Source organism: Lissotriton helveticus, chromosome 4_1 (genome assembly GCF_964261635.1).
Source record: "Lissotriton helveticus chromosome 4_1, aLisHel1.1, whole genome shotgun sequence".
NCBI classification, from domain to species: Eukaryota; Metazoa; Chordata; class Amphibia; order Caudata; family Salamandridae; genus Lissotriton; species Lissotriton helveticus.
The window spans coordinates 1,792,784,527-1,792,928,705 of record NC_136063.1 but is presented as its reverse complement, the minus strand read 5'-3'; positions in this window follow the sequence as shown (position 1 = coordinate 1,792,928,705).

Below are 144,179 nucleotides of genomic sequence, written 5' to 3'. Positions count from 1 at the left end.
ACCCTTGACAATGGGTACATATCTCTCTGCTATGACTCCAGGGTCTGCAGTGTGTACCAGCTGTAAATGGTATTGGAATGCCTACAGAATTCCTGCTTTGGTGTGGACGAGATTCCCTCCCTCCCTCTGCCTTCAAAGTAGTGGACAAAGGAGGTCAAAGAAGGTGCCACGCCACAAGGTACCCTGATTTGTCTCCCTTGGCATATAGTCTCTGGTGATAATGCGTCAAGGTATACTTAGCGACTTTATCCCAGATATCTGCCAATGCACATGCACTGCTCTCGTTTCCTCTTGCCCACATCTGGGTTAGTAGGGCATCCTGCCTGTATGGCGGTAAGAGCTTTCTCATCACCCATCCAAATGAGAGCATGTGAAACCTTACTCTCATGTGCTGGTGTACTATGTATAGACTTAGGAGCGGAATTTGTCAGGGTGGAAGGGATTTCCCCTCCCAACAGATAAATATCCAACAGCCATCCAAACATAGAAACCAACATTACAACTGCCAAACCTGCAAGCAATCGTTTGCGGTATTGCTACACCATGTTAGCTTAAATCAAATCAAGGAAATCCCAGAATATGAGATGATGATTATGGTTAGTCCCATAGGTGCTATTCTATTGTTCCACTACCCTATCCTGGAAGCTTTAAGTATTCTTATTCTGCATCAGCTGAGGTTTAAAGCTACCGTCCTCTGATCATTACCCAAACACTCTGATCATCCTTTCAATGTTTGTCAATGATAAACATGGATATGCTCTTGGTATGGCCTGTCTTTGTCTCAGGTAGATTTGTCATTGCCAGTTGGGCAAATGTCATATGCAAAATGGAGTTTTTGCAAGATAAGTCCAGTCTGGACCTGAATACTTTTGCCTGACCATTCTCTCTCTTTTGGGTAATTTAAAGATAGTCAATTCTAGGCTTTCACCCACAATGTCTGGTTGGTCAGTCTGCTCTGGCTCTTCTAATCCCCTGTATTCCCTTCTAGTCTCTGCTCTTTTCTTTCCTTGGGGTCGGTGTAGTCCTTGCCAGCCTTCCTCATTTGGGCCTCGATCCTTAGAAGTACTAGAATTTCCTTGTCTCACACTACCCTTTGGCTCTTATGACCTGGGCTGTGGGAAGTTTGTTTCAGCCTTTCATGAGTTTTTATTGCCTGGTGAATGCTTATTGTCAATCCAGTGGTTGGGATTATAGTGGTTCCTGGAATGACTACACCTTCTTCTGGCTCTCATCCTGGATGGCGCTCATCTGGTAGAGATGTAAATCCTTAGGCTGGTCTTCCTTCCCTTCAAAAGCCTTGGACACTTCAAATCTGGGGCAGCTCAAGGAGCTAGTGGATGTCGCCTCCACTTTTTCTTCTTCTTGTCTCACCCACTTGGTGCGGGAGGCATATTTCCAATTCAGCAGACCAGTACACTTGACTGGAGTATTGGCGACAAGTGTCACCTAGTAAGGTCGTCTTCAGAAAGTTTGTGAATGTGTTTCTTGACAAGAACCTAAACTCCAGGGTTCAAATCATGTCATGAAGATTCTTGTACAGCTAGCGAAGCAGCATCAAACTAATGAGAGATAGAACGCACCACGTCAAATAGTCCCTTGAAGTACTTGAGAACCAGGTCATCTATGATATTCACAAGAGCAGCTGCAGGAACAGAAGGAATTTGCATGGCTATCCCCATCAGCATCTCGTGAGGAGGCAATCCTGCTCAATTACCGAGAGTACTTTGGATACCTATTACCACCAAAGGAAAGACATAAGGCCATTTAAGCAAAGTAGAGGCACAGGTTTTAGCCAGTTTAGCTTTGATTGTTCTGTTCAATCTCTCTGCAATGTCTGACACTTCAGGCCTGTAGCTACAGTGGAATTTCTGACCAATCCCTAATTCTGTACACAGAAACCGCATTACCTCACTCTTAAAGTGGGTTTCTTGATCCGGTTCAATAAAAGCTGGCATCTGGAATCGTGGCATTAACTCTTACAGCAATAATAAAGTAACTGTTAGACTTTCACATCTCCTGGTGACACATGCCTCACCCCCTTGTTAGAACAAACGTGCAATGACAAGCATACACCTCATTTGCTTACATTGGGGCATTTCCAAAATGTCAATTTGAAGATGGTTGAAGGGACCATCAGACTTTCTAATGTGGCTCATGGTCACCACCACTCTTTTGTCTACATTCTGTTTTCAGCAGGTGGCAATAAACTCTGAATGTGGACACCATTCCATCTTCACCCAATTGTGGTGGTCCTTGCATGTTGCATGTGCCGCACCATCGCAGGCAAGAGGGAATCAGGGAGAACCGGATTCCCATCGATGGGCACCCAAATCAATCAATCAATCAATCAACAACATTTGTAGAGTGCACTACATACCCGTAAGGGTCTCATGGCGCTGGGGGGAGGGGAGCCGCTACTGATCAAACAGCCAGGTCTTGAGGACCCTCCTGAAGGTCAGCAGGTCTTGGGTCTGTCGTAGGTTAAGTGGGAGGGTGTTCCAGGTCTTGGCGGCGAGGTGGGAGAAGGACCTCCCGCCGGTGGTTTTCCTTCAGAAGCGCCGTATGGTGTCGAGTGCGAGGTCGGCGGAGCGGAGCTGGTGGTCGGGGGTGTAGAAAGAAAGTCGCTTGTTGAGATAGGCTGGGCCGGTCTTGTGAAGTGCCTTGTGTGCGTGGATGAGGAGCTTTAAGGATATACTCTTGTTGTAGCCAGTGCAGGTTTCTCAGGTGGGGGGTGATGTGGCTGTGGCGTGGTACATCGAGGATCAATCGTGCTGAGGCGTTTTGGGTGCGTTGCAGTCGTTTGATGAGCTTGGTCGGGGCTCCGGCATAGAGGGCGTTTCCGTAGTCGAGTCTGCTACTGACGAGGGCCAGGGTGACTGTTCTTCTTGTTTCTGTCAGGATCCACCTGTAGATTTTGCGGAGCATGCGGAGGGTGTTGAAACAGGAAGAGGAGATGGCGTTGACTTGCTTGGTCATGGAGAGCGTTGTGTCGAGGATGATTCCAGCACGACTGATCCTCGACGTACCATGCCACAGCCACATCACCCCCCACCTGAGAAACCTGCATTGGCTCCCCGTCAACAAGAGTATATCCTTCAAGCTCCTCACCCATGTACACATGGCACTCCACAAGACTGGTCCAGCCTACCTCAACAGACGGCTCTCCTTCTACATCCCCAACCGCCAGCTACACTCCACCGACCTCTCATCTGCCACCGTCCCGCGCATCCGAAGAACAACCACCGGTGGAAGATCCTTCTCCCACCTCGCCGCCAAGACATGGAACACGCTCCCATTGAGCATACGACAGACCCAAGCCCTGACGTCCTTCAGGAGGATACTTAAGACCTGGCTGTTTGTTCAGTAGCGCCCCCCCCCCCCAGTGCCTTAAGACCCTCGCGGGTATGTAGTGCGCTTTACAAATGATTGACCGATTTAATGGCAGAGAGGGGGGTGGGCCGCAGGTGATGTAGCGCCGTGAACGGGGCAGAAAGGGGGGGACGAAGGAGAAAAATGGGCAAAAGATACAACAATCAAGCATAAGAAAAATGGGCAAAACAGTGGCAGTGAGGGGGAGACAAAGGGGCAAACGGGCACAAGATGCAAAAATCAAACTGAGAAGAACAGGCAAAACAATGGCAGTGAGGGGAGACAGAATGCAAAAACGGGCACAAGATACAGAAGAAAAAAAAGTGGCAAAAACAATGGCAGCGAGAGGGAGACAGAGGCAAAACGGGCACAAGATACAAACTTAGGGCCTACCACTGGCCACCAGGGATGTGGCACAGGTAAAAAAAATGTAAATCCAGTATTTGTAAAGCGCACAGCTACCCGTAGGCATCCCGGCGCTGGGGGCCGTCGGGAAGATTAAGCGAGCTATTGCCCAGAGTTACATGGTGCTGGGCAGACCCCTGCCACCGGTGCCAGGGATCGAACCGTGATCACCAGCTGCCGGTGTCAGTTGCCCTGGCCGCTGCGCCACACCTCTTCCCTGGTGGTAGTGTGTGGGTGGTGGAGGGCCTCAACTTTCAGCAGCGGCAGCGTCAGGGCACACAGACAGAGCTGTGTGGTGGGGGAGCGACCTACCAGCAGGTCACTGGCATCCATAACACATCCCATCTTTTCTCATATGGTCTTCTCTAGCCGTGGACCATATGCTGCAATTTCCTCAGCTCATTCAAGGTATGTGCAGTGTTCAGTATTATATTGGAAATGGTCTTTCCCTCTGCATTACATGGCTCAACCATATGGAAGATGGTAGACTCAAGAGCCTCAGACCAGTCAATTCATCTGCATATCGATTATCTCTGGTGACAAAATCACTGCAACTCTTGTGTGGAGCACACTTAACCACAGCAAAATCCCTTGGTAATTGTGAAGCATCCAACAGATTGGAGACATACAAGTTTCAAGTTTCAAGTTTAAATACTTTATTCGACAACACTGTCATAAAAGCATGTATCCCTAAGCTAAACACAATAAATACTACACTAAACTTTTAAGAGCAAGATAAAATACAGATTAAATATCATTCATGATATACAGTGTTGGCGAATTATTTCAATTTAAGAAAATCATACGTTAAAAATCCAAGTCACAGCACTGGGCCTTACGAAGTTAAATTACATTTCCCATAGTTAGTTACAGTTTTAAAGTGCGGGTGCGTATTATCCAGGCCCACCCCATAAATTTGGCTACAGCTATTGCGAGATTGGGGGCACAGTTAGATCTTAGTATCCTTAGTGCCTCTGAATAATTCCTTGTCCCCAAATTCCTGCAAGCCGGTTTTAGCCATCTACTTCTTGGGGCAGCATATAATGGGCAAACAAACAAAAAATGGGGGATGTCCTCTACATGTGCTTTGCAATAGGAGCAAGTTTTTACGTTGCCAGGGGACCATTTGACTGTGAAGGCATTAAGGGGTAGGGAGCCAACTCTAAACTGAAAATACAGCTTTCTATCTAGAGGTTTAGAAATCAAATCCCAGTACTGTTCACATTTAGGCATGATTTTAAAATCCAGGAACTGGGATGTCAACATGGATGGTTGGTTGGAAATCAGTACCGTATTAAATACCATATCCCAATACATTTTTTTCAATGATGCCTTAGATGGAAAGACATTTGGGTCTTCTACTGCTGTCCACAGATGGTCTAGGTGCAATTTTTGGAGCAAGTTCCTAACTTCTTTAAGCCATGATATTTTATGAAAACGATCAGAGCTAACAACATCCATAAGGGCAGCTGCATAATGACTCAGTTCAGGAGTAGTTTTTACACGCCTCCAATATAGGAGGGGACGCAGTCTCGCCATGTCCTCTATCTTTTTCCTCCCGAGGTCATATTGAAGCGGGATCGAAGGAGTGCTCTGGGGTACACCAATAATTCGTCGAAGAAATTTGCTCTCTGCGACGACTAAAGTACTCAAATTCGTGAAACCCCATAGCTCTGATCCGTATAGGCAAGCTCCCAACACTTTCATACTATAAATCTCCATTATTGGCTGAATGGGTTTTGTGAATGAAGATTTATGTTTTTGTGCTATTGCCCCTGCCAATTGATTGAACTTTAGCACCACGGAGTCCATATGGGATTGGAGACATACACTCCATTCCAAATGGAAGATCTAGACGAGGAAATGAAGCCTCATTGTAACCACAAATGCCCGAAGTCATGCACAACTCCAAACCCATACTGGCTGTCAGCATAAATGGTGACTCATGAACCTTCTCAGGTACAGCAGGCTCTGGTAAGAGAAATCAGTTAGATTACTTGTGTGTACGTTATATAGTAAGATGCTTCCATGACTCAGCTCAGGGGACACACAACATAAGCTGTTCTTAAAATACTATGTCAGTCTCTCAAGCAGGATCCGTCAACAGAAAGTGCATGTTCAGATTTTGGAAAGGGTGCATCCAGTATGTTGGGTCTCGGTTTGTGCACGATTTGGTAAAGTTTACACTGTAATGATTAAACTCACCCTCTTCATATCCCTTTGGAGTTGGTAACAGAGAAGCAGGGTTTAGTGTGTTATATCTCCTGTTTGAAACATTTTCTGCTTGCAAAATGATTTTATCATAGAGGGCATAGCAGCTGTTTTTCAAATGCTGAATGCAGGTATGGGTCACAAAGATCTCAATAGAGTAAGAGACCCTCACGATCAATGTTCCCTCTAATAATTTTCATCTGTGTGCGGAAAGGGAATGCTTGCGTGCACCCTTGTTTAGCTTTGTGCGTCACTATGGGTAAGCTTGCCCTTTTATGGGATGATTTGGAGGAATTACTGCTTGATAAATTTGCAATTACTTGGTGCTACCTAGTATGTTTTAAAGCATATTACTCCACCTTATTTGTAAAAATATATTTTGGAGGAAGTTTTGAATGTGAAATCATGACATCATCCAATATGCCACTGATAATATCTGCATCGGAATTGCTAGGCCATAGAATGGTTAATTTGTGTGCTTCTACTTTACCCATAATAATCACTGTGCCCACAGAGCATGTGTACTCCTGCTCCACCATCAGTTACAGTGATCAAAACACCTGCCCTGCATGTGAGTGTGCCTCAGAATACTTGCCTTCCGGGTATTGTGTGTAGAAACAGTGTACGCTCCACAGGTCCAACACTGAGATGCCTTTGGGATCATGCAGCACATAGGAAGCATCAGCTTTTTGTCTATAAGGTCTCACATCAAATGTTCACCGAAGGACTCTCTTCTCTGTTTCCTTCTCCTACTCCCTGGCACTCTCCCAATGTATTGTGTCTCAACTTCTCTCTCATTTTCTCTCTCACTTCAATATCAGTTTCCTTCCATCTACAGCTACCACATACATATCTTTCTCACGCCCAAACTCTGTTTCTCTATTAATCTCTGCACCTCATTCTCTCGTTCTCTTACTTATGCTCACTCTATCACTTTAACTTAGTATCTTACTAGAACACTCATTCACATGCAAACACAGTCACTATCTCTCAGACACTACCATTTTCAACCATGTTAGTGTTCTATATTTTTCTCACAAAGTCTTTCTGTCTCCACAAATGACTTTTGCTCAGAAATCTGTTATGTCCGTTCTTGAACCTTTGCTCTTTCTTGCTCTTTTTCTGTCACTTCCTGCGAATCAGACAAAAAGTGTAAACTTGGCAATAAATAATATATGAACAGGAAGGAATGTGACTTTGACATTGAAACTTTGCACAATATACAATATAAAGATGAAATTATTTTTACATTAACTCTGATAGCTGGTCCTCCAAGAAAACGTATTCAAAGTGAAACACAATTTTCAGATAAAAATACTATATAGGATGTTCGTTGGAAGCTAGTGTCTTAGAAAAAGCGTGGAAAGGGAGAAATTTAAAGCAGTCTGAAATTTGTTTCTGGTGCCTAAACACAACCGCACGACCATGAGGAGAGCCACACATGTCAAAATGAATCACTCCATCTGTGCACATTAAGCACTTAATGAACTAGGATCTGTCCATCCGTAACAAACCTTTTTTAGGCCTCGGTTTATACAGAAGACCCTTGGGTCATCAAGGCTGTGATGGAGCCAGTTAAACATGCTGAAGAGCAGACTGGTAGAATGAATGTAATGTAAATGTAGTGTATTTTGTAAAGCGCACAGCTGCCCCAACGGGGCGTCCCGGCGCTATAGAACCCTTCCCAGCTCTCCCTGTGAGAAGCCCCTCCTGGGCACCCCCAAGGTGAAGCCAGGCATCTCAGTGTTGTAGGGGCCGTTGTGGAGATTAAGCAAGCTATTGCCCCATGATTAGAGTAGGTGCCGAGGCGAGAATTATCGAGTCCGCGGACATTGAGCTCAAGACCCTGCCGCGTCGGGACTTGAACCCTGGTCCCGGGCCCGATCTCTGCTTCAGAGTCTGCCACTCTAACCAGTGAGCCACACTTCTCCACTGAATGGGGCTGAAAGAGATAAACAGTTTACTACCATCTTCAGGCTCAAATCAGAACGAGCTAAATTTGAACAGCACACACAGAGGGCCCGATTCACAGAACTAACTTAAGACATAATCCTAAACGTACTACTTTTGGTATTCACAGAAGGCATTTAGTAGTAGTAAAGTTAGGATTGTGTGTTAAGTCTGTCTTAAGTCTGTCTTAAGTAGATCTTAAGTCTGTCTTAAGTCTGTCCTAAGTTTGTCTTAAGTTTGTCTTATAACTGTCTTAAAACTGTCTTAAGACTGTCTTAATTCTGTCCTAAGTCTGTCTTAAGTCTGTCTTAAGTCAAACTTAAGACAAAGGGCCATCTGTATGAAGAAAACGATTTGCGAGTCTGAAATAGCGATTATTACCGAATCGCAAAATCAGAATCGCAAATCGGGATATAACAACGCATTCACAAATATATAGCGATTCGCCCAAAATCGCGAAATTTTTGCGCGATGGGTATTAGCGATTCCTTAAACGTCAAAAATCGCAAAATAGCGAGTTCGCACCCCAAAAATCGCTAAATTGCGCGACCGCACCCCAAAACTCGCTAAATTGCGATGTTCCCACGCGAAAAATCGCAATTTAGCGATTTTCTGGAAACATCCAATCGCAATCCTGAAGCTTTATGATGACATCACCATCCAGGAAGTGAGTGATTTCCCATGGTGCTTCTGGATTGAGACAGAGAGTGTGAGAGTGTTGTTTGGTACTCAGGAGCCATGGCAGAAGTTGGAAACCAGGATGTCCCAGCAAGCCAGCAGGAGCAGCAAGCAGGGGAAGCAGGCAGGAAGAGGAAGCTCAAGTTCTCTGAGGCTGAACTAGAGACCCTCATCACCGAAATGGTGCCACACCATGAGGCATTATTTGGGACGAGTTCCCACAAGGTGCCAGAAGCCAGCAAGAGAAGGATTTGGGAGGGCATCCAAGCCAAAGTGAATGCCCTAGGAGTGACCCACAGGACAGTTGAAGTGTTGCGGAAGCGCTGGTACGACCTGCGCCAGCGCTCCAAGGAGAAGTTGGCTGCCAGGTTGGAGCAGTCCCAGCTCACCGGTGGGGGAACCTCCAACGTCCCTGACTCTACACCACTGGAGGAGCTGGTAGAGGGCACACTGCCTCCACAGAGTGTTGCGGGCGTGTCCGTGCTCGACAGCTCAGCACAACCAGCTGCAAGACCAGGTAAGAAGCATGCCTCTCCACCCTAAACCACCCCCAGCATCCCCTGCAGCGACCTAGGGATTAGGGGAACCACATGTCAGGCTAGAGCAAGTACACAGGCAGGCACAGCAAAGCATTATGGGAGAGGTAGTCATAATAGTCTGTAATGTAGAATGTAGCATCAGAATTTCACAATGTACACATGTGCAGGTCAGGAAAGGTGAATGACACAAGTAAATTCAGGGAACACTGTGAAAAAAATGTATTAGAACATCACATGTAATGATAAAATAAGTAATGTGTGCTGTTCTATCCACAGCACCTGCAAGTGGGAAGGCTACAGCCAGTGCAACTGAGACAGGACCCCAAGCCTCAGGAGTAGGCAGCCATGGCCATGATCCATATGGGGAGGACAGTCCTTTAATCCGACCACAGGGACACAGTAGGAGGAACGTGAGGCCATTCAGAATTATGGATGATGAGGATGAGGAAAATGAAAATGTGCAGTCTGATGCACCAGTACCCCAGCAGCAGGAGTCCAGAACACAGTCCAGAGGCAGGCGTAGACCCCGCACGGCCATCAGCTCCAATGTGCAACAAGATGAATATGTGTTTGCCGGCCTAGAAATGCACATGCTTCAGGGTCACCGCCTGCAAGCGAAACACATGAAGGCCATTCAGAGAGAGATCAGGGCAGGGAACAGAGGAATACGCGAGGAAATCAGGGGGGCTGTGCAGGAGCTGACTGCAGAGTTGAGAACTGAACGTGCAGCCAGGCGCAAAGAAATGGCCCGCATGGACCACTACACGCGTGCTATTAATCGCCTGGCCTCCTCCACCAATATACTGGCAAGGCGTGCCATAGAGACCCAGCGAGAGTTCTCGCATGGTATCCAGGACATAGCCACTGTGGTAGTGCAGTCAACTGCCACCCTGGATGAGCTGCGTGCGCTGCGTACTGCTGGACCCGGGGTGCTTACCCCCAGTGAGGAGGACTCACAGTCGGTGCGGAGCTCAAATACACCACCACCCACTGTTGAGAGGCGCCGTAGTGGCCGGAGCAACAGGCCTGTCACACAACAATAGGGACTGCAGCAAAATGACTATTCTACATAGGGGGGATATGGGGCCAGCAACAGTGTAGCACTTGCTGTACCAATGACTGATTTTGTTGCACTGTGATTGAAACATGTGCTTTGGTTTAGGAGAGTTCATCCAGCTTTTTTTGGATGTGTGACATTGTTGGTATTGGAAATTAAACACGTTTGCAGAGCAAGAAGTTGTCATTGTATCATTTTCACTCACCTAGAAGTAGTTCAGCATGATCTCATCACGCCTCTGTCGCCCAGCTGCAGCAGCAGCTATGCCAGCTTCCATGTGTATGGGTCCAGGTCCCTCCACGTCAGAGGATTCGGAGTCACTCAACTCCATAGGTGTCCCTTTCCTGGTTGCAATGTTGTGGAGCATGGCATAAGCTACAACAATTTTGCAGCACGTCTCACGGCTGTATTGGAGGGCTCCTCCACTTTTGTCGATGCATCTGAATCTGCTCTTCAAAATCCCAAATGTTCGCTCGATGGTGCCTCTTGTTGAAATGTGTGCCCGGTTGTAGCGCCGCTCCCCAGCAGTGGCAGGATTCAGGTAGGGTGTCAGGATGAAGTCCCGGACTGCTTAGGCACTGTCCCCTGTGGGTGGAAATGTTGAAAGGTCAGTCACTGTGATGCACATGCTGGCCATGCGAAATATGGGCTGACAGTGTGTGCTGTTACCTAGTAGGTATCCCTCTCCAAATTCCCCTCTTGAGAGTCTACGGTATAGCCCACTGTGACGGAATATGAAGGCGTCATGTGTGCTTCCTGGGTACTTTGCCACTATATCGGTGATTATGTTTTTGGCATCACACACCATCTGTATCTTCAGTGAATGGTAGCATTTCCTGTTCTGGAATACATACTCTACGTTTGAGGGGGGTGAAATGGCAATATGTGTTCCATCTATACATCCTATGACGTGGGGGAATTGGGCTATGTTGTAAAATTCCTGCTTGGTCTGTGCTAGTTCCTGTGGAGTGCTGGGGAAGTGTATGTGATGTTGCATCCTATGTGTCATGGCGTCGAGGAACGCATGGAAAAAGCGCGACAGGGCACTTTGTGACACCCCTCCTGCAGTGGCTATGACCCCCTGGAAACTACCTGAGGCCAGCAGGTGTAGTGAACAGAGGACCTGTGTGTGGGTATGGCTTGTGTCCTGCGTGTGGGGTGTTCTAGGTGGGGCCTGAGTTCCTCAATCAATTCAAGTATGCTCTCTTCCTCCAGTCTGTAATGGGTGTGGATATCCTCCTCAGTGCGTTGGAAGATGGTGGTGCGCAACTGGAATATCCTCTCCTGCCGTCTCCTCCTCTGCGCCAGAGCTCTCACTCTTCGTCTCCTCACTATCATGTACAACCCGGACATTGTGGTAGGGAGTGTGTTGCATTCTGGGTTTCAATTTATACTTTGCACCAGGTTACCACCTGCTCCCACTTGATGGTAATTGCAATTCCTTATTTTGCGATTTTGCTTAATTCGCTATTTGCGATTGGTTGATACATTCCATTGCGATTTCTGAATAGCGATTTCCACTTTTGCGAATTTCGCTAACGGGTTTCATCGCAAATTTGGAAATCGCTATTGTATTCGCTATTTACCACTTTCGCAATGTTTGGGAATCGCTATTTTGCGATTCCTTATTTGGCATGCGTTTTTTGCTTCATACATTGCGATTAGCGATTTTTTAGTCGCAAACGCTATTTTTAACGATTCACAGCGTTTGCGACTGATTTTTGGCTTCATACATATGGCCCAAAATCCTAACTTTACTACTACTAAATGCCTTCTGTGAATACCAAAAGTAGTTGGATAGAATTAAAACAGACTTAAGACAGACTTAAAACAGACTTAAGACAAACTTAGGGCAGACTTAAGACAGACTTAAGACAGACTTAGGAAAAATGTAAGACAAACTTAAAACAGTCTTAAGACAGACTTAAGGCAAACTTAAGACAAAATTAAGACAAAATCCTAACTTTACTACGAGTAAATGCCTTCTGTGAATACCAAAAGTAGTAAGTTTAGGATTTTGTCTTAAGTTAGTTCTGTGAATCGGGCCCAGAGACTAAAAGGCAGATGAGTAAACAATAACACATTTCATCTAATAGTCTGTGAAAAAAGGATGTTCCCTCAAATTCTAGTTTGTATTTGTACTCAATGTAGTTTATGGACAGCCTTCTATGTAACGTTTGTGAAAGGAAACACCTTTGCTCTGCACGCCTCTGCTGGCTCCCTGCGCGGTGAGAGATAGCTGTGAGTGCACGTGCGCAGGCGCGAAGTTTGAAGGGAACATAGATCACGATTAGGGGGTTACCCATCACTATCCCCTTAATTTGCTGAATTCCAAGGCTCACCACTACAACCACTTTGAGACACACCAACAATGCTGCTGCCACCAGATAAAGAGTAGCTGTGAAGTATCTGACGGTTTGCTTTATTTTCCCCATGGACTTGTGTTAGCACAGACTGTGCACACCCATCTCTTGCATAACAGATGAGTACAAATTATTTTGTAAAGTCTGGCATTCCAAGAGAAGGTGCGTTGCAAAGTATATTTTTGAGCTCTTTAGAATGATTTCATGCTTTTATCATCCTTTGGTAGCGGTTCATTGACATCGGTGATCATCAGCCTCAGTAAATCATTTGCCACAAATGAAATGTTTGGGATCGATTAGCAATAGCCAATCATGCCCAGAAACATTTGTACTTCTCTCGGTGTGTTGGAAACTTCATCTTAAGAACTGTCACTATGATTTCATGAGACACTCATCTCCCTTTCCAATCCGAGGTCCCAGGTACAAGACTTCCCTTTGACAGTATTGTAATTTCTCAGGTGAGACTTATGCCTGTTCTTGGCCAAATGTTTGAGCAGATGTTTGAGCAGAGCAATGGTGTCATTGATGCAATCAAGAGATCATTGATGTATTTTATTAGGGTTGAACTACATGGCAGTTGCAGAGATTCCAGATTCTTTTTGTGAATCTAATTGAAATAGGTTGAGCTTTCAGTTTACCATTGTGGGACACAACACCACACAAGTGTCTTCTTTTGGAACTGGAAAGTAAAGAGCAACAGACTCTCTTCATGTAAGATAACTTAGAAGAAGGCTTGGCAGAGGTCAATGACCATGAAGCCTCAAGGGGAATTTGGAACAAGATCACAGCAGGGTGTAGTATCACAGGATGACATGGAATGACAATTTGGTCCTGAACTATTCCCCATTTTTGTTTGCTTTTTATAAAGCCATGATAGGTGAGTTGCATGGACTTCCTTCAAAAGGCCTTGCTCTATCATGCATTTAATGACAGGGGTAATTCCTGCAAGGGCTTTGGGAGTGATTTTGTAAGGGCAGGTCTGTGGAAAAGCAGCACTGGGCAGAAGGGGGATTTATATGGGTTGAGGACCTTTGATCAATCCAACTTTTCTCCCTGTGAAATCCCAGATATCCTCGACAACTGCCTCTATCATATCAACTGGTGGGCCCTTATTTTTGATAACTGGGTACAAACTCACAACAGGTTCTGGAGACTGTATCTTGAACTCTGCTTCAGCTGCTTGGGTTTCAATTCTGACTCCTTCCTGACTCCTTCTTGCGTACAGTAGATGATGCAGTTGAGTTTTCAAGGAAAGCCTCTTCTTAACAGGCCTATAAGATTAGAATCACAGATCACAAACTCATGTTCTCTGATGTCTCCTTTTTTTAGTGGAACAAGGGTGGTAATTTGATTAGTGAGCTGTTGATTGACAATACCCACAGCTTTGAATTTCTTTATTGAGAGGGATAGGTTAAGACCACAACTGTTCTAACCATTGAACGAGTTCTGATCCATTTCCAGGACTGTGGCAAGTACACCCTCCTCCCTCCCAGGCACCATCATTGGTCCTGTTTGAAATCAGTGACAGTCGCAAACATCCTGGGGAATGTGGCGTTCTGAGGCATCATCTGGTTTTGCGGTACCCTGTCACTCAGCTGGGAATTATGAATCTTTCACGGCATCTGCATCAGGTGAAAGAACTCAGCAGAGTGCCAACTTTATGGACGTTTGGGCCGACATATGGGGGTCAAGGTACTGGGGAAATTTCTCCCTGCCATACAGGACTCACCGCTTGGGGTTTGGTCATGACTCAGTCTGGGTTATAACGATATTCCCTCTTTCAATGCCCCACCTAGTTGCAAATCCGGCAAGGAGTGACTGTCTTTAAGGTAATTTTGCTGGTCCCTGACATTTTACCTCAACCTCTTCCCATTCCAAAAACAATCTTGTGGTAGGTCATGGAAAATCTTTGCATTGCTATCCCGTAACTGGGCTCTACTTTGGGTCCTTGGAGAGGAACATTAAGTCCCATAACCCCCACACGTGTCTGGGCTATCATATACTTCTCCCTAAGCCCATTTAGCTTTGCCTCCAGCATATCACTACAATATTTCTTTTCTTTACGATCTCATCAAAGGGTTTTTTCTGCCAGCAGAGGACACCGTGCAAGATCTAGTCGTTGATCTCAGGTCTCAGTCCCTGCAAAAGGAGGCGAGAGACCCTCCCATTTAATCCCTCAGTGGGCCATTCTCAACGTAGGCATTAACTGACTCTTTTGGCTCTCAGAGGTTCGAAAATCTTATGCCACTTCATCTCCTATTGGGAGACCTTTGTCTTCAGATGTTTTATGGCTTTGTCATATTTGGTTCTGACTATAGGTGAATGGGCATTCATCCTTGCCACCCTAGGAGGTTCTTCCGTTTGCCAATCAACTGTCCTCTTATATTCTGCCCACAATTCCTTTGGGCCCGTCACTACAAATAATACATCCAGATCTTCTCACTGGACCTTAGGGATGGTCACAACCTGTTACATCCGTGTATACCACTTATCAGGATTCAGTTTGGTAAAGCAGTGTGTACAATGAAAAAGGTCCGATTGTGACCACAGGATGTTTACATATGCTTCTCCCTGTACTTCTCTCAAGGGATACCCCTTTACTGTGCCCTATGTTGCTCCTTCCCCATATTCTTTTGCAGTCCCTTTGTTATGTTTCATCATGATGTTCTCACCCTGGATCACAACTCCCTAAACACTTCAGTCTTGCTCCATTCTCTAATGCTCTCAATCAATTGCCTTACATGTGTCCTTAGCCATCTCAATTTCAAGTTTTAACTCCTCATCCGTGGTCATCCTAGCATTCTTCTGCAACTTCTTTCAATATACATTCTTCAGTCATCCACCACTTTTTCTTTCCTTGCATGCACCTCTCTTGCCACAATCAATCCTTCCTTACTTGTGTAAAGCAATTCACTCTCACTGTAATGTCCTAGGTACACTCTCTCTAACATATTTCCCATAACAATTTCTTCAAATTCCGTTTTCAGCCTGGCGACATTAAGTCTTGTGGATTTTGCTCTGCACTTAATATGTTAACTGGTAAGGTGTACGAGTTGTCTGACGTCACGTCCCGCTGCTGAACCAGCTCTCTCCTTCTGTGGGTCCTAACGCCATCTCTCCAGGCCAAGATGCAGAGTCCTGTGGTATACGTGGGATAGGTTGACTTTGTAAGGCACTGACAATGTCCCGTGACCGGGGAAGCAATTGCCATGCTCAACAAAGACAGGGGAACTTCTGCTACATGTGCGGGATTTGAACATGGGATGCAACACAAGTTTCTGTATAGTTTGGGGGTGCACAAGCTTCTATAGCGGATTCTGCAACTGCCCCAGTCTTTGTTACTCTTTGGGCTGTGGTGATTAGGGCAGCAGTTGCTGCATTTTATGAAGATAGTCTTATGCTTAGAAGCTGAGAATCTATTAAGGTGTCTTCTTCCTCACTTTTTTGCTTTTTCCTTTTTCTTATCTTTGCTTTCTGTCAGGGGATAAGCCCACAGCAGTCTCAATAGCTTCTTACATCAACTTTTTCTGCCTTTCGTCATCCTGTGCACTTCTCTATACATGAGCCCTACTGCATATTTTTAATGCACATCTCTTTCTTTCTTTTTGCCTGCCATGGCTACTGTTTTAAGTAAGTTAATCATTCTCCTCCTCAAGTTTACTATTTGAGGGATATGTAAGGTCCTGCTCAGAGAGATTTGTAGTCCCCTATCATTGTATGTACATTTGTGACACTGGCTAAGACACATACACCTGTGTAACCCTTTCTTGGCTGCCATTTCTCAAGCTGGGGTACCTTAAGCTGGAAACCTTTCCTCCTTATTTATGTCTTTCCACTTCTAAAATAAGGGATTTCCTATTCGAAAAAGCACTTGGTCACTCCGTTTCAATCACTCACTAACTCCACAATGGTGGGTTAATGATCTGTCCACCAATACCAGCGTGTATCTGTCAAAGGTCCCCCTATAACAGAATTGCTATGACATGGCATCTTGGTGATGCAATGCCAGAATAGTGCCAGTGCCACGTCAATTGCACCATTTGCCTGCTCTGACTAGGTGGAAATCTCTACAATGCATTGATACTGCCTACTTTTTTCCAACAGTGGACTCTCAACCAGTGAAAGTCACTGTACCTGGAGCATTCACTCCTGTGCACAAAGGAGCAAACCATCACAGAGTTTAATTAGCACAATCATTAAAGAAAAGATGACATAACTAATTTATAAGAAGGGGACATAGCCGAGGCCAAAAATTACAGGCCAATTAAGCTGCTAGATAGCAGAGCTAAATAATTGGGAAGGGATTTATTAAACAGACTAGAGGAGGGGTCAGCCATCAATAATCTCAGGACCAGTGCCTTAATTTAGGCCTATTAATCTCCAAGTACTCTCAAGTAAAATCCGAAAGAATGTACTTGGCATTTATGGACTTGTCGGCAGCGTTTGACTGCGTGGCACATCAACATCTTTGGAGTATAATGGAATAAAGGGGCATAGATGAGGCTATTATTTATTTTATTAGACAGCTCTACTCATCAGCCACAGAATGCATCAGATACGGGAGAGAGGGGGAGTGCACCTGGTCGTTTCCAATTAACTGGGTGGTCCGGCAGGGTTGTGTGCTTGCCCAATTCTTTTTTCTATTTACACCAATGGGGTGGAAGCTCCCCTGCTGGACTCAATACCAGACGTCCCCAAAGTTAATAATGTTTGCACTCCAATTCTACTGTATCCTGATGATGCAATGCTAATTGCCCGCACAGGCCTCGCCCTTCAAAAGTTACTAGATACTTATGTATCCTATATGTCAAAACTGGAGCTAAAAACCAATGAGGCCAAGTCCTTTATTTTAATTCCTGGCCATAAAAATAGGAAGGTCCCACACTTCTATATATCAGTGCAGAAAATAGCCCATACTGATAATTTTTCCTACCTTGGACAATTATCATGGTCAAATATGCTTGCTACTAGAAGCTTATCTCTTGAGAGAAGCATTTTTGCCCTACCCTCATTTATTACAAAGTTGGGAGTAAAGCCCATTGACATGGCAAAAAAGTTTATGCAGCAAAATCAGTCTCGATAGCAACCTACAGGGCAGGCATTTGGGGCTACGTCAATTCCTCCACCCTACAAATTATAGAGGACACATTTTTTTAAAAACTAGTGGGCCTCCCCGTAAACTACTCCAATCTCATTACTCATGGAGAATTGGATGTCCCTTATCTGACCGACACAATTGTTGTGGCATTCCATATGGAGAAGGGAATCTATACATATCACACAAAAGTGAATTGAAGACTGCCTATCCCTGGAAAATTCCCACAAGATCCAGTGGATTTTCTATAGTAGATCTACTTTTTATCTTTAGGATTAGAACGTCTATTCTCTATCCCTAGCAACTGTATACATTTCCCAAAAAAAGAGATAAAATCCATTTTCCTCAAATTAAGGGCTGAAGCAAGATTGAAAGCAAACTGTACAATAGTATCGGTCAAAGCATATTTAGAAAGCCCAATGGTACCTGAAGGGCCTACATCGTATATTTTTATTGTGACAAATTCACGTCACAGATTTTTTCTAATTAGATTTCGTTTTAGTTTTATTCCATGTATGTTGGCCCATCCAGCTGGAATTTACTCCATAAATGAATTGCCATTCTGTCCTTGCGATGGTGCTGCTGCACAATCAAATTTACGTGTCTTCTTTTTTTGCAAATTTTATGCAGAACCACATAAAAGATTTATTTTGCCCCTGATGTGTAAATAGGATTTTAAGCAATGTGGCGTCGCAATGTATTTTATACAACCATTGCCTAATCCTATGGTCTGTCTTTTAGTTGGCGTCCTTTTTAATCTAATCACGAAGAATTAGGAAATTGCACTATACCCGAGAATGAATTCTAAACTGTTCCCATCAGCTGGCTTTTACGAACTGTTCCCTAATGGTGTTTGATATGATGTTTTTATCTTTTTTATCTTTTTATGCATATGTGTATCATGTATAGATGTTTTTACTGTACTTTTATGATCTTATATGGTAAGCATCTAATAAAGTAAATTGACTGACTGACATCCCTATCTTGATGTAAGTGACAGCGCTTCAAAGTACACCTCACCACAGCAGGCAAGTTTAACAGTTCAGTACTTTAAATTGGGGTACCTCTCATTAGATCTATTTTATTTATTTATTTGTTGAGTTTATTGAGCCGGACAGCTACCCAAAAAGGGTTTCCCGGCGCTAGAAGATACTGAACCAAGGGGGGGGAAGAGAGTCTCAGGGAGGAGATCGGGGCAATTTACTGGTTGAATAGCCAGGTCTAGGTGGCTTTACGGAATCTATATCATATGCATTACTACTTGTCAGTTTAAAAAATGACAGAACATGATTGTGAATATAACTATGGCTCTAAAAAGTCCAAAGATCAAAGTCACATATGTGGTACTCTCAACTGCATTTCACCATAATGCGTCTATTACAACCCTAAACCTGCTCCGCAGCCATTGGTAATAGATTGAGATCAAGTTCAAAGAGTCAGTACTGAGGAATTCTCAATAAAAATGATAGACTCAAATTGCCGATTTAAATTTTGTATAAAGGATTAATAGGCAAAATTCACAAAATATATGCCACAAGTAAATTCAGATGCTGCCCACATCTCACGCCAACTCAGTAAATCTCATGGTGGGACGCAAAGCATGACTTAAAGCTGGCACTCCTTATTCTAGAAGGGAGCTCCCAACTTGTACAAATGAAAATCTTTGCATGTGGGCAAGCATATTTCATAGAGATGCCCAAGAGTCCATAAAACCAAAATTAAGGTGCAAATACCTAGAAAAATCAAATGTACTACAAGGCAAACATATACTTAAAAGAACATTATGCAACTTTAGAAGACTCTGGGCACTGGGCAGTACTGGACTCTTGGCACTGGGTAAAACCGTAACTATGCAGTTGAGGACCATTACACTTTGATAGTATTCAGAAGGCTGAAACCCTGACTTAAATTCGTCAGAATTATGGTATCTAGAGTTGTTTTCTTTAAAAGGAAGGTAAAAGGAAATTAAGTTGATCAATAGAGATGAATAATTCAAGGTGGTTAACTAGTCAATGGCAAGCATATTGATTTCATGCAGGATGCAGGAAAATGTCAACTACCAGATTATTTGCCTTGATTTCTTTCGGTTATGCTTGTTAGTTATTCCTTGCATTAGTTAGTTTCAAAGTGGTAAGTAAGCATTATAGTGAGTCCTGTTGAATGCATTAATAATGAAATGCTGGAGGAATGTTTAAAATTGAGTTGTTCATTTTATTATTTTTGGTTGACTGGACTTAAGAGTGTACATTGGATGTTTTCACCAAATAATAGTCATGTGGTTCTGGATGAGCCGAGACAATTCAGGAGACTGTTGCGATTGATCTAATAATTTGTGTTTTGCCATAGAGGATTGCTTACTCTCTTAATGGCCTTTTGCAACCTCCTCTGTTAATGGTGTCATGTAATTGTTTGGATGCTTTTTCTTCTGTGCTTTACACTATGAAGATTTAGGGGCCGATTAGGATGGTGGTTTTTTCCGCATCCTCCGGGCCGGCGGAAGTGTCCACCGGCCTGGAGGATGCGGAAAAACCGCGGCGGAGACTCCAAAGACCCACCGCCAAATTAGGATGGCTGGTGGGTCTGGAATTCCGTCCGCCGCTTTTCCGCCGCGGTCGGCTTCCGACCGCGGCGGAAAAGCTATAACATGGCAGGCGGTGTCTATGAGACACCGTCCGCCATATTATGATGTTTGTGTAAATATGCTTGATCTAATAATTTGTGTTTTGCCATAGAGGATTGCTTACTCTCTTAATGGCCTTTTGCAACCTCCTCTGTTAATGGTGTCATGTAATTGTTTGGATGCTTTTTCTTCTGTGCTTTACACTATGAAGATTTAGGGGCCGATTAGGATGGTGGTTTTTCCGCATCCTCCGGGCCGGCGGAAGTGTCCGCCGGCCTGGAGGATGCGGAAAAACCGCGGCGGAGACTCCAAAGACCCACCGCCAAATTAGGATGGCTGGTGGGTCTGGAATTCCGTCCGCCGCTTTTCCGCCGCGGTCGGCTTCCGACCGCGGCGGAAAAGCTATAACATGGCAGGCGGTGTCTATGAGACACCGTCCGCCATATTATGATGTTTGTGTAAATATGCTTTTCCACGGCGGCTTTTCCGCCATGGAAAAGCATGCGGACATTCACTTTGGGGGCCCGTTGCGGGCCCCCTGGGTGAATGGGGGGTGGGGGGTGCACATGGGGGGTACCTATGGTACCCCCCAGCATTTGCATACACAAAGCAGCAGGCACCGTGCGGTGCCTGCCGCTTTGTGCATGTAAATGCAACACATGCATTTTTAACATTGCGGCGGGTGCAGCTTGAAGCTGCACCCGCCGCAATGTTAATAATAGAGGATGTGACCGCCACCCTGGCGGTCACATCCTAATTGCCATGGAGGGACCGCCGCTGCCCATGCGGACGGTCCCTCCTACGCAGGGGTGGCGATCGGCCCCAAAATGTTTTGGTATGTCCTTATAGAAGTAGCAAAAGATTAGAGCGGAATCATCTGTTAGTTGACTTGAGACCCAGTTTCCTCATTTTCTTTTAGGGTACCTTGCTTGGTATGGACATAACTTTGTATTAGACGTTCATGGTCTTGATATGTGTTTGGCTGCTTGGTACAGTTTGTTCATTTCTACCTCTTTGACATCTTTGAGATATCATATATTTGATAATTTTGTTATGTGGCTGTGGTTAGTACCCTAATTTCAGAACTAAGTCTGGGCAGAATTGTAATTCCACAAGCAAAATTAGAGAAACTTGGCAACTCTGTGTAACTTTCGTGAAGTGGAGTTCCCGCCTGATATCTCTCTTGTCGCCATGATGGGGGAATTTCTTTCTCATTAGAGCAACACAGTGACAACGGGAACAAAGTGAGGCATCAGAATGGGAGCTGGCAGTGGGGGGTTGAGATTTTGCATCCTCTAGCACGATTTCAGGTTGCTAGAAGGTCTTCTGGTGATATTTTTTAACACAGGCGGGTGCGATAGATCACTGTCAGAGGCCTGCTTCCCAAGTTGATTTTCTACTCAAGCAGCAGAAAAATTAACTTGAAAAGATTTTTTCCAATAGGTATCCTACCAGAATGAATAGTTCAGGTAGTTTTTTTAGTGCAATGCATTTTATTTGAATTTTACTTCTTTTTTTCAGGAACAAAGTGGCACAGAGACTCCAACTTCCTCTTCATGTCCCGAAGGCTCGTCCCACTGCTTTGTCTGTCTTTTGGTCTCTCTTTGTTTAGATTTGGAGGGAAATGATGACTTTCTGCCTACAGTCCCTTCTGCAAACGCCATTGGATTTTAAGTGTTTTGCATACGTGTTGTTTGATGGAGGGCATGCACCAGTACATCATTTTTTCATACATTTTTCAATTTGATTGTGGGTGGGCTCAAGTCGCAGTAGGGGCCTACTTTGCATTCACTCTTTTAGTTGTTTCTAAGGGAAAAAATGTGTACATGTTTGTGAGGGCTGCAGGCCTGGTTTAAAAGCAGTTATTCTCCATTTTAATGTGTGTTTGTGAATTTTGCAATATTTAGCTAATTTTACTGTCCAGGGCCTAGTCTGCCCCCGGGCTAAGACCAGCCAGCATTAGGCATTGGGTGTATTTTAAAAATCATTTGTCTGTGCTATATCTTTTTTTAAAATATCTATTGATTTATGGATATCTTGTATTAAATGCAAAATATGTTTTTGTATTTTACATTTATTTGAAAAATATTAAAGTGCATTGGGTCAGGTAATTTTTGATTAATTGAAGTGTTTGTGGCTGGGACATTTTTAAAGTTGTCTTAAATTTTATTTTTGGCATTGATGAATTAAATCTAGTACTTTCTTCTTTATGTACCATGGCTCCTTACTTTTCTGGCCAAGTGGCCATTTTTGTGTGGCCACTGAGTTTGTGTTTGCCATACACCACCATTTCGTCTTCATTCTAGGCCTACTATGTTCTCCATGCCATGTGCCCAGTGGCCATATTATGTGCCCAGTGTGCTTTGCTCTTGCCATAAGCCTCCATGTGTTCTATGTTGTCCATGTCTTATTGTGAACATGTGGCCGGCAGCCATTTTACATAGTTAGTGTGCTATTCATGTAGGCTAGCATGATGTTTTCTTTATTGTCCATGCCTACCCCTAGGTGGACATGTGGCAAGGCAGCCATTTGTGTAGCCAGTGTGCCTTGGGTTTGCCCTAGACCCCCATCTGTTCTTTGTAGTCCATGGCTTCTTGCTTTTTTTTGTGAACTTGTGGCTGGCAACCATTTCGTGTAGTCAGTGTGATTTTGCCAGAGGCCTGCATGTGTTCTCGTTTGTCCATGCCTAGACCCTTGGTGGCTATGCAGCAGGGTGCCATTTTGTGTAGCCGGTGTGCTTTTGCCTTAGGTTTCTTTGGTGTTCATGCCTTCTCACTTGTGGTTCTGAGCATGTGATCGAGGGACATTTTGTGGAGCCAGCGACTGAAATTCTTTTCTTCCACTTCCAGCCATTTTATAGGGACATTGATAGAAGATGTCTATGTCATTTTGTTCATATTGTCTTTTATCCCTGAAATTATTTAATGTGCTTGAGAATGATTGTAGTACACTGCCTGCCTTAGGTGTCATAGGTAATAGGCAAACACCAGCAATCATTTCTTTGTTTTAATTTTTCAATTTTCCTCTGCACCCCCTGCCGCCCATATTTGTTTTATAGGCAATAGGCACTCACCAGCAATAATATTTTTTACGATTATTTCATTTTCCCTTGCATGCCATAGGTGTTTCATCATAGACCATAAGTGCAGAGCACACCAGCAATAATATTAAATTTAATGTCATTTTCCACCTGCAGCCGTTGCCCGCCACAGGTGTCTCATAGGCCTTAGAGGCACATAAAGTAACCTTTTCAATCTGTATGTTATTGAAATATTATGTTAATGCATGGTTTGGAATGGATACACTGTTGTTAATGACCTCACTAAATTATATATTCTTCAGATTCAAACTGCAGATGCCGCATTTTACTGATCTTGTTTCCTGTTTGCTTTTAGGTGTACAAGATACTTCATATACAGTACTGCCAGACAGAAGGCCATCCTTTACTTCTGCATGCGCAGATAAGTGACAACTGCCAGATCTAAGAACTTGAAGGCAGCCCCAAAGAAGGATGTTCCATCCAAAAATGTGGCCAGTGAGGAAAACAAGAAGGAGATTGCCACCACTGGTTTTCTGCCCTCCAACTTATTTAGGAAACATAGTGCACCTGCTGCATCCTCCTTTGGGCAGTAAAAGGCTGGGAGCTGTACTCCTTTATCAATGGTACCACCCTAACCTTAGGCTAAGCCCAAGTCTATGTCTCTGAGCGATGCAACGACTGTAGTCATGGCAACAAGCAGTTCGTCTGACCTCAAAGTACTCAATCATTGCAGGAAAGTTCACAACAGGAGCTAAAGCCAGCAATAGTTCTTCCTAAATTAGGAGCAGAACAGAAGGTGGTGCTTCCTGCTGAGCAAGATGTTGCTCTTCAGCAATTAGCTTCATAATCTCCAGCGAATAAACATAAAAGGTATTCCATCATCTTTTTCCGAGCCCATCTTCTGATGATCTGATCGGTATTGGACCCCCAGTTGAGCTTAGAATTATGAAACGTGACAGTGATGACAAGCCAGTGATTGTCAGTATGGAAAGTGGCTCAGAGGACACTCAGCTTAACCTTCATTTCCAACCTGCTCAGAGGTATGTAGTTCCATCACAACAACCGCAAGTTTCTTTCAGTAAAGCCTAGATCTACTGACTATATATGCAGGGAAGTACAACATGATAACAATGAATAGTTAGAGATACTATTCAGGCTCATGCCATATACGCTTTTTGAGCCACAAACCCGTTTTTTTATTGGAACTAAAAAACGTTTTTTTAATTGTTTAATTTTAGAATTTAGTTATGTATTTGTGATACCAGTGAGCATTTGAAGATGGTATTTAAGTCAGTCCCAAACACGCTATGTGAGCCACAATGTGGTTTTTAATTTAGAATTTTTTATTTCAATTTTGAATTCTATTATGATCATGCACACTTCAGACTGTAAAACTACTAGGTAACCACATTCACAAACTGCCAGATGGATCTGTGATCATGGTTTTCCGTTTTTTTCCTTTTTAACAGAGTGGTGCCTCACGTCCTGAGCTGTTTCCAGGTGAGATGAGGAGTGCACCCGTATATCAACGGGTAAGTATATACTTGTTTTACTACATAGTAGCAACATACACTAATGGGTATGCGATATACGCCTTGATATCAAGCGATGTCAATATGTTGCCATCGCGGAACACATTGTTACAGTACAGTTTTAATTTGAATTTTCATGGTTTTGATGTCAGTGTGTGTCTTTGTGTTTACCTTTACAGGTGTCTTCTGTATTCCTGTGACATCTTTATAAATCTTAAAGCCACTGGACCATGTAGGTTGTATTGATTCCAACCACATTCATTAAATTGACTGACACTTGTATTACATTTTTTTCCACATCTTTTTTTTCTGTGGCAATTAAATTTCTAGGTCCTGAGGCCAGGGTAATAACTTGATCAATATGACTGAAACATGTAGACCTGTTTTTTTGGACTGATGCAGTTATTTTTTCCTGAACTGCACATGAACTGGTTTTATATTTGACACCAGGATAGATCTTATTAAAGGTGTTTTCATCCTGGAAGCCAATTTTAGATCACCTTTCAATTTATCACTGCATGCACTGCAACCATCATCCTAAAATATTATCTATTTGGCTTTGCATGTTGTGGATTTTAGCAGATCCTAGCCTTGATCACTAAAAACATTTGTGAGCTCTTCCCTCCTAGGGAGGGGGCTGTAGCCCTAGGTTGTACTAGGTTTTGCAACCAAGATGAGATGCCAGATGATGAAGCATGCTACCTCAGTGGGTGATAGGATTCTGTCCTCTATAAAGGGCTCCCCTCAGAACTAAGAGGGACACATAAACCTGTACTGTTTGTGCTCTTGAGCTTGTAGAAGCTGAGTTAGACCTGCAGATTTTTCTGGTTTGTTAAAGATGCAACAATGGCCATTGCTCAGCAGGCTGTCAATAAAGAATATGGTTTATTCACTAGGCAGTGTGTCTTCTGAGCATGTATAAAGTGCAGATGATGGAGTTCACAGTTAGAAGAACCAGTTTCTTGCCTCAAAACCTGGAGAGATTGACCATGATGTAGATGAACAAACACTTTATACCAAAATATCACACTGATCCTGAAACAGCAAAGGAGGAACACAGGAAGACAATGAGGATAATTGGTCACACTCAAGTGTGTTAGCTGATGAACGTCTGGGCTAACCCCATTGAGCTTGAAACTGAACTCTAAATCTATGACCAAGCTGCCCACAACAGAACTTCCTTAAATATATTGTTGAACGGCTTTAAAAATTATAATATATATATATATATATATATATATCCTCAACTCCGTGATTTCGCTGCAGCAGTGAAGTCCTAACGCCAGCTTCAGCCAACACAGACATGAACCAGATTCCTTGGTGCAAAGTTTTTATTTGCGTGCTATCTTGTCGCCATAACGTTTCATCTCCGAGGAGCCTTGATCACATGACAAGTGATCTTGTGAAAACACGTTTTTTAACGTGACTTGTGCAATTCACGTGGTATACTTGTCGGTATGGACATAAACAACAGATTCATCTGTCCGTTTTACATGTAAATAGCCATACTGATACTCAATCTGTAAATTCGTTATAGTTGCAGTAAAAAATATATAAATACATCTCAAAGTATACATTCAAATTTATGTTGACATATCACTGCCTTATTAAAATTCAAATACATTTTTAAAATTGTAACATTTTAAAACTGATGGTTACACAATTTATCACACTGTGCAAAATGACGCTAGATAAATAAATAATTTCAATTGGTGAAATACTGTGTAAACCTAATATCAATGAAATAGGTAACCCCAGTAACATTTAATGTGACTCGTGCATAAATATTGCCAATGTGCAACATAGCGTAATTGTAAACATTGACACTACATAGCCACCATTCACTAGCGAATTAAGTTTGTGGATTGTATGTTACCTCAGAAGGCAGTATTAATACTTGAGAGACTGAAAGTATAATTAAATCTTTAGTGTAGTGAACAACCAAGACAGATGATAAAATATACACATAATGCGTAATCATTTTTCTAAACATGACCCAATGGTTTTTCCTCTTTGTTGTAACTTATCACAACCCTCTGATGGATAAAGTGTACATCCCAGTCATGGGAACCATCACATACTAGGATGGTACGATTTAGGATAAACTCAATTTAATTCAAATATATATCCTAAGTCCTGTATATTATATCAGGGAGATTGAGGAGAGGTCATGGTGTCCACTGCTATAATACCCTGATATTTTATTCCTGGTATATCATAATTGTTTAATCGTAGGCCAGTCTGGAATCACGGGTTAAATCCCCTTATAACAAGTCCATTCCATTAGTATCATCACAGACTGTAAACTATACCATTTGTGCAAAAAGTGCATAAAGTGCTGGATGTGTATAAAAACTAATCTCTAATTGAACGGGAGACCACTTTACTAAATGACTACCAGAGTGGACTGAGCCCAGTCACACGCATATTTTCATTATAGCTGCCTAACATCAACATATAAGGAATGTAAGCTGCTGAAGAAAAATGAGGAATAGAGTGCAAATGACTAAAAACTAGATAGAATTCATGGCAACAGATAAACGACAAAGGATACTCTTGTAAATCTCATTAATTAAAACTAGCTCAGCCTAAAATGAATGGCAATAACCGCCCACATGTCAAGTTATAACTGCCACTTATAACTGCATGGGTCATTACAGAAATAGGATAGGTTGTTCATATTCGCATATACTACAGGATAATAAGACAGTTCACCGTATAGTACATTCTGCTAACAATAATCCTATAAAATAGGAAATATAAAATAATAAATAGTTAACAAATGATTAAAAAATCACCCTAAAACCACTTATTAAAATATACATGAAGTTTGACCTATGAACAATCTAACTATTCCCGAATTAGTTACTGACCAAGACTCGTGTGCAAATCTTCAGTGATGTTAAGCCCACCCGGCTCTTTGGAATCGAGTTGGAGGATATATTTAGTTCCAACTTTCGAAGCATAGCTTCTCTATCCTCCCTCGTCTACTTGCTACCACCGCATCAATTACAAAGTATTTTAACCCTTTGTTATTGGTTTGATGTACTTCTTTGAAGTGGCGGGCCACCGTGTAGGTATTGTCTTGGTTTGTTATGGCCCTTAGGTGCTGCAGGATGTGTTTGTGCACTGCCAGTTTTGTACTTCCTACATACCTAAGGGAACATGGGCATTGGAGCACATAGATGGCATATTCAGTCTTGCAGGTTAAGATCTTATCTATTTTATGTTCCTTATCACTGAAGCCATCCTTGTACACCTTGGTATTAACCCCATGTGTGCAGGCTTTGCAAATCTTACACTTAAAAAAACACTGTTTTTTCTATCACTTCGGGATTAGTATTAACTAGGCGGTTCCTTATAGAGGGTGCTCGGCTGTATGTGATAGTAAATTTGTGGGGAAGGGTAGGGCCTATGATGGGGTCACTTTTAAGTGTCGACCAATTACGGTTTATGATGCAATATAGCTCTCGGTGCTGTCTATTGAATCCCGTAATGATCCTAAATTCATTTTGTTGTTTGTTGACACTTTCTAGGATGACTGGAACACCACTTGGCACTGAATGATCATACTTGGCTAAGAGATCCTGTCTATCCCTAAGTTTAGATTTAGTGATGGCCCCATCCACTAGTTGCTCTGTGTATCCCCTTTCGAGGAATATGATCTTACTGTTGACCTGTGCCACCCTGAGTTCGGTTTCACTGCTGCATACCCTACGCAGACGTAACATCTCACGATAGGGTATGCTGGCTCTCAGATGTTTTGGGTGCGCACTGGCCGCATGCAGGATTGTGTTCCCTGCTGTTTCCTTTCTGAAGAGCCTAGTCTTAATCTTATTATTCTCTATGTACACTTCTGTGTCCAAAAAAGTTACATTGTCTGGCTCATTGTTACAGTGAAAATCAGATTAAGCTTATTGATGGTAATCGCTATTACAAATTCTTCCGCTTCCTTCCTTCCACCTTTCCATACAATAAATAGGTTATCCATGAAACGATACCAGGCAACAATACTTAAGTTGAATACCTCCCTATGTTCAGTTCTGAGGACCAGTTCCTCCCAAGCTCCCATGTGTAAACATGCTTAGCTTGGAGAGAAACTGGCCCCCATCGCTACACCTTGTAGCTGACGATAAATAAGACTATTGAACATAAATACATTATTATTCAGACAAAACCTGAGCATTATGAGTAACATGGTATTATGTTCTTTGAACTGCTCTGCCCGCCGAGACAGGCAATATTCAACTGCGGCAATCCCATCATCATATACTATGCTCGTATACAAAGAAGATAGAAGATAAGAATATATATATATTTTTCCCGCACAGAAAAAGCAGCACTCCTTTTGGCTTAACAAAGTGATGTTTATTTCAGATGCAAACTCCTACGCATTTCGAACTCGGTTCTTGTTCACGGTAGTATCAACTGTAAGTCCTATCACAGTTTCTAATATATACAATTGAATGCTGTTTGCAACGATGGTGCATCTTGGGTTATGTAGTTTATAGCACTACATTGAGTGAGAATACTTTGTTGTTAATTTTTATGTTATTGTTAACTGTGTTTGTCAGTCTGTTATCAAGGAAATATATACATGGATGTGCACGTTTTGCTATATAAACGGGCTGCTTGTGTGTTAGAAGTTAAGATACGAACATGATCGACCACTCTTGGATGATCATACACCATGTATAACCGGACTAAGTGTCCTTAGTTTGTTTGGGCTGAGTGCCCTAATGTGAGTGTTGCAGGCTTATTTCAGGAGGCACAGTGAAGGAGGGCCCGGTGGAAGAGGAATGTAGAATATGTCTGATCATGTAGCAATGTCCAAATCGACTTGCTATATAATCGGTTGGCTGTTCAGTTTTAAATCTGATGATTAACCTGTATTCCAGTCTCCTGAGTTTTTGCGTTAAATTGTCCCCCCCCGTTCATGAGGAGGGATCATCGCTAGTCGGGAATATTTGATATCATGCCAGGTTTTTCCCACGTGAATGCCTAGATATTTAGCCATGGCATAAGTATGGTCATGGTTTTGTATGGCTCTTGTGTGTTCGAATATGCGTTTTTTGAGGGAGCAGGTGGTTCTTCCTAGTTATCTTTTACCGCAGCAGCATTCTAATATGTATACTGCGTAGGTCGATTTGCACATGATTGTTTCTTTTACTTGGAACATTTTTCCACTCGGATCTTTCAGAGTTTTCAAGTTTTTGCCAATGTTCCTCAATACAAGAGAACAGTTAAACTGAAAGCAACTTACACAGTGAGCATTGCTGAATGCAGAGCACATCGTTCCTAAAAGAGAAAGGCATTATTTCTACTTTGCTAAGAGTAGAATTGCTAAAATAACAGAATGTAAACAAAAAGTGAACCTATATAAGTTCAATTGTCAAATACTGTTTCAACCATCACAGCGAATTGATGAATGGAAGAGAGGGCATCCAAACGTGCACAGAAGGCAGAAAGCATGTTCCAGAGAGGCGCAACAGGCCCGGTTACAGCAAAGGCAACAGAGAAAACAACTAAGCCCCAATTAACAACCATGAAACAACTGTTCCTCCAACTTGAAAGATTACTTCGTAAAGAGATATCCAGAAGTTGGGACATTATAACGCTCGAGAAATATGTGGAATGTTATATGGTACCTAGGGGACTTCGCATCTTCACCCTACCTAACCATCCAGACACTAAGCCGGAAATGTTGGAGGAGTGGGGTAAAAACAACATGGACTGCTCAAGGAATATGATGCTAATCATCATTAAATATACATGGAAGGATGTGGAGGAATTACATGAGAAAATAGCTGAAATTGAATCTAAAATCAAGTCATCAAATGAGGTCAGCGAAATTCTCAAAAAACTGAGAACAGACATGGACCACAACCTCGATAAGCACGAAAGTGAAGTGCAGGAGAGTAAAAATCGCACATTCCGCAGAGATGAAGATGATTATGAATTTGGTACTATTTTCACATTTGAACAGAGATTTGATGTTTTTAAAAAACAATGGGACCAAAAGAAACCCACAATGGGGGAAGCCAACATTCATACAACCAGTGAATCTGAATCAGATTTCAGCGAGGGTGAACAAAGAGCCTCAGGAATACTCAAACTCTGTTTTTTAGAGGAAATTAAGTTGCTCTATCAGGAGCAACAAACGCCAAGAAACAAACCACAAGGGCGAGGTTTTGGAAGAAGGAGAGCGAGGGGAAGAGGATTCTTTCCATCAAGAGAACAGGAAGAAAGACAAGAAGAGGTGCCTGGAAAAAACAGAAATACAATCTGAGAAACCGCACGGTAATGAGAAAGTAAAATCAAAGGAAGCTAGAAGCCCAAATCTGGTCATAAACTTATCCTGATATAACTGAAGCAGAGCATAGTCTCCTCAATAAAGGATTATCATTTTGCCATGAAAAACATCAAGATCCAATAGAGACTAAAATAGATGTGTACAAATACATCAGAAAATTAAAATTGAAAACATTATTTTCCCAAATACTGCCTGGAAATAAGAAATTAAATCAAACCAGAAAACAAACTGAACCAGTGACATGTTCTATCGCTGAAATGCCGCATCTATGAGTGGCATATGATCTGGCAAATGAGACAGATGATTCTCAAACTACAGATACCCAAATAGTGGAGGAGATGGGTGTATATATCCATAAACGAGCACTCACTGATTTTAAAAAGAAATCCAAATTTTGTCCAGCCCTTCATCCTGGTAACAAAATTGATACCTTCTTTAACTTAGTAACAACAGACTTGGAGAAAATGCAGAATATCTCAACTAACAAAAACAGATAAAATCTTACAAGAGAAGAACGGGCAGCGATAGAAACCTTAAGAAACAACAGTCAAATTGAAATAAAACCTGCTGATAAAGGCGGCAACATCGTCATAATGAAAAAACAACACTACATCGACGAAGCCAATCGACAACTGAGCAAAGAAAAGAATTATAAAGTCTTAAGAAAAAATCCAGTCAATGAGCTCATGTTGGATCTAAGGATGAAATTGGATACATGGCATAGTGAAGGCCTAATTACTCAGGGGAAAAAGAATTTTCTAATGGTGGAAAATCCGATAATACTAACAATGTACTTTCTTCCTAAAGTACACAAGACCTTGAACAAACCACCGGGGCGTCCGATCATATCCAGGTGCGGGAGTCTAAACGAAAACATCTCAACATATATAGACTCATTTCTGGCCCCCATTGTCCCTACACTAAGCTCATACATCAAATACACTGGAGATTTTCTCTGTATACTAATGGACACACAATGGCACGCAAACTATCTGTTGGTAACGATTGACGTGTTGTCATTGTACACTTCAATAGATCACGACAAGGGAATCAATGCAGTCCGATACCCATGAGCGAGCTACAACATACAAAGGTGCTAATTGAGATGATCAGTATGTACCTTCAAAACAACATCTTCATCTTCAACAAAACATTTTTATGCACAATGCAGTGGCACTGCGATGGGAGTTTCCTTCTCTCCAAGCTATGCTAACCCCATGAAGGGTGGTGGGAGAGGAGCATAGCTTGGAGAGAAGAAAACAACCATCACACTATGAACGTAGTCCTGTGGCTACGTTTCATAGACGACTTATTCCTATTGAGAAAGGGAACTGAGAAAGAATTCTTGCAGTATATGACGGTTCTCAACACAAATGAAGTGGGTTTGGGATTCACCCACAACTTGAATCCGAAAGAGATCGAATTTCTTGACACCAAAATCTATGTCAAAAACAACCAATTGCATACAACTGTCCATAGGAAAAAAACAGGTACTAACAGTCTCTTACATGGACTGAGTTTTCATCCGCAATCACTTAAAAGGAGCGTTCCCTACGGTGAATTTCTTCGGATGAAGAGAAACTGTTCGGAACCACAAGAGATGGAAAGGAAATTTGGTGAAACAAAAACTCGCTTTCAGGAGATGGGTTATAGGAATATAGATGTTAAACGGGGAGAAGAAAAGGCGAAGAACAAAACGATAGCAGAAATTTTAATCAACAAAGATAAAAGCACAGACAACTGACAAGAAAATGAAAAGAAACGCAAAAAAGGAAATGGCGAGCCACCTCGGCTAATTCTCACATACAGTAAAGAGAGTTTTAAGATCCAAAAAACTCTCTCCAAGTATTGGAACGTCCTGGAAAAAGATCAAGACATTCGTAACCTTATCGGCGATCGCCCTTTGGTGACATACAGAAAAGCTCCAAGTTTATCCAACCTACTGGTGAATAGTCACTTTGTAGAGAAAAAAACAGAAACGTGGTTACAACAAAAATCCAAAGGCTTTACAAAATGTACGGTTTGCAAGGCCTGCAAAATTGGCAAAAACTTGAAAACTCTGAAAAATCCGAGTGGAAAAATGTTCCAAGTAAAATAAACAATCACGTGCGAATCGACCTACGTAGTATACATATTAGAATGCTGCTGCGGTAAAAGATACATAGGAAGCACCACCTGCTCCCTCAAAAAACGCATATTGGTACACACAAGAGCCATACAAAACCATGACCATACTTATGCCATGGCTAAACATCTAGGCATCCACTTGGGAAACAACCCAAGATGCACCATCGTGGCAATCAGCATGCAATTATATATATTAGAAATTGTGATAGGACTTACAGTTGATACTACCGTGAACAAAAACAGAGTTCAAAACGCGTAGGAGTTTGCATCTGAAATAAACATCACTTTGTTAAGCCAAAAGGAGTGCTGGTTTTTCTGTGCGGGAAAAATTCTACTGCACTGCTTTAAATCCAGAATCACCATCCTCAGCGAATGCCCCTATAATGTTCAAACACCACTGCACTGCCCTAAACCCTGAAACAGCACTACCTGCAAGAACCCCTTTTCACTGTAGTAATAATTTTACTGAATTTTAAGGGATACTGTCATGTGTCTAAGGTCACACTGTGAGTTAGTATTCATTTCAGATAATTGTGGCAGAATAATTTTCTTACTTGATGTGTTAAAAAATATGGGAATACGTGTACTTATCCAGTGAGTCAGACTTTAGGACATGTAGTGCTATAAAAATCTATGCAGCATGTGTGTCAGGCCTCTTATTTCCCAAATAGTCTCCATGTTGTGTAGTAGAGATCCTGTATGTGCTGTAGAAATGCCATTGCAACTCTCTCTGTAGCATGCAGTAATCATTTCAGTGAATTGCAAGGGATATTTTGATTTCTCTAGAATGAGAATGTGAGTCAGTGTGCTTTGGGGAATATTGTGATAGAATCACTTGCTCGATGCATGTGTTTGCAGATATGAGAATACATGTACTCATGGAGTGAGTCAAGCTTTAGGACTTAAAGTGCTTTATACTCCTAGCCCTTACATGATACCATACACTGCCCAAGCACAACTGCATTGTTCTAAACTCAGAATTATCAGTCCCGCCTTGAACCTCTACAGTGCCTGAACACCACTGCACTGTCCTAAACTCTGAAATACCATCCTAGCAAAACCTGCTAAACTCTTTCAACACTACTGCACTGCTGTAAACCCTGAAACATAATTTTCAGCAAATGCCCCTATAATGTTCAAACACCACTGCACTGTCCTAAACCCTGAAACAGCACTCCCTGCATGATCTCCTACACTGCCCGAACTCTGCTGCTGTGCCTTAAAATTACTTAGGGAGTGAACCAGACTTAACAACATATAGTGCTTCTAATTGCTATGTAGTATGCTAGTAGTGGTCTACAATTGTAATAGAAAATAATTAAATATGTTTTTTTTTCTTCAAAACAGATTTTAATTATCTACAGAAAGAAAAAACAATATGCCGTCTAAGAGTGAGAGAAGAAAAAGATATAAACAGGCTTACATTTCCAAGAAAAAAGAAGTACAAGATTTATCTAAAGAGCAATGTCTGGAAAAAACAAAGAAAGCTCCTGGTAAGTCAACAAAGGATTTTATAAGGAAAATAACACAATTTAAAAAAACTGTGGACAATCAGGAAAAAAAATATCTGTAACTACAAAGAAACACCAGAAAAAAACAAAAATGATGGAAAAATATGTGGGAAACATGGTCTTTATAGTAATAGATGAAAAAATCAGTTTGTTGAGATTCGGAAGCGAATGTTTCATAACAGAGTTGTTGTAAATTTATTGAAAAATTTAAAGAATTGTAAAAGAAAAACAGCTTTTTAGAAGAAAAAAACATATTCAGACAATTGTTGACAAAGCTTTTGAATAAAAAAAAATGTTGTTTTAGTAATCAGTAGGATTCGAACACTAGATAAGCCAATCAATGTTATGAAGGTCAAAAGTAAGTGGAAAAGACTAATTAATAGAACTAATTTTTGTAATGTTTTTTCTGGAGAATGGAAACATAGTTCAAGTTGTGAGACTTTTTTTAATGAAGAGAGTTACTTTCAGAGTAATGATTTGTTGCACGCAGTTGACACCAGTGGTCGAGCTTATGAGGTTAAGAATGGTTCTCTGATTGAAAAAGAGAAAATTGTCCCTAGAAATGCAGAATAGGTGTTAGCTGAAGAAGTTTTAGGGAGACGTCCTAAGGCTCCTGTGTACACTTGCAATTGTAGCAGTATTTGTAGTGTACGACAGGATTCAATTGATTTTTTTCAGAATTTTTTACGTAAGTATACTAAGAAAAGTGTTAAACAGAAGATTAAGATGTTGCAAGAATTAGACCCCTGCAGAGTGAGAGAAAAAACGGGCTTGCAAGGTCATTCTTTGGCTTGTCTTTCTAAAAAAGTATGTCGGAGTGTTTTTCACCATTTTAGGATGTTAGCAGTGCATCATACTGAAGTGAGGAAATTAGTGAGAAGGTTGTATTATGCAAAAAGTCCAGCACTAATGCTAAAAAAGTTGAACAGTGCTCTTTTGCGTGGATCTGTGTTAGATGTGATCAACATTTGTGAAGAAATTGAGGTTAGTTACTTTGGTCCTGGAGAAAAACGTGCAGAAACAGATACATTAATAGAAGGAAATGTGGAAGAAAATGTACAGAATTTTCGTATAGAAAATTGTGAGCAAGAAATTACAAGGTTTAAGGTCATTTCAGATTAAAAGCCAAACTTTTCTTGTATTTGTTGTAGACGAATGTATTATAAAAATCAGACCAGGTTAGTTAATCTATATTTAATAAGTGAAAAAGAGAATAATAATGAGTGGAAGGAATTTGCAACTTATTTGTTGGTAGAGAATTGTTTTGATTTGGGTTCTGATCAATGTATTTGTAAATAATGTTATAATAAATTAGATGAGAATGAGAATAAGATGCCTGCTAGAGCTGTTCATAATAATCTTGAGTTGGTAAATATTCCTTCTGAACTGATGGATTTAAATACTTATGAGTCTATTCTCATTCAATGTGTGCATCCATTTCAGGCTTGTTAGCATGGAGCCTAAGACAGGGAAATTGCCTCCTTCAAATTTACAGAGAGGATTAAAGGGAAGAGTTGTTTATTTGCCTCTTGATTTAAAGAAAAATATTGAAACAATTGGTGCAGAAATTGTGGAAGAGGAACCTCTAGTTATTCTAGTTAATGACATTCCTACAAAGAGTAAGAAAATCTGGCAAGAATTAGTGGATGTTAGGAAAGTGAAAAAGGCAACGTTGTATTTGGTAAAAAATAATCCATACTATACAAATGTATATGTAGGAGAAGAGGAAACAGCTGTAGAAGAGGACAGTGATTTGTCAAGTGGACAAATTGAAAAAGTGGATGTGTCCAGAACTGAAGAAATTTATGAACATTATAGCGTGCATCCACTTCACTCTAAAGAAGTGATAAGGAATACTCATGAGTAATTTCAAATGAAAGAAGTGAAAGGAAGTCTCATTAGTGTATGGGAAGAAAGCTTGGAAGCTTGTTGTTTCCCTCAGTTATTTCCACCAGGCAAAGGTGGACGATATGATGAACGACCTGTGCAGATTCCTGCATCTGAATACCGGACTTCAAGATTATATGCAGAAGATCCAAGGTTTCGCCAATGTATTCCATATTTGTTTCATCTTCTGTTTGAGAGTGACTTGTCTGGACTTTCTTATGCAGTGAACCATATACTAAAACGTGGAGTGCGTTTGCAAAATGTTTCAGCAAAGGACTTTATGGATAAAGTGCAACAGAAAGATACTGTTTTGTATCTCAGCTAATTAATCTCATGGCAAGTCAGCGTGGTACTAATGAGTATTGGTACCGTCGTCATGGGGAATTGAAATGTATGCTAAGAAACGTAGGAACTCCTACATGGTTCCTTACTCTAAGCTGTGCAGAGTATGCTTGGGAAGATTTACTACAATTTCTTCGAGAGGCAAATGCTAATATAAAAAATATAGAATAAGAGACACCTGGAGAACTGTGCTCTTTGGATCCAGTTAATGTATGCAGGTATTTCAACTATAGATTTGAACCTTGGAGAGGTTCAGGATTTCTTTTGAAGAAAGGAGTATCAAGCAAGAGGTGCTCCTCACATACATATGCTGCTATGGATCAAAGATGCCCCAAAAATTGGAACAGATTCAGAAGACACAGTGATGAGTTTTATTGTACAATATTCTACATGTGCCATACCCAAAAGTACAGTAGAAAACAATTTAAGACATCAAGTCTTACGGTTTCAAACCTATCGTTGTGGAAAATACTGTCGTCGAGAGTACAAATCTAAGGATAAGTTCTACACAAAATGTCGATTTGCATAACCACGTCCAGTATTATCAAAAGGAAGAGAGAACAATTTTTTGTCATCTTTGCGACACACTCTCACAAGAAAATCACCGAAAAATAACTACAACGTAAGAAGAAATGAAGAGTCAAAATACATAAATGACTATAACCCAGTCATTTTATCCATGTGGAATGCTAACATGGATATTCAATATGTGGCAGACAACTCCATTGCTGTGGCTCGAAATGTAACATCTTACATTACTAAATCTGAAAAGACGGAACTAAAGGAATTGTGGGAAGAAATTTCTCATGAAGAGTCTAAGTAAGAAATTGTACACCTACAGTTTGAAGATGTTGTCTCATCGAAAAATCGGAGCATATGAATGTTCAGATCGTTTATCATCTGCAAGTCTATACTCCAAATCTAGAACAATCATTTGGGTGAGTTTAGGTCTTGCAAGGACACGAAACAGAGTTTTGAAATCTGTACAAGAAATTGAGTATTTAGCAGAGAGAGAACCAGACAGTACAGATATTTTGAAGACAAATATGTTGGATACATACTATCCAAATAGAAATATTCATCTTGAGAACGTTTGCCTCTATGAAGTACTGCAAAGCTATACTTTTAAGAGGAATATTACAGAAGATATCAATAAAGGAGTATATGATGCGATTGGATCTGAAGGATGTTTAGTGAAACAAAGAAAAGGACATTTGATTAATCACCGAAAACTGAGTTGCGAAACTCCTGACAAAAGGGAATTTTACTATTTAGCTCTTTTGCAACTCTTTAAGCCATGGCGAACAGAACTGGAACTACTTGGAGATTTTGACAGTTATGAAGATTCATTCAACACAACTAAAAATACTATAGAATGTCCTGCTTTTACTAATTATCTGAAAATGTTGAACGACGAAATACAGCAAGAAGCTACAATTGCAGCAGAGATTGCTAGAGACAGTTCTCAAGACAGTCAATGTTCTCCTTCGTTGAGTCAGGATCCATTAGGAGAACCAATTATTCAAAATGAAGCAGCAACTGCCATGGATGAGGTGGAAACCACAATGCAACAAGCTCAAGAGGATATAATAAACTTAGAAGAATTGGAAAAACAACTAAATGTTGAGCAAAAACAAATATACGATCAAGTGACAGAACAGATTGAGCATGGTTTATATCAGGAGAAAATAGAGTGCTCATGTGCGTCATTTAAACCTGTCCGAATGTACGTGAGTGGAGAAGCAGGAACTGGAAAAAGTTTTTTAATTACAGGAATTGCAACTTATCTACAGAAAAGAACTGAGTCGTCACACTCTTATGTTGTCACTGCTCCAACTGGGTTGGCAGCACATAACATTAAAGGGATTACTTTACATTGTTTATTAATGCTGCCAGTAGAGCATGAAAATAAATTAGAATACCACAAGCTATCTGGAAAATCTTGTTGTGAAGTTTCTAGAGTCTTGAAAAAAATGAAACTTCTCATTATTGATGAGGTAAGCATAGTATCAAATTTAATGCTTGCCTTTGTGTATTTAAGAATGCAACAAATCCTTAAAACAGAGTATGATGTGTTATTTGGAGGCAAACACTTCATAGTTTTTGGAGATCTACTACAACTAACTCCTGTGAAAGGACAGCCAGTATTTAATACAGTTACATATGAAGACACCAGAAAGTGCCTGGGAAGCATTGGAAATGTTAATATTTGGCCATATTTTGAATATTCAGAACTCATTACAAATATGCGACAGGCAAAGGACGCTGATTATAAAAGTATTCTTGAATATATAAGAATTGGAAAAGTGAGTGAACACGGCAAAGAAGCTTTACAGGCATGATTACTTACAAATTTGTTTCCAAACAAAAATATTCTCCCAGAGAATATATATAGAAAAATTGCAGAAACGAAATCAGTGATATGCTTGATGCCAGCTCTGCAAGAATGTTCAATATTCAATGAAAAAATGCTAAAGTTAGAAAATCAAGAAAATATAAAACTGGAAGCTATTGATAGAATAGAGCATGAAGGAGCTACTATTATTTTGTCAGAAAATTTGAAGTCAAAATTGGATTCTTTAGAAAAATCTAAATCTAAAACTGCTGGTTTAGAAAAGAATCTATTTGCAAGTATAATTTTATGACGAAATTTACATGTGGAAATAGGTTTAGTAAATGGAGCAATGGGTAATGTTGTTGATTTTGTGAATTATCCAAATAGAGAAGAAATTGAATTTTTGAAAATCAAATTTGATGAAATTGAAGAAGTACAACAATTGAGTCGTTGTTCAGCTCGATTTTTGCTTGAAAACGATTTAAATGTCCGCCGAAAACAGTTTCCTGTTTTTTTGGAATATGCGGTGACTATTCATAAATCTCAAGGTTTAAGTGTAGATTGTGCTTCGGTGAATATTGGAAGTACTGTGTTTAAAGAGGGTATGGCATATGTTGACAACTTTAATTAAAAAAATTGTGGCTTCTCAAATATCAATATCAGGAGAAACTTTTGTAACTGTAGCAATTATTTTCCCTGATGGTCCTTCTACAACATCAGGACATTACACAGCTTATTTAAAATGTACGAAAGGCTGGACTCATTGTAATGATACTCAATTGATTTTAAACAACGTTTGCCTTATGACTTACCAAATTCCTACCTAGTTTTTTTACAACCCAAATTTTATGGGAAGTAATTAGCTTGGAAAAATTACTGCTGTTAAGAAAGGGTAGTCTGGTGTTGAAAAGTACTTTGAGAGTGAGGGTGATGAGGTTAAAAAAATTCTTGTAGTTAACGTAGAGGTAGTGTAAGTGTATCAGACAGTGGGTGATGTGGCTATCACAGGAGATGTTGATCATCAGTGAGGCAGAGGTATTTTAGATTTGTTGTAGTTGTTGGAGATGTTGCTGACATTTTTCATTCCCTTGTAGAGGTTTCTTTTAATGGTATACAGCTCCTTGGTAAAATAAAGGATGAGCAGAGTGTGATTGGTATACCAGATGATATTGAGGTTCTGATAGCATGCTAGTTGTTTAAGGTTCTATGTCCATGATAAATCGCATCGGGTGGAGGTATAACCATTGTTAGATGGTCCAAAAGATGTTGGTGCTTTTGATTCAGAAGGTTGGGAAACGGACGCTTAAGAGTATGTAGTAACTTGGGTCCAGACTGAAGGTAGCTTTTAAGTAGATTTATTAGGACAAGTTATACATATACAAAAACCCCACCAGGAGCGTCTGGCTAGATGCTCAGCCCAAGACCAACTGTGATGAAACAGGTCATAACATTCTAAATGACATCATATTTACAGAGTTCCACTGGTGGAGTAGAGGAAGACATGTGAACACATTTATTAAGATATTACATATCCTCCTTTCTCAAAAGAACACAAAGAAAGAAACTTAGATAAGAAAATAATACATCACAGAAAAGCATAAGAGTGAGCAGAATCAGAATAAAAGACGTTTAAAAGAGAAGTAAAGAGAATTGAAGATCCAGCAATAAAAGTAAAGACAATATAAGAGAGATGAGGAAGTAAATTAAATACAAATAGAGATTCGTTATTGAATTCCATAAAAGATATAATACTCATCCTCTTCTCTAAACACAGAAAAGGAAGAAAAGATAAAGAAAAGGTAGGAAAACCATCAATGGCAGTTCAATTCACACCTACTGGCCAGGTAAGTTAGAAAAGGACAACACAGATCAGGAGAAAATGAATAGACAGTGAAGGAAAAGAATAACATCTCTTAACCCTCACAATCATATAAGAAGAAAATTAATTATAAGAAAAATTCAATCTGGGCTAAAGTGGAAAACACAGAACAAGTATGATGAACAAAAACGCCCAGAGTAACTTAACCCATGCATTACGGCTACTGAGACCATACACCCATTAAGGGTAAAATGTACTTATGCATGGAGAAAATAATGTGCACAGATACAAAATTAAACTAAGCCCACACTAAACATCAGAAGAAAGATAAGATGTGCACAATAGTGAGGGCATTGAACAAGTAAACTGAAGTGCATATAATGATGGGAAGACCCAACAAACAAACCTTAGGAAAGGTCAAAAATTATGCATAGTAAACAGAACACCTTTTGAAGAGCTCTACGTTGTGCACTGTAATGACAGGACTCAACATCCTTTCGTGATATCCTTTGCGGAGTAAAAAAAACAATGTGTATTAACAGACAGGACCATAACCCTGTGAGACACCACGACTCGTGGTACAGATTGTGCATCGTGAAAAAGAAGTACAGAAAGTCGTGCACTGCAAAAAAACAAATTTCCTGTAGACATTGTATACTGAAATAACATGAGGTACGTATTATTTGGGTAAGAATTCAAAAATTTGAGAATCATTTTTTTTTCCAACTCTTAAGAAAGAGAAACAGCTATACAACTACAAACCTTGAACCGACTGAAGCTTAAAATTTGTGCACTGTGAGACAAAACGAATATACACTGTATAAGACTAAACTTAATTGTGCACAAATAACTGCTGTATTATTATAATTTTATAAACTGTACTGTGCTTGAAATAATAACGGCATTACTGTACGCTAATAATGCGTAAAATAAAGTTGAAAGCATGACAATAGTGTGCCTAAAAAAAAACGAGGTAATTTTTGAGCTCCGCAGAAATAGATTTGTCAACTTGAACACAAAATGAATTACGTTCACTGTTCCCAAATTGCACCATTGAAAATGCAAGGAAATGGGACTGAAATGGGACTATACTAAAGTGGATAAAATTCAAAATACTAACTCGACCCAGAAGATGGCAGTATGGTACAGTGAAATGAATTCTGTGGAAATATAGGAAAACTACAGATAAATGTGACGAACGCAGATTTCACTTATGGATTGTAATTGTGAAGCAGTCCAGTACTGGGGCTCAAGTTTTCATATGCGCATTGACAATAATTTTACACGCCGGAGCTCGATCTTTGCCCCCGAGCAATATATCCTCATTGAAACGAAGGATAAACTGCCACCAAAAGAAATAGTAGATCCACAGTACCTTCCTGTAGGATGTCCCTCAAGAACAAACAGTAGAAGCTCACTTCCAAAAGTCCCATCGCAGTGGTTTGTGAAATGTAGAACGACGGGAAACAAACTCCAGTGGTGACAGGACGCACTAGCGCAACACAATAAAAGATGGTGGCACGTACAGTGGCGCAAAGACGGATGGCTCACGGCGCTTCTCCACACCAAAGCATCGGAGAATCCGGCAGGGAAGGCAGCGCGTCATAGGAGCTCCGTAACAGAAAGCAGGTGAGTGCGCAAAGCAAAAGGCGCGCGCTGCATTTTTTAAACGTTGTTTTAAACGTGGAAAGGCAGTTGAGCAGTTGATATGACGTTGGATTAAGTTGCACGATATTTCTTCAAGCTTATTAAATATTGAAAACATTAGAATCATCACAATTGTATTCAAAACTTGGCATAAAAATTAACGACAGTTTAAGACGACCAATTTAAGACAGTAAGGTTCGTTCTGTCGTAGTTGCGTGACCCCAAATCCATCTCGTGACCTGGTTTTGCTCTTTCTAGTATCACAACAGATGAGATTAGGGAAATAGACATAAATCAAGCAGATTCTTTAGCATGTCTGTTTGAAGCCAGATGGTCAAAAGTCAATTACTTTGGGAAATGCGAGTTAAATAAACGAACTGGCTTATTGTACTTGGAGTGTCTCTGTGCAGTTTCTTACACGCATGTAAGGGACTGAGTTCTTGATGCGCTGTAGGAACAGCATGTAGGACTTTGTTGAAGTCCAGTTATAAACAAAATGTCAAACTCAGCTTACAACATGCAAAGCACAGTAGCTAAGGGTCTCAATATTGAAAGAAGACCAAAGCAGGGCAGAGCGTGTCTGGAAGTAGTGTAGATCAAATAAGAGTAATTGTCTGCTCACCCAGTTTTGTAGATTTAGCACGCAAATATAGTTGAGGAGTGGCTTTATACCCTCATGAAATCATCGCTGAAGACATGGGTTGTGGAGTGTCTTGCTTGCTCTCACTGGGAGCACAGCACGGGAACCAACTTGAAGGCTGATGAGGGCGACCGGTGTAGAGGTCACTGGTGGGGTTGATTTCTTGATAGTTGGTTACAGCAGTGTAGATAACTTGAGGTTCCCAGACACATCTTCTTTTCCTTTTTGAGGTGGAAATTGTAGGTTCTTTCTTGAAATCGTCGCCAAATTAATGTAGTAACTTGGGTCCAGACTGAAGGTAGCTTTTAAGTAGATTTATTAGGACAAGTTATACATATACAAAAACCCCACCAGGAGCGTCTGGCTAGATGCTCAGCCCAAGACCAACTGTGATGAAACAGGTCATAACATTCTAAATGACATCATATTTACAGAGTTCCACTGGTGGAGTAGAGGAAGACATGTGAACACATTTATTAAGATATTACAGAGTACTATTAAGTGTCTTCCAAATTAAGGATTTCACACATACTATTTGGCCATGAGGAATGGTATTTGAAACAAAAAATGACTATTTCGGGTAAATGTTGTTAGCATATGTTTGTACATTACTTTCTTTAGAGTGTATAAAAAAGAAGTAATAATGTTTTGTTACTTTGTGATTGTTAGTGATATCCTTTACTTACATAAAAAATTTCTGTTTGAAAAAGACATTTAAGATATGTTTTTTTCTAATTGCTACATACTTAATGAAAATGTTGAATAGGTTTTTTAAAGACAATCTTATTGATTGTCTTTTTTTTGCCCGCTGTTATATGATGAGTGCTATTGAACTCACTGAATTCAGTGAAATTCCATATATTCTGAGAACAGCAAAATAAAATTCATAACATATTGTACAAATTATTTTGTATTGTGAAATATATATTATAACTCAATTTTTTCTTCTCTTCCACAGATATTATATTTAATAAAAATAGATTATTAACTTTTCATTACTTATAAGGTGAGTATGACAAACAAAAAATACTATCTCATCACTCTCTTACTTCCCCTTCCCTTTTTCACTTTCTTCACTTTGTCTCTTATTCCACTTCCTTTGCTCATGTTACTCTTCTTCCCTCACTCTCTTTACTCCCCTTAATTCACATTTACACTCCTTCTCTCACCATTAGTATCCTTTCCCTTACTCTAACTTACCTTCTCCTGCTCCCTCTTTCCTCTCTGTGACCCTCACTTCTCTTTTCTTTCCTCCTCCATCACTACCCTTCTTTTGCTCTATCCCTCACTCTTTTCCCTCTTTCCCCCTTGCTCTCTTTCCTTCACACCATCCCTCACTCACTTTCAGTCACACCCCTTCTCTTATTACTTCACTTCCTTTTGCTCACTCCCCTTCCTTTATTCCCTCCCTCACTCTCCTTTCCTCCATCTGTCTCTAAGTCTCTTCATCTGTCTCAGTCACTATAACTGCCTCACTCTCTCACAGTCCCTCACTCTCCCTCTCTTTTTCTCTTTCACTGTCTCCCTCTCTCTCCACCAATCTTCCTTTTCTTTCCTCTCTCTTTCCATAAATTCTTCTCTCTCACTCACTACTTTTTCCTCTATCTTAATATGCTTCCTTTTCCCTCCCTGTCAGTGCCCTTCACTCAATCTCACTCCTCTTCTCCTACTTCATATTCTCCTCTCTGTGCATCACTCCTTTTCTCTTTCACCTGCTTCCATTCTCTCACTCCCCCTTACTCTCTTTTCTTCACTCCATCCGTCAATCCTCTTCCCTTACTTCCCTTTCCTCATTCACTTTTGCTAACTCCCATTCGTTTAGTCCCCCACTACCCTTCATTCCATTTCTCTCTCCCTCTCTTCCTCACTCAGTCTAACCACCTCAGTCCCTCTCAGTCACTTACTCTCCCTCTCTTTCTCTCTCACTCTCTCTCTCTCTGTCCCTCACCCTTACTGTCTTTGTATTTCTTATCCCTCAGTCCCCTTTCTTCTCTCCTAATCTCCTTCCTTCTCTCTCATTCCCCTTTCGTCACCCTCATACCCCTTCTCTCACTGTTACTGCCTTTCTCTCACCCTCAGTACTTTTCCCTCACTCACCTACTCTCACTCCCCTTCCTTCACTCCTCTTTGTTCACTCCCTCACTCCATCTCACTTACTCCCGTTTGTTTATTCCTTCCCTCACTTTTTTTTCATCCATTTTTCTCTCCCTGTCTCCCTCTGTCTCACTCACTCTAACTGCCTCACTAATTCTCAGTTCCTTGCTCTCCCTCTCTCTCACTCTGTCCCTCTCTCTCCCTTACCCTTAAACTCCTTTCCTCTCTCTTTATATCACTCCTCCTCTCTTCCTCACTCACTTTCCCTCTCTCTTAATTTTCTTCCTTCTCCCTCATTCATCTTCCCTCTTCCTCATACTCCTTCCCTAACTGTCACTGCCCTTCACTCACCGTCACTCCCTTTCCCCTCTGCACTTCATCCTATCTGTATTTTTTACCCCTTCACTTTCCCGCTCCCTTTTCCTCACTCCCCCTCACTCTGCTTCTCTCACTCCCCTTCCCTCACTCTCCTTCCTTTATTCCTCTTTTGTCATTCCCTCACTCCATCTCACTTACTCCCCTTCGTTCACTCCCTCACTCACTTTTTTCATCCATGTTTCTATCCCTTTCTCCCTCTGTCTCACTTACTCTAACTGCCTCACTCCTTATTAGGTCCTTGCTCTCCCTCTCTCTCCCTCTCTCCCTCTCTTTCCTTTACCCTTAATTTTCTTTCCTCTCTCTTTCTATCACTCCTCCTCTCTTCCTCACTCACTTTCCCTCTCTCTTAATTTTTTTCCTTCTCCCTCACTCCCCTTCCCTGACCCTCATATCCCTTCTCTAACTGTCACTGCCCTTCACTCACTGTCACTCCCCTTCCCTCACACCACTTCCTCCTGTCTGTATTTTTCACCCTTTCACTTTTCCGTTCCCTTTTCCTCACTCCACCTCACTCTCCTTCCCTCACTCCATTCCTTACTCCCCTTCTCTCACTCCCCTTTTCTAAGTTCCTCCATCCCCTCACTCCACTTCTCTCTCCCTCACTCCCCATCTCTCACTTTTCCTTACCCCCTTGTTCTCATCCTCATACCCCTTCCCTCACCGACACTCCAGTTCTCTTACCTTCACTCCCTTTACCCTGCTCTACTTCTCCCTCTCCGTCTCTTACTCCCCTTCCCTGTCTCCGTCCCCAGCTCCCCTTTTCTCACTCCTCCTCCCTCACTTTCCTTTCCTTACTGCCCTTCCCTTACTCTTTCACTCCCCTTACCTCACTCCCCTACCCTTAGTCCACTTGTTTCAGTCACTCTTTGACTCCCCTTTCCTAACTCACCATACTACCCTTTCCTCACTCATTCCATCAGTCCCTTCCTCCCCTTTACTCAGTCATTTCAGTCATTCATTTACACACTACGCATTCATTCAAAAAAAGTATAACACAGTATATAAGAGATATAGCTCTTCTTTGAGAAGTGAAGTTAGTTATTACAAGAATTGTTTTGTTTTTTAAAAAAAAAATGTTTTTCGACCAATTTTATATATTTTTAGGATTTTTTAGAACAAAAATAAAGAAAAGGTAACAAAAAACTGCTCAACAGGAACAAAAATTATTAAATGAAAAAAATTATTGGCGGGAGCATGTGTGCTCAGTAATCTTCAGCTCCATTAAGTTAAGACTCTGCTCTCCATAACAAAGAATCTCATTGCACATGTTGCATCGGAGGTGGACATTGGCGAAAAGTGGCCGGATATTCAGAGAAGTCGATGAAGGAGATGCTCCTGCAGATGAAGTGCTGGGGACAGCAGCTGGGGGCTTCGCTGCAAGGGCTTGGGAGGATGCCCTTGCATAGTTGTTAGGATGCACATTTTTCATGTGGCTAATCATTGTGTGTATACTAAAAGAGTAGTGTTTCTTTGGGTCTCCTATAGAAAGCACACTACCACAGATTTTGCAGGTGACCTTCGGTGCATTTACTTTCTTCTGCCCCTCTGGAAAGGTGAAAAAGTTCCAGATAAAGTACTCCTTGGTCTTCTTACCACATGGCTGCTCTTCAACAAACTCCACTTCTGAGTCAGATGATGATGTATCCTGTGGCTGCTGTTGCTCTGCCATTTTGCCAAAAAAGCTGGAATAAATCAGCAAAGATCCTTCTCTCAGAAAAGTGAAAGAGATAGTGAGGGAAGTGGGTAGGGTTTTTGAAGATTCTGGAAAAGAAACTAGTATAAACCAATCAAAAGTGTTGTTTTCTAGTCACATGACTTTATGTGCGCGCACAGGCGCGTGCACGTTGCGCGACCGTCGCATATGAATGCCGTTTTACCCGATTTTCGTAAATACTTTTAAAAACGTGAAAAAGAGGCAGGGTAGGGACTCCCTGACCCCCTAGGCCTTCTCAGGGAGTCCCTGAAGGACCCCGGAGGGCAAACATTTTTTTTTTTTTAAATCGCGAGGCTCACGCACGTTGCACGCACCCTCGAGGCAGAAGTGACTCAAAAACAATAGTGGAGAACGTGAAAAGGGAGCAGGGTAGAGACTCCCTGACCCCCCTAGGCCTTCTCAGGGGGTCCACGAAGGGCAAAAAACCCATTTTTTTAATAAACAAAACTCACGAGGTGCGCGCACATTGGTCGCACCCCCGAGGCAGAAGTGGGTAAAAAACAATGGTGGAAAACATGAAAAGATGGCAGGGTAGAGACTCCCTGACCCCCTAGGCCTTCTCAGGGGGGCCCTGAAGGACCCCGAAGGGCAAAAACATTTTTAAAAAAAAAATGAAAAAATAGCGAGGTGCGCGCACGTTAGAAAAACAAAAAAGTTAAATAACAAATTTGAGTGCTTATATGTTGATTGAAGATGTAGACTATACTGTTCAACTTTATCCAAATCATAAAAAGTAGCTGTGCCGTTGCATATTACAGGATACAGTCAATGTATTACAACATACAAAGGCAGTTTGTGGAAAAATAAATATAGAAAAATATAAAAATTGATGCAGAAATTAGCATTTTAAAAACCTTCGAAATCCACTTAAAAAACCATAGGTTTCACACACGTCATAGTTAGGAATTAGCATTTAAAAAACCTTGCAAATTCACTGAAAAAACTATAGGTTTTACACTTGTTATAGTTAGGAATTAGTATTTAAAAAACTTTGTAAAATCACTGAAAAAACCATACATTTCACATACGTTATAGTTAGGAATTAGCATTGAAAAAACCTTAGAAATTCACTGAAAAAACCATAGGTTTCACACAAGTCATAGTTATGAATTAGCATTTAAAAAACCTTGCAAATTCACTGAAAAAACCATAGGTTTCACACATGTTATAGTTAGGAATTAGCATTTAAAAAACCTTGCAAATTCACTGAAAAAAACATAGGTTTCACACACGTTATAGTTAGGAATTAGCATTTAAAAAACCTTGCAAATTCATTGAAAAAACCATAGGTTTCACACATGTTATAGTTAGGAACTAGCATTTAAAAAACCTTGCAAATTCACTGAAAAAACCATAGGTTTCACACATGTTATAGTTGGCTGGACATTTCACTCATACAAAACCTTTAAAATTCCCCCGGTATAGTTAGTTCAGCTAACTATAACTCGCGCAACCGCAATGCACATATTACATCACTCATGACATGGTCAGTGACATCACTCATGACATCACTGATGACAAGTCAAATGACATCACTCATGACATCACTGATGACATCATCCTTGTGACAAAGTGGCAGACCTCCTATCAGCGTAAAATAACCTTTGACACACACATTCAAAAATAGAAACTAACATTTTTTTAAAAATGGAGCTACCAATACGAATTACAACAACCTATTAGGTAATTCCAATATCTACATACACATCCACTCATTCACCAACAGTTCTATATACTCATTCATACATGTACTTACTCATCATATGTACTCAAACACCTATACATCCTGTTACACTCTAATACTCATCCATATAGTTTCTCACACACATATTCACACATGCAAAAAAAACACTACACATACTTCTACAGAAACGTACACATATTTACTCTCTTAAACAATCAATGATAAAAACACATACTTATTTATATAGGTACTCTTCCAAACTGTCACTCTCACATATACTCAATTAAATACATCAATACTCACATATGCTAGTTTAAAACATATGTAGTTACTCATGAATACACTATTGAGACAGTCATTCACTCACTAACCCACCCATACACACAATCATCCACCCATACAGTCTTGCACACATACAGTCTTCAAAATATATACAAACAGTGAGTCACTCATTCATGCATCTGTGCGCTAATTAATATCCCCTACCGAACCATACAGACACTCATACTGATACTAAAAAAAAAACATATACACACTCATGTAGCGACTCACCAACCCATGCAGCCTCCTATACACAAAGTGAGACACTGATACATATATTTAAATATTTAAACATTACTCGCTAATACATGTATTCACTAAGATACACTTAATAAGTCAGTTAACCAATCATTTTTTTAAAAAAACATCTATTTAGACACTTATTTACCCATGTATTATTCCATTGACCTTTAGATATACACATATAAAAATATTTATTTTTCAGAAAGACACACATTCATTGGATGATGTCATTCCTAACTGTAACGTGTGTGAAACCTATGGTTTTTTCAGTGAATAAATAAATATATATATATATATATATATATACATATATTACCTACTGGCGGTCGCCAGTAGGTATATATAGTTAGGATTTTTTCTCTATGGGATTTTTGAAAATTCTATGTCTAATAACTTTGGCGTTTGTGGACGGAATTGGCTGAAATTTTCAGGAAAATGGCACATTTTGTTTCTGAGCAGCCCCTGAAAATTGGGGGGGGGTTCGTCCAGGGGGGGTCGAGAAAAAGGGGGGTCCCAAAACGTGTTTTTAACATTGAGTTTTCCATTGGGCGGTTGGCCTCACTTTTAGCCCGAACGGCTGAATGGATTTGCACGAAACTTGGCAAAATTGTAGGGACTGGTAGCCCGATGTGCCTTTTGTAGGTCTCAATATATGTGCTCCAGTGGATTTTGAGAAATTAACGTTTAAAAAAAGATATATATCTGTAACAGCGGACCGGGCAGCGCTCCGGTTCGCGTACTTTTCGCGCAACGGAGCTTTGTGAAGCGAAGCTGATTGGTTCTCCGGCGTCTGTAAACATTCCAAACAGTCCGTAGCGGCCGCCATCTTGTCTCTCGGTAGGATCGAGAGACAAGAGGAGGCCAAAGCGAAGGGGCAAATGACCATAAGGGGGCATAGTAGATTCTCGCTGACCCCCTAGGTTTGATGTGGAGGTTTTAAAAGGGCCCAGCGGGGCAAACAAAAAAAAAAATAATAATAATCGAACGGCTGAATGGATTTGCACGAAACTTGGCAAAATTGTAGGGACTGGTAGCCCGATGTGCCTTTGCTAGGTCTCAATATATGTGCTCCAGTGGATTTTGAGAAATTAACGTTCAAAAAAAGATATATATCTGTAACAGCGCTCCGCTTCGCGTACTTTTCGCGTTACGGAGGTTTGCGAAGCTGATTGGTTCTTCGGCGTCTGTAAACATTCCAAAAAGTCCGTAGCGGCCGCCATCTTGTCTCTCGGTAGGATCGAGAGACAAGAGGAGGCCAAAGCTAAGGGGCAAATGACCATAAGGGGGCATAGTAGATCGTCCCTGACCCCCTAGGTTTGATGTGGAGGCTTTAAAAGGGTCTCGCAGGGCAAAAATAAAAATACCGTTTTTTTAGTTTTTTTGCGTGGAGTGCGCCCGGTTTGCGAACCGGGAAGCGTTCTGGGGAGCGTACTTTCTTGAAAATTAGTGAAAAAAGTTAGAGTAAAATAATAATTGTGAGTGATCAGATGTAGGGTAGCTCTGAGAAGAGCTTTTGGGTTTATGGTACATTTAGGTACTTATAAGTAGGTACCAATGCACAGTCTTAAATTCAGAGTGAAAATTCTGTTGCCCTCATCTGAGAAGTGAACTCCATCTCCTCTGTAGATATCTTGCATGTAGTAACGCAAGTTATTGTTGTACAGGGAGCCCATTCCATGGTCTCTCATGTAAGCTGAAACAGATTTGTTTACATGCTTCCTCGATTCCTCAATTTGTGGACAAAATTGGTTCGACCACCTCCATTTTTGTCTTTGGCATATATTTGAATATACCAAGGCAGTCTGAGGAAAAAGTGCCATCAATTGCTCAAAGGTGTCCTTTAAAAGCATTTCCAGACCTACCCCAGTCAAAGTGCCCAAATCATTACCTCCACAGTGCACAATTAACAGGTCAGGTTTTGGCAAATGCATAAAGGTTTTCACCAATGGTATCAATTGGTGACATTTTAATCCTCTGTGGCCAAACCACTTAATTTCCACATCTTGTAAATTGAGGTTAGGTAAATTCCTGTTTTCAGCGTACCTCTGAGCCCAATAGATGTAACTATGTCCAACAATCCAGACAGAAAACATGGCGAGAGAAGGTTCTCCTGCAGTCAGATGAAGTGTGGCAATGAAATGGCAGTTGAAAAAATGAGAGTGTAAAATGAAAAAAACTGAGGAGTTTCTGTGTTAATGAAGCAGTAAGAGTGATTGGTGGATTTTGATTGCTGAAAACAGAAAGTTAGGGTGCATGGATGAGTTCGTTGAAAGATGTATTTTGAGTGGCGAAGAAAAAATCATTAAATGAAAGATTGCACTGGATATGCAGGTGCACTGAGAGTTCAGAGTTCAATTGCAACTTTGTTGTGTGAACTTGGAAACACCAGAGGTCTTGCAAGAGGTGGTTGCTATGCAGAAAAAGCAGAGAGGGGGCAGAGGGGGGAAGGGTTTTGCTTTGAAAAAAAGTGAGGGAAGAGTTTTGATTGGGTGACATGAGAGATATGTGTGAGGAATTACAGCATTTCTGTGCTTTTGATAGCTGCAGACTCTGGAGTGCATACCTTTTGCTCTGCTGAAGACAAATTGGTGTGTTTCTGAGACTGTTTTGAAACTCAAAGTATTTGCTAAGGTGAGAAAAGATTTCTTTAATTTAGATAGAAAATAGTGTGCTTTAAGGAGAAAATTATGAAGAAAGTTGTGTTTTTCAAATGTTGCTTTGTCTCAAGTGTTTTACAAATAGATTTTGTTTCTTTGAGAAATTGTAATTGGAGAAAATGTGAAGTATTAGTACTGACAGGGTTTTTATGTGCATAGGAGCTGTGGAGTGTTTTCAAATTATGACTTGTAAATCGTTTTTGAGAAAAAGCAATGGTTTTAATATTGATGAGAAGGACATAATGGTGTCTGCTTCTTTATAAGGTAATTGAGAGTCTCTGATGTTATTTTTCCCATTTCAATGTAAGAAGTTTGTCTGTGGAGCAAATTGCTTGTAAATATGCTCCCACCTGTGCATGGCAAATTTAGATTTTGAATGTTTGCGTTACATAGGCATGTTAAAGGTGACTGAAACATGCTGCAAAGGCAATCAAAAAACGCTTTTATGTGTCTTAAGGACATTTTAAGTCATTTCCCCATGTGCAGTGTTTTCAAATTATGAGTTGAAAATCGTTTTTGAGGTAAAGGAATGTTTTCAAAATTTATGTGCGCCATATGCCCCCAAATTTCTTTTTCAGGGGTGCAGCAGGGTGTTCTTGAGACACTCCTGCACCCTCGGAAAAATTCGTAATTTGCGATGAGGTAATTGCTAATCGCAAATTGCACCTTCATTCCTATGGGCCTCCTGCTGCATGGAAATGAATGGGTAATTTGTAATTAGCAAATAGCTCATCGCAAACTAGGAATGGTAAAGAATCGCTATTTATTCCTTAAAGTTCGCTATTTAGAAAATGCAAAAAACTTTGATGATACATATGGCGGTTCATGTCTAACAAGATAAGAAGCATAGGGATAGATTTATGATGACTGGCGCATCACCAGGGATGTGTTAGTCATTCTGTGCCGCTGTTCCGTCACCTATGGTGTGCTGCATTTACAATGCGGCGCATCATGGGGCAAAAACAGCACAGATGCATGACGTATCTGTGCCGTAAAGGTGCGCATTGCTGGAGTTGTATCGCAAGTGTGATGAAGCTCCAGCAAGGCTCAGGGGTGCCCCTGTCGCAGGGTTTCTGTTCTCACACAGAACTGTGGACAGAGGATTGGAACCTCGGCGAATTAGGGTGCCCCAAAACTCACCTTAGTAATCAAAAACCCCTTAGCAAGCTAGGTACAGTGTCACATTGGATATAACAAACTCTCAATGTTTAGACAATCCAGAATATGAACTTATAGTACCTCAGGATACGTGGAACTCATGAACAGTCGGTCGTTATATATTTCTTAGAAACCAGAACATGGAGTTAAGAAGAACACATGTGTATTTGAAATGTTTATTTACTAATGCCGTCTTCTCAGGCGTAGTATCTTAGATAATACAAGTACACATATTATCAGTAGCAAAATTACCAGCATAGTTACTAGTACATAAAAAGCGAATGGTGAGAGTATGTTAACATGCTGTAAATGAATAAGAGTTAGCAACACTTATAAGCAGCCGCGGGCCGTGGAGGGAGTTACGGTGGGGCAGGGAGGCGGGGAGGGGGAGGGCTCCACCCTGCCCCTCCCCCTCCCCGCCTCCCTGCCCCACCGTAACTCCCTCCACGGCCCGCGGCTGCTTATATCTCACCCTCCCTAATACACATATTATATTATTTGCTAAGAAGGTCTCTTTGTGTTGGTTTAGGGCGTGCCCATACTTTAGTGTCTTAGATTTGAAGGAATCTCATCAGCATACACCAGCTCTCTCTTCATGTGAACCGCATCAAGTGTTGTGTATGTGTGTTCGGCAAAGCAATATAAAACCCGCCTCATGCCCAGAATTGGCAGAAGCTGCACTTATGTTATGAGTATGAAGTCGTGGAGATCAGACCTCATAACAATTCTGTATCGTGTTGTTCTTGAAACTTCAGCACTCGCTGTACAGATATAGTTTAACAAGTAAAGCAGATAGTAGAGCAATAACATATTATTCTCATGTAAATCACGATGAACTATTAGGTTGAAAGCTAAAGCAACAACTAAGTGTCGTGTGCAGAAGTTGCAAAAAAGGAAAAATGTCGTTTAAACCGGTAATGAGTCCATGCTAACTTAACACGGTGTAAAGATATATAGGATCTACATGACACCTCCCCATGATCCGGAAACGAACTGACTAAGATAATAGAAGTGCCATCTCATGAGAGCAGATTGCAACTTTATATGTGGACGGTCCGCAAGGTAAAACATTAAAAACTAGGAAAATTTAATGCTAAAGAAAAATAAAACAGCCAACTACTTTATCGAGGCTTAAGCCAATAGGCAAGCTAAATAATAAAAACTTGACAAATAAGTCAATGAATTGTCAATGAAATGCTAGAACTCAGCATATCAAACATGAAAAAGGTCTATGACATAACTGTGTATGCAAAATAAGCTGCAACAGCCTCTAATAGGAAGTCACCGTCTTCATCCGAAAAGAGTTCAGCCATCCAATTTAAAAGCGAAAAGAACATACGTGCTCTTCCAGCACCGGATCCTCTATCACCATCAGAGGACAGCTCGGTGGGTCTTCAAGAAAGCTCTGTTCCAAGAAAGACTGTGTTGCCGCCAGTAAATTCCAGGGACCAATTAGTCCATGGATCAATGCCACAGCCATAATACTTTCGCCAGGACAAACCAACTCGTGAGTAATGATAGGACTCATCAGCTGATTAAAGTCGACGTCAGGAGAAACCGGTCCGCAGAGACACAAATCAATGGCCCAATCGAAATCACAGGTCAGGCAGTGAAATACAGGCTGGACACAGGCGAAGTAGGAGAATCGAAAAGATAATCCATATGCCGTGCTTAATATCGCCAACGGCATTGTGCCATAATATTCAAGCATGCGATTGCGGAACAGCGTGAGCAGCTGCAGGGCGGGAGCTTGCACAGGAGGGACATCCATATTTAAAAATGTAAAAAAGCACAAGAGCGTCCGCTGGTAATGCAAGTAAAAATGGAAACCCACCAAGCACAGTGGAAAAAATAGAATGAAAGAAAGCAGGGATGATTCCAAAGATTTTCTCAAATGAAGTCACGAGACCACTGGTAACAACTTTAAAAAAGTGTGCCAGGCCCTTTGTAGAGGACGCGTTAGAGATAGTCCGAACCATCTTGCTGAAATGGAAAGGCGAATCTGTATTTAAAAGGGTCTGCACCTCTGTACGGGTGTTCGCTATGTGAAGCACGAAAGTTTCACGGGCCGAAGTCAAGGCCACCTCTCTCTGAGACAAAAGAGCTCTTATTCTTGCCATGCCGTTGAAATGTGCTCCCAAGGTTGGTATTTGTGGCTAGATTGAAAACTCCCTATGTTCATGTGTGGGAGGAAATAGAACATTTCTGCAGCAAATAACCCGTTCACTTACTGTTACGATAAAAGGAATACTTTTAATTAACCCAGAACAATCTTCATTATTGAGCATCAAATAACTACCATTTTCCAACAACTTGAACGTGGGGATGATAGCAGGAACTGGCGTGCCTTGCAACACGCAAGCCATATTTGGTCGGTGTTTGTTGCATGAACCGTGTAACTGTATGTGCCTACACATTAGTGAATGATCTGGCGTCTCAGTGCATTCCTCTCCATTCAGATAAACTTCTTGATCATCTTTGAAAATCTGTATGTGTATGGACGCGACCAGACCTCATGAAGAAAACCACTACCTAAAGGTTAATAACGACCTATTGGTATATATTTCATACAATTTGAAAACTTATATAAAGCAAAAGGCAGCGTTATTAAACCGTGGATAAGGCACGTTGCCAAAGCAGTCAACCTTTTGGATTTATACTGGAAATGTTAAAGGAAGAATTACGGAGTAGGGCCTGTAAATCTTTAATGGACAACGAGTAAAATTACTCCAAGCATCATATTCCTGTAACTCCGGGATAGTAGGGGTGTTTAACTTTTTAGAAGTAGCCAATCCAAAGCATTTGGTCTGGGAAATTGTTTCATTCACAAACAACATATGATTTGGGATGAGACATGCACGGTGCAAAGCCTCAGTGCCTTGTACCTGCCAGGTTCGTGAACCCCAAACTGATGTAGATCCTGGATATCTTTACTCTGTGTTAAGTTAGCATGGGCTCATTACTGGTTTAAACGCCATTTTTCCTTTTTTGCAACTTCTGCACACGACACTTAGTTGTTGCTTTAGCTTTCAGCCTACCTGCTTCAAGATCTATGCCTGCTTCAAGCAGGCGCAGGGTTTTGATGTAGCTTTGTCCTATCTGATTGTAAATGCGGCACACTGTGGGTGGCAGAGCAGCGGTGCATGTTAACTGGTGCATCCCTGGGGATGTGCTAGTTAATATAAATCTGCCCCTTTACATTTAATTATGTGCAGGGGACACAGAGTCGGTGAGGTTTATCCAAGGTTAAGAAGAGATGAGTCCTGTTCAGTGAAAAATTGGAGATAGGCTTCACCTCCTCTGCTCCTCAGCATCGTTGGACATGGTTAAATAATAGCTGCAAAATGTTACTCTTGTTAAACAATTTTACTATTATAATCTCTGAGATTTGTCTCTTACTGTGCAACATCTCATTGTTGTTATCTTTCTTTAAAGATAAAGACAACATCAACATGAGCGACAATCAGCAATCAGTTGATTTCGACCTCATCATTGAACTCGTAATTGAAACATCAGTGGATGTTGATCCCTTGGATGATTTCAATCCTGAGGATGAAGAAGAACGTGATGAGGATGCAGATTTGTCAGAATTGTATGACATAGGATGGGAAGCTGACTTGCTTGAGCCTTATGGAACTATAAACATTTATTTTATAAATTTATAATAAATAAAAAGTAAATATGTAAACCGTTTAATTTAAAAATAAAGACACCTTCAAAAACAGGTTATGTGTAGTGTCTTCAATAAAATATTAAAATATGGTCATAAAATTAGATCAGATTCATATATAAAACAGGACAGGTAAAATGAATATAAATTCCATTTCTTTTCTGCTATTTCTGTATTCTAAATTTGCCATGTACAAAAAATTCTTCTATGTAAAAATGTTAAGTAGTGTGTTAAGTTTTTGATGACTGTTATTAATTTACTGTTGGGTAATAGTGGTGGTTAATAACATTTTTTATTCTATTTTACCACAGATTCAACTGCAGATTATTTCAAGATTTTAGGATGCCAAGCAAAGAAAGAGTGAGAAAGGCTGCAAAACGTCAAAGACAGCAGGTGAATGAAAAAAAGCAGCAGTCCTCTAACAAACAGATTTGTCAAGTCACCAAGAAAGCACCGGGTAAGAGTACAAAAACATTCATAAGAAATATATCTAGTAAAAAAAATATTACTACAGAAAATGTTTCAGTCCAGAAAAGGAGAAGCAATTCAAACGGTAAGGAAAGGCCAATGAGAAATGTTACTGCTAGAGTAAGAGATAACTCTATGCATGAAAGTAGAAGGAAACAACAGTTTAGGGACATTCGTAAACGAATGTTCCGCTAATATTAAGAAAGGTCAACAGAAAGTGGTTTTTTATAAGAGAAAAAAAATAGTTGAGAAAGTTATTGATCAGGCATTTGAAATTAAACGTGTTATTTATTTTGACAATCAATAGAATTAGGAAGCTAAACAAGGCAATTTATGATTTCAAAAGAAAGAGTAGATGGAAGAGAATAGTTAATCGTAGTAATTTTTGTGAAGTTTTTTCTGGAGAATGGATGCATAGTTCAAGCTCTGAGGCATTTTTTAATGAGGAGAGTTATTTCCAGGATAATGATTTGGTGCATGCAGTTGACACCAGTGGTCGAGGTTATGAAGTGAAAGATGGTTGTCCAGTTGAAAAAGAAAAACTTGTGACAACAGAGATAGAAGAGGTGTTAGGTAATGAGGTTTTAGGGAGACGTCCTAAGGGTCCTGTGTACACCTGGAAGTGTAGTAGTATTTGCAGTGTACGACAGGATTCCATCAATTTGCTTTGTGATTTTATACGGTCATTTAATAAGAAAAGTTTGAAGCAGAAAATGAAGTTGTTGCAAGAATTAGATCCTTGCAGAGTGAGAGAAGTGATAGGTTTGCATGGTCATTCACTGGCTTGTCTTTCCAGGAGAGTATGCCAGAGTGTTTTTCATCATTTCAGGATGCTAGCAGTGCATCATAATAAAGTGAGGAAATTAGTTAGAATGTTGTATTATGCTAAGAGTCCAGCAATTATGCTTAAACAATTATGCGCTGCTCTTTTGCATGGTTCTGAAATAGATGTGAAGAATATATGTGAAGAAATTGAGTTTTGTTACTTTGGAAGTAAAGAGGAGAATGTTGAAATTGACCAAGAAGAAGAGAGTAATGTGGAAGATAGTGTACAGGTTTCCAGTACAGATAATTTCCAGAGGGAAATTGCGACGTTTGAGGTGAAATCAAGTGAGAGGCCAAATTTCACTTGTGTGTGTTGTCGACGCACTTATTATAAGAATCAGACTAAGTTAGTGGATTTATATGCAAAAAGTGAAAGGGAAAATAATAGTGAATGGAAGGATTTTACAACATACTTGATGGTAGAAAATTGTTTTGATTTGGGATTGGATCAACGTGTGTGTACTTATTGTTGTAACAAATTAAATCAAAACCAGATGCCTGCTAGAGCAGTTCATAATAATCTGGAATTGGTTGAGATTCCTTCTGAATTGAAGGATTTAAATACTTATGAATCTATTTTGATTCAAAGTATCCATCCCTTTCAGGCTATTGTAAGAATGGAGCCAAAGACAGGGAAATTGCCTCCATCAGATTTACAGTGAGGATTAAAGGGAAGAGTTGTTTATTTGCCTCTAGATTTGAAGAAAAACATTAACACAATTGGAGTAGAAAAAGTGGAAGAGGAACCTCTTGTTATCTTAGTTAATGGGGTTCCGACAAAGAATAAGAAAATATGGCAAGATTTAGTAGATGTTAGGAAAGTCAAAAGGGCAACATTGTATTTGAAAAAATATAATAAATACTATAAAAATGTATATGTTGCAGAAGAGGAAGTAAGTGAGGAAGAGGATAGCGATTTGTGTGCTGGTCAAATTGAGAAAGTAGAACCCTGTACTAGTGAAGAAATATATGAACATTATAGTGTTCATCCTTTGCATTCCAAGGAAGTCATGGGGAATGCTATTGAGTTGTTTCAAATGAAACAAGCGAAAGGGAGTCCCATTAGTGTTTGGGAGGAAAGTTTGGAAGCTCGGTGTTTCCCACAGCTTTTTCCAACAGGTCAGGGAGGAAGATATGATGAGCGACCTCATCAAATTCCTGCTTCTGAATACCGGACTTTGCGATTGTATGCAGGAGATCCTAGGTTTCGACAATGCATTCCTTATTTGTTTCATCTCCTGTTTGAAAGCGATCTGTCTGGACTGTCATATGCAGTGAACCACATCTTGAAAAGTGGTATACACATGCAAAACATCTCGGCAAGTGACTTTATGGATAAAGTCAATGTCCAAGACAGTATTTTGGATTCTCACCTGATTAATCTCATGGCGTGTCAGCGTGGTACTAATGAGTACTGGTACCGTCGTCATGGTGATTTAAAATGTATGCTGAGGAACTTAGGAACTCCCACATGGTTCCTCACTTTGAGCTGTGCTGAGTATGGCTGGGAAGACTTACTTGAATTTCTACGAGAGGCAAATGCTAACGTAGAAAACATCGAATTCAAGACACTCGGAGAACTGTGCTCTTTGGATCCAGTCAATGTATGTAGGTACTTCAATCATAGATTTGAAGGTATGATGTCTTTCATCATGAATAAGAAGAATCCACCTCTTGGAGAGGTGTTGGATTTCTTCTGGAGGAAGGAGTACCAAGCAAGAGGTGCTCCTCATATACATATGTTGCTGTGGATCAAGGATGCACCTAAATTTGGAACGGATGCAGAAGACTCAGTGATGAGTTTCATAGAACAGTATTCTACGTGTGCTGTTCCAAACGCAAAGGAGAAAAAAAGCCTAAGAGAAAAAGTTCTACGTTTCCAAAGCCATCGATGTGGAAAGTACTGTCGTCGTAAATTCCGGAACAAAGACAAGTTCTACACCAAATGTCGTTTCGGCTTTCTACGACCGGTGATTTCTAAAGGAAGAGTGAACAGTTTGATGTCTTCGCTGCGACATAATGTGATGAAGAAATCACCTAAAAACACATACAATTTGAAGAGGAACGAAGAATCTAAGTACATCAACGACTACAAACCGGTGATTTTGTCCATGTGGAATGCTAACATGGATATACAGTTTGTGGCTGATAACTGTATGGCTGTGGCTCGGTATGTGACATCTTACATCACCAAAAAAGAGAAGACAGAATTGAAGGATATGTGGGAGGACATTTCCCATGAAAAGAGCCTCAGCAAGAAGTTGTACAGTTTCAGTCTGAAGATGTTGTCGCATCGAGAAATCGGAGCTTACGAATGTTCTGACCGGTTGTCTTCAGCAAGTCTCTATGCCAAGTCCAGGAGTATCGTTTGGGCGAGTGTTGGTCTTGCTGCAACGCGTAATCGAGTTCTGAAACCTGTGCGGGAAATTGAGTATTTGGCGGAAAAGGAGCCAAACAGTACCGACATTTTGAAGAGCAACATGTTGGATACATATTATCCAAATCGAAGCAGTCACCTCGAGAATGTTTGTCTGTATGAGGTTCTGCAAAATTACATATTCAAGAGGAACATCAAAGAAGATACTGAGCAAGGAGTGTATGCTGTAATAGGAAGTGAGGGATGTCTGGTCAAGCAAAGAAAATGCCACTTGATAAACCATCGAAAATTGAGTGGCGAATCTCCTGAAAAAAAGGAGTTTTTCTATTTAGCACTTTTGCAACTTTTTAAGCCTTGGCGTGCAGAAGAGGAACTGCTTGGACATTTCCTTTGTTATGAAGACTCATTCAATGCTGCCAAGGAGACCATAGAATGTCCTGCTTTTCCCAAATATGTAGAAATGTTGAATGTGGAAATTGAGCAGGAAGCAACGATTGCAGCCGAGATTGCCAGAGACAGTTCTCAGGACAGTCAGAGTTCTGCTTCATTGAGTCAGGATCCACTAGGAGGACCTCTTATCGAAAATGAAGCTGCCACTGCTATGAATGAAGTGGAAAGAGCCATGGCACATGCTCAGGAGGATGCGGTTAACTTAGAAGAGTTGGAAAGACAACTCAACGTTGAGCAGAGGAAAATATATGACGAGATTACCATGCAAATTGATCATGGATTAAGTCATGACAAGAAAGAGTGCTCATGTACGTCGTTGAAGCCTTTCCGACTGTACGTGAGTGGAGAAGCGGGAACTGGAAAAAGTTTCCTTATTAAAGCAATTTCATGTTATTTGCAGGAAAGGACAGAGTCATCGCTGTCTTGTGTTGTCACCGCTCCAACTGGACTGGCAGCACATAACATTAAAGGGATTACTTTACATCGTTTACTGATGCTGCCAGTGGAGCATGACAACAAATTAGAATATCACAAGCTATCTGGAGATGCTTGTTTTGAAGTTTCAAGAGTCTTGAGGAAAATGAAACTTCTTATCATTGACGAAGTAAGCATGGTTTCCAATGTCATGCTTGCCTTTGTGCATTTGAGAATGCAAGAAGTTCTCAAAACAGAGTATGATGTGTTATTTGGTGGCAAACACATCATTGTTTTCGGAGATCTTCTGCAGCTGACACCAGTGAAAGGGCAACCTGTGTTCAAAATGCTCACGCATGAAGATACCAGGAAGTGCTTAGGGAGCATTGGCAACGTCAATATATGGTTAAACTTCAATTATGCTGAACTGCATGAAAATATGCGTCAGGCAAAGGATGAAGTTTACAAGACTATTCTACAAGATGTTAGAATTGGAAAAGTGACCGAGCATGGGAAAGAAGCTTTACATGTACGATTACTGACAAATTTATATCCAGACGAAGATGTTGTGCCTGAGAATATTTTTCAGAAAGTTACTGAGAAAAAATCTGGAATATGTTTGATGCCAACTCTTGCAGAATGTGCCAAATTCAATAACAAAATGTTGCATTTAGAAAAGCAAGAGATTGTGAAACTGGAAGCTATTGACAGAGTAGAGCATATGGGATCAACAATTATTTTGTCTGAGAATCTGAAAACAAAATTGGATTCATTAGAGAAGAGTATATCTAAAACTGCGGGTTTTGAAAAGACTCTGAATGTGTGCTTGAACTGCCGTATAATTTTAAGAAGGAATTTACATATTGAAAGAGGTCTGGTAAATGGATCAATGGGTAATGTTGTTGATTTTGTGAAATACAGAAATAGAGATGGAATTGAATTTTTAAAAATTAAATTTGATGGCATTGAGGAAGTACAGCTAATTGGTCGTTGTTCTGCTAGATTTTTGCTTGTAAAAGACTTATATGTTCGTCGTAAGCAGTTTCCTGTTTGCTTGGCATATGCGGTGACAATCCATAAATCTCAAGGTTTAAGTGTAGACTGTGCATTGGTGAATATTGGCAGTTCTGTGTTCAAGGAGTGTATGGCATATGTGGCATTGTCACGAGTTAGAACTTTATCGGGATTGTACTTGATTGAGTGTGATGTCACAAACATTTGTGCGGATCTAGATTGTGTTAAGGAATACAATAGGTTAAGAAGAGAGTATGCGCCACATTTGCCTCAGTATCCTTTGTTTGAGAAACGTGTGGTAGGCCGGAAACGAAGAAATGTGACCAATACTGGGGAGGTTGTAGCAAAAAGACGAAAAGTTGATGAACCTGAAATTATAAGCAGAAACAAAAAGGATTCTGTTGAAGATGTTGTTGGTTTTCAATTTGAAAACAGTTCTGGTGTCAACTGCTATGCTAATGTAGTGGTTAATGTTTTGTTTTCTCTAGAAAATGTAAAAGAAGAGATTGTGGTCAATTCTGATCAAAGATTTTGCAGTTTGTTAAATTCTGTGTTAGAGAAATGTAGCACTGATAGAACAAACATAGAAAGTGTGTCTGAAATTCGAAATCTGTTAGACAGATGTTCAGGCCAAACACAATTCTCTCAAAATAGTCAGCAAGATTGTCAGGAGTTTTTAATGTATATGCTTGATGTATTGCATGATGAAGGTGTAGATGTAGATCACCTGTTTGGGCTTTCTTATCAATGGCAGCATGACTGCGAGAACTGTAGGGTATCAAGTACTACTAGTGTAGACTCAGAAAGATTTATATATTTAACTTTGCCAGACAGTAAATCAGTCTCTTTTAATAAGCTAGTAAAAGCAGCTGATCACAACATGGAGTGTAGCCAATGTAAATCTGAAATGATGTCCACATTATTTATACGAACATATGGCCAGTATGTCATTTTAATGTTCCAACGATGTAGGCCTGATGGATCAAAATTGACAACTTTAATTAAAAATTTTGTGGCTTCACAGTTGTCAATATCAGGAAGGACTTTTGTAACTGTAGCAATTATATATCATGATGGTCCTTCAATAACATCAGGACATTATACAGCTTATTTAAAGTGTAGAAATGGCTGGTCATTCTGCAATGATTCTGTTTTAATTTTCAAAAAAAAATTGCCGTATGACCTTAAAAACTCTTACCTGGTGTTTTTAAAACCAAAATTTTAGGGAAAGAATCTCGGGATGTGCTCTGAGGAATTTCAAGAAGTTCTAATGGCTCCTACACGATTTGGCCTTGAGGATAAGTGTAGTATAGAGACATAACTTCTTATCATAACACTGGACGTCATGGAGAAATACGTGCACTTTGAATGAGTTCAGAAAAACTGTTTCTTTTTATAAGCTAATTGAAGCAGCCAATCAAAACATGGAGTAGAGGGAATGTAAGTCTGCAATGCTGTCTACTGTTTTACATTGCTTTGTGATTAAAAGTGATGTAGAGAATTAAATAATTGTACTAGTCATAAAGGTAGTGTAAGTCTGCTTCATAGTAAGCAGTATCAGTGTGATAGGAAATGTAGAACATGATTGAGCAAGAAGGGGAAGATATTACTAGTCCAGGATTGTGAAAATGATCTTCAACATTTTAATTGTGAAAGTTGCGGAAATACAACATGACGGGATTGGTTTAAAAGAATTCTAAGAGTTATAAATGGCTCAGACACGATTTGGCCTTGTGGAAACGTGTGGTAGAGAGCGAGAAGTCATTTATTGTATGTAACATGTTTTTGAAAACGATGGAGGTTTTCTTTCAGAAAGTGGCGGGTTGAAAGTAATAACAGCACAACAGAGTGTAAGCTGTTCATAGGACATCCTTGGCCGTCATGGAAAGTAAGTTAACTTTAAGGAGTTCTGAATTCTGATTCGTTATGTTGTATGGGTTTTTTAAACACAATCATTTTGATTGTGTTTTTTTTCCCCCGCTGTTATATGATGAATACCTTCAAGTCACTGTTTTAGTGAAATTTGATACATTCTGAGGACAGCAAAAATAAACCATTTAACATGTATAATTAATTCTGTTCTGTTTGCATTTATGATGTACATGTAGAACTGTGTAGGAGGCATGGAGAAGGTGAGGCTTCTGTAAGTGTCAAAGTTGTTGCATACAGTGCTTATATTGTACGTAGTCTTTTATATTTCATTACTTTCACTGTTTCTGACTGATCTAAAACATTTTTTTTAAAAAGAACAGTAAGTATAAGGGAAGGAAACAGACAGTTATGTTAAAAGAAACACAGCTATAGGGAATAAACTAGGGATACTGTTACCCGCAATCCTCTGCTGATGATGTCATTGAGCATGTCATGAATGATGTAATATGTGACATCATCAGCAGTGGATTACGGGTAATAGTATCTCTAGTTTACTCCCCTATAGCTGTCTTTCTTTTAACATAACTGTCTGTTTCCTTCCCTTATACTTACTGTTCTTTTTTTTAAAAAAAATTTTTGGGTTCGCTTCCGGTTCGCGTACCGGGGAGCGAACTGGGAAGCGAACTAAGAGAAATAGAGGTTGGCACAGTTCCAAATATTGTACCAATTTTTTAATAACGGGGAGGTAGTTCTGAAAAGAACTTTTTTTTTTATTGTTTTTGTTGTTTTATATTTTTTTTATTATTTTTCTGAACATTTTTTTACTTTTTTTGAATTTTTCTGAACAGTTTTATATTTTTTTGGGGTTTTTTTCGGAGGGGGCAACGAAAACGATTCATTGTAAAGGGCTCAACAGGAGCAGCAAAACAAAAAAAAAGAATTTATTATTTGGGGCGTTTCGTACAAACTTGCATATGATAGTCAATAGCTCTGTTGATCAGAGTGATGCTTCTTTCTCCGTAGCAAATGAATCCACTGCAATGTACGCAGACTTGTTTTACTTCACGAAATCTTGTTTGTATTTTTGGCACCATCTCCCTGCCCTCTGGTCCAGTTACTTCCGGTACAACAGATCTTCTGGCCATAATAGGGAGATTATCTAGGTCGTTACGAAACTGTGCAGCACTGTAGTTGTTAGGATGCCACCTAGTCATATGGCGATGCATTGTGTAGTTTCCGAAACTGTATTTTTTGTCGGTCCCTCTGGACAGTCTATCTTGACATATAAGGCAAGTTACGTATCTTGCATTTACTTTTTTCTGACCTTTGGGAATTTTAAAAAATTGCCAAATGAAGTTTTCTTTCCGGTGAGACGTCCTGGGCTCCTCAGGCAAAAAGTGCCTCTCTTCGTGCTCGTCGTCCTGTTCCTCTTCTTCCTCTTCTTGCTGAATTATAACTTGAGCAGGTGGTCCACTCTTCCTTGGATGTGGTGGAGGTGGTGGGGAAGCACCAGCTGAAGCTACTAAAGAAGCCATTGCTCACTGGTAACAAAGGGTCTTTCTCTCACAATGATGAAAGTCAGAGTGAGGAAAGAAGGAGGGATTTTCATCATTTGGGAAAAACAATAGTTCTCAACCAATGAAAAGTGTTCATTTTATATTATATGACCTAGTCTTACATCATTAGGAAACCAAAAGTGAAATGAACCAATGAAAAGTGTTATTACCAAGTCACATGACCTGCTGTGTTTACGTTACGCGCTTTGCAGGGCCTCCCGGTTTGCTTCCAGAAACCTGTGCTTTGCGACTCGGTAAGCGTACCAGTTCGCTAACGTAGCACGTCATATGACGTATCACGCGACAACGCGAAACGTCATGCGGACGGGAGGCGTGATGATGTTGTTTTCTAACGCGGCAGTTGCGGTAAAGAAACGTTTACCGGCTCGCGGTCTATTTCGCGGCATCAAGGTCAGCTAACGGGAAGCTTCCCGATTCGCGAAGCGGGAACGAAGAAAAAAAAATATTTAAAAAAAAAGTTATTAATAAACATATAAAATATATTTTTTGATTTAAAGAAGAATACATTTTACAGCTACAGATATTAGCTGTTAAAAAACCAATGAAATTCACTGAAAAAACCATAGGTTATAGACCATATATAGTTAGGAATTAGCATTTACAAAACCTTGAAAATTCACTGAAAAAACCATAGGTTATAGACCATATATAGTTAGGAATTAGCATTTACAAAACCTTGAAAATTCACTGAAAAAACCATAGGTTATAGACCATATATAGTTAGGAATTAGCATTTAAAAAACCTTATTTTACTCACACAAAACCATTGAAATTCCATATATAGTTAGTTGCACTAACTATATATCGCGCAGACGCAATCCACTGCTGATCATGTCACATATTACATCATTCATGACATTGTCAGTGACATCACTGATGACATCACTGATGACATCTCAAATGACATCACTGATGACATCAATGATGACATCTCATTTGACATCATTCTTGTGCTAATACGATAAACCTCTTCAGACTCTAATATAACCTTAGATACACTCAGTGTATAGAGACACTCACACACTGTCACTCATCCATGGAGTTACTCACACACCTAGTCAGTCATGCAAATAAACAATCTCACCTCCATTTCTTCAACTATACAGTTATACACACCTTACTTATTCAAACATATACTAACACATATTTACTCTCTTATACAATCCCTGATACAAGTTCACAATGATCCATACAACCACTCACACATTCAGTGGCTCTCATGCACAGTTATTTATATATGCCAACTCTCACATGTACTGTGTTTTACATATGTACTTACTATGACATGTAGCATTGAGATATCCATTCACTCATCAATACACTCATGCACACAGTCAACTGCCCATGTAGCTGTTTCCACATGCACTCTTGAACTCATACACCTAGTGAATCAACTGCTCACACATCTATGCACAGAGTCACACACCTCCCAGCCACCCCTACACAAACTCAATCTCCCATACAAATATTTGGGCAACCAATCAATAACACATATAGCCTCTCGTATAGCTAATGATCAACACATGCAGCAGTTTACATCACAACAGACATTATGATGCACAAATTAAGACAGTTTAGTCACTAACCCATGCATTCAGTGAGACACATTTAATCACTCACTCATACAGTCAGTCACGCACCTACTAAATCCTTCATCCAGACACTTATACATCCCTTATACATCCACTCATTCTTCAATATGTAAGACATATTTTAACTTTACAGAAACATACAGTCACTGGATGTTGTCATCAGTGATGTCATCAGTGATGTCATTTGAGATGTCATCAGTGATGTCATCAGTGATGTCACTGACCATGTCATGAATGATGTAATATGTGACATGATCAGCAGTGGATTGCGGGTGTGCGATATATAGTTAGTGCAACTAACTATATATGGAATTTCAATGGTTTTGTGTGAGTAAAATAAGGTTTTTTAAATGCTAATTCCTAACTATATATGGTCTATAACCTATGTTTTTTTCAGTGAATTTTCAAGGTTTTGTAAATGCTAATTCCTAACTATATATGGTCTATAACCTATGGTTTTTTCAGTGAATATATATATATATATACATATATATATATATATTCACTGAAAAAAACCATAGGTTATAGACCATATATAGTTAGGAATTAGCATTTAAAAAAACTTATTTTACTCACACAAAACCATTGAAATTCCATATATAGTTAGTTGTACTAACTATATATCGCACACCCGCAATCCACTGCTGATCATGTCACATATTACATCATTCATGACATGGTCAGTGACATCACTGATGACATCTCAAATGACATCACTGATGACATCACTGATGACATCTCAAATGACATCACTGATGACATCACTGATGACATCTCAAATGACATCACTGATGACATCTCAAATGACATCACTGATGACATCACTGATGACATCTCATTTGACATTACTGATCACATCACTGATGACATCATTCATGTGATAATACGATGAACCTCTTCAGACTCTAATATAACCTTAGATACAATCAGTGTAAACAGACACTCATAGACTGTCACTCATCCATGGAGTTACTCAGACACTTAGTCAGTCATACAAAGAATCAATCACACCTCCATTTCCTCAACTATACAGTTATACACACCTTACTTATTCAAACATATACTAAAACATATTTACTCACTTATACAATCCTGGATACAAGTTCACAATGATGCATACAGCCACTCACACATTCACTGGCTCCTATGCACAGTTATTTATATATGTCAACTCTCACATGTACTGTATTTTACATATGTACTTACTTTAACATGTAGCACTGAGATATCCATTCACTCACCAATACACTCATGCACACAGTCAACTGCCCATACAGCTGTTTCCACATGCACTTTTGAACCCATACATCTAGTCAATCAACTGCTCACACATCTATGCAGAGAGTCATACACCTCCCAGCCACCCACACACACACTCAGTCTCCCATACAAATGCTTGGGCAACCAATCAATAACCCATATAGTTAATCATATAGCTACTGATCAACACATGCAGCAGTTTACAGAACAACAGACATAATGATGCACAAATTAAGACAGTTTAGTCACTAACCCATGCACTCCATGAGACACATTTAATCAGTCACTCATACAGTCAGTCATGCCCCTACTAAATCCTTCATCCAGACACTTATACATCCACTCAAGACATATTTTAACTTTACAGAAAAATACAGTCACTGGATGTTGTCATCAGTGATGTCATTTGAGATGTCATCAGTGATGTCATCAGTGATGTCATTTGAGATGTCATCAGTGATGTCATCAGTGATGTCATTTGAGATGTCATCAGTGATGTCATCAGTGATGTCACTGACCATGTCATGAATGATGTAATATGTGACATGATCAGCAGTGGATTGCGGGTGCGCGATATATAGTTAGTACAACTAACTATATATGGAATTTCAATGGTTTTGTGTGAGTAAAATAAGGTTTTTTAAATGCTAATTCCTAACTATATATGGTCTATAACCTATGGTTTTTTCAGTGAATTTTCAAGGTTTTGTAAATGCTAATTCCTAACTATATATGGTCTATAACCTATGGTTTTTTCAGTGAATTTTCAAGGTTTTGTAAATGCTAATTCCTAACTATATATGGTCTATAACCTATGGTTTTTTAAGTGAATTTCATTGGTTTTTTAAAAGCTAATATCTATAGCTGTAAAATGTATTCTTCTTTAAATCCAAAAATATATTTTATATGTTGATTAATAATTTTTTTTTAAATATTTTTTTTGTTTCGCTCCCGGTTCGCGAACCGGGAAGCTTTCCGTTAGCTCAATTTGATGCCGCGACCTGGTCCGCGAACCGGTAAACGTTCCGTTAGCGCAACTGCCGCGTTAGAAATCAACATCGTGACGCGTCGCGGAAGCGCGACGTATCACGTTGTCGCGTAATGCGTCTTATGACGCGCTGCGTTAGCGCACCCGGAAGTGCTCCGGTACGCGAACCGAGGCGCGAAGCGCAGCGACCCGGAAGCGATCCGGGGCGCGTTCCGCAGCGCGTAACATAAGCGTGAGAGGTCATGTGACTTGTTAATAAAACTTTTCATTGGTTCATTTAACTTTTGGTTTCATAATCATGTACGGCTAGGTCAGGTGACCTAAAAATAACACTTTTCATTGGTTTAGAACTATTGTTTTTCCCAAATGATGAAAACCCCTCCTTCTTTCCTCACTCTGACTTTCATCTTTGTGAGAGGAAGACCTTATTTCATACTAGAGCAATGGCTTCAATGGTAGCTTCAGCTGGTGGACCCCCACCACCACCACCACCTCCTCATGGGAAGAGAGGACCACCTCCCCAGGTCATCACCAACACAGAGGAGGAAGAGGAAGAAATAGAGGAAGAGGAGAGAGAAGGACCACAGTTCTTGGAAGAGGTGCCCCGGGTTTCCCATAGGAAAGCCAGTTTCATTTGGCAGTTTTTTTCAATGCCTCCAGGCCAGAAAAAAGTGAATGCGAGGTATGTCACCTGCCTCATTTGCAAAGAAAAATTATCAAGAGGGACTGATAAAAAGTATAGCTATGGGAACTATACCATGCATAGGCACATGAGCAGGTGGCATCCACTCAATTACAGCCGGGCGGAAATAAGAGACATGGAACAGAACCCAACAGCAACTCCTATGGCCAGGTCAACTTCGTTGATTTCTTTGACATCAGCAGAGGCACGGGAAACCGTGCCAAACATCCAGGATAATTTTGGGCATATGAAGTTTACTTGTCTGCACTGCGGTGCATTGATATCATGTGGCAACATGAGTATCAATTCAACAAACCTAGCTTACAACAATCATAATTGCCCTAACCGCCCCACACAGTAATTTTTTTTTTGCTCCTGTTGAGCCCTTTTCAATGCCTGTTTTTTGTTGTTTCCCCCCCCCAAAAAAACCCAAAAAAATATAAAATTGTTCAAAAAATACAAAAAAAACAAAAAATGTTCAAAAAATAAAAAAAAATATAAAACAACAAAAACATTAAAAAAAAGTTCTTTTCAGAACTACCTCCCCTTTCAAAAAAAATTGCTAGAATGTTTAGCACTCTAGCAAGCTCTATTTCTTTTAGTTCGCTCCCAGTTCGCTTCCCGGTTCGCGAACCGGGAGCGAAACAAAAAAAAAAAGAAGAATAAGTATAAGGAAAGTAAACAGAGAGTGATGTTAAAAGACAGACAGCTATAGGGAGTAAACCAGAGATACTGTTTAATAGATCTATTTACCGAAGAAAAGACGGAAGAGGGTATAATTGTGGAAAACAAAATAGATAAGGAAGTGAAAGAAAAAAAAGAGAGTAGAACAATAACAAAGAAGAGTTTCTTGGAGAATGTGAGTGAATGTTCAAAATAAGATTAAAACATGGGGAATAACAGAGAGAAAAAATAGAAAACAGAAAACAAAAAATAACAGAAAAAGATTAATTGAAACAGCAAAGAAATGTAAATAACATAGAGCCATATCATCAACATAGGCAATAAAAGTTTTGCAGCTTTTATCGGCAGAAATATGTCACCAAAGACGCTTTTGCGGCAGAAAACTGCCGCTAAAACCACTTTTGCACCAGTTTTCTGCCAATAAAAACAGCAATAATTTTATTGGCTGTGTTCATAATATGCCCCTTAGTGTGCTTCAACTACACAGAGAAAGCATTATGAACAAGTAGTGAAAAAGTGATCAGTCAAAGACACTAAGAGTAATAGAGACGGAGTGAGTGAACAAGAGTGAGGAACTATGAGAAGAGAGGGACTGACAAAAGGAGTGGAAGGAGTTGAGTAAGTAGGTAAAAGAGAAAGGAATGAGGAAAGTAGCAAAGGCAGGAAACTGAGGGTTAAAGAAATAAAGCTGTGGAACTAATAGTAGGTGAATGTGATAGAAATGTAACGAAAAGAATACAAAACATTTACCTTATAATTGTCGTTAAATTACTCACTTTTTGTTTTTATACTTTCAATCTGTGAAAGAGAGAACAGACATTTGAAAAATATTAAAACATGTATTTAAAAATTACAAAAGACAAGGGGAAAGATTGAAGGACAAACAGTTTTTCAACAACTTTGACACTGACAGAAGCTTTTGCTTCTCCAGGCCCCCTACACAGTCCTAAAGATATACATTTTAAACTAACAGTATCTTGATGCAGATGAAGTGAGGCCTATCTTAAAACATGGTGCATCTTTTGCACTGCTGTTGTCTCAGAAAAGTGTCGCAAGACACTAACATTTTAAATGATTGCTTCAGGATGCCAATAAGATGTGTCCTATCCAGAGGTTTGTTTGAGGTGAGACCTACTCAGGGTTCCAAATGAAATTTCGAGTCGTTTGAAGAGAACAGAGGACATAATACATGTGGAGGCCTACCAACGAAGTGATTAATGTCCACTGCACTCTTGAACAAATGTCAGACCTCCTCTGTCTCCAGGAACAGGCCTAAACCTAATCTACACAATGTGGTGTGTAATGTTAGGAAACACAGGTAATATAATTGAAAAACATGCAAATTTTTTTGCTCATTCCACAATCATATGACCTGTGTTTCCTTTGCTTAGGTATCTCATTGTGGAAATGTAGTCTATCATATGAAAGACTACGTAGAATATGAGCACTGTATGCAAGAACTTTGACACTTACAGAAGCCTCTCCTTCTCCATCCCTCCTACACAGTTCTAAATGTACATCATAAATGGAAACAGTACAGAATTAATTATACATGTTAAATGGTTTATTTTTGCTGTTCTCAGAATGTATCAAATTTCACTAAAAACAGTGACTTGAAGGTATTGATCATATAACAGCGGGGAAAAAAAAACACAATGAAAATGATTGTGTTTAAAAAACCCATACAACATAACAAATCAGAATTCAGAACTCCTTAAAGTTAACTTACTTTCCATGACGTCAAAGGATGTCCTATGAACAGCTTACACTCTGTTGTGCTGTTATTACTTTCAGCCCGCCACTTTCTGAAAGAAAACCTCCATCGTTTTGAAAAACATGTTACATACAATAAATGACTTCTTGCTCTCTACCACAAGTTTCCACAAGGCCAAATCTTGTCAGAGCCATTTATAACTCTTGGATTTCTTGTAAGCCAATCCCGTCATTTGGCATTTCCGCAACTTTCAGAATTAAAATGTTGAAGATCATTTTCACAATCCTGGACTAGTAATTTCTTCCCCTTCTACCTCAGTCATGTTCTACATTTCCTATGACACTGATACTGCTTACTATGAAGCAGACTTACACTACCTCTATGACTACTACAATTATTTAATTCTCTACATCACTTTTAATCACAAAGCAATGTAAAACAGTAGACAGCATTGCAGACTTACATTCCCTCTACTCTATGTTTTGATTGGCTGCTTCAATTAGCTTATAAAAAGAAATAGTTTTTCTGAACTCATTCAAAGTGCACTTATTTCTCCATGACGTCCAGTCTTATGGTTAGAAGTGATGTCTCTGAACTACACTTATCCTCAAGGCCAAATCGTGTAGGAGCCATTAGAACTTCTTGAAATTCCTCAGAGCACATCCCAAGATTCTTTCCCTAAAATTTTGGTTTTAAAAACACCAGGTAAGAGTTTTTAAGGTCATACGGCAATTTTTTTTTGAAAATTAAAACAGAATCATTGCAGAATGACCAGCCATTTCTAGACTTTAAATAAGCTGTGTAATGTCCTGATGTTATTGAAGGACCGTCATGATATATAATTGCTGCAGTTACAAAAGTCCTTCCTGATATTGACAACTGCGAAGCCACACATTTTTTAATTAAAGTTGTCAATTTTGTTCCATCAGGCCTACATCGTTGGAACAATAAAATGACATACTGGCCATATGTTTGTATAAATAATGTGGACATCATTTCAGATTTACATTGGCTACACTCCATGTTGTGATCAGCTGCTTTTACTAGCTTATTAAAGGAGACTGATTTACTGTCTGGCAAAGTTAAATATATAAATCTTTCTGAGTCTACACTAGTAGTACTTGATACCATACAGTTCTCGCAGTCATGCTGCCACTGATAAGAAAGCCCAAACAGCTGATCTACATCTACACCTTCAGCATGCAATACATCAAGGATATACATTAAAAACTCCTGACAATCTTGCTGAATATTTTGAGAGAATTGTGTTTGGCCTGAACATCTGTCTAACAGATTTCGTATTTCAGACACACTTTCTATGTTTGTTCTATCAGTGCTACATTTTTCTAAGACAGAATTTAACAAACTGCAAAATCTTTGATCAGAATTGACCACAATCTCTTCTTTTACATTTTCTAGAGAAAACAAAACATTAACCACTACATTAGCATAGCAGTTGACACCAGAACTGTTTTCAAATTGAAAACCACCAACATCTTCAACAGAATCCTTTTTGTTTCTGCTTATAATTTCAGGTTCATCGACTTTTCGTCTTTTTGCTACAACCTCCCTAGTATTGGTCACATTTCTTCGTTTCCGGCCTACCACACGTTTCTCAAACAAAGGATATTGAGGCAAATGTGGCGCAAACTCTCTTCTTAACCTATTGTATTCCTTAACACAATCTAGATCCGCACAAATGTTTGTGACATCACACTCAATCAAGTACAATCCCGATAAAGTTCTAACTCGTGACAATGCCACATATCCATACCCTCCTTAAACACAGAACTGCCAATATTCACCAATGCACTGTCTACACTTAAACCTTGCGATTTATGGATTGTCACCGCATATGCCAAGCAAACAGGAAACTGCTTACGGCGAACATATAAGTCTTTTACAAGCAAAAATCTAGCAGAACAACGACCAATTAGCTGTACTTCCTCAATGCCATCAAATTTAATTTTTAAAAATTCAATTCCATCTCTATTTCTGTATTTCACAAAATCAACAACATTACCCATTGATCCATTTACCAGACCTCTTTCAACATGTAAATTCCTTCTTAAAATTATACGGCAGTTCAAGCACACATTCAGAGTCTTTTCAAAACCTGCAGTTTTAGATATACTCTTCTCTAATGAATCCAATTTTGTTTTCAGATTCTCAGACAAAATAATTGTTGATCCCATATGCTCTACTCTGTCAATAGCTTCCAGTTTCACAATCTCTTGCTTTTCTAAATGCAACATTTTGTTGTTGAATTTGGCACATTCTGCAAGAGTTGGCATCAAACATATTCCAGATTTCTTCTCAGTAATTTTCTGAAAAATATTCTCAGGCACAACATCTTGTTCTGGATATAAATTTGACAGTAATCGTGCATGTAAAGCTTCTTTCCCATGCTCGGTCACTTTTCCAATTCTAACATCTTGTAGAATAGTCTTGTAAACTTCATCCTTCGCCTGACGCATATTTTCATGCAGTTCAGCATAATTGAAGTTTAACCATATATTGACGTTGCCAATGCTGCCTAGGCACTTCCTGGTATCTTCATGCGTGAGCATTTTGAACACAGGTTGCCCTTTCACTGGTGTCAGCTGCAGAAGATCTCCGAAAACAATGATGTGTTTGCCACCAAATAACACATCATACTCTGTTTTGAGAACTTCTTGCATTCTCAAATGCACAAAGGCAAGCATGACATTGGAAACCATGCTTACTTCGTCAATGATAAGAAGTTTCATTTTCCTCAAGATTCTTGAAACTTCAAAACAAGCATCTCCAGATAGCTTGTGATATTGTAATTTGTTGTCATGCTCCACTGGCAGCATCAGTAAACGATGTAAAGTAATCCCTTTAATGTTATGTGCTGCCAGTCCAGTTGGAGCGGTGACAACACAAGACAGCGATGACTCTGTCCTTTCCTGCAAATAACATGAAATTACTTTAATAAGGAAACTTTTTCCAGTTCCCGCTTCTCCACTACAGTCGGACAGGCTTCAACGACGTACATGAGCACTCTTTCTTGTCATGACTTAATCCATGATCAATTTGCATGGTAACTTCGTCATATATTTTCCTCTGCTCAACGTTGAGTTGTCTTTCCAACTCTTCTAAGTTAACCGCATCCTCCTGAGCATGTGCCATGGCTCTTTCCACTTCATTCATAGCAGTGGCAGCTTCATTTTCGATAACAGGTCCTCCTAGTGGATCCTGACTCAATGAAGCAGAACTCTGACTGTCCTGAGAACTGTCTCTGGCAATCTCGGCTGCAATCATTGCTTCCTGCTCAATTTCCGCATTCAACATTTCTACATATTTGGGAAAAGCAGGACATTCTATGGTCTCCTTGGCGGCATTGAAAGAGTCTTCGTAACAGAGAAAATCTCCAAGCAGTTCCTCTTCTGCACGCCAAGGCTTGAAAAGTTGCAAAAGTGCTAAATAGAAAAACTCCTTTTTTTCAGGAGATTCGCCACTCAATTTTCGATGGTTTACCAAGTGGCATTTTCTTTGCTTGACCAGACATCCCTCACTTCCTATTACAGCATACACTCCTTTCTCAGTATCTTCTTTGATGTTCCTCTTGAATATGTAATTTTGAAGAACCTCATATAAACAAACATTCTCGAGGTGAATGCTTCGATTTGGATAATATGTATCCAACATGTTGGTCTTCAAAATGTCGGTACTGTTTGGCTCCTTTTCCGCCAAATACTCAATTTCCCGCACAGGTTTGAGAACTTGATTACGCGTTGCAGCAAGACCAAGACTCGCCCAAATGATACTCCTGGACTTGGCATAGAGACTTGCTGAAGAACACCGGTCAGAACATTCGTACGCTCCAATTTCTCGATGCGACAACATCTTCAGACTGAAACTGTACAACTTCTTGCTGAGGCTCTTTTCATGGGAAATGTCCTCCCACATATCCTTCAATTCTGTCTTCTCTTTTTTGGTGATGTAAGACGTCACATACCGAGCCACAGCCATACAGTTATCAGCCACAAACTGTATATCCATGTTAGCATTCCACATGGACAAAATCACCGGGTTGTAGTCGTTGATGTACTTGGACTCTTCGTTCCTCTTCAAATTGTATGTGTTTTTAGGTGATTTCTTCATCACATTATGTCGCAGCGAAGACATCAAACTGTTTACTCTTCCTTTAGAAATCACCGGTCGTGGAAAGCCGAAACGACATTTGGTGTAGAACTTGTCCTTGTTTCGGAATTTACGACGACAGTACTTTCCACATCGATGGCTTTGGAAACGCAGAACTTTTTCTCTTAGGCTTTTCTTCTCCTTTGCGTTTGGAACAGCACACGTAGAATACTCTTGTATAAAACTCATCACTGAGTCTTCTGGATCCGTTCCAAATTTAGGTGCATCCTTGATCCACAGCAACATATGTATATGAGGAGCACCTCTTGCTTGGTACTCCTTTCTCCAGAAGAAATCCAACACCTCTCCAAGAGGTGGATTCTTCTTATTCATGATGAAAGACATCATAGCTTCAAATCTATGATTGAAGTACCTACATACATTGACTGGATCCAAAGAGCACAGTTCTCCGGGTGTCTTGAATTCGATGTTTTCTACGTTAGCATTTGCCTCTCGTAGAAATTCAAGTAAGTCTTCCCAGCCATACTCGGCACAGCTCAGAGTGAGGAACCATGTGGGAGTTCCTAAGTTCCTCAGCATACATTTTAAATCACCATGACGACGGTACCAGTACTCATTAGTACCACGCTGACACGCCATGAGATTAATCAGGTGAGAATCCAAAATACTGTCTTGGACATTGACTTTATCCATAAAGTCACTTGCCGAGATGTTTTGCATGTGTATATCACTTTTCAAGATGTGGTTCACTGCATATGACAGTCCAGACAGATCGCTTTCAAACAGGAGATGAAACAAATAGGGAATGCATTGTCGAAACCTAGCATCTCCTGCATACAATCGCAAAGTCCGGTATTCAGAAGCAGGAATTTGATGAGGTCGCTCATCATATCTTCCTCCCTGACCTGTTGGAAAAAGCTGTGGGAAACACCGAGCTTCCAAACTTTCCTCCCAAACACTAATGGGACTCCCTTTGGCTTGTTTCATTTGAAACAACTCAATAGCATTCCCCATGACTTCCTTGGAATGCAAAGGATGAACACTATAATGTTCATATATTTCTTCACTAGTAGAGGGTTCTACTTTCTCAATTTGACCAGCACACAAATCGCTATCCTCTTCCTCACTTACTTCCTCTTCTGCAACATATACATTCTTATAGTATTTATTATTTTTTTTCAAATACAATGTTGCCTTTTTAACTTTCCTAACATCCACTAAATCTTGCCATATTTTCTTATTCTTTGTCGGAACCCCATTAACTAAGATAACCAGAGGTTCCTCTTCCACTTTTTCTACTCCAATTGTGTTAATGTTTTTCTTCAAATCTAGAGGCAAATAAACAACTCTTCCCTTTAATCCTCTCTGTAAATCTGATGGAGGCAATTTCCCTGTCTTTGGCTCCATTCTTACAATAGCCTGAAAGGGATGGATACTTTGAATCAAAATAGATTCATAAGTATTTAAATCCTTCAATTCAGAAGGAATCTCAACCAATTCCAGATTATTATGAACTGCTCTAGCAGGCATCTGGTTTTGATTTAATTTGCAACAACAATAAGTACACACACGTTGATCCAATCCCAAATCAAAACAATTTTCTGCCATCAAGTATGTTGCGAAATCCTTCCATTCACTATTATTTTCCCTTTCACTTTTTGCATATAAATCCACTAACTTAGTCTGATTCTTATAATAAGTGCGTCGACAACACACACAAGTGAAATTTGACCTCTCACTTGATTTGACCTGAAACATCGCAATTTCCCTCTGGAAATTATCTGTACTGGAAACCTGTACACTATCTTCCACATTACCCGCTTCTTCTTGGTCAATTTCAACATTCTCCTCTTTACTTCCAAAGTAACAAAACTCAACTTCTTCACATATATTCTTCACATCTATTTCAGAACCATGCAAAAGAGCAGCGCATAATTGTTTAAGCATAATTGCTGGACTCTTAGCATAATACAACATTCTAACTAATTTCCTCACTTTATTATGATGCACTGCTAGCATCCTGAAATGATGAAAAACACTCTGGCATACTCTCCTGGAAAGACAAGCCAGTGAATGACCATGCAAACCTGTCACTTCTCTCACTCTGCAAGGATCTAATTCTTGCAACAACCTCATTTTCTGCTTCAAACTTTTCTTATTAAATGACCGTACAAAATCACAAAGCAAATTGATGGAATCCTGTCGCACACTGCAAATACTACTACACTTTCAGGTGTACACAGGACCCTTAGCACGTCTTCCTAAAACCTCATTACCTAACACCTCTTCTGCCTCTGTTGTCACAAGTTTTTCTTTTTCAACTGGACAACCATCTTTCACTTCATAAGCACGACCACTGGTGTCAACTGCATGCACCAAATCATTATCCTGGAAATAACTCTCCTCATTAAAAAATGCCTCACAGCTTGAACTATGCATCCATTCTCCAGAAAAAACTTCACAAAAATTACTACGATTAACTATTCTCTTCCATCTACTATTTCTTATGAAATCGTAAATTGCCTTGTTTAGCTTCCTAATTCTATTGATTATCAAAATAAATAACTTACGTTTAATTTCAAATGCCTGATCAATAACTTTCTCAACTTTTTTTTTTCTCTTATAAAAAAGCACTTTCTGTTGACCTTTCTTAATATTTTTTAACAAATTGCCAATTATCCTGTTGCGGAACATTCGTTTACGAATGTCCCTAAACTGTTGTTTCCTTCTACTATCATGCACAGAGTTATCTCTTGCTCTAGCTTTAACATTTTTGATTGGCCTTTCCTTTCCGTTTGAATTGCTTCTCTTTTTCTGGACTGAAACATTTTCTGTAGTAATATTTTTTTTACTACAAATATTTCTTATGAATGTTTTTGTACTCTTACCCGGTGCTTTCTTGGTGACTTGACAATTTTTTTTTGTAGAGGACTGCTGCTGTAAATGATGGACCTGCTGTCTTTGACGTTTTGTAGCCTTTCTCATTCTCTCCTTAGTTGGCATTCTCAAAATTTGAAATTATCTGCAGTTGAATCTGTGGTAAAATATAATAAAAAATGTTATTAACCACTATTACCAAACAGTAAATCAATAACAGTCAACAAAAACTTAACACACTACTTAACATTTTTACATATAATATTTTTTAGTGCTATGGCAAATTTAGAATACAGAAATAGCAGAAAAGAAATGGAATTCTTCTTCATTTACCTGTCCTGTTTTATATGTGAATCTGATCTAATTTTATGAGCATATTTTAATATTTTATTGAAGACACTACACATAACCTGTTTTTGAAGGTGTGTTTAATTTAAAATCAAACAGTTTACATTTTTACTTTTCATTTATTGTAAATTTTAAAAATAAATGTTTATAGTTCCATAGGCTCAAGCAGGTCAGCTTCCCACCCTATGTCATATAATTCGGACAAATCTGCATCCTCATCACGTTCTTCTTCATCCTCAGGATTTAAATCATCCAAGGGATCAACATCCACTGATGTTTCAATTACGAGTTCAATGATGAGGTCGAAATCAACTGATTGCTGATTGTCGCTCATGTTGATGTTGTCTTTATCTTTAAAGAAAGATAACAACAATGAGATGTTGCAGAGTAAGAGACAAATCTCAGAGATTATAATAGTAAAATTGTTTAACAAGAGTAACATTTTGCAGCTATTATTTAGCCATGTCCAGCGATGCTGAGCAGGTGAAGCCTATGTCTAATTTTTCAGTGAACAGGACTCATCTCTTCTTAACCTTGGATAAGCCTCACCGACTCTGTGTCCCCTGCACATACTTAAATGTAAAGGGGCAGATTTATGTTAAATGGCACTTCCCCAGGCATGCACCAGTTAACGTGCACCACTGCTCTGCCACCCATGGTGTGCCGCATTTACAATCAGATAGGAAAAAGCTGCGTCAAAACCCTGCGCCTGCTTTAAGCAGGCATAGGTCTTGACACAACATTGTGGAGATGGGGCACCCCTGAGCCTTGCTGGAGCTGCATCGCACTTGCGATACAACTCCAGCAATGCGCCACCTTTACGGCACAGATGCGTCACGCATCTGTGCCATTTTTGCCCCATGCTGCGCCGCATTGTAAATGCAGCACACCATGGGTGGCGGAACAGTGGCGCAGGATGACTGGCACATCCCTGGTGATGCGCCAGTCATCATAAATCTATCCCTAAGCTTCTTATCTTGTTACAGATGAACCGCCATATGTATCATCAAACTGTTTTGCATTTCCTAAATAGCGAATTTTAAGGGATAAATAGCGATTTTTTACCATTCCTAATTTGCGATGAGCAAATTGCTAATTGCAAATTACCCATTCATTTCCATGGGCCAGGAGGCCCATAGGAATGAAGGTGCAATTTGCGATTAGCAATTAGCTCATCACAAATTAGGAATTTTTCCAAAGGTGCAGGGGTGTCTCAAGAACACCCTGCTGCACCCCTGAAAAAGAAATTTGGGGGCATATGGCGCACATACATGCCCTAAGGGCATGTATGGGCGTCATATGGCACCTTTTGTTTTTTGGAAAAAAAAACTTTTTGAAAAGAATTCGCAAATTACCACCAACTAGAAGTTGGTGGTAGTTTGCAAATCCTTAATGGCATTTTTTGCATGTTTTTTGTTTGATACATTGCATTTAAGGAATCGCAAAATTTGCAAACCCTTCAGTGCATTCGCAAAATAAGTAATAGCAAATTTTGCTATTCCTTATTTTGCATCAAACTTGTTTGATACATACCATTTGTCTAATTAGCATTCGCAAAGGCCGAAATTCGCAGAATTTTGACCTTCCCGAATGGTAATTAGCTTGATACATATGGCCCCAAGTGAGGCCTGTCTTGCAACATGGTGCATCTTTTGCATCACTGCTGCATCGGTTTCATGTGGCACGTTTTTTTTACACCATGACACATCTGCCTAAATGCATCAATTTGTAATTTTGTCGCCTCATAGCAAATCTTTTGCACCACCGCTGCATCACAAAAGTGACGCACAGTGGCGCAAAAGAGGCATACACCTATCATAAATCTGTCCCTAGCATTTTAAATGATTAATTCAGGATGACGATAAGGTGTGGCCTATCCAGAGGTTTGTTTAAGGTGAGGCCTACTCAGGATTGCAGATTAAAGTTACGCTTGATGAAGAATACAGAGGAGATAATACATGTAAAGGCCTACCAATGAAGTAAGTAATGTCCACTTTATTGCGCCAGTCATCATAAATGTATCCCTAAGCTTCTTATCTTGTTACAGATGAACCGCCATATGTATCATCAAACTATTTTGCATTTCCTAAATAGCGAATTTTAAGGAATAAATAGCGATTCTTTACCATTCCTAATTTGCAATGAGCAAATTGCTAATTGCAAATTACCCATTCATTTGCATGGGCCAGGAGGCCCATAGGAATGAAGGTGCAATTTGCGATTAGCAATTAGCTCATCGCAAATTAGGAATTTTTCCAAGGGTGCAGGGGTGTCTCAAGAACACCCTGCTGCACCCCTGAAAAAGAAATTTGGGGGCATATGGCGCACATACATGCCCTAAGGGCATGTATGGGCGTCATATGTCACCTTTTGTTTTTTGGAAAAAAAGCTTTTTGAAAAGAATTCGCAAATTACCACCAACTAGAAGTTGGTGGTAATTTGCAAATTCTTAATGGCATTTTTTGCATATTTTTTGTTTGATACATTGCATTTAAGGAATCACAAAATTTGCAAATCCTTCAATGCAATCGCAAAATAAGGAATAGCAAATTTTGAATTAATGACATTTTAAGTCATTTCCCCATGTACAGTGTTTTCAAATTATGATTTGAAAATCGTTTTTAGGGAAAAGGAATGGTTTGTAAATTTATGACAAGGACATAATGGTGTATGCTTCTTTATAAGGCATTTCAGTGTCTCTGATGTCATTTTTCCCATATTACATTAAAAGACCTTTCCCCGTGGAGCACATTCCTTGTAAATATGCTCCCACCTGTGCATGGTAAATTTAGATTTTGACTGTTTGAGTTACATAGCCATGTTAAAAGTGACCCAAAAAAGTTGCAAAGGCTTAAAAAAAACACTTTCATGTGTCTTAAGGACATTTTAAGTCATTTCCCCGTGGGCAGTGTTTTGTAAGTGGCGCAAAAGAGGCATACACCTATCATAAATCTGTCCCTAGCATTTTAAATGATTAATTCAGGATGACAATAAGGTGTGGCCTATCCAGAGGTTTGTTTAAGGTGAGGCCTACTCAGGATTGCAGATTAAAGTTACGCTTGATGAAGAATACAGAGGAGATAATACATGTAAAGGCCTACCAATGAAGTAAGTAATGTCCACTTCATTGCGCCAGTCATCATAAATGTATCCCTAAGCTTCTTATCTTGTTACAGATGAACCGCCATATGTATCATCAAACTATTTTGCATTTCCTAAATAGTGAATTTTAAGGAATAAATTGCGATTCTTTACCATTCCTAATTTGCAATGAGCAAATTGCTAATTGCAAATTACCCATTCATTTCCATGGGCCAGGAGGCCCATAGGAATGAAGGTGCAATTTGCGATTAGCAATTAGCTCATCGCAAATTAGGAATTTTTCCAAGGGTGCAGGGGTGTCTCAAGAACACCCTGCTGCACCCCTCAAAAAGAAATTTGGGGGCATATGGCGCACATACATGCCCTAAGGGCATGTATGGGCGTCATATGGCACCTTTTGTTTTTTGGAAAAAAAGCTTTTTGAAAAGAATTCGCAAATTACCACCAACTAGAAGTTGGTGGTAATTTGCAAATCCTTAATGGCATTTTTTGCATATTTTTTGTTTGATACATTGCATTTAAGAAATCACAAAATTTGCAAATCCTTCAGTGCAATCGCAAAATAAAGAATAGCAAATTTTGCTATTCCTTATTTTGCATCAAACTTGTTTGATACATACCATTTGTCTAATTAGCATTCGCAAAGGCCAAAATTCACAGAACTTCGACCTTTGCAAATGCTAATTAGCTTCATACATATGGCCCCAAGTGAGGCCTGTCTTGCAACATGGTGCATCTTTTGCATCACTGCTGCATCAGTTTCATGTGGCACGGTGTTTTTTACACCATGACACATCTGCCTAAATGCATCAATTTGTAATTTTGTCGCCTCATAGCAAATCTTTTGCACCGCCGCTGCATCACAAAAGTGACGCACAGTGGCGCAAAAGAGGCATACACCTATCATAAATCTGTCCCTTGCATTTTAAATGATTAATTCAGGATGACGATAAGGTGTGCCCTATCCAGAGGTTTGTAGATGAAAGTTACGCTTGAAGAAGAATACAGAGGAGATAATACATGTAAAGCTCTACCAATGAAGTAAGTGATGTCCACTTCATTGCGCCAGTCATCATAAATGTATCCCTAAGCTTCTTATCTTGTTAGAGATGAACCGCCATATGTATCATCAAACTATTTTGCATTTCCAAAATAGCGAATTTTAAGGAATAAATAGCGATTCTTTACCATTCCTAATTTGCAATGAGCAAATTGCTAATTGCAAATTACCCATTCATTTCCATGGGCCAGGAGGCCCATAGGAATGAAGGTGCAATTTGCGATTAGCAATTAGCTCATCGCAAATTAGGAATTTTTCCAAAGGTGCAGGGGTGTCTCAAGAACACCCTGCTGCACCCCTAAAAAAGAAATTTGGGGGCATATGGCGCACATAAATTTTAACAACATTCCTTTACGTCAAAAACGATTGTCAAGTCATAATTTGAAAACACTGCACCCGGGGGGAAATGACTTAAAATGTCCTTAAGACACATGAAAGTGTTTTTTTAAAGCCTTTGCAAGTTTTTGGGTCACTTTTAACATGGCTATGTAACTCAAACAGTCAAAATCTAAATTTACCATGCACAGGTGGGACCATATTTACAAGGAATGTGCCCCACGGGGAAAAGTCTTTTAATGTAATATGGGAAAAATGACATCAGAGACACTGAAATGCCTTATAAAGAAGCATACACCATTATATCCTTGTCATAAATTTACAAACCATTCCTTTTCCCCAAAAACGATTTTCAAATCATAATTTGAAAACACTGCACATAGGGAAATGACTTAAAATGTCCTTAAGACACATGAAAGCGTTTTTTGATTGCCTTTCCAGCATGGTTGGGTCACTTTTAACATAGCTATGTAACACAAACATTCAAAATCTAAATTTGCCATGCACAGGTGGGAGCATATTTACAAGGAATGTGCCCCACGGGGAAAGGTCTTTTAATGTAATATGGGAAAAATGACATCAGAGACACTGAAATGCCTTATAAAGAAGCATACACCATTATATCCTTGTCAAAAATTTACAAACCATTCCGTTTCCCCAAAAACGATTTTCAAATCATAATTTGAAAACACTGCACATAGGGAAATGACTTAAAATGTCCTTAAGACACATAAAAGCGTTTTTTGATTGCCTTTGCAGCATGGTTGGGTCACTTTTAACATAGCTATGTAACACAATCATTCAAAATCTAAATTTGCCATGCACAGGTGGGAGCATATTTACAAGCAATATGCTCCACAGAGAAAGGTCTTACATTAAAATGGGAAAAATAACATCAGAGACACTCAATTGCCTTATAATGAAGCATACACCATTATGTCCTTGTCATAAATATTATAACCATTAATTTTCCTCAAAAACGATTTTCAAATCATAATTTGAAAAGACTCCACAGCTCCTATGCACAATAACACCCTGTCAGTACTAATACTTCACATTTTCTCCAATTACATTTTCTCAAAGAAACAAAATCTATTTGTAAAACACTTGAGACAAAGCAACATTTGAAGAACACAACTTTCTTCATAATTTTCTCCTTAAAGCACATTATTCTCTATCTAAATTAAAGAAATCTTTTCTCACCTTAGCAAATACTTTGAGTTTCAAAACAGTCTCAGAAACACACCAATTTGTCTTCAGCAGAGCAAAAGGTATGCACTCCAGAGTCTGCAGCTATCAAAAGCACAGAAATGCTGTAATTCTTCACACATATCTCTCATGTCACCCAATCAAAACTCTTCCCTCACTTTTTTTCAAATGAAAACCCTTCCCCCCTCTGCCATTTCATGCCTTTTCTGCATGGCAACCACCTCTTGGAAGACTTCTGGTGTTTGCAAGTTCACACAACAATGTTGCAATTGAACTCTGAACTCTCAGTGCACCTCATATCCAGTGCATTCTTTCATTTAATGATTTTTTCTTGACCACTCAAAATACATCTTTCAAACAACTCATCCATGCACCCTAACTTTCTGTTTTCAGCAATCAAAATCCACCAATCACTGTTACTGCTTCATTAACACAGAAACTCCACAGTTTTTTTCATTTTAAACTCTTATTTTTTCAACTGCCATTTCATTGCCACACTTCATCTGACTGCAGGAGAACCTTCTCTCACCATGTTTTCTGTCTGGATTGTTGGACATAGTTACATCTATTGGGCTCAGAGGTATGCTGAGAACAGGAATTTACCTAACCTCAATTTACAAGATGTGGAAATTAAGTGGTTTGGCCACAGAGGATTAAAATGTCACCAATTGATACCATTGGTGAAAACCTTTATGCATTTGCCAAAACCTGACCTGTTAATTGTGCACTGTGGAGGTAATGATTTGGGCACTTTGACTGGGGTAGGTCTGGAAATGCTTTTAAAGGACACCTTTGAGCAATTGATGGCACTTTTTCCTCAGACTGCCTTGGTATATTCAAATATATGCCAAAGACAGAAATGGAGGTGGTCAAACCAATTTTGTCCACAAATTGAGAAGTCGAGGAAGCATGTAAACAAATCTGTTTCAGCTTACATGAGAGACCATGGAATGGGCTCCCTGTACAACAATAACTTGCGTTACTACATGCAAGATATCTACAGAGGAGATGGAGTTCACTTCTCAGATGAGGGCAACAGAATTTTCATTCTGAATTTAAGACTGTGCATTGGTACCTACTTATAAGTACCTAAATGTACCATAAACCCAAAAGCTCTTCTCAGAGCTACCCTACATCTGATCACTCACAATTATTATTTTACTCTAACATTTTTCACTAATTTTCAACAAAGTACGCTCCCTGGGGCGCTTCCCGGTACGCGAACCGGGAGCTAACCTCGCTAAATTTTTTTAAAAAATGTTTTTTTTTTCGCACATATGGGCCTCCTCAGCCACCCTCAGAAAACCTAGGGGGTCAAGATAAGTCTACCGTGCCCCCTTCTACCCATTCTGAACATTATTTGCCCTCCATCTTGTATCTTAATTCGACCGAAACACAAAATGGTGGACTCCCGTAACGCTTAAGGTTCGCGAACCGGGGCGCTCACCAGTTCGCGTACCGGGTCGCTCCCTGGGAAGCGCACCATCAAAAAAGGTGGGAAAGTAGTTTACAGAAAAGCGACTGGAGACAATTTCACCAAATATAGATTAGCTCATACTACATACCAATGCCTACCATTTTCACAAATTTGATTGAAATTCCATTTAACCATTTAGCCTGTAGACCTCTCTAAATACCCTGAGGTAAATTACTTCACAAAACACATCTGAAGTGTTGGAATTGACAACCAATTAAAATGTTACTTTCATTTTCTACTTTTTTTACCTGACATTTGATTGGCTATGTACCTGAATATATATAAAGGAAGAGAGAGAAACACAGCCATTTTGACTACTACTTCCTGAACTACATTGCAAGATCATTTTCACTCACAACTTAAACTTCTTTTTAGAAGGTGAGATATTATTTTATAAATTTGAAAACATTTTCAGATAGTTATATACTATCCCTCTGTAAGAGTTAGACATTGAGAAAGGCTTCTTTATTATAATTATGGATTGATTTAGGTTTCTGTGGTATAATTATGAATTTACTTAGGCTTCTTCACAGGCACTTTTTAATAGTACTACTTCACGCCTGAAACCATACAGTGCCCATAGATTACTTCTCTGTTATAAACTCACAAGTACCTGTCTGAACTTAAACCCAACAGTGCCCTACCTCTACTGATATATTTATTTTTTATGCAAATTACAGCAATAAAATGGAAGGTGAGCAGAATGTTTCCTTCGAAATTGTTCTGGAGAACAACACAGAAAAAGATATTGAGGACAATGATTACTCAGATTTCATGGATGAATCACGGGACCATGAATTAGTTCAATGTGTAGAATCTGTGGATCATTTACTTCATTATGATGACGGTCAAATGTGGGAACTTATGTTCACTCAACAAGAGGACATATCGGACAGTCAAATGCTAGACGTTCTATTAAATTTTGAAAAACAATCCGAAAAATAAAATTGTATGTAATATTAAAAAATTGTTTGAGTCTTTAATCATTTTTATATGTAATTCATAAACTAGTTAAATGTTAGAAATGTTATTAAATTTTGAAACACAATCACAATAATAAATAATTGCTTAAAAAATAAAAAAATTAAAAAATAATCAACAAAACCAACAATCAATTAACATACAGTATTTGAAAAGTCTAGCATTCTTTTTTCCTTATAGTACGCTGCCCAGAACGCTTCCCGGTTCGCGAACCGGGCGCTACCCACGCAAAAAAAACAAAAAAAAAATTTTTTTTTTTTGCCCCGCGGGGCCCTTTTAAAGCCTCCACATTAAACCTAGGGAGTCAGGGAGGATCTAATATGCCCCCTTATGGTAATTTCCCCCTTTGTTTTGGCCTTCTCTTGTCTCTCGATCCTACCGAGAGACAAGATGGCGGCCGCTCCGGACTGTTTAGAATGTTGACAGACACCAGAGAGCCAATCAGCTTCGCTTCGCGAAGTTCCGTTACGCGTAAAGTCCGCGAACCGGAGCGCTGCCCAGAGCGCGCTTACAGATATATATCTTTTTTTTAAACGTTAATTTCTCAAAATCCACTGAAGCACATATATTGAGACCTAGCAAAGGCACATCGGGCTACCAGTCCCTACAATTTTGCCAAGTTTCGTGGAAATCCATTCAGCCGTTCAAGCTAAAAGTGAGGCCAACCGCCCTATGGAAAACTCAATGTTAAAAACACGTTTTGGGACCCCCCTTTTTTCTCGGCCCCCCCTTGACGAACCCCCCCCCAATTTCCAGGGGCTGCTCAGAAACAAAATGTTCCATTTTCCAGAAAATTTCAGCCAATTCCGTCCACAAACGCCAAAGTTATTAGACATAGAATTTTCAAAAAACCCATAGAGAAAAAATCCTAACTATATATACCTACTGGCGACCGCCAGTAGGTTATATATATATATATATATATATATATATATATATATATATATATATATATGTATATCACTGAAAAAACCATAGGTTTGACACCAGTTATAGTTAGCTGGAAATTTTACTGATATAAAACCAATGAAATTCCACGTTATAGTTAGTTGGACTCACTATAACTTGCGCGTGTAATGCACTGCTGATGACGTCACATATTACATCACTCATGACATCACTGATGACACCATCCTTGTGACACAGTGACAGACCTCCTTTCACTGTAATCTAACCCTTGAAACACTTATTCAAAAATAGAAACTACAATTTTCAAAAAAATGGAGATACCCATACCAATTACAACAACCAATTCAATAATTCCACCATCTATATACACATGCACTAATTCACCAACAGTTCTATACAGTCACTCATACATATATTCACTAATCATATGTAGTGATACACCTACACATCCTGTTACACACCGACAGTCATCCAAAAGTTATTCACACACATACTCACACATGCAAATAAACTATTGAACATCCATTTATTTGCATAAACAGCTATACACACACTACCACTTTACTTCTAAGGAAACTTACACATACTTACTCTCTTAAAAAATCACTTATAGAAACACATACTAATTTAAACAGGAACTCTTACAATCCCTCACTCTCACATATACTCACTTATATACATCAATATTCACATATACTAGATTAAAACATATGTAGTTACTGATAAAGACACTAATAAGACAGTCATTCACTCACTAACACAGACATATACACACTCATCCACCCATACAGTCCTGCACATATGCTGTCTTCAAAACACATACAAACAGAGACTCAGTCATTCTTGCATCTATGTACTAAGTAATACTCCCACCAAAGCATGCAAACACTCATACTGATACTAAGAAAAACATCTAATAACCTATATACATACACATGTACCTACTCATCAACCCATGCAGCCACTTATACACAAAGTGAAACACTAATACATATATTTAAATATTTAGGCATTACTCACTAATATATGTATTCACTAAGATATTCAATAATATATACATATATAACACATATTTATTTTTCAGAAAGACACACATTCACTGGATGGTGTCATCAGTGATGTCATGAGTGATGTAATATGTGACGTCATCAGCAGTGCATTACACGCGCAAGTTATAGTGAGTCCAACTACTATAACGTGGAATTTCATTGGTTTTGTATCAGTAAAATTTCCAGCTAACTATAACTTGTGTCAAAACTATGTTTTTTTCAGTGAATTTCATAGGTTTTGTAAATGCTACTTCCTAACTATAACGTGTGTAAAACCTATGGTTTTTTCAGTGAATTTCATTGGTTTTTAAAATGCTAATTCAGAAATATCTCGTCTATACAACCTATACTTTTGTCAATAAAGTTCTGGCAATATTTTTTTCAGAAACAAGCCGTTTTCTTCACTGTTCAAGTTGCATAGAGACTCCTTGTAAAGCGATACAGAATTAGAAAGTCTGTACCTTGCCTTTTTTTCAACGCATTAAAATTTGCCTGTAAATAAAAATAGCCTTTCTAAACTTTCGTGCACGACCCGGTGTGCGCACTCTCGGCAACAGTTCTCAATAAAATGGATAGCGCATTTCCAGGCTTTCGTGCGCGACCGACTGCGCGCACCCACCTATATATTTCGTGAAAACTTTGCAATCTGAACTTATTGAATTTCTTCATAGACCCATCAAAGAACTTATAATACGTCAAAGAGACTAAACCTAGGCTTCTTTTTTAATATTATGAAAATTTTCATTAAATGGAGCCGAAAGTCTTTTTAAACTTTCGTGTGTGACCGAATGTACACACCTTGGTATTTAAAAAAAAAATATAAAATTTTTTATACTTTAACAATTGTATGCTTGAATCGAGCTCAGAAGATATATTAAATCCGGATATGTTTGGATTTACTCCTTTTCACGTTTTGAAACTTCGCTGAATTAGACCGCTACTTCCAAATGGCGTACGTGACCAGATACTATCACCGCGTACACGTTCTGAGACGCGCATGTGAAGTCATGTGACTTGAAAACAACACTTCCAATTGGTTCTTAGTAGTTTCTATTCTGCAATTTACACGGAGCACTCCACCCACTTCTCTCACTATCTTTTCTACTCTCAAAAGAGAACAACGTTCAACACCCTTCGGAAGACTTTGCTGAAATGGCTGCCGCCCCGCATTCATCTTCCGAATCTGAAGGAAATGAGCGACTACCTTTAAAAAGAAAAAAAGGAATCTTTTATCTGACAATTTTTCACTTATCCTGAAGAACAAAAGAAAGTGAATGCCCCAAAAGTTACCTGCACGATATGCAATTCGGTTCTCTCAAGAGGAAATCCAAGAAAAAAATATTCCTTTTCCATACATACCATGGTGCGGCATGTCAAACAAGTGCACCCTGTGGAATTTGTACAGGCATCGACAAGAGCCCTGGCCACGCTATTACCATCAGAGGTGGCCAGCACATCTTCTGGTGGATGACCTGTATCTCCATCGAGTGCTGTGATGGACTTGAGACCATATCTTGCAAAGGTGCACATGAAATGCAACGAGTGTGGAGAAATTCTTCTGTACGGAGAGCAGAGCCTCATTCTTACTAAACTAAAAATTGAGAGTCATAAATACCCCGAGAAAAGATAAATTTCTTCATTTCATTTTGATCCTGTGTCACACATGAAAATGTTGTTGCAAGTTAAAAAAATCAAAAACTGCATGACACTGTTCCTGTCAAGGTAGCATAGCTGGCGGCCTAGGGGTGGAGGACCGTTGTGCAAATACCCCGGGGAGGACTCTGGATATGCTTGGTCCCTGAGATTCTTCGATGTCACTGCCTTCCACAAATGGCATAAGTCCTGGATGTTCGGTGCCATACTTGAGGGTTTGACCTAAAGACACGTCCTGCGGTGCCCTGGTCCAAAATCAAAAACAACATAAAACTTGTTTTGAAAAAAAAAAAAAAGTTATTTTCAGAACTAACTCATTGTACCAAAAACAGCTCCAGGAGCATATTATAAAGGGGGTTTATCTCCCATTTTTTGGCTTTCGTTCGTGCGCGACCGTGTGCGCGCACCCGCCTATATATTTCGGGAAAACTTCGCGTTTGCAAATTATTAAATTTCTTCATAGACCCATCAAATAACTTATACTACGTCAAAGACAGTAAACCTAGGCTTCTTTTTTATTATTATGAAAATTTTCATTAAATGGAGCCAAATGTCTTTTTAAACTTTCGTGTGTGACCGAATGTACACACCTTGGTATTTCAAAAAAAAATATAAAAGGTTTTACACTTTAACAATTGTATGCTTGATTCGAGCTCAGAAGATATATTAAATCCGGATATATTTGGATTTACTCCTTTTCACGTTTTGAAACTTCGCTGAATTAGACCGCTACTTCCAAATGGCGTACGTGACCAGATACTATCACCGCGTACACGTCCTGAGACGCGCATGTGAAGTCATGTGACTTCAAAACAACACTTCCAATTGGTTCTTAGTAGTTTCTATTCTGCAATTTACACGAAGCACTCCACCCACTTCTCTCACATCTCTACCCTGTTATCTGCAATTGTGAACATCAAAAGGAGCTGCGCTACGCCCCTGTAAGAGGCCTCACTCCCGCTGCTGCAACGGCTTAGCAGTCCTCCAGATGCACAGGAACAGCCCCTCCGATCCATTGAAGTTCTGTGTCGGTCTCAATACCACTTACGAAATGAAAATAAGCACTGAAGAATATTTATGCTGTAGCAGGAGGAGTACTACATGCTTGCAGAATGCATTCTATTACCTATAAAAAAGTGAAACACCCACGCTACAATCATATAGAATACTTCCTCTAAAGAAGCCTGTGAATAACTTTCGAACATCAGGTTAACCTTTATTTACTCTCTCATCATTGTTAAAGATAGGTATTTACAATACTATATTAAACAATGCCATGATTTTTCCTTTTTAATTTTAAAAATCTTGCAATCTTTCACAAACCCAATACTCATGGCTTCTTTTTCGTGACAAAAATCTTGCAATATTACATACCTACATAGAATAACAGAATAAACATAACACTACAAAGGCCAAACAGTCTACTAAACGCGGATTTGTAACCTATGGGGCAGATTTATGTTAACTACTTCATACCCAGATATGCACCAGTTAATGTGCACCACAGTATGGTAGTGCTCCGTTACCCATGGTGTGCCACATTTGAAATGTGGCGCACCATGGTACAAAAACACCATACATGCGTAACACATCTGTGCTCAAAAACTAATACATTGCTAGAGTTGCATCGCAACTGTGATGCAGCTCCAGCAAGGCTCACCAATGCACTATATTCACAATGCTGCGTCAATACCTACGCCTGCTTCAAGCACATGCACAGTTTTGAAACAGCATGGGCCTGAAAGTCACTGAGTGAAATATCATACATTACAGTCAGCCACTTTCAAGACGCATTGCTTCAGAGGAACACTTACCGGTTATTAGAGGTAGATCGTCCGACTCCACCGGAGGAGACCCCTAATAAAAAAGACATATATATAAAATGCGGACTAGCCGCTGTATCGTGCTAGCAAACTTTAACTTAAAAATCGTTAGAAAAAACAAAAGGAATCGAGCAAAATCAGTAGGCCACTGATAGGATCTCTTTTTCACCTCGCTAAAATAGAAACATTATAAACAACCCCTCATGAGAAATACGAAACTAGTGAGAGAAACCGAGCTCGACGCCATGATGGCTGCAAGATAGCTCGGCTCCGCCGCCCACCCCGCCCAAAATAACGACAAACCCTATACAAATATTATAAATAAATACAACACACCAGCAAAGTAACAGGGTAAAACGTTTTATTAAATAACTATTTACATGGCAGCCTGCTGCAACATGAAAACAACACTTCCAATTGGTTCTTACTAGTTTCTATTCTGGAATTTACACGCAGCACTCCACCCACTACTCTCACTATCTTTTCTACTCTCAAGAGAGAACAACGTCCTACATTTTTCGGAAGACTTTGGTGAAATGGCTACCGTATCTCATTCATCTTCCGAATCTGAACAAAATGATCGACTACCTTTAAGAAGAAAAAAAGAATCTCTCATCTGGCAATTTTTCACTTATCCTGAACATCAAAAGAAAGTAAATGCACCAAAAGTAACCTGCACGATATGTGACTCGTTTCTCTCAAGAGGAAATCCAACAAAAAAATATTCCTTTTCCATACATACCATGGTGCGGCATGTCAAACAAGTGCACCCTGTGCAATTTGCAGAGGCATCGACAAAAGCCCTTGCCACGCTATTACCATTAAAGGTGGCCAGCACATTTTTTGATCGACGACCTGTATCTCCATCGAGTGCAGAGATGGACTTGAGATATTTAACTATATATGGTCTATAACCTATGGTTTTTTTCAGTGAATTTGCTCCGCCGCCCACCCCGCCCAAAATAACGAGAAACCCTATGCAAATATTATAAATATATACAACACACCAACAAAGTAACAGGGTAAAACGTTTAATTAAATAACTATTTACATGGCAGCCTGCTGCAACATCGATCCAAATGCATGGTTTTTTCAGTGAAATTCCTCCGCCGCCCACCCCGCCCAAAATAACGAGAAACCCTATGCAAATATTATAAATATATACAACACACCAACAAAGTAACAGGGTAAAACGTTTAATTAAATAACTATTTACATGGCAGCCTGCTGCAACATCTCTGCCAGGAGACGGCGTGGGGTGCACTGGAAGGGAGAGGCGGCACGAACGAGCCTCCCCCACCTCCCCAGGTGGAGGTTTCTCAGCTACACCCCAGCGCTTCACTGATCTCCTTGTCCTCAGTCAAGCATCAATAGTAAGATTTTCATAGGTGAGTGTAGGTTCATAGTTTGCCATCCACAGACTAAAAGCCTGGAGTGGCATTGAAAAAACCATAACTAGGTAAGAAGGAACGCAGAGGCTGTAGGAAGGACTCTGCATATGCTTGGTCCCTGAGATGCTTCGATGGCACAGCCTTCCACAAATGTCATAAGTCCTGGATGTTGGGTGCCATAGTTGAGGGTTTGACCTAAAGACACGTCCTGCGGTGCCCTGGTCCAACCATCACATATACCTGCGCCAGGAGACGCTGTGGGGTGCACTGGAAGGGAGAGGCGGCGCGAACGAGCCTCCCCCACCTCTCCAGGTGGAGGTTTCTCAGCTACACCCCTAAAGACACGTCCTGCGGTGCCCTGGTCCAACCATCACATATACCTGCGCCAGGAGACGGCGTGGGGTGCACTGGAAGGGAGAGGCGGCGCGAACGAGCCTCCCCCACCTCCCCAGGTGGAGGATTCTCAGCTGCACCCCAGCACTTCACTCGACATAGGCGGCCGGCTCCCGGGGTCCGGCGGAACTTTTAGCCTTTTGGTGACTCTTCCATTCTGGACCTTGTCCCACAATCCGTTTGACCTGAAGACACGTCCTGCGGTGCCCTGGTCCAACCATCACATATACCTGCGCCAGGAGACGGCGTGGGGTGCACTGGAAGGGAGAGGTGGCGCGAACGAGCCTCCCCCACCTCCCCAGGTGGAGGTTTCTCAGCTACACCCCAGCGCTTCACTCGACAAGCTGAGTTGCGCCCGCTCCTGCGGCACAGTGCCTCGCTCGGCCAGCTGAATTACGCCTGCTCTTGCTATACAGCGTCTCACCCGCCATCCGGCTGAATTACACCCACTCTTGCGGTACAGCGACAGGCGGCTGCCACGGAGCTCAGGAAAAGGTGGTCGGCTCCACAGACTTGGGCCTGGCCTGCAAGGATGGCTCTGGACAACCCTGGAACTCGGACGCTTGACTGCTACGGCATGGGCCCCATTCCCAAAAGCGTCCCATCAGCCTTGAAGATTCTACAAGAGTCACCGGGGTCCCCGACTCCCGCAGAGTTCCGGTGGGGAGCTTCTGCCATGATTGCTCGCAGAATGGCCACAACGTAGCCACGGGGTGCTCTCATGCTGACGCCAGCTTCAGTCTGAAACTTCCAGAAACACTGTAGACTACCAATTCAATCAGTTCCGGTGGAGCCCCAACGACGTATCGCGTTGTTGCATAATGCGTCATATGACACGCTGCGTTAGCGCACCCGGAAGTGCTCCGGTGCGCGAAGCGCAGCTTCCCGGAAGCAATCCGGGGCGCGACGCGGAGCGCGTAACGTAAGCATAACAGGTCATGTGACTTGTTAATAAAACTTTTCATTGGTTTAGAAATATTTTTTGTCCCAAATGATGAAAACCCCTCCTTGTTTCCTCTTGGCTCCTGCCCCCTCCCCAAGTCTTGCTCGGCCAGCTGAGTTTCGCCCACTCGTGCAGCCTACGACATGGATACGCCGGGGCGTTATGGATCAGTATGAGCAAATATACACTTGGGGATTCACAAGCAACAACAAGCCTTTGTATTTGGGGCTCTAAATCAACAACAGTGAGAGAACAGAACCGAACTAAGCACTCAGGGGCTACGTTTAAACGTAACATCATCTCCCCAGAGGTACATCACCTTACACACACATGCACTCTGATCTCCTTGGCCTCAGTCAAGCATCAATAGTATGATTTTCATAGGTGAGTCTAGGTTCATGGATTTCCATCCACAGACTAAAAGCCTGCAGTGAGAGTGAAAAAACCATAACTAAGTAAGAAGGAAGACAGAAACAGAATCTTCCTCTGCAACATCCGGCTCTGCATCGCTACTTACTTATAAATGCAGAAAAAACTCAATTAACACAAGGGCTCTTTTTAGAGCCACCTTATATCAAAGCACTCAAACTTCTGATTTATCTACATTTTCACACTCTTCTAAATAAGTGTGCGCGCCCGAGTGCGCGCACCCCGCAACTTTTTTCAACAAAAAAAATATATATATTTTCGCCTTTAAGGACCTTACTGCACACCCTGAGAAAACCTACGCAGCAAAACAATCTCTACCTTCTCCCCTTTCCATGTTCCAACGCTTTCAAATGAACAATATATTTACTCGCAGTGACAAAATGGCGGTCAACACTTCCTGATTTCCTTCGAATCGAACGTTAACACACGTCACGCAGCAAAAAAAAAATTCCGCTCGCGCGCAGCCGCTTGAGTGCACGCACCCGTGCGCGCTTACAGATATATAATTGACTTTAACTTTAATTTTCTCAGCAACTACTGAACGGATTTACACCATTCCAAAAAAAGCGTAATCTGCGAGCCGGACTCTACAGTTTTGCCAAATTTCTTATAAACCCATTCAGCCGTTCGACCTGTAGCCGTGTCTAAACGTCCTATGGAAAATAACATGGAGAAAACACGTTTTGGGACCCCCTTTTATCTCAGCCCCTGCTTCACCAATCCCCCCCAAACTTTCTGGGAAGGAGCGCAGCGGACCGAGCCATCTTCTTTGAGAAATTCGCAAAGATTCATCCACCAGGGCCAAAGTTAATCCAAATAGAATGTTGAGGATTTCCTATGGAAACTAGGTCCTAACTATAACTACCTACTGGCGACCGCCAGTAGGTAATATATATATATATATATATATATATATATATATATATGTACACACACACATCTGGAGCCAAATTGATCAACGTTTTTGCATCGTTCAGGTGCTGGGCAAGGCAGTGCAGGGCAACTTAAACACTAGATACAGATTTAGCAAGCCATGCAATTGCACCACAGCACAAGAGTGCCCGCATTGGTTCAAGGCAGCATAGTGTGGGCCAGCACAAGGTGAGAACACGAATTTACTGTTAAATACGGTGCATTCCTGCACTCTCTCTTTCACCAACCGCAGCGCAGCAAGTAGTCCTGCTGCTTTGCATGAACTTTTGATAAATCGGCATCTTGGTGTCTGTCTTACATTTCCCCATTTGACATGTATGGAATGGACAAGTGTACACACAAGAAGTTTACATTTGCTAAAGGCCATGAAAACAATGCCTCGCATCTTTTGTTTTTCATTCCCTAGTAGGGCTGCCAGTAAAGACCATTATACAACCCTTGAGTATATCGCTTCAATGGGAAAAGTGATGCAATAGGCAAATGTGCTGTATGCTTGCAACAGGCTACTATTGCACCAATGAGTAATATGAACTGATTGATGATTCATGTGTTGGGTGAGAATGGGATGTAACGCATTTTTAATCTTGATTTGTAATGTTTGGGGGCCGGGTAATCATTCTGCCTGAACGATTGCCTTGCTTTCACGTTTCACTATAATTAGTTACTTAAATGGTCCATTTGTGTAGAAGAAAGTTAAGAACAATGACTATATACATAAATGGGAAACAGCATGACTCAAAAAGGCCTACTCCTGTGGACTGGAGAGCGGTACGTTGATTAAGAAAATGCAGAGTATTGGAGCCAATAACAAACTTTCCTTAAGTGGTTGTGGTGTGGGGGGACTGCCACTGGACATGTCACATTATGGAAGAACATACAGCTAAATGCTAATGACATTTGCGAGACTGATCAACTAGGTACATGCAGCTACTTGTTGTGGATTGGTGATAAGAGATTAATCGCACATGACTGCACCAGCCTATGCTCTGCCCTCCACAATATTCTTGTGCATTGTTTTGCATTCTCCAAGTCTTCTGTTCTTCTGCACGAAATCTCCTGCACCCAAGGCTTACATTCTGGGAAGAAGAATCCAGATGCACTGTCCATAATAGCATTTATATACGGAATCATTTTTTTCTTAACAATAACATTTTTAGAACAGTAGTTCCTCCTTATTTTGTATTTTTCAAACCTCAGTAACGATACAATTAGATAGCTAGAGACTGGAGCTTGAGGTGGAAGGATTGTTTGAATTTGGTATCTGAACTGTCATCTTTTTGCAACAGATGTGATGATGTGCTGCTCATCAAATTTATGAATGCTGTGTTTATCTTTGTCTCACCTTTCCCCAACTTCCCCTACAATCAATCAATCAATCATGGGCTTGTAGAGCGCAGACCACTCACCCAGAATGGATCTCAAGGTATTGGGGGGAGGGGGTAAAGGGCAGAGGGGGGAGCTGCAGCTATCTGGAGGGTGGTCACTGGGCCCCATCAAAGAGCCAGGTCTTGAGGTATTTTAGGAACTTAGGGAGCGATGTGGTCTGTTGGAGGTAGAGAGAAAGGGAGTTCCATGCCTTGGGCGTGAGGAGCGAGAATGAGTGTCCTCCTGCTCTGGTCTTCTTGGTCTGAGGTACTGTCACAAGGGTGAGCTGGGCCAAGTGGTGATAACATTGGGGGTCATGGAATGTGAGACGGTGGCTTAGGTTGGCTGGTCCAATGTTGTGGAGGGCCTTGTCTGTGTGGGTGAGAAGGTTGAAGATGATTCTCTTCTCTACGGGTAGCCAGTGTAGGGTCCGTAGGTGTTGGCTGATGTGGCAGTGGAGTGGTAGGTTGAGGACTAGTCTTGCGGCGGTGTTCTGGACGTTCTGGAGTTAGCGGGTGAGGTTCTTGTTGATCTCGGTATAGAGTGCGTTGCCGTAGTTGAGTGTGCTACTGATGAGGGAGTGTGTCATGGTTTTCCTGTGTTCGTGGGGGATCCATTTGAAGGTCTTTCAAAATAGGTGGAGGGTGTGGTAGCAGGAGGAGGTAATGGCGGTCCATTTTGAGTTTGGAGTCCAGGACAATTCCAGGATTGTGTGTGTGGTCCGTAGGAGCGTTGAGCCTCAAGGGCGGGGGGCACCAGGTGATGTTCCATGTGTCCAGGTGTGGACCCATGATGAGCACTTCGGGTTTGTCCAAATTGAGTTGTAGACAGCAGTTCTAAATCCATCTGGCAACGGCTTCCATACCGACTTGAAAGATGTGTATGGCGATGTTGGGTTGGTTGGAGAGGGAAAGGATGAGTTGGGTGTCATATGCGTATGATGTGATATTAAGTCTGTGTGCTCTGACGATTGATGCGAGCTGGGTCATCTAGATGTTGAACAAGGTCGGGCTGATGAAGGATCCTTGTGGGACTCCGCAGGTGGTTGCAGTGGGTTCTGAGTGAAAAGGAGGGAATCTGGCTCATTGGGTCCTGCCGGAGAGGAAAGAGACGATCCAGTTGAGGGCATTGTTCCAGATACCTGCTTTGCGGAATCTGCATGTTACGGTGTGGTGGGAGACAGAGCTGAAGGCCACGGAGAGGTCCAGGAGGATGAGGGCCACCGTCTCTCCTCTGTTGAGTAGGGAGCGGATGTCGTCTGTTGCCACAAGGACAGTGGTTTTGGTGCGGTGGTTCTTCCTGATCCCTGATTGGGAGGAGTCGAGGATGTTGTTTTCTTCTATGAAGGTAGCAAGTTGGTCCGCTGTAGGTTTTTTCAGGAGAGGGTTGATTTCGGCCTGTGTCAGAACCCCAAGTCAGGCAATCCAGATGATATCTGCCATAAGAGCCGAGCCACGCTGGATTCATAAGAGAAATCATCCCTTGAATAACAGTTGCAAGATAATGAGTCACAAGGCGAATTCCAAGATGGCCGCTGACTCAGACAACGATGTTACGGTCTAGTTTTTTGGTACACACACAGGTGTTCAAGTCTAGATGAAGCGTGCGGTAAATAACTAATATGCACTTCACTAGAGTAGTTTTCAGAGTAGGACCCTTGCCCTAGTGCTCCGTGAACATTCCGTGTTTAATTGCCCACAAAATCAGCATTGGGTTTCCTTTCCACATTCGCAACCTAGCGTTGGCTAAATATCGACCTATTCTGGGTTTCAAGTACTCCGTTAGTAGGAGCGTGTGGAGTTTTTCCCCAGCGTTTTCTGTCACCTCACACAAGCGCCCTGACTAACGTCGAGCAGTTGAGAAGGTCATTACCGCCGGCTGAGTCAGAGGGTTAGAGGAGATTCCTTGCGTGCCGCCGTCTCCCTCAAGTCCTCAGTCTATCATCGAGTCGGCAGTCGAAATTCTTCACTGGCAGCTGAAATACAAAAGAGAAAGAAGAAGAAAGAGATAAGTGACTAAGGGCGCAACCTTAAACAAACTGTTAATTAAATTTGATTTACACCTGCTTTACGGCGCAACCTTAAACAAACTGTTAATTAAATTTGATTTACACCTGCTAAGCTGTAATAAAAACAGTTCGAATGCTACCTGTCCCACCTTTACTGGGAGGGATGCTGGGTCCTTTATAGATCATATTTTGTTCTCCAGTACAGGAGACTTTATAAACTTGAGTATCAGAGAGGAAAGTTTGAGTGACCACAACAGCATCTGCATGACCCTACCGGGACGAGGTGCTACTCCAGTGACTGGTGAAACTTGTTCCACTGATTTAGTCCCCATTAGACCCAATGGTTTGAGGATTAGATGGTCTGGAATAGATTCTATGGTCAAACAGAGGGAGGTCATAATTAGCTGTAAAATGGAAATCAGTTATTGTTTAAACAATGTTATTAACCCTGATCTCCTATTGTCACAATTTACTAAAATTAATACTATTATAGAAGGTATTTTTACCAAGTCATCCCCCTCTAATAGAGCTATAAAGTGCGGATGGTTTGACAAACCGTGTACAACCGCCTTACAGCAATTGAAGAAGGCATTACGTGCCAAACCCCGTGATAGCAACGAAATAAAGCAATCAAGGTTTACTTATAAAATGGCAATTTTTAATAGGAAAAAGGCTTTACAAAGGGAAGCTTGGGATAAATTAAAGGAAGCAGCCGAGACCAAAAATTGTAAACTTTACTGGGAAACAATTAATAGCCCTTTTTTAAATACTGACGGTATCCCAGTATTAACCTCGTACGTTGCATGTAATGAATGGATCATTCATTTCACTAGTATTTTTAACCCAGATGGGACACCCTTAGTTGTATCAGCTACTGAGGCCTCACCTTGGATACCTCTACCCCTGGGAATAACCCTGGAGGAAGTTCATGAAGGACTCTCTAATAGCAAGGGGGGGAAAGCCCCAGGCCCAGATGGGGTCCCCATCGATCTATTAAAAGCAGAACCAAACTTGTGGGCTCCTATTCTGGTAAGGACTTTTAACTGTGCAGCAGAAGGTAACATCCCCCTCTCCTGGGGTCAATCAGTTACCATTCCCCTATTTAAAAAAGGCAGCAAATCTGAGGCCGCCAATTATCATCCTATTTCTTTACTGGATGCCTCGGTAAAGGTCATGAGCAGAATTCTGCTCAAAAGGCTTGAAACCTGGGCAACAGATTCGAATATTTTAACAAAGGTGCAATATGGCTTCAGGAAAGGCATGGGTACTCTGGAGAAATGTGTAAATCTGGACCTCATTGTGAATAAATATACTGTAGTTAAAAAGGGCAACCTTTTCTTATGTTTTGCTGACCTGAGCAGCGCTTTTGATTTAGTTGATCACGCCATTCTTTGGGAGGTTTTGTTAGAGTCAGGGGCACCGAAGGAAATTGTTCATTTTTTGGCCAGGCTTTACGAGAAACTTTCTTGTAAAGTTCGCTACGGTACCCTTGGCGAATGTACTCCGTTCCTCAAAGTCTCAAGGGGAATTCGCCAAGGATGCGTATTGGCTCCCCTTTTATTTTCCCTTTTTATTAATTGTATTGATCGTAAACTGGCCGATATTCCTGCAGATGCTCCCCTGATAGGAGGTAAACATGTCCAAATCTTATTATATGCGGATGACGCTATTCTCCTATCCCGCACTCAGCTTGGGTTACAGCGACTAATCGATAGTTATTTACTGTTCATTCAAAATAGGAGGCTCCGTATGAATAAGTCCAAGACTTATGTAATGTCGTGCGGGCGGGCAGTAAATAAACCGAAGCATAACTTTTATTTGGATAGCAATAAAATGACACATGTTAAATCTTTTTGTTATTTGGGAATTACATATAACCATGACGGGTCATGGTCTTCCGAGTTTGATAATATCAGACTGAAGATGCTGCGGACCACCAATAGCATATTCCGTTTTGCATCCAAGCTTGGTTCAAGAAGTATCCCAGATATGATAAATATATATAACATTCGCTGTGTTTCTTCAGCATTGTATGGGGCGGGCATGTGGGGTCATACTGAAGGCCCTTCGCTCCAAAAAGATGAAAACAAGTTTTTAAAGAGACTGTTATGTGCCCCTCCTTCTGCCTGTGTACAACTAATCCATGATGAGGTAGGGATCGTGTATATCTCTGACTTAGCAGCCGTTCGGCCACTCTTATTGTGGCGTTCTATTTGGGCTAAACCTGAGACACGATTCACTCAAGAAATTATTCTTGATTGTATAGGCTTGGATTACTCATCACGAATTCAGTGGTTGAAATACATTCATTTCTGGTAAACCTTATTTGAAATTGATGTTCTTTTAGACCCTGAACTGGCAGTAGCAATCCCCAAAAAGGAAATAAAACAAACATTTATCAATTTCAAAAAGAATGAGCGAGATAAGGTGAATGGAAAGTTAGCCACTGTGAGGTTTTATAAGGAACTGAACTTATCTCCGGGGCTTCAAACCTACCTTGCGAATGTGTCTCGTCCTTCCCATCAATTCGTGTTAACCCTAGTTAGATTGGGTATTGTACACCACCTTGTTGCTTTTCCAAATCAGAAAATTAGATCAGAAATGCCCTGCCCGTGCGACAACACCTCACTTCAGAGCTGTTGTCATTTTTTACTTTTCTGTAAATTTTATCACATTTTAAGGGTAAAGTATCTTAAACCCATCTTCCTAAAACATAATATCAGATCTACAAAGAGTGCTCTAGTACTATTATCTTCTCTAGAGAATGCGGATATTTGTTTTTTTGTTGCTACCTTTATCCTGAAATGTACAGCTGCCAGGAAGAGCATTGTGTTGCTATAATTTTACATATTCCTGTCTGTACATCAACCTTTCAGTTTTTGTTGTATTTTGCCCTCAGTATGTACAGTCTGGTCGTTTATATAACTATTTTACCCGTGTCATTCCGAGCCATATTAGATATTTAGGTTCAATGTACAGCTGCCAGGAAAAGCACACGGTGTGATAAATATATCTATTCCTGTCTGTACTTACATGCCCTTTTTTAAAAAACTTTTTAGCCATGATTTACATTTTTAATACATACTGTTGTCCAGTGCATGTCAACATAGGTTCCCTTATGTGTTAACCCTGAGTACATTTTGAGTCATTTTTAGAATTGTTACTATACATGCAATGAATGGTTTTTGTTGTTTTGCTTGTATGATTTGTATTTTTCAAATCGAATAAAAGCTTATGACTTGACTTGACTAAGGGCTAGATGTAGGTAAATCTTTTTTACCGATTCTAAAATACCGAATTTTACCGATTCGGTATTTTAGAATCGGTAAATTAGATGTAGGTAATAATTTGGTATTTTTTACAGAATCGGTAAGATTCGGTAATACCGATTCGGTAATTGCCATTCATTCCTATGGGCCTCCAGGCCCATAGGAATGAATGTAAATTATCGAATCGGTAAATACCGATTCGGTAAATACGGAAAAAGTCAAGGGTGGCAGGGTGGCACTTTGACACCCTGTTGCGCCCCTGATTAGTGCTTGTATGCCATGTGGCACACATACATGCCCTAAGGCCATGTATGTCTGTCACATGGCACAGGTGTACATGCACAGATTTGCATATACACAGGTATTTGTTATTTACCACCAACTAATAGTTGGTGGTAAATAACGAATCCTTAAAGTCCTGTGGCACTGTTTACAGTGCCACCTACATCTCAAAATACAGATTCGGTCATTTTTCCGAATCGGTAATTTTACCGAATCGGTAAATTTACTGATTCGGAAAATTTACTGATTCTGTAAATTTACCAAATCTGTATTTTGAGATGCCCTACATCTCAGTATCCAAATACCGGTCTGTAACGGCCGAAAATCGGTATTTTCGGCCGTTACCGACCGGTATTTGGATACCTACACCTGGCCCTTAATGCTACGTACAGCATCTGATGGCAATGTTTAAAATAAAATTGAACTAAGACTTGTTGCATGATAAAACTGAAAGAACTAAAGAATAAGAAACTTACCAAAGATATTAATCTGCATGTTGAAACCTGTACAAAAGAAAAGTAGAAATTAGAACAAGACAGTTAGGGGTTTAATAGAGTATGCTATATTAAAGGTAAAATAGAATATAATAGTCAGGTTATTATACAAGAAGACATTTGGAAGAGAAAAGGTCAACCAAAATAAAAGAGATGGTAAGAAGCTAACAACGTAATTAGATATAGAGATAGAGAACTAAATAACATAAATAACCACATTCTTGTTTAACAGAAAAAAACTCTCTTCAAAGAAATAAAAGAATAAGATTACAACAAGAGAAAGAAGAGAAGCAAGCTGTCTGGAAAATTAGGTATGAAGTAGATTAGAATAAGAATTAGATTGTTAGAGTAGAATAGGAAGTATATTAATATCTTTCTTGCTATAATTTTAGGTTTCTCAGAAGATTCAGTCTGCGGGTCGGACTAAGCAAGAGAAGCAGAAAGAACAGTTCCAGAGCAGTCTCTTCTGTAGTTTCTTATTTTATCCACTCCCCCTTCCCCCTAGAAGGTTCTTGAGAGTCAAGTTTCATAAGAGGCTCTGGGGTATCTTTTGGAGGGATTTGGGACAAAGCATCTTCTGCTCCTGTGCAAGTTTGGTGGTAAGATTTCGCTTATAGACCTTGACAGTGTGTTTCCAGTTCTCAGGGAAAGAGGCAGTCTCAAACGATCGGTTAATGATTCGTTGGAGATCTGGGGTGATGATTTCTGTGGCTCTGTGGCAGAATTGGTGGGGGCATGGGTCTGTGGGGGCCCCAGAGTGGGTGGTCTTCATTATCTTCAGAGTGTCTTTGGTGCTAAGGGTGGTCCAGCTGTCTAATGTTGTTTGAGGGGTGCTGGCATTGGTGAGGGAGTTCTTCGTGAGAGTTGCCAAAGTTGTCATAGATGGTCTCGATTTTGTGATGGAAGGTCGTGTTAAGTGTGTCGCAGAGGTCCTAGTAGGGTGGGAAGTCTGTTGTGTTGCTGTTGGGTGGGGGGAGCTCATTGATGATGCAGAAGAGTTCCTTCATGTTGTGCGCATTGGTGGAGTTTCTGCCCTGAAGGTCTTTCTTCCTGGAGAGTCTGACGAGTTTGTGGTGGGTGGCGGCAGCTGTTTTTAAGTTGTTGAGGCCTGTCTGTCATCCATTGATGAAACCCCTAACCCTGTTCCCCCAGCATGTTTGATCTACTGAGGTGTGATTTAATAATTTACACCATAAATGGATCCTACACTTGGTGGGTGGATGCGATTAAAGGGTATGTAACGTTTACAACGCAACTTTTACAACGCACTACCATTACAACGAAACTTTTACAACGCAAAAACTATTACAACGCATACATTTACAACGCATGTTTTTACAACGCAGATACTTTTACAACGCATACCATTACAACGTAAGTATTGGTAGGTATAAAATTATATTTAAAATGTTATATGTTTGGTATTTTGGGTAAAGGGGTATTTTTAGGGTTCAGGGTCAGTTTTGGGTTTTTGGGTAAAGGGGTATTTTTAGGGTTCAGGGTCAGTTTTGGGTTTTTGGGTAAAGGGGTATTTTTAGGGTTCAGGGTCAGTTTTGGGTTTTTGGGTAAAGGGGTATTTTTAGGGTTCAGGGTCAGTTTAGGGTTTTTGGGGTACAGGGGTACAGGGTAAAAAAAAAAAAATTAAATAAATTAATTAAATGAAATTAAATTAAATTATATTAATTTTACTTATATTACATTAAAAAAAATAATTATATACTTACCAATACTTACGTTGTAATGGTATGCGTTGTAAAAGTATATGCGTTGTAAAAAATTGCGTTGTAAATGTATGCGTTGTAATAGTTTTTGCGTTGTAAACATTTCGTTGTAAAGGTAGGCGTTGTAAAAGTATGCGTTATAACGTCATACATCCGATTAAAGCAACACCAACTGTTATGGGATCTTCCAAACAATAGCCTAAGTCAGACTATCTCCCCACCCACCCATGAAATGGGCATCATCATAGTGCAAAGTCTTAGAACAATGTCTGTCAAAGGAGAGGTAGTACTAGTGTGCACTCTGTTCTGATTAGGGTAACAGTACCACCAGTAACTTTAGAAGAAGTAACTAACTAGTAGTAACTCCTTTTAAAATAAAAGGAGTTACTCCTTGCAAAGTTGCTACCTGTAAAGATACTGATGGAAAAGTTATTAGCTATAAACTTACAAAGCAAGAGGAACGTAACTCCAAAAGTGTAACTTATGTTATCTTTCTGAATTAGGCCTTGTATCGCTTACTAAATGTATGTAACATGGAGTAACCTTCTCCGGAGTCCTGACTCTAGGTTTTTGTAAGCGTCACTTAAATACTAGTCCCACAGATTGCTTGCTGGTTGTCGTTTGTTGGATGTTTTGCCATGGTTGCCTCAGTCTTGAATTGTCTACAAACTCTGTGTTTTCTTTCAGTCTAGTATCCTGTGATGGACAATCCTTCTGAATACGTTAGTGTTCACCTCACAAGCATAATTTGGAATAGGTAGGACCTTGGTTTGTGATATCTTTCCTATCAGCTCTAGCACACTACCCCCAGCATTAAGAAGGCCCTTTGGGAAATCCTGCAATGAGTTTTAAAAGGATTGAGTGGGATTGCATATTGTTGGCAGACCCCATTAGTGGTGGTAAATAGTTATAAAGGTGGCTCTCTGCTGCAGAAACTCAACAAGCAATCAAGTTAGCTTTCCACCCCCATTCTGGTACAGCGCTATACTAGACTGCACGAAGTAGTAAGTAACAAACTTAAGAATAAATACATGGCAGGGGACTTCAGGTAGGGAAAGTCTAGGGTGAAAAGTGGAAGTACAGTACAATGTGTGACCATTTCAGAGGACAGTCTCTCATCTTGTTCTCTTCACTAAATCTCAGTTCTACAGTAACTAGCAATGCAAACACAGATACTATAGATAAAGGCCCATTTAGTTTAACATAGGAAACTCACCCCCTCCACCAACAACAGGCCTTCCCACCTCTCCAAGAAATACCCCAAAAATATCTTTTTCCCAGACTCCCCTTCCTACCTTTTCCACCCAGAACAGGCACACCTACCTCCCAAAGCAAACTCACAGAAAAGTTATTTCTCCAGCTCCCCTTTCCTCACTACCACCCACAAAAAGCCCTCTCACCTCCAAAAAATGCAATATAGCTGGTCCTTCTTCATGCTGACCACCTCTCGGGCCAGGTTGACCTGGCCCTGTCTGATGAGCGACAACTCACGGAGAATATGGTGGATCAGGAAGGGGGCGCTTGGTGTTCCGGGTGGCAGTTGTGGACTCAGGCTGCAGGCCAAACAACTAGAATACCTAGATTCTTCTGTCCTCCTACTCCAAGGCCTCCAGCTAGCTGTATTCGGCAGCCAAGGCCTCCAAATTGTGATGCTGAATCTGGGTGGCTAGCTCCAACTGCGATTGCTCACCACCAGCAACAGGATTGTAATGCTTAGCGCAAACATTCATTTGTTTATACTATGGTGGCACAGTAGGAAAAGATTGATGGTCCCCTAGGTCCATTGGGATTTTTGATGTTATTAGTCACAGGACCAAGTGTTTCCCACACACGTATTACATACTGCAAGAACAATTGATTCCAAGGAATGAAGTCAGACTACCAACATAATCAAAAAGTGATTTTAGTTTAAAGTTTAAAGGATTTCATTAGTTGAGACTGAACATACCTTTATATGTGAAGCTAAAAAAATTACCTGACATTAATGAGTAATATGTATACATGCTACAAAATTACTTGACGATATGAGCAACATTAATGGAGCCATGCTAGTGGGTCTGCTACTCCACAGCAAGTTTTGGGGCAGCTGTAATGGCATGTCATCAACCTATTATCAACAATTCCAGTGACCCTGCTCCTCTTCTTCTCCCTCTTCAATTCTACCCTGAGTTCATATTTAGAGGCTGATAGAGTCTGGCAAATGGGATACCCCATCATGATCATTAAAACAACTCCACTGGATCGTACCATAATCACGTCTCCCACGACGCAGCCATCTCTTTTGCGACAATCATGTGGCTTCCCTATTTCTCCCATGGATGGATTGGCATACCTTGACTCCCTTAAAAGATCATCCTGATCGTAGAATCCTTTGCATACCTTGTGGATCACTCCCCAATCACTGCACTCCTCAAATGAATTGAAACCCGGTACCGTTGACGACCTAAAGAATTCACAGGTCGAAACGCCATTGACTATTAAGCACATCCCCTGGTGCCTTGATGGTTGCATAAAAAGATTGAAATAATTGTTGCCACACTGTAAAATATACTGTATTGTAACCATCTTATGTTGATATTTTTATGCACCATATATTTCGCTGTTTCTTCAAAAAGTTTTTCACGTGTCACTAGTGCCGTTCACTTCCTGTAAAGCACATATGTGCATGCACTTATTTGGGTTACACCCAGGTGGAGTGGTGTGGCTCACTGGTTAGAGGCGGCAGACCCGGAAGCAGAGAACGGCCCGGGCCCAGGGTTCAATTCCCGACGCGGCAGGGTCGTGGACCAGGGTCAGCGGACTCGACAATTCTCGCCTCGGTGCCTACTCTAACCAGGGTTCACACTCGGCAACTCTGGGCATTAAGCTTGCCTCATCTCTACAACGGCCCCCCACAGACGCCGGGGATGCCTGGTTTCACCTTGGAGATACCCAGAAGGGACCATCTCACAGGGAAAGCCAGGACGGGTTCCCCAGCGGTCTCCAGCGCCGGGACGCTTACGGGCAGCCGTGCGCTTTACAAATCCAACACATTTACATTTACCCACATCCATTGAAAATAGTTCTGATATAACTATTGATGTATATTAATCTTATAAATACAGACTGCTATAAGTATTCAAAGAACATCCATGTTTGTCCCCCTTTTTTCAGTGCTTTTTTACTTTACATAATTTTATAAACCTATTTAAATGTGACCTGTTGAGACATTGTTGATTGTTATAAAAGCACTCATCCCCAGAGCACCCAAAGCTCCCGCAGGTCATAGTAGCCCCTGCTGGACCTGCCGCATAATGCCAGCATGCAGGGGAGGTGGTGCTGCACCTAGAAAATGAGTGTGCCCACTTCTGCCTCATCAAAGATAGGAAGGGCAGCTCTCTCGCCCATTGCTGTTTCCTGCTCCTTCCACAGCTATTGACCAGAGTCAGAACTGGGATATGAAGTGAATCAGGACATAGAGGACAGGACAGAGAAGTAGTAATACAAAGTACAAAAAGGTAACTTATAAGACCCAAAAGTGTAAATAAAAAAATTAACACACGGGGAAAGTCAGAAAGTAATGAAATAAAGAACATAAATATGTCATTGTGATCAGATAAGGTGGATTGGGATGGATGGAAAAAAAAGCAAAGCAATACAGCCACATGCTTGGTTGCACATTGCGTGGTGACATTCACAGAGTTTTTAATGCAAAATGCACTACCGCCGCTAAATTGTAGCACTAGCAGTGCAACATGAATTCTCTGCCCATTGGCGGAAATCCACAGAATTCCATAGAGTTACAGAGATTCTGCATGTTCCACCCAGGCCTATTTAGAACATGTATGGAGATCAATGAAAGATCTGAGCATATTTCTGGTTGGATTTGAGTATTGGTGTGTCTGATATTGTGTGTGTTTTGCTGTAATTTTTTGAAGAACATTAACAACTTGAGTCAGTCAAGTGCAATTGCTTTTGCAGTTCAATGAAGGGGTCATTAAAAATTATGGCTAATCTACCAACAAATATTTCGGCAGTACGTCTGACCAAAAGACATTTGTTATTAAAGAATAGGTTTAGCATATTAGCAACCTTATCTCAACAGTGTAGGCATTAATTAGTTCCAGTCTAATTGTGGGCTTGGTCAATCTCAGATGTGTCAGTTTCAGTGAGGGGGAAGATTGGTTTTGTTGCGTGGTCTAATAATTTTGTGAGTCTCTTGAGATATTTGATGTGCTTTGAAGAACAACAATAGAACAGAGTGTGATTCTAGATTGAGGAGAGGCCAGTGTCAGGTCCTGAAGTGTTTTTGTAAGGTCAATCAGTATTGTGAGCAGGGTTTACCTTGATGGGAAAATTGATGTTTTATTTAAAGGGGAGGTGGGATGAGATAGTTTTAGGGCTTTGAGACGTTCTATTTGCAAAAGTGCATTTGGTAAGCACTGGTTAATGACAGGGGCATTTCTTTTAGAATGCGTCCTAAGATGAAAATCCTGTATTGTTGGTTTGATTGTCTGTAATTAATTAGTTTGGAGTGCTTATAATTGTAGGGAAATATAAATTGGGCCTGTAATTATGTATGGGAGAAGGTGGTTGTTTGAGTGGTACAGTGGTGCAGCAAATACATTCATTCTTGCGGTAGGTCTGTGTGCACGTAGCTATGTTGTGGCACATGTAATATATTGTGGAGTGCTAGTTATATGAGGGTTAGAGGCTAGGTAAGTCTTTTAGATGAAACATTGTTGAAGAATTCATGAAGAATATGAGATTCATATCCTTGGCCTCGATTGTAACTGCTCCATTCTTGTAACTGTTGATTGCTCGTTTTCTGTAAATGATAGACTTGACTATAGTTCTGAATCAGTGACCACTTCAGTTTTTGAAAGTACCATGCTGCACTCTTCTCCTCGGTCACTCTTTTAACAATTTCAGTTGTGGTGATTCCAGACTTCATTATTTAATTTGTGCCTGAGATGACGGTCTCAGGGTTTTCTGTGCCAGACCACGATGATCACAACTGAACTACTGTTCGGCCATACTTCATGTGATCTTCTGCAGATTATTGCCAGTTTATGTTTGTATTTGTTTTCAACGACAGCCCAATATTACTATCCCTCCACTCTAGCAAATCTTCAGACAACAGTTGATAGTTGTAAAAAGAAAGTCACATAATAGAACCTATGTTAGTAGTCACGTTTAAGTAGCTCACCACCACTCTTTGTCTATAATCTCCAGATGGTGTGGCTCCAACCTTCAGAAATGTAGTTCAGTGTTAATAGAACAACTTAAAACAAATTGTTTGGGATGGGTAAAACATTCCAATGGCATACATTAGCTAACAATACAACAGCAGCATCACTGATATTCTGTTTAATACTTGTAACTTTGCAGCATAGTTAAAACTTCGCAGCTGCCCCTTTTGAAGTGTTTGCAACTGGGAATAAAGAAGCACTGGAGATCTATCCAAATCCTATATGAATACATCTCCTCTTTGACAACATTTACCTCATATAGGGAGTCCATCTAGCTATTTAGGATGTTAGCAATGCATGCAGGATAATTTACAATGGCAGAGAAATCAGACAAATTGACAGAGAAAAGCTGCTTCTGACTATTTCAAAGGGAAAATTCTTGCCATTGAGATTTCATTGTGCTCTGGTGCTGCTCTTCACTGGACACGCTCCATTATAACTAGAGCATAGGTGTCATCATCATCATAATCTTTCTTTGGCCATAAAAAGAAAATTAAAACACAAAAGCAATTCATTCACATTAAAAAAAGTCAGTAAAATCAAGATATCCTCAGGACAAGAGACCTAACGCTTCCTAATTGCCAGGGAACATCTCGAAAAAAAACAACAGCATAGCATATTTGAGCAGAACCAAGTTGTTACAAGAACGCAAAAGCACGCTTATAGTATCTTATTTTAGTGTCTCATCCCGTGGGAAGTAAGAAACGAGTCCTTGGACAAGTTCACTAAGGGCAAAAAAACATAAGCATTATCACAAGGACAACTTGGAAGTAATGAAAACCATGATTCCTGAATTGGAAAGGTCCCTATAAAGCAAAAGGTGTTAAAATGAAATCTAGTAAATAAAAATCTACGGTCAGTGTTCATAATAAGACATAATAAGACATACATAAAAATCAGGACCTGGGGCTGATTTTGTGAGGGTAAAATATGCGCCAGAATGCAGCGCTTGAAAGTCCCTACGAGGTTGTTGAGCTCCACCCAAAAAAGCATGTATGGTGGGTGGGTAATGAACATGCCAAAAAATAGAGAATTCAAAGGACTTGTACGGAATTGTTGTCAGACCAAAGTCTCCTTATATATGAGTTATCGAGGAAATGGCACCTCAGGAGTGGGAAGCAACACAAACAGGAATGAAGACCACCTTGATGACAGGGCTGGACTGGGCGTAGTGGGCATGGGCATTTCCCCGGTGGGCCGCAAGGGTGGGGGCCGGCTTAGGGCCCCAGGGGGGCCATTTTTGTTACCCGTGAAAAAAAATTCGCTGAAACCGACCCCCCCCCCCGACACCTCCCTCCCAGGGGGAGCGGATGAGCAGTTTGCCAGCTCCGGTTTTAGTTCCCAGTTCGGCCCTGCTTGGTGAGGGCTGGATGCAAGCCTAACCACGCCCACTGTTTTAGTAAAAAGGCATTGCCCTTTAATGGCAGGCACCACATAGGAAACTCGGGGGCATAGTTACAAGCCCCTATCGTCCGCCCAACGTCACTTCTCAGGACGTTGTAGCGGAGATAGGGGCTTCGCCTTATTTACAAGGCAGCATTAAGCCACTTTCCATGGCTTAATGCTAAAAGGCACCCTTTCACCCTATACTTAGCATGGAAGGGGTGGGCAATGGGTGTTGCGGTCGGCTTTTCACTGCAACACCCATTGATTTTGACGCTGCCCCCTATTTACAAGGGTGCATAAATAGGAGGCAGCAACAAAATTAAGACCAGGGAAAACCTGGTCTCAACCTGGCAAAACGAGGAGAAAGGTTTCATTTCCCCTCGTTTTTGCTGTTTCCATGTGTGCAGCGTTGTGCAGAACACATAGAAACCGCAAAACACCATTCATTGTGTATGTGCAGGAAGGTGTCCGTTCCTGCACATAAACAATCATTTTAAAAAAATGACGTTTTGCAATTTCTGTGTGTGCTGTATTAAGCAGCACACATAGAACTTACAAAACACCATTTAAAGATTGTTTATGTGCAGGACAGGAGACCTTCCTGCACATAAACATGAGCATAGATGTAAGGTACTGTGATGTGTGTTGTTTATCTCTATAGTGACAGCACATACAATGCAATGATTACCCATCCAGAAATCTGACAAAATTTGGGGGGCGCGGCTTGCAGCCAGGAAAGATGGCCGCACTTTCATTGCGCTGCTGTAGTGATTGGTGTTTAAGCTCCTAAATCCCTCATTATCCATTCCCTGGCAGATCATCCAGGGCACTGGCAGTACAACGGAGTGCAGCGGCGACTGAGCGCTGCGTGAATTGGCCGTATCGAGGTTCTGAGAGCGGAGGAGTGGAGTGAAGGAGTCGTAGAACACGCAGAGGCAAGATGATGATCATCAGCGGCCAGTAGGCAGAGGCTCTTGATCTTCCCCCTAGCACACATCGCAGCCTAAACATGCAGAGGAAGGTTGACCCCCGAGGCTGCGCTACTGTGGACTTCGACCGCTGGCAGAGTAAGGAAGAGCGCGTCACGGAGTATGCATCCCGGCCGCCAAACTGCTTGGGAGGCTGCCGCAGCATGGTGGAGTAACGGCTCGGGGTAGCATGGTGGAGTAATGGCCCGGGGTTGCGACGTGTCCCCAGATGCCCCAACCTAGACAACGGCTGCTGTGGGCATTGCGTGTGGAAAAGCCCTGATAACTGAAGCCGACTCCTTTGAGCCCTAGTGCCTCCCGTGGGGCCCGTTGGGTAAGAGACTAGGTGGATCCCCCTTGTCGGCTGTCGCGCCGGGGAGCAGGGCACTGCCAGGAGGCCGCTGAGACCTTAGACTCTCCAGAGGGTGGGCAGGTACATTTTGTTAATACGATTTATGAATCTTCCTGCTGACTATGAGTTCACGGTTCCTCACAAAGGTTTTTTCTAGAATTGTTTGGGCGACAGGCACTCTGCACGATCAAATGGTGGGTTGTTGGAGTCTCACCTAGCAGGGCAGCAGGGAGGGGGAGGGTTGGGTTTTTGGCTTATTTCAGTTGGAGGGGTAGGGATGTTTGCTCGAGACCACGCTGATCATCAATGTACGGGGATCATTCTGGGGCACACAATGGGGACGAGGGCCTATCCTAAGGTATTGCACACTCTCGGTGATGAGAGGTTATCCAGCTACAATACAGGTATGGACATAGAATGTAAACGGGCTTGGAAATAAAATTAAACACACCTTGATATTACAACATCTGATGATGCATTTCCCAGACGTGGTTCTGCTGTAAGAGTCACATCTCCAAGGGAATAGCTATAAAGACCTAGATCGGGTTGTCTATAAAATAGCGGTGCATTCGGGGTTCACCTCTGGGTCCCTTGGGGTGGGAATCCTGATACGCAACACCGTGTTCATAGTTCTTTCAAGCATGTGGGTTGATGATGCGGGCTGCTTTGCCGCAGTGGCGGGCAGATGGGAAGGGCATCTAATGATTTTCTGTTACTGCTATTTTCCCCCGGGCCTACATTCCACGTTCCTTCTCAAGTTGAGTTAGTTCTGGACTGATTTCCCTTTGGGAGTTCTCCTCGTTGGCGGGGATATGAACGCAGCTATGAATTCAGAACTAGACCGGTTCAGTCCCCAGGCAAGTCGTCAGGGGGAACGGGATTTGACAGACTTCGTCACAGCTCTGGGATTGTGCGATCTCTGGCGGGCACATAACTCCTCCCTTAGACGATACACGTTTTACTCAACCCGACATGGGTCCCCCTCCAGGATTGATTACTCCTTCACCCGCATTGACCAAATGGGAGACTTTGTAGACACTAAGCATATGGCTAGGGAGATTTCGGATCACTCCCCAGTCAGCACTACCATTAGAGGTCTGATTGTAAATAGGGCAACATTCCTGAGGTTGGAACCTTGGCGCCTGTGTGATCCAACAATAGGGGGTAAGCTTCTGGAGGGCTCAAAATTATATTATGAGGGGAACCAGGGAACTGTGTAATCTCAAATCACCCTGTGGGAGGTCTATAAGATGGTGCTGAGGGGTCAGCCCAGGTGCTGATCGGGGTGCAGAAGAAGGAAGTGTCCCTCCAGATTTGAACGCTAGAAAGGAGATTGAAAAGATTGAAAGGGAGTGTGTGACTGCCCCCTCGGTAGACCTAGGGCATAGATTGCTGCTGAAGCAAAGAGACCTCAGGGTATCCGCAGAGAGCAAGGCAGGGGCCTATGCTTTAGCCATGCAACACCAGATTTACAATGTTGGGGATAATGCCCTGAAACTCCTGGCATTGCTGGAGTGCCGAGATAGGGATCGCTCATGGGTGTCTGATATTAGGGATGCATCTGGCACTGTCTGCTCGACTAGTTTGGATGTGGCAGAGGCCTTTGCGGCACACTGTGAGCGAGTCTACTCCCCAGTCTGCACGAGAACCGAAAAAGACTGTGAGGAATTTTTAAGTGACTTTGCCTTACCCACGTTGTCTGCAGAGACAAGTGAACGGCTCGAGGCAGATTTTACAATAGAGGAGCGTAGTACTGCCCTTAATTCCTTGCAATTAGGGAAGGTCTCCGGGCTAAATGGCCTGCCAATAGAGATCTACAAACGACAAACTACCATCATAGCAGCCCCTCTTCTCAAGATGTTTCAAGAGGTGCATGAGTTTGGGGTGCTCCCCCCTGACCAATGGCCTTTGACAGCATCGAGTCGCCCTACCTGTTTATGGTGCTCGAGAGGCTGGGCTTTGGGCCACTCTTCTGCAGCTGGGTACGCCTCCTGTACAAAAAACCAACGGCCCGGGTGTGGGTTAATGGGGCAGTGTAGAGGGCTTTCTCACTGTGGAAAGGTACCAGGCAGGGTTACCCCCAGTCTCCCCTCCTCTTCGTTCTCAATCTCAAGCTGTTGGCTCACTGGGTCAGGAGGGATCCCACGATATGGGGACTGGCAGTAGTGGAGGGGTGGGGAGAGTGTATCTCCCTCTATGCTGATGATATCGTTCTGTACCTGCCGCGTCCTTACTACTCGATAGCCCAAGTACTCCACATTTTTTAGCTTTTCGGCAGCTACTCTGGCTATACCATAAACTGGTTGAAGTCTGTGATTTTTCAACTGTTGGGTCCCCCCCTCGGATCCTGCTGCGGTGTTTGGCCCTGGTGGTTACCGAGGGATTCAAATATTTAGGCATCTATGTCATGCGCGACAAGAAGGAGTTTTTCGTTAGGAATCTTGAACCCCAACTGAGTCGTCTGAGCACCGATGTCAGCCACTGGCGCACCCTCCCACTCTCCTTGATGGGTAGGGCGGCTCTGTTCAAAATGCTTACTCTACCAACACACCCTATCCGGTCCCACCGAATTTTTTAAGCAAATATCAGAGTCGGTGCGGACCTTGCTGTGGGATGGGGGGTCCCCTAGGATTGCGATGCACAAGCTATGCCGGGGTGTATACAATGGAGGACTGGTGCTCCCGGATGTCAAACTTTATTATTGGGCCTCGCAGCTCCAGGTGATCAACGATTGGGTGTATACTGATAGTAGCAAGCCAGCTTACAGGGTGGATAGGATGGTCAAGACTGGGGCACCTGTGAATCTCTTCTCCATGCCCGGAGGCAACAGGTAACATGGCCTAAGCACACTAGAGTGGTGCTGCAGTGTTGGAGAGATGCCAACAAACTCTTAGGATGGGCGGGTGTGATAAGTGGGAGAACATCCCTGTGGCTAGGTGAGCATCTGCGGAAAGTGTCCTCTTTGATGGGCTTCAAAGGGCGGAGGCTGATTGGCATTGAGTACTTAGGGGATGTCTGGAAAGGGGATTCCCCCGTTCCTTTGAATACCTTCAGAGGGAATACGATTTACACTATTCACAAAGATGCCAATATCTGCGACTCATACATGCCCTACAATCCCATACACAGAATGGCACTTCTATACAGGAATATTCCCCAATGGAGGATAGGATGTTGCTTGACCCAATAACAGAAAATCCCACATCTACAATATACCGTAAATTAATAAATAAAGTGCCTGACCCTCTGATCACTCTCAGAGCAGCTTGGTCCAAAGATTTGGGAAGTCTGGATGACAAAGACTGGCAGGATGGACTGCAGAGTCCTAGAGAGATTGCAGTCCACACTCGGTTCAGACTAGTGCAGTTAAAAATCGTTCACCGCACGCACTACCCCAGCACACATCTCTATGTATGGGGCAGGAGTCCATTGGCGTCCTGCGGTAGGGGTTGTGGGCAACAGGACAGCTTCTTTCACATCCTGTGGGAGTGTCCGGAGATCACCCCATATTGGTCAAGAGTCACCGACATCATGTCTAGTGTGGTGGGTGAGATGGCTCCGATGGAGCCAAAGTGGCTTTTATTGATGATCAAGGGGGACCATGACTTGTCCAGATATGTGGAGCTCTGGCTGGCCCTAGCAGCAGGGGTGGCAAAACTGAATAGGGGGTGGGGGGCACAGGCACCCCCGCGATGGGAGGACTGGCAGCGCGACCAATACTGGTGCCAGATGGCTGATGAAAAAGTATACAGAGGTAGGGGGGTGCACTACAAAGTGGAAGAAAGTGTGGGCACCTTGGCACAAGTACAGAGAGACTGGAGTAATCATGTATGGGTAGGCAAGTGGGAGATGGCGTTTTGTCCTTGTTGTTCCTCATTGAAGACTACAATGTCAATTTTTGCAAATGTGTCCAGATATATGCTACTGTTATTGTGTGGTACTGTATGGTATCATTAGCATTATTAATAAAAAGAATTAAAAAAAAGAAATCTGACAAAATTATGAGGTCAAAGGTACATTCAACCACAGAAATACTTGTGTTGTGCATTGTCTTCATACTTGCATGCACATCACTATGTGACTACACACTACAATTGAAGAAAACAATGTAAAGTGAGCGATGACCATCAATCTTCCCCTCATCGCAGACACCCTTGCACCATGATGCAAGGATGTTTTTGTTGGCGCTAGGCTGCTAAATTTAGTGCCAGCACAGGGGGAAATGCAGGGCTGCACCATATTTTTGTAAATATGGTACCGCCCTGCATTTCAGAAGTGGCAGAGGGCAGCGTTAAGCCAGAAAGGCTAACGCCGCACTCTGTCACAGCTTAGTAAAGATGCCCCTTAATGTTTTAAATATTTGACAATTTGCCCTTGACCATGGCACCTCAAGGCCCATGCGCTGGTGGAAAAGGCGCCATTTTGGATCAGGTGAGGGATGTTAAAGGAGCTATTTTCCATCAGGGTTTCTTGAGATCATGTTTTTTCAACCCATGCCTCCAGCCCAGACAATCAACAATATATATGAGCAAGTCTCCCATTCCATAGTATCAAGATATTAGTTAATTTCCTAGAACTTATCAAGCTACACTATGTTTGACTAGAGTATGTCTAGCATGACTGGAGTATTCTTTTGGGCCGCCATCAATATTCCTTTACCAGACTAGACAATATGCTTAATTGTGCAACTATGAACCGTATTCGGCGTGTCCAAACATTCAGTCACCACTCTCTTTCAGTGCAATACTGGTTGGCTCTGACTGACTGGGCTTTCCTTATCAGTGCGTGTCAAATTCTTCTTTGTGTGGTCCCGCAGGAGGGAGGCCAATTTTGGTCAGTGGAGGAGGGAGTACTAGTAGCAACTTATTTAGTAGTTAGAAGCTATTCAATTTGTGGTATGTACTACAAAAATGTTTGGTAATATATTTTTCAAGTATGCTCATGGTTCAATTTTTTATTATTCAACTTTAAACTGCACTATTTTTCTGTCTTTTATTTCTCCATTTTATCTCCTCTTAACCCTTTCCATTTCTCTTCTTTCTCTGGTGGCGGTTTCAGTTTACCTTTTAAAAGCTGCATAAAACTGTATTTTAGGTAATGTATGGTCAATTTCAAAAGATTCAAATATATATATCAATAGGCGTGTGTTGGACTCACATCTGGTGTTACCTTAAATGTGCATGATTCTTCACCATTAACAGAAATGCTTAGACATTTTCATTTCAGAGAACATCTGCAAATGTTTCGTTTTAACCTAATGCATTTTCTCCCCCCACACGTTTTTGATCGCATTGCAACAACAAGCGTTCTCAAAAAATACTCAGCCATGTTCTTGATAATAAAAGCAACATCACAAGAGTTTAATATGAATATGCACGTGTGTTCTGAAGTGCCTTGGCACAGAATTCGTTCATGTAAACTACATACATTTTCCATTTATATAACTATGAATCAAACAATAACGGGGCATATTATCAAGGGGGTTTATCTCCGCTTTTTTGGCTTTAAAAGCCAAGAAAGCGGAGATAAAATTATCTCCCTATTACCAAGCTGTCGCTAACACCAGTTAGTGACAGCTAATAGGAGATAGCGACCATCTTGGGCCCCGCTTTGCATGTCAGTGATATTTATCACTAATGACATGCAAAGTGGGCGTGCCAAGATGTTAGCGACTGGAAACAGTCGCTAACATCGCTATCTCCTATTACCAACTTTTGGAGATATTCGCGCTAAGCGTGAATATCTCCAAAAGCTAACACCTGCCCTGAGCAGTTCTTCACCATGTTATCCAATGGGAGGTGGATAACATGGCTAAGAGCATTTGCTCGATAATGCATGAATATCGCTGACTTTTCAGCGATATTCATGCATTGCGGCCGTTTTTTATCACATTTGCGATAAACCTTGCTAATAGCAAGGTTTATCTGCGATAAAAATCGCCGATGTGCGGCGATAATTTTTGTCTCTAAACAAGTTAGAGACAAAAATGATCGCTAGTTGTTGGTAATATGCCCCAACGTTTTTCTGATAACCCCTTGAAGGGCTGTGACCCAAAAGTTAGCTATTATTCATTTATTGTCATCGCACACTTTACATTGTTTTCTTGAATTGCAGTTTGTATTCGCGAGATGATTTGCATGCGAGCAAGAAGACAATGCACAACACGAGTATTTCTGTGGTTGAATGTACCTTTGACGTCATACTTTTGTCGGATTTCTGGCTGCATAATCGTTGCTTTCTATGTGCTGTCACTATATAGATAGACAATACACATCAAAATCCTTTACATCTTCGCTGATGTTTCGTTGCATAGGGGGCATATTATCAAGACAGGCGAAAACTTCCGCTAGAACAGCGATAATGTGCTTGATAATATACTCTATGGTATCCCAATTGAAACTCAGGTTAGATGTCCTTCACATTTAACATGGGCTTCAATTGGAATTCCATAGAGCATATTATCAAGCCCATTATTGCCGTTTTAGCGGCAGTTTTCTGCCGCTAAAGCAGCGATAATTTTATCACCTGTCTTGATAATATGCCCCATAGTCTCTTACCTTATTGCTTTATTGTGCTCTAGTCTTTCTATCTGGAATGTGTGTTGCGCTGAAATGTGTTTAACCCCTTCGTTGCTAGGCCTTCCTCTCTGTGCTAAGCCATTTGTTTTGCTATTTAGGGTCATTTTCTTGTTAGGCCCCTGTAACTTTTTGACCACAGTAGGTATCCAGGCCAAATGTGCGTCCTTTTCTTCCATCATCATGGGGATTTTAAAGATATCCATGGTTTGTTGATTCCCCTTAGAGGGGACCCAGAAATTAGCCAAAATACAGCTACATTTTGGGTTTTTAGGGAAATATGGGAAAAGGGCAATATATGAGAGCATCTGTTTTTTTCTCTGCAAATGGAATCAACAACGGGGTTGTGGTGCTGAAATCACCATCTTCCCAGCTTTCAGGGACAAGCAGACATTTGCCATAAAACCACAAAGTTTTAAAAAGTTTTGGCATTGTACTGTGACATAGCCTATTTTTTCAATTTTTTGTGCTTTCAACCTCCTTCCAGTTAATAGTAAAAATGGGTATGAGAGCGATGATGGATACTGAAAAGCATACATTTCTGAAAAATAGACAACATATTAAATTCAGCAAGGGGTTATTTGTGTAGATCCTTCAAGGTTTTCTTATAGAAACTAACAGTTGAAAATAGGAATAATTGAAAATTAGTTAAAACAAACAGCCATTTGTGCCAACGTTTTCACCTGTAAATTCTACTAAGTATAAAAGATGTTTGAAAGCAATATACCATTACATCCGCTGGCCCCTTCCGGTTGTGGGGAGATATAGGACTTGTACAACTTTTCCACACTGAAATTTCAGAAACAAGTAATTTTTTAAGATAAAGTTGATGTTTGCATGGGATTCTGGGTAGGAAAACGTTGGAGGGCTGTTATACTTCCATTTTGCCTCTCTTTCCACGGTGGCTCACGGGTCTGCCTGGGCTCATGGATGGTCTGTGTTGCTCTTTCTCGAGCCCAGCATTCCGCGTTGAGCTGTTAAGAAGAGACAGTTCCCTGGCTGCGCTGGTCGGGTTTTGCACCTGTTTGCTGACTGAATAAACATACCCAGCAAACTACACGGATATCAGCTTCTCCATTTTCTACATTTTTGGCGATGATCAGAGCAACCCGCCAGCAACCGACTTCACGCGACACTAGAAAGGATTGACCCCCACCTCCTTACCCGGAAGTATCTGTGGGCATTAGCAGTTACCCTGGCAAGGAATGTGACATGTCTCTTTTACACAAATATCCCGCTTCTACTGGGACTCTCTGGAAAGCGTCTCCGACGTGTGGGCGGTGATTTTGTAAGAGACACACTCTACAGTTAAAGTCGTAAGGGCGCTTTAATTACAAGTTCTTTGGGCAATCCTAAGTCTTCCGGGGAAGACATAATAAGACTTTTGAAGTTGGCACTAATCGTTGGAGGTGCATATTAACATACAGAGCGTTTCATGGCTTCAACAAGAGAATAACTCATCCACTTTAAGTGGCAACTGTTGATACAGATTTCACCGTCAAGCACATCCAGAGGTACAGATTAATTTAATGTGGCAACAGCAATTCTGGGCCCCACCTTCAAATCTTTAACATTAGAACAGCTGAGAAACTTCAGTTACGATACAGTGACAAACACACCATACTGCCTTGTGTGTCAAATTTGGTTACAATACGGTGATACACACACACCTTACAACCTTGTGTGTCAAGTTTGCATTTTACTTCCATCCCATATTGGGCAATTACAAGCACTTGGGAAGCTTACAAAATGCATCGGTGATACACACACCTTTTTTATTTGTTGTATCTATATTACTACACTGTGCTACACACACATTTTCTGTGTGTCACTGTTCTTGCCTCATTGGATTAACCTGTGATACTCACACCTCACCATGTGTATTACAACACCACGTTACTACCGACGACTGCCGACTACTTGTTACAATGTTCTGTTATATGTATTGTTTTTCTGTATTTACTGATCTCATTACAGATTACAAATAGTACTAAAATAAATATTTCTAATGCTAAAGCTGGACCACCTCATTTTCTAATGTCTCCAGGGGAACCATCAATGAAGTGGAAGGATTGGGGTGATTGGCGGCCATCTAAGGAAATCTACCAAACCCACACATTTCTGAAAACTAAAGACCTCAGGGAGTCCAGTAAGGTATGGCTTGCATGGATCCCCCAACTTTCCCTACCCAGAATGCCCTGCAAACCTCAAATTTTGATGAAAAAATCTAATTGTTCTTACATTTCTGTGTGGGAAAGTTGTAGGATCATCGGGCTGACACATATTTCCTATCATACAGCGTTCCCCCGGGTCTACCGATAAAAATGTTACCTCACTCTTGTGGGTGGGTGTATAGTGGGTATTGCTGGGCTTAATTCAGGAATCAGGACAGCAAAGTATGTAAACATCCAAAAGTAGATGTATTCCTTTTACAGCAAATTACAGGAGTACTGCTGCTCTCAATGAAGTACAACTGCCGAAGGAGGATTCAATAGTTGTTAACTTCATGCACCTTCAAACATAAACATGTCTGAAGGTGGGCACGCCAAAGGTATATAAAGTAGAATGTAGAACATGTAGGGATAATGTAATAAACATAGAAGAAATAAAATATTAAGGATTAGCTCTTTACTTCATCTCCCTACCCATAAAATGAAAAATAGGCTCTGATATTAAGACAAATAAAAATCTTTAAACCTTATAGGAATTGGACAATTGCGTGAGTATCTATGTGATTCTGAAACTGTAGTACAGGGAGAAGTGTGAGAAGTATTTGCAACCTGAAACATGGAGATTGGTTTGTCAGAGACAGAGGAATTGTCAGATAAAGTACCTAGGGGAAAATTTGAACAGTGATCATCATTTCCTTGAGAATACTTGCAAGCTAGAATCCTTTTGGCTTGTTGAGGCAAAGTCTTGACAATACCTCTCTTATTCCACCACCCCTTTTTATCTAAGAACATCGAACCATTGGATATTTTGATAACCTGAGTTGACAAAGAAAATTTCGATTAATCTTTCTTGACCTTGATGGGATTTTTGATCAAAACCCAATCTCCAATGTGAAAATCAACAGTACTAGAAGAATAAGCAGAATTAAAATGTTTCTGCTGTACATTCTGTTTTGTAAAAACATTTTGCTTGAGAGCAATTTTGTCTTGACACGCTAAGCATGAATTATCATTTCTCTTTAGGAGTTTAATCCAATTAGGACAAATGTTAACTTTTGGGTCTCTTCAGTAATCTGAAAAGAGAAATACCTGTGGTAGGATGGGGGATGACAAGATATGACCAGATCTTCTTCCTTAAAAATGACTCAAAAGGAAGATTGCAAGCCAGAGCTGACTGTATGCCTTCTTTCAAAAATCTGTTCATTCTTTCAATTAGTCCATTTGCCAAAGGAGAATACAAAACAACCATGAGGTGCTCAATATCATGTGCATTAAAAAAGTCTTGTAAGGATGAAGAAGAAAAATGTGAGCCATTGTCGGAGACAATTTCTTTTTGTGATCCTTCTGATTGAAAAACTCTGCTAAGCAAATTAATGACTGCGATGGATTTGGGAGAGTTGCAAAAATAAAAATCATTCCACTTTGAATGATAGTCAATAACGTCAATGAAATAACATTTGTCATTAGAAAGAAGGTCAAATGGACCAGCAAAGTCGATTGCAAGTATAAACCAGGCTTCCTATGGTAATGGTACAGAGTGAAGTGGCAGGATGCTGGTTCTCCAATGCTTATCAGAGAGTACACAGGTATCACATTTGTCAATCCAATGTGTGATGTCCCTATCTACACCAGGCCACAAAAAATGTTCCTTTCATTTTCTTACCCCTAAATGTCACTTCATGTGCACTTTGAAAAAGTTTAATGCGAAGAGATGTGGGAGGAACACATTGATCACCATGCATAATGACATTTTTGACAATTGAAAGATCATCTGACACTAAGGTAAAAGACTTTAATGGAGTGGGAAGGGAACGCTCTTTGAGCCAACCAGAAATTATCATGCTTTTAACTGCTTCCAGAATATGATCCTCACAATATGCTTGCAGCCAATCTGATTCTGAAAGGGTGAGAGATGAAATATAAGAGTCGTCAATGAAAGCAACAACACATTCTATGTCACCAAATTTGGTTCAGAAAGACTGTCCTTTAGCGGTAGTCTAGAAAGACAATCTGCTCTGACATTGTGTCCACTAGCAATATGTCGAATTGTGAAATTGTATTCATGTAATCTTGAAAGGATGCGAACCAACCTTGCTGAAGCCTTGCCAGTGCCATTGCCATTGAAGAGATGTAACAAGGGTTTGTGATCACTTAACGAAATGAAATGAGAACTCCATATAAACTTTTTAATTTCTCCATGGCCAAAAAATAGGCAAGGGCCTCTCTCTCTATAGTACTGTAATTCATCTCAGCACTAGAGAGAAACCTGGATGCAAATCCTATGGTATGTTTTTTTACACCAAACCACTGGCACAGTACTGCACCTAAACCTAATTGACTGGCATCAATTGAAATGGTACATTGAACACCAGGGGTAAAAGAAGACAAAGCAGGAGCTTCTACAATTACTTTCTTGAGAAGATTAAATGAAATATCAAGTTCTTTTTTTAAGAGATTGCGTAAAGGTTGATCACTTTGTGAATAACCTTGAATGAATCTTGAGTAATACTCAGTCATTCCTAAAAATGATTTTAGTGTCTCCTTATACTTGGGAATTTGAACATTGGAGATGGCTTGGGTAAGTGAGAATTTTGGTTTGATACCAGATAAGGAAATAGAGTGTCCCAAATAGTCAACTTCTGTCTTAAACAATGTACAATTATCACTGCCCAATGGGATACCTGCATCTTTGAAACGTGTGAGTACTTCTTTTAAAGTGTGGATGTGTTTGTTTCTGTTTCTTGAAAAAATCAAAACATCGTCTTGATAAGCCCGAACAGACTTGATGTCTGCTAACACGCAATCCATACATTTATTTAAAAACAGTGGCCTCAGAGGGCAGACCAAATGGTAATCTCAAATATTTAAAGGTTCCAAAAGGAGTAATGAAAGTGATCAAATCAGTAGATTGGGGAGACAGAGGAATTTGATGGTATGCATTGCGAAGATCAAGAAGAGTAAAATATGTTGAGCCGTTAATGCCTGTGAGTAAATCTTGTATCTTGGGAAGGGGATGACAATCAATCAGTATATTTTGATTTAAAGAGTGAAGGTCAGCACGTAGACGGAATAATGGAATACTTTTTCCTTACGATCACAATAGCACTTACCCATTGGGATGAATCTGTAGGTTCAATGATTCCTTCTGAAACCATTTAGTCTAATAGTGTTTTAAGATCTTCTCTGACACTTAATGGTGTGGATCTGACTTTATGTGCAATAGGTACAGCATTTGGTTTGAGTTTTATTAAATGCTCACTTTTTTTTCTTCAATTTTTGTACTAAAGACTTCAGGAAATTGAGAAATTTTGTAATTAATCATGAACTCCAAATTCTCAGAAATTGATGAGATTTCAACATCATTATTTTGGACAGGATTCTCAGAACCGGGAACTAATTTTAAACCCATCTTTGCAAGATCTTGTCAACCAATGATGTTCTTACCCTTTATAGCAACATAAACTTTGGTACTGATGCATTTCCAAGACAAGTAATATCAGCAAAAAAGAAACCAAGCATATCTATGTCTTTTACTCCATATGCTTTGGGGACAATATCTAACTCTAGGAGGGATACTGAAGAAGGCCAATATTTCTCATAAATAACATCAGAGATAATAGTCACAGGGGCACCAGAGTCTGCCACCATGTCAAATAACTTGTCATTTATCAAAACTTCACATGTGGGGTCTTTGGCGCGGTCATGGTTACTCAAATCCTCACCAGAATCAATTGACAAAATAATCTTTTCTGTATTATTTTTTAAATCAACTCTACTGTATTAATGTTGAGACTCCATAATGACAAAACATCAAGAAGCAACGTTAACATCAGGATGTTGATGTTCCTGTGAGGATATTGAAATAACTTGAATAAAACGTTTGTTCCTGCAAACAGAATTAAAATGACCCATCCTGTTACAATTTGTGCATTTTTTACCAAGAGCAAAACAAATAGGACTATTTCCAAGATGCAACTTTGATCCACATCTATAACAAACTGTGTATGCTTTCCTCTGAAAGGGTTTCAAAAACTTGTTTTTGATAGCAATAGTGTTAATTATAGAGTCATTTTGTATTAAATTGATGGGCGAGGTATTTTCGTTAGAAATGCATCTTGAAGAAATGATGCTCCTCTCAGTGCTCTTTGCCAAGTCTATAACTTCAGATAAGGTAGGATCTCTACAACGGAGAATACGCTCTTGATTTTTTTTATGTAAACAACTATAGACAAACTGATCCCTGATAGACATGTCAAGGGAAGCACCAAAATTGCAATCCGCTGCCTAATTCCTGAGTGCTGAAATAAATTCTTCAACAGACTCGTTTGGATCTTGTTTAAGCTTTATGAAATTTAAATATTCTAGCATTACATTTGGTTGTTCCAAAAATTTCCTATTTAGTCTCTGGACAGCATCAGTATAAATGTTCCAACCATCACCATTGCCAGGAGGTGGAATAGAGTTCGGTAAGTTATCAAAAACCTGACCTGCACTTCCTAAATGACTATATAAAATAGCCAATTTACGTTTAGGTGAGTTTTCTACAGCATCAATAGCAATCAAGTAACTCTCAAAGCTGCAAAACCATATTTTCAAAGATTCATTTGGTTTGCCATTAACTGGAAGAACATGATTTTGGTGTACAATTTGCTGCCATTTTGAAAAATAATGCAGGAAGTTTTAATTAAACTACTTGCAAAATATGTTAATTTGAAAGAAACTTCCGAGAGTGAAATAATATGCTTTTAAAATGTCACAGGATAGTGCTTCATGTAAAAACTAACTTCCTCTGGGGCTTTAAATGAATATAATTTATAAAATTATACCGTGTAAAAACGATGGTGATGCACAGCTGATTGCTTGATCGTGTATTTAACCGATCGTTTTTGAGGTATTGCTAGTCTTAATTCAGGAATCAGGACAACAAAGTAGGTAAACATCCAAAAGTAGATTTATTCCTTTTACAGCAAATCACGGGAGTGCTGCTGCTCTCTGTGAAGTACAACTGCCGAATGAGGATTCAACAGTTGTTAACTTCAAGAGAGAGCAGGACCTCGAGCGATGCACCTTCAAACATAAACACGTCTGTAAGTGCGCACGCCAAAGGTTTACTAAGTAGAATGTAGAACATGTAGGGATAATGTAATACACATAGAAGAAATACAATATTAAGGATTAGCTCTTTACAGTGGGTCAAATACCCGCGACAGGCAAGGGCCCAAAACATATTATGGAGACATCAAAATGACCGATCACAAAACGATCGGCTTTTGCAAGGGAGGTAAAATGAGATTTTGGAACCGGGCTTGGCGACCATCTAGAGAAACCTACCAAACCCACACATTTCTGAAAACTAGGGAGCCGTGGGAGTCCAGGGAGGTATGGCTTGCATGGATCCCCCAACATTTCCCTACCCAGAATCCCCTGCAAACCTCAAATTTAGCTAAAAAAAATACTTTTGCCATACATTTTTGTGTGGAATCACCATGCCAGTACAAATGTATTACCACCCAGCGTTCCCCTTGTTCTCCTAAGTAAAATGATACCTCACTTGTTTGGGTGGGCCAAAGACCTGTGACTGGGATGAGTTTAAAACATAGGGCCTTATTTATGAGGCCCCTTGCACCATCGGAAAGTCACTTTTTGTGACGTTCCGTGGCGCAGAAGCCTGCTTGATATTTATCAGGCAGCACCAAGCCACTTTTTTTGGCTTAATGCTGCCTGATAAATATCAGTCCGTTTAACACAGTGTTCTGCGTTAAAGGGGCGTGCAATGGGTGTTGCTTGGGGCGTTCCCAGCAACATCCAAGGCATTTTGACTCTGCCCCAGATTTATGAGAAATCGTAAATCTGAAGCAGTGCCAAAAGCTTACCCCTCACCAAGAGAGGCGTAAGGGGGGCGCAATGGGGAGAAATAACTTTATTTCTCCTCGTTTTTCATTTTTCTATGTGTGCTGCATTCTGCAGCACACATAGAAAGAGGAAAAGCCTTTTGTGATTATTTTTGTACAGAAAGGTTTCCCTTCCTGTACAAAAATAATCATCCCCGCAACCCAGGCACCCTTGCACCATTGTGCAAAGGTGCCAGCGTGGCGCAGGCAGCCCATTGAGCACTGGCGCAGGGGAAAAGGACAGAAATGCACCGTATCTTATAGATACAGTGCATTCCTGCCCTTTTCCTTTGCCGTAGGGAAGCGCAGCAGGAAGGCCTGCTGCGCTTCCCTAGGGCAAAACCTCATAAATGAAGCCCATAGGGCATAAAAGTATAGCACCGCAAAGTCTAAGCACTACATTTAAAAAAAAATAAGTTTTCAGCAGATTCTGCATTGGACAGCCACACAAGTGAGGAATCATTTTACTTGTAGACAAAGGGGAATGCTACGTTGTAGGAAATTTGTGTCGGCACATTGATCTCACACAACGTGTGGCAAAAGTACTTTTTTCAGCTTCATTTGAGGTTTGAAGAGGATTCTGGATAGGAAAACGTTGAAGCATCCACACAAGCCATACCTCAGTAGACTCCCCAGGGTGTCTACTTTTTAGAAACATGTGGGTTTGGTAGGTTTCCTAAGATGACCGCAAGCTCCGGGCCAAAAAACCAGGCCCCCCTGCAAAACCAGGTAGTTTTATGATAAGTAATTTTTAAGACTCCCCAGTATTATTTGGGCCATTTCCTGTTGCAGCCACTATGCCTACCCACATATGTGAGGTACCATTTTTATCAGAAGACCTGGGGGGACGCTAGGTGGTAGGAAATTTGTGTCAGCCCGGTGATCCCAAAACTTTCCCACATGGAAAAGTGAGGGAAATTATATTTTTTTCACCTAAATTTGAGGTGTGCATGGGATTCTCAGTAGGGAATCATTGGGAGATCCACGCATATCATACCTCACTGGACTCCTCTGGGTATCTAGTATTCAGAAATGTGAGAATTTGGTAGATTTATTGAGATGGCTGCTGAGCACGGGGCAAAAAATAAAAGGTCATTTTGTGATAGGTAATTTTGAATTCTCCACAATATGTTTGGGCACTTGCCTGTCGCAGGCACTAGGCCTACCCACACAAGTGATGTACCATTTTTCTCTGAAGAGTTTAGGGAATTTGGGGTGGGTGGAATTTTGTGGATCCACACAGATTACAGAATTTTCCATCACAAAAATGTGAAGAAAATGTATGTTTTCTTTTTACTAACTTTGATGATTGGAACGCATTCTGGGTGACAGAACCTGATGAGAGCCAGATAAGTCACTCCATCCTGTATTCCCCTGGGTGTCTAGTTTTCAAAAATGTATAGGCTTGCTAGGTTTCCATATGTGCAGGCAGAGCTAGGGTTAAAAATCTACAGCTAGGCACTTTGCAAAAAAAGGGTCAGTTTTCACTGTACAAATGTGGTGTGTCCACGTTGCGTTTTATGCCATTTCCTGTCATGGGCACAAGGCCTACCAACATAAGTGAGGTACCATCTTTATAGGAAGACTTTGGGGAATGCGTAGTGGCTAGAAAGTTGTGAATCCTCGCACATCCCAGAACTTTCCATCCCAGAAATGTGAGGAAAATGTGTTGAAAAATGTTGGCTTTTCTTGGGGGGTGCAATCGCCCCCCCCCAAATTGTAGTGAGAAAAAAAATTGTGCCAAAATTGGCAGGGTGGCCGACCCCCTGTGAAGGCAATTTTTTTATTTCTAGCCATAGGTTTGAGGTTTGCAAGAAATTCTGGGCAACAGAACCTGGTGGGAGGCACACAAGACACCCCTTCCTGGATTCCCCTTGGTGTCTAGTTTTAAAAAATGTACAGATTTGCTAAGTTTCCCTATGTGGTGGCTGCACTGAGGCCCAAAATCCACAGGTAGGCACATTGCTTAAAATAAGTCTGTTCCTAGTGGGCTGTCTGCCGCCCTGGGAATGAATCGGGGGGGGAGGGGGTTGTAAACCTGGTATGTCCCAAGGGAGGCAGAAAGACTGTGGCAATTTATTTGGGGGTGTGGTGGCATTGATATGCCTATTCTGGGCAGCCGCCACCCCATGCATGAAAAAGCCAGCGTAATCGCTGGCACCTAGTGGGCTCTGTGCAGCCCCCTGGGGGGTAGATCAGGGGCTACTGCCCAAGTCTGTCCACTGGGGAGGAATAAAGACTGTGGCATTTTTTTGGGGGTGGTGGGGGCATTGGTATGCCCATTCTGGCCAGCCCACACCCCTCAATTAAAAAAAAAAACTATTCCCTGATGCCTATTGGGCTTTTTTCCCCCCAGGAGGCAGATAAGGGGCGTGTGACCCCATCTGTCTCCTGGGGGGGGGGGGGCAGAAAGACAGTGGCATTTGTTTGCGGGGTGGGAGCATTGGCATGCCCATTCAGGGTAGCCCCCATCCTCAACTTTGGATAAAGAAAAGACCCTGGTGATTAGAGGGATTTCTGCCCCCCACGGGGGAAGATAAGGGGCTATTGCCCCATCTGCCTGCCAGGAGGAAGGCAGAAAGACCATACCATATTTTTGGCAGGTGTGGGCATTAGCATGTCCATTCTGGGCAGCTCCCACCTGTACGTAAAAAAACCACTGGTACCTAGTGGTCTTTCTACCCCACCAGGGGGGCTGATTGGTGGCTACTGCCCCATCTACTCTCCAGGGGTGCAGAAAGACTGTCTATGTAAAAATCTATGAGGGGAGCAAAGGCCCTTGCCCAAGGGGCCCTCCCCCACCCTGGTGCTAGTGGGTGGATCCCTGCTTGGGGATCAACCTCCTGGGGTGATTCCCAAGCCGGCATCTCCTTGGGAAGCGCATGGCGCGCTGTCGTCAATACTAGGGGTGGGTGGAATTTGCGTAATGGCGTTACGCAAATCTCCACAAAACGGTAAAAAATCTGCGTGAACACACAGAAATTGTGCAATCACGTGGAATTGCTTGTTTGCTATGCTTTTTTACTGTTCGCAATCGCTGTGTGCATGCTTGGGGGGAAATATCTCGCAAACTTTCATTTGAGAACACGAACAAGCAAAAAATTTCACAAAGTCGCGGAACGCAGAATTTTGGGCAATTTCGCATTCTCCGCGGAATGCAAAATTACCCAAATTCCGCAAATTCCGTGAACGGAACGGAATTTACCGCCCAGGCCTAGTCATTACAATGAAAATGAAAATGAAACTCGATTTCAGTTTTGTTTTTGTTGTAATGACGACAGCGCGCCATGCGTGTGATCGTCATTACAATGAAAACCCCTAACAGGCCTCAGGAAGTTGGGGAAGCGCCCCAAGGCAAAAAAAAAGGGAAATCGCTCTGTTGTCTGCAGCAGGGGGATTTTCCGTGCCTGTACTCATGACGGAATGGTTCTGTCATGAGCGCAGGAGCACTGGTGCGCAAGATGGAACCAATCCGTCATGAGCACCCAAAGGGTTATGGCCTTCTCAATGGCAAGTGAGCTCTAGGAGCTATTCTATCAATGTCCGATGCTTTTGAATCCTAGAAAGGTTCAGCTGCTAATATTATGAATAGACTAGAGATCTTCAAAACAACATATGCAAACCTATTCTTGCATAAATTCTCTCTGTTTCCTGATTATCTCACTGTTAATTAATGCTAGTGTGTTTCCTTTGTATCAGTGCTGTTAGCGACCGACGCTGAAGTCTTTATCCATTCTCATTTTCTGTGTAAAAAAGTACATCTGCATTTGCAAATGGCAGATAATTCACCCATGCTCATGAACAAAGATGAAAACTTGCAAAAATAGAAATTTCAAAGATAGACTTTTTTGTGTTTATTTTATTGTATTGTAATTGCATTTATATAGCTCTTACTACCCCTGACGAGGCGTCGAAGCGCTTTTTCGGCGGGTAGCACGCTACTCCGGGGCCCATAGAGGATTAGTGTTGAATTAGTATAGTGAAATATGCAAATACATTTTAAGTGGTGGATAGGTTAGTCAGTTATTTATATTTGGAATGATAGCAGAATGATGGAGGAGAAATAAAAAGGTTTGTATTTATATAGCACTTGTTACCCCTGGTGGGGTGTTAAAACATGCCATTTAGGAAGACCATAAAGGATTAGTGGTGAATTAATATGGCGAAATATGAAAGTAATTTCAGCGGTGGATATTACAATTATTTGGAGTGAGAAGGGTAGTGGAGAGATAAAAGGAGAAGAAAGGTTTGCATTCATATTGCATGTGTTACCCCTGATGGATGTTGAAGCGCTTTTCAGGTGAGTAGCCCGCCACTCCGGGACTCATAAAGGATTAGTGTTGAAAATTAGTATAGTAAAATATAATCAAGTAATTTGAGTAGTGGATATGTTATTCAGTTATTTGGGTAGAGAAGGGTAGGTGGCGAGATAGTGAAGGGAAAGAGGTTTGTATTTATATAGCGCTTGCTGCCCCGGATGGGGTTTTGAAGCGCAAGTAGCACGCTACTCTAGAACCCATCAGGATTAGTGTTGAATTAGTATGGTGAAACATGAAAGTAATTTTAATGGGGGATATGTTAGTCAGTTATTTGGATTGGGGAGGGGTAGAAAAGAGGAAAGAGTCTAGAAAGGGTTATTTTGGGGATCATAGTAGTGGTATGGGGTTTTGGGTTAAATGAGAGCGTGGATGTAGAGGATATATTGAGCGAAGTATAGGCTGAGAAATAGGGAAATGCATTGGAAATCATTGCTGGTCTCAAAGCAAGGGTGGAAGTGTGATCATACTGATTAATTTAGTCTAATTAATTAACAATCAATTATTAATTCATCAATTAAAAATAAATTACTTACCACCCTTTAGACCTATAACAACTGCAACAAACACATACAATGAATTACACAATTGCCAACTATAATTACAAATTAATTAATAAATAATAATTAACAACCAATTATTAATTCATACATTAAAATTAAATTACTTACCACCCTTTACTCCTATAAACACCACAACACACACCTGAATTTGTTTACAAAATGTACCCAATTAATAACCAATAATTTAATTAAAATGTATTAACAACCAATTATTAATTAATTAATAATAAATTACTTTACACATTTAACACTATAACATCTCAATTAAACAAATATTAATAAATGAAAATTAATAAATACATGTAATATTATTAAATTGCTGCACACACTACTGCCCTATAAACCCACAACCCGCTACAGAATTAAAAGCGCAAAATTCAAATAAAAATGCACCCGTTTCCAAATTAGCATTTACCGCGAGGTTATAATGCACTTAAGAGTATTTGGTATGGATGCATCACAGAACAACCCCGGAGGATAGATTGCAAAGGCTGCAGAGGGGCCCTGCTCATGCATGGGCACCCTCTCACACAAAAGCCAGCACCCTGCCTTCAGGATTCATAAGACCTGCCATAGGGGTGACTGAAAGGTTTATATGTGCACTGACATAAGGTAGATCTAGGGAACCTATATCTAAGTAAGGGGTGCATACACCACCTTACACAGGCTGCTGTAGCAAAACTGTTGTGTCATTTTGAGTGGTCTCTCAGGGGTGGCATAATACATGCTGCAGCCCCTGAGAGGCCTCTGAGGTACCTATGCCCTGGGTATATAGGATACCATATACTAGGGACTCATAAGGGTACCACAGGATCCAATCTGTGGTGTATTTAAGGTACATGCAATCATTTTAGAGAGAAAGCAGCTAGGCTGGGGTCCTGGATAGCAGGACCCCAGGCAGACTAAATTAAAAAAACTGTGAAACATCAGCAACAAGTGGGGGTAGCTATAAGAAGCAGATCCTACTCTCCTACACCACTAGGGACCCTAAGGTTTCCTATGTGAAATTTGACAGGGTGCCCATTAGGCATACATGTAGCCTTCCACATCACTGAGCTGAGGTGCTGCCTGAGCCTATGTCTGGGAATCCAGGACTTCCAAGGGGCTTCAGTGCCTCACACTCCAAGGTTGGTACATCTACAGTGCACCAAGCATGAGTCTTCTAAGGCAGAACCCTCTTTAGCTTGGCTGTCCGACATCCCAGAGTGACAATCCCAGGCCAAAGTGTTAGGAACCAAGCTAGACTAATGATCAAGGGTCCCCTTCCTCTGAAGCAGGCACCACCTGACCATCTTGCTGTACCATTGTGGTCACATCTACCTCCTGTGTCAATTCTTTCAGCAAGGCCTTCACCATCAAAAATGGTACACTATTAAAAATTTACCAGGCAGGATGCAGCAATGGAAAAGTCCTCTACAGCTTGCCCATCTGACAGCTCGATGCAGCAATGCTAGACAGAAATGTCTAGTACTAACTCAGACTGATCTTAACAGTCCCCTCCCTCTAGAGTAGGCACAACCCAGCCACCTGTGTTTTTCTCCTGTAAGCTCACCTGCCTCCTGCTCCACTAAGCTGAGGGCTCACACCGGCCAGCTGAACCTATGCCGGGCAAGCCAGGTCATCTCAAAGGGCCTCAGGGACTGATACCCCAAGGCAGGTGCACCAACAATGCACAAAGCAGAGGTCTGCCAAGGCAGGGTCCGTTTCAGCTTGTCTTTCTCAAAGTTCAAAGTGGCAATCCCAAAAGAATTGAGTTACTCCCCCTGGACTGATTCTCAGAGTTGCCTCAATCCGGAGATATCACCACCTGGTTGGGTTACTACAGGTTCATCTGCCTCATGCACCTCCTCTGTCTCATGAGCCCCCTCCCCTTGTGCATATGATCTAATTCAAAACCAGGCTGGGCATCGCACTGATGCACCTCAGCATTTGACAAAATGGCCTCTTGGTTTACATTGCTCAGTGTGCTCGGGCAGTCACCTATACGAAACTGACATCAGGATTCACCACTAACCCATCCTTAGAATCTATCTCCTGTGGGTCTACCGCTACACCCCCTACCTTGAAAACCATCCCTAGTGGGCCACCCATAGCCATATGCCACAACTTCTTCTCATGCCCCGGCTGTAGAGACATTTTTCGGTTCCACCAAACCCTTCTGACAGAAAACCCCAGCCGTAGTGCTTTTTGGCCTGTGCTGATGGTGGGAATAACTCTGCAAAAGAAATAGTACCCATGACAAGTGGGCGGATTTTCTGGATCTCAATCATCAACTACAACCCAAGAAGCCCTCAATCCAGAATGCCTTATTTCATTCTCCGTCTACCAGAGTCAGAATGTTTACAGTCACCACTACGATAAAGGCTTCTGTTAGGTACAAACCAGTTGGACCAGTGAATCTTCAACTAACCCCCTTTTCAAATCTGCGATACATATATCATTGACAAGTAAAATGACTATTCTTCTAATCATCCTGTATTTTAGACTGATAATTGAAATTGAGTGTGTAGTGCTTATAGCACTTGATGACCAAGATCATATGCATATACTGTATTTCCATCTATCATAGGCTGATTTCAGACGTTTCACTGCATTGGTCTCCTTAGAGCCATCAACAGTTTTGATTCGATTTTGGTATTAGGTATTGCCAGATTCCACGTGTGTCGGTTAGGGGGACCATCGTTAGTATGGATTTCATCCATCTTTCGTCCCACTGTGTCATCATGCATTTTGAATCAGGGTACCTCGACACTTTGTATTGTCATAACATGTGTCCCAGAAGATTAGTGTCCTCCATATTTTACCTATACTGTAAACATTCAGTTGCATAGGGCTTTTTATAAGAAAAAGCCAAATGAGATATTTAAAAGCACCACTGGATCAGTTGACCAAAGAAAAACACATTTTAATGGTGCAATGCCTAAGGGCAAGTATGCTTTTAAAATTATTCATTATAAATATTTACATTTGGAAGGCCTTCTTTTCCATATTTACTCAAACCTCCGCCACTAAGGAAACACTTGTATTGAGAAAAAAAAGCTTTAAATGCACTAACTAGCAGCTTTGATGGCGTACCGGCTCCGTATGGGCTTTTGCCCAGGGCTTCTGTGGTTTGCAGTCACAATCTCCACCAAATGCGAATTACTTTCCTTTCAGAGAACATTCAATCATTCCCTTAACTTTTATCTCGAAAGATGCCAATTTGTGACATTTACTAGGCATTGTTTTGTTATGTGTGCTGGCTATAGATATGAAACCAGATGGGGGCTGCCAGCCAAGATGCTTTCATATTCACTTTGCCGCTGATGAACCTTCCTCGGTTTTGACATCCGTGTTTTCTCTTTGCGTGCCCATGTTATTCAGACTTCTGCCATCAGTGGAAGGCTCTCTGCATTTGGCATCGGGTGGAATATCCTTTTGCTTAATGTCTTTTAGAAGGCGTTGGCAAGGCCCAAAGTAAAAGCTTCATGAGAGTGACTCTTCAATTAAATGTTGGCTCCACAGTACCTTAGCCATATGGCATCTGCATGGATCCAGCAACAGTGATATAATTAAATTCGGATTGATTAAAGTCCAGTGAAGAACAGGAGAAACAAATGCAAGGAGGAACTAAAGACAAAGAATACTAAGACGTGTGCCACTTTAAAGCTGCCATAAAATACGACATGTCCACACAATTACCCAATCCTGCAAATTAAATCTTGTTTTACATGCTCAGCTAAACATAAATTGGGACTTCGTCGTTCCCAATTGATCTATGGATGAGTTTTAATGTAGAAGGAGCGCTTGCAGGTTTGTGGGAAAGCTTTCCTTTCATTAAATATAACTTATTGGCTCAAGTCTAGCAACTTTCAGCTATTCTGAAAACATTAGTAAATCTTCACAGTCAGACAAGATTAATCTATATATAAACTCTTAAAGTAAAAACGTGTTCAAATTAACAGTACAGCCAATTGCCTACAGACGCAGGTCTCTTTCCTATTTTTTATCAAGTGGTTTGTCATTTTGATAGGATTACTTGGCCCAGTCCCGCTCTAAGGGCGTCATCAGTAACCCCATGCGGCATCCTTTCCTTAGCACCGCGTAAATACGGAGCATAGGTAAAAAGAATTACAGAGTAAAACCGTTCTTCTTGTCGCTTGACAATCATGTAATGCGATAGCAGTAATGCCGGAGATTTTTCAAACCTTATTTGTGATTACTAGAGCATCAAGCCATTTTTCATGTGGGAACATCAAAAATGAAAGTGTTCTAATGTCAAAATGAATCCAAGTTCTTTAGCTGAACAAATTAAAATGACAGGCATCTGCTTCCAGAGCTAATCCACCGCAATATTATATTTTTATACATTTGCGTTTATATATTATCGTGTCACCACATTCCCAGGATACAATAACGGGTTAGAAAAGCTCGCCGTCATGGAGCTTCTTCACAAACGGTGGACCTATATGATAAAGTGTGCCACAGGTACAGCTCTGCATGCATGCACCTGTATTATCTAAATGAGTGAAGCGAACCAATTGCGTTACTCTTCATAGAAGTGTGAGCACGTGTTGGCATAAAGCATGCATACCTTCATCATTGCACAAGATGGATTTAGATGATTTACTTATCTCACCAAATGCACAGACCTGGATATATGTTGACGACACAACTAATGGGGCTGGCCCTTCTTTGGAGCTTTAAGAGGCTTGTCAAACACTGAACTGAAACAGTTGACAAGTAGGTAGCCTAAAAGCCCAAAAGGGAAACAGCTGGTTCTTTTTGTAGTTATTGACAGGTAAAGTGATGGATAGGATTCTTCAGTTCATTTCACAAATCTTAAGTCTTTAATATCCTTGTCCTCATGACAATGTGTGTTTTTTTTACTTACCATGCCACCACGAGCAGGCACCATGTGGTCCTTGGTCCCAGTGGCGGCCGGTGAAGTGTGAGAGTGGTGAGGCTTGGGCTTGGGCTTGGGCTTGGGTAGGGGGTTGGGGGAGTGGACAGCACGGCATTTTTTGGGAGGCCAGTGGCATTTCCATTGCAAATGCATTTTGTTTAATAATGGGATAAGCGATAGAGTGATAGTTTTTAAATATGATTAGTGATCTACAAGGCAAGACAGTTGTCATGTAAACTCTGTACATGGCATGATTAGTATAGAGCAAAGAGCAAAATTATCAATACTTTTGAGTCGAGTTCTGTTAGTCCCGATATAAAAACGGCTGAAAATTCCACAATAGGTAAAAGCAAACCATTAACATAAGGAAAAACAAACTGCCAATTATTCGCTGATTTGTATAAAGTGAAACCAGTAAACGTACATAAGTCAGGGCTTCGTCACTTAAATTGTGTGAACTTTGGCAGATATTTTACCTCACCAAAACTCTTCCTTCATTATCATACATGAAAGTGCTTTCAACTATGTGTTCCAAATGCCATTTGTTCAAAAATGTTTTTGCATTTGATTACTAAGCTATGACAATAATACGCCACTTTATAACACTAAAATTACAAGGGACAGTTTTTAAGCATGAACCATTAGCGAAACAAATACGTAGCAAAACAGTTGCCATGTAAACCCAGACTATTATCAATAGGTTTGGGTCGAATGCTCCCTGTTCCCTGTGGTGCATGTAAAGGCATGGTAATGGAATGCAGAGTGCTTTAAATACTTGTGCTGGGAGCCAATGTAAACAGGAAAGAAGAGGTGATGCAGACATACGAAGAGAGATTAAATAAAGAGCCAGATTTTCAGTTCATGCCAAAGTGTAACTGGCATGACCACGTTATAGTAAATGATTCAAAGGGAATTATTCATTAGATGATACAGTCACAATACTGGTCCCTGTTCCCCACCCCACACAGCCACGGTCTCGCCTTGATTTGAAAACATGTTTGCACTGCCCTGTGCTGTCTGTCCTGCAACAAGTGTCTACTTGGTACTTCATGTGTTAATGATTAATAAGACAAGCCAACTGACAGGCTCCACTTTCGGGTGCGCGTTTGCAGAGGCAACTACCATTTGAAGGGCCCCCTGTTCTTTCCCACACACTGCCTGAGCTCACACCTGCTGTCCAGCTGGGCTGCCGCTTCTCTCTTTGCAGCGTATCCACGGAGCTCAGAGCTGGCTGGCAGCTTGTGTAGGAGGGCCAGTGAGGAACGGAGTGAGTGAACAGCGGAGGGAGGGAGGGGAGTCATCATCTTCGGACCGCCGCAGGAGGAAGAAGAGAGTGTGGGGAGGGAGATATGATACTAGGCCACAATGAAAGAAACTTTAAAAACAAATTATAAAACAAACACCGGAAACTCATTTTTTAAACTCGCCTGCTCGTGACAGCCCATGAGACCAGGCTTAGGTCCACAAATTGATTTCTGGCTACTCTAAAACCCAGGTGTGAAGTGCTGGTGCTAAAAGTCATCACTCACAACGTGCAGAGGAAAGCAGCAACCTCGAGTCTGCGAAGACTCGATTACTCGGCTTTCTTTCTGTTTGCAGCCTCTAACCCCGCCCTTTCCCAAGTCGTCACAGTGACGATTGGGAAAAGAGGGGTGTGATAGATAGTGCCCACACCGCCATTCGCTCCCGCCCGCTTGTACATACACACAATTCTCCCCAAAAGAAACTCTGAAGACATATTTGTGGGAAAGAACTGCTGCAGGTTTATTTCATACAACACAGGTATGACGTCAAAAGTGGGTCATCTTACGGGTGATCCAAAGCAGGCAGCCCCTCGCTGTACCGCATGCCTAAGGAGCCATCTTGCACGGCGAGTCGATGCTCTGACGGTGCAGCACATTACCATCTTCGTTATACTCCCGCCCCCCCTGTCAGGGCGGAGCGGTGTGGCATACCCCCGATCGGTTCAGGCCCTGCAAATGTCACCTCTCTCTTGCACACGCTGGTTGCCACCTCTCATATCGCCCTCGCTGCATGTGGTGTTAATGGCCATTGTATTTTGGGGGTGTTCGATTTGGAGTCACTTCTTATCTCGTCTCCTTACTCTCCCTCTCAGAAACACCTCCTCCTCTCAGGCCTAGAACTAGCCTCAAAGTTCCCCCCTTCAAAGACACCTCTAAATTCAATTCATGCCCTCACCTTTCTGACCGACAAAGTTTTTAATATAGAAAATTCTATTCACTTTGACTACGGAAGTGTCTACGCAGAGTGTTACTTGTGGTTGGAGGGTCTGCCAAATATAGCAGTATTATCCTTCTCCCTGTGTATGGTACCCTATTGTACAAGCACACGTCCCTTCCCTCATGTAACACGCTGTATGCTACCCCTTGCGATGTCTTTGCTTCCGGTACATTCACAAACGCCACCATTGCCTGCCTTATGTTTGTTAATCTGTTTGCGTGCCTGCACTGTATTGCCCTAATTTCCTCTACTTGTACATTGTACGCATTTTAAACTTGCACCTGTCATTTTCTCCCTGCGAATGCACAGTTAGCTACTTCTTGAATTGTCTGCTCGCGTATTTCACTCTGCTTCATGTAGCTTAGCGCCTGCTTGTGTAGTGTGTTCATTCCCGTGTTCTCCTGTGTCAGTTCTGTTCACTCTGTGAAGCGCCCTGGCCCCTCGGGTGCAGCCCGTGCTAATAAAGGCATAAAGGGGGGGGGTGAATACATGCTTGTGAACTGTAGCTGGATGTGGAGTGACAAACAACAGCTCCGGTCTTGCACAAGTGCCACTGTAACCTGCGTAACGTTTGTTCTTGTGATAGCAAGCCCTTCATTTCTCACAGAATTATACCTCTACAAGTACTTTGTCACTCTTGTACCTGCAAGCATGTCACTTCCCTACTGTAATGCCCGTTTGCTACCTCTTGTATTGATTGCGCCTGACTGACACCTGCTTCTTGAGACTTGGCGTTTGCTTTAGCAATGTGTCCACATATGGCGCTCCAGCCGTATTCTTTCCTATTCCTATGGGCTTGAAACAGGAATCCCCCACTCCCCGGCCTGTAACTGATCCCAGACCTAATTCAGACCGCTGCACGGACCGAAGCTATACTTGTAGTGCACCCAGTCAGGCCTCATTCTAATAAGGCATGCTCACTGTCTGTCTGCTGCTGACAGTGGAAGGCCCAGTGGCCCCCGTGTTACAAGCGCCTCTGACCCATGAAAGAAAGTGACTCCGCGTGCTCCAGGCCAGCGTGCATACATGTTAAGAAACCCCATAGCGCTCTGACAGTACTGGAGGCACTAGGCAGCGAGTGCATTTGTGATACTGCAAGTATTACCGGGAATGGGCAGTGACGGTATGCCACCCTGAACCCTAACTAGGAATAAACACTGCTAACCCACTGCAATGCGGCATGCATCTCGCGTAAGGATGCGAGGGAGACGTAGACGTTGTTTAAAGCAGCCTGTAATCCTCTGCGATTTTGATACTATTGTGTCAATGTCTTTACTCACCTAATCTTTTTATTTAAGCACAATTTTACTTATTAAATAAATAGTCTCACATTTGCTCACCAAGAACGCAATGGTTTTTTAATAGTGCGTGAGTGTTCGTAGGCTTAGGAGAACGGGTCAACTGCACTGCATGTCTCTCAAGTACTGGCATTTTGGAATTATAAGGAAGGCTTTGAAGAGAATTAAGAATGCTTGTGCCGGTTTCGAGAACGTCGTTTCGTCAATCCGAAATCATTTTGTTTGTAACGACTTCTCCCCGTGCTCTGTCCCCTGTTAATAGATATCTCAGCGGGTTGTATACTTCTGACAGGTAAGTTATCTGACTGTGACGTTAAAGTCACACCGAAACGCTACATTGCCGCCTACATCTCGGAAAACCTTACCCACTTGTACCCTTTAATTAAAAACCCACCAATAGACTATCGATGTCGTACAATTTGCTATTTCTTCATTTTAAGTATGTTCTTTTATGGAACATTTATATTGCGCTGTGGTGCTAACTCGGTTCAGCTAGTGCTGCCTACATCGAGCCATGAGCCCCCTTACTGCCTAGCCGCCACACACTGTCAATCCGGCCAGTCCTGAGCCACCAACATGTACCCAGTACCATCAATATGTCTCCATATGTATTAGTTCTGTTCCTAATGTGGCGCGTTCTGACACCTTCGGGTAAAGTCTGCGCTATATGCCAGGGTAGAGTGTGTACAGGATTGTCAACTACACTGGATGCGGGGCGTCAGCAAGACTCGAACCCGCCTCCCCTGCAGCAAAGCCGACCGCATTTGCAGTAAAGCTCTATCGTCTCTAGTTATCAGCGTGGGCTT